The 144,179-nt window shown below is 38.4% G+C and overlaps 1 protein-coding gene and 1 pseudogene across 1 annotated transcript; one reads left to right on the top strand and one right to left on the bottom strand.

Moving 5' to 3' along the window:
* Nucleotides 1–57,977: 57,977 nt before the first annotated feature.
* RAD54B (RAD54 homolog B) lies at nucleotides 57,978–115,696 on the bottom strand. Its single transcript, XM_030304195.1, has 14 exons — nucleotides 115,264–115,696; nucleotides 110,827–111,338; nucleotides 101,125–101,322; nucleotides 96,124–96,405; nucleotides 92,208–92,370; nucleotides 86,848–87,073; nucleotides 85,891–86,098; nucleotides 82,936–83,075; nucleotides 79,667–79,957; nucleotides 75,543–75,718; nucleotides 66,229–66,490; nucleotides 64,416–64,482; nucleotides 64,024–64,224; nucleotides 57,978–58,266 (listed from the first exon to the last, which is right to left on the bottom strand). Exons 1-14 carry the CDS (start codon nucleotides 115,635–115,637, stop codon nucleotides 58,049–58,051), a joined length of 3,318 nt encoding a protein of 1,105 aa, XP_030160055.1. The 5' UTR covers nucleotides 115,638–115,696; the 3' UTR covers nucleotides 57,978–58,048.
* On the top strand, nucleotides 60,018–60,731 carry LOC115506283 (annotated as a pseudogene).
* Nucleotides 115,697–144,179: the final 28,483 nt, after the last annotated feature.

Here is a 144,179-nt window from a genome sequence, read left to right as displayed (position 1 = left end):
TTGCAAGTTGAAAATATTAAGTCAAAAATGCATTTAAAACACTTAATTACTGAACATCAAAGTTTAGCCTACCTTAAACATGCTCAGAACACTTACATTAGCTACAGTTGGGCAAAAATCATCTAGCACAAAGACCTATTTTATAATAAAGTGTTGAATATCTCCTATACTTTATTGAATACTGTACTGAAAGTGAAAAACACAATGGGTTGTCTGGGTCCAGACTGATTGCATATATCGGCGGTTTACCCACTTGATGGCCTGGCTCACTGGGAGCTCTGGTTGCTGCTGCTGCCCAGAATTATGAGAGTATTGTACATCATATCACTAGCCTAGAAAAAATCAAAATTCAAAGTGTGAAGTATGGTTTCTACTGAATGCACATCTCTTTCTCACACCATAAGGTCAAGGTCAAAAAATATAAGTCGAAACATCATAAGCTGGGGACCATCTGTATCTATCTCCTATTGGATCTGTTTCTCTGGAGAACCCTGACTAACATAGTACCCTTCTGAGAATTCAAAGAAGGGATCCCAGGGGCACCTGGGTGACTCAGTCAGTTAAGTGTCCAACTCTTGATTTCAGCTCAGGTCATGACCTCACGGTTTGTGGGATCGAGTCCCGCATCAGGTTCTGCATTGCCAGCATGGAGCCTGCTTAGGATTCTCTCTCTCCCTCTCTCTCTCTGCCCTTCTCCACTTGCACTCTCTCTCTCAAATAAATAAATAAACTTTTGGGACACCTGGGTGGCTCAGTCAGTTAAGCATCTGACTCTTGGTTTCAGCTCAGGTCATGATCGTGCGGTTTGTGAGTTCCAGCCTCGCATCAGGCTCTGCACTGACAGTGTGGAGCTGCTTGGGATTCTCTGTCTCCCTCTCTCTGTCTGTCCCTCTCCTGCTCACTCTCTCTGTCTCCTAAAATAAACAAATAAACTTCAAAAGCAATAAGAAAGAAGAAAGAAAGAAAGAAAGAAAGAAAGAAAGAAAAAAAAGAAGAAGAAGAAGAAGAAGAAAGAGAAAAAAAAGGAGAAGAAGGAGGAGAAGGAGGAGGAGGAGAAGAAAGGGGGAGAGGAGGAGGAGGAGGAGGAGAAGATATATCCCAAAGTTGCTACTTGGCCCCCACTGGGGGGAGGAGAAGGCACCATAGGGCAAACATGACTCGTACAACTATACACAACAGCTGTGCCAAATGCTTCATGCCCAAGTCATTATCAAAGGTCTTTAGTCCTTATTGCTCTTAACACTAGTAACAGCATATAACAACAGATGCATGAACTATAGGCTGCAAAATGTTGTATGTTTTGGTGCTAGCCGTACAGATGATGACTAGCAGTGAACCACAATGGGAATGGACCCAAAACGCCAAATACAAGTATGAGAAACTGGGAGAAATATTTACAAAATACATGACAGATGAAAAGAAAGATCACACATCAGCAAGAAAAAAAAAATAGATAACACAGTGCTTAAGTGGAGAATGGACATGAACAGACAGCTCTGAAAATGAGAAATAAAAGTGATGTTCATGGCACCTGGGTGGCTGAGTCGGTTAAACGGCTGACTCTTGATTTCAGCTCAGGTCGTGATCTCACAGTTCATGAGTTCAAGCCCTGTGTCAGGCTCTGTGCACCACGCCGAGAACATGAAGCCTACTGAGATTCTCTCTCCCTCTCTCTCTCTGCCCCTCCCCTGCTCTCTCACTCTTGCTCTCTCTCAAATAAACATAAAAGAAAGTGATGTTCAACTTCAGCAATAATCAAAGAAATGCAAGTTACAATAATAAAAATAGCACTCCATCAAATAGGCAAATATTGCCCAATGTGTATGGATACCGGGTAACAGGCACTTGGTGGGCTGCATGTGGGAGTATAAGCTGGATGAATGTTTCTGCAGAACCATTCAAAAGTAAGTCTCAAAGGCCTTAAAATGTTTATAACCTCTAGCCCGACGTATACACTTACAGGCATTTATCCCAAGGAATAGAGGTACAAAAAGACTTATCTATGAGTGTTCATTAGAATGTTATTTCTAGGCTATAAAGTTGGAAATAATCTACATGTCCAACCATAAGGAATGATTAGGTTACAGTTCATTAATACAATGAAATAGGATGCAGCCATTTCTTCAAGATATTTTTCGGCCCTATTCTCTTTCCGGGACTCTAATTACACACATATTATAGACCATTTGAGTTATAACATAACTCAATGATACTCAGTTCATTTTTTTTTTCAGACTTTTCTCTCTGTGTTTGTTGAACGAATGCCCTGGCATTTGAAGCCTGCCCAACACACGGGAAAAGTGGGCCTTGGCAGCCAAACCAAGCCCTCAGGTGAAGATGTGCAGTCCTGGCATTGGAAGTAAGATGGGCATAAACAGAAATGGCAAGAGCCAAGGAGATACAGGCATCGCTTCCACACTGCCCTTCCATAGCTCCAGGGCCTCCTGTGGCTCATGAACCAACTTCACAGTCCACGTACATTCTGAGTGCACCTCCACACCCAGGTAAAGAATCAAAGCCCTAGCACGTTCAGGGTCAGGAAGGAATGCATCCACAAACCAGGAAAAAAGAGAAGAGAAGACCATTCCCAGGGGTAAGCTATGCCATGGGGAAGGCTGTACAAACCAACCTAGCTGCCTTCCACTCCTGCTGGAGGCCCACACCTGCTGGGCTTCTTCCTCTTGTCACTGTCCACAGTTGTACTGGTGGTCGCAGTTTGGCAGGTTACACCTCAAACTGGGCAGGCGAGGAGAACAGCTGGGGCCTGACTGGGCCTGTGAACTACGGTTCAGGAAGGCTAAAACAGGAGTCAGGTGGGGAAGGTGGAAGCTGGCTGACAAGGAAAGGGTGCCAGGAAGGCCACCATCCTCAGCCACAGTTCGGGGCAAACCAGCAGTCCAGAAAAGGCAGGGTTTAGAACAGCAGCTCTGCACCGGCTGGAAGCTGAGGCTGCTTCAGTGCTTTTCACTGAAGCTCAGACTGGCCCAGGAACAGAGAAATGGGCCAACAGGAAGTAGGATAATCAGCCACAGCTTGTCCACAAACCTTGAGGCCACTGAGTATGGCTGGACTGGCTGTGGGCTGCTGGTATCCTTGTAGCAAGTGCTCAGACAATGTTTTCAGGGACTAGTGTTGTATGTGGTCAGTGGCTAGTGTTAGGCTACATCAAATTTCATTTCCATGAGATGCTGAAGAACATCCCCAGGCACCAACCATGTTTCTGGCGGGTTTTCCTCCTAATGTTCGTGTTTTCAGTTTGTAGAAAGTTCACCACCTACCTATAATTTATTCCTTCAGCTTATCTCTCCCTTCTCCCTCACACAAACTCCCCATGCCAGGCAAACCCACTATGTACTGATCCTCAATGAAGGCTTCCATTTCCTGCCTCCTTGCAGCTTGATCTACAAAGTTCCACCTCTTGCCCAGTGCCTTCCCTTTTCCTACATGTGAGGCTCCGTGGGAAAGGAACACACACAAACCACTATCAAGAACTATAAAGGTTCTGAGATTTTGCCCCACTTTCAAGCTAACAACGGAGTCAACCACAGTTTTCACAGATGCTGGCAGAAGACAAAAGACTCCTGGGTCAGATACAAAAAAAAAAAAAAACCCTATTACTCACAGTACAGCAATCAGCCTGAGCATCAGCATATTCATGCTGGTTTCCCAAGCTCCAGTTCCCACAGGACACCACAAAGAGGGCCAGTGAAAACCTGCTCACAGAGGAGGTTGCACTACAAGAGAGGAACCCAATGCTTAGAGAACCTGAATCTTTTCTAATGAGCAGTGAGGATGCCTATACCTTGTTCTGAAAGGAAACATCATCGCTATCTTCCAAGACTGTGTACTGTGAAAACATCTTTGGAAAGATAATACCAAAGACGAGCCAATGCCCAATCCCAAGACGTACAGAAACACAGATACACATGGAGAGTTCTCTCCCCACAGCCACCAGAAGATAAAAATAGACTCTGGAGCTAGACTCACTATCATTCAAATCCTAATTCTCCTCTTACTAGCTGTGTGACTTTGGGCATGTTTCTTCATTTCTCTGATAGTTTCCTCATCTGTGCAATAGATATTGTAGTATTCACCATAAAGTTGTTGTAGAGTAAGTTAATAATATCTGTGTAACACTGAGTAGCAGAGTGCTACTAAGAGTTCACTAAGTGGCCACCATCATTACTATACTATTATCCATCTGTCCAATTCCAGAAGTCTTTAAAGCCCAGCAGGGTGGATCCCCTTGTGGATACCTTCCTTCCTTTCTCTATTCCCACTTCTATTTTCCATCAACCACAGGAAGCTCGGCCCCCCTTGTCATGTCACCAGCCTCCTCGGTTTAGTGTGTTACAACTGAAGATGACTCTTGCAGTCATTTCACTGTAGATGGTATATGTCTGGTCTTCCCAGCTCTATTATTCTATTCCAGAGGGCAGGAATTCTGTCTTCTGCTTCTCAGTATTCCCACAACATACAGCTTGTACGTTACAGCTAGTACGCACTCCAGAAAACATTGACGGGAAGATATTCCAGCCCTGAGGAAACTGACAAATAGCACATTCTTGGGCAGTTAGGCCCCTCTCCACTACACAAAAGAGTATATCTGAAAAAAAAAAACAAAAACAAAAAAACAGGACAGAGGCCCTTCTCAGCAGCACAGAAGGTGATACCTGGCCTGTTGCCTGAGAAGTGCAAGCCTGGCTCTCACAGCACACACCCCCTCTGACTCCCAGCCCTGGAGCCAGACCCTCTCTGTGACTCATCTCCAGCACTTACAGGAGAGGCCTGTCGGAAACCCCAGGAGGAGCTGTTCCCTTGGCAAAGGAAAGAAATCCTGGCTACAAGAAAGAATTATCTGAAAAGAACCAGTTGATTCAAAGTCAAAAAATGTTATCCCCTGAAAAGCCAACTTCCAGCCAATCTCTGGAATGCAAACAAACCCCCTCTGATTAAAGGCCATGCCCTGGGGTGGCAATACACACGTACCTCTAACCCAGCTATAAACTGCCAAGCCAAAGACATCTTCTCGGGGTATTTAGTATTTAGTAACCACCGGACAGCTGATTAAATCCAGATGTGCATTGCAGTCTTCCCTGGTCAGCAAGAAACAAACAGGCCTTCCCAGCCATGCCCACCCCCACCAGGCCAGGCCTCAGAGCTGCTGTAGTCAGGCCACAGCAGGATCTGGGGCTTCGTATCACAGGCTCTCATCGGATCCTCTGAAAGCAATTGCCATACCCAGCCAGGGGCACTTCCGAGAAGAGATACCTCACTGCAAAATTCTGACAGATCTTCACCTGTCACCTACCTAGAAAACACCCTTTCTTCTAAAAGTCAAAGTACTGAAAATTAATGGTAATAGATGCTGCAAAACACTTGCTAGGGACATCCCCAGTCTGTGGTCTTGCACAAGTGCTGCAGAGTTGGAGCAATCACCCTCCTCCCTCCTCTCCCTGCATCACTGGTGGTTGCGACAGAGGGAGTGCAGCTGGGTCGGGGGGGGGGGGGGGGCATGACACCTCTCCTTCTGCACCAAAGTGGGAAAGGACTTATATACCAGGCCTCTTTACTCCCTTGTGACACCAGAGTCACTCCATAGGCTGTCCTAGTGTGTTTGTGTGTTTGGGGGGGGGGGGTACACAAGCAAAATACGACCAAATTAGGAGAGACCACATGGTGGCCATTCCAACATGGAGGCCACAGCTCCACTGTGGGCAACTGAGTCCCAACTCAGAGACTATGAGTAGAAGGGCATGGGGCTCACTTCACACAGCTGCTGAAGGCTCCTTATCATGAATCAAAAAGCTCTCGAGTCAGACTTAGGGTCCAGTTCTATCTCTGTCACTTACAAGCTGAGTGACCTGGCTCAGGTTGCTTACCTTGGTTAGCTTCAAATTTCCTCCTGACATGAAATGGGGACGGAATGTTAATATTATCTCACAAGGCTGTTGTGAAGATCAAGTGCATGATGAGTGCTCGGTACAGAGTTTGGGACATGGTAAGGGCTCAATAGAAGAGAGGTGCTTTTTAAATCTCCTTTAAGTCACCTTTAAATGGTGACTCCATTACCAGATGGCTACCAAGTAAGATTCAAGACACAGAGTCTCCTCCTTCCCCAGAGATTATGTGAGAAGAATAGCTCTGTTCATCACCTGGAGCAGAGAGCAGGCACAGGGGATGGTGGTTCACTGGAAATCACATCCCAGTCAAAGACTGGCCATCACTCTCTCCATCCCAATAAGGGATGCCCCTGCCACTATTCCACACCTCCCAACACTACCTCTACCCAAGAAGCTTAGAACCTAGAATCTGGGGGTTCCTAGTTCTCTGTTGGAATCCCTCCATTTTGCAAAAAGTTTTTCAGCGAATGCTGCAAAAATATATTCTCTCTAGATTTCTCAAACTGGGGTCCACATGGACCTACTGTCATGGAAGCTATAGACTATACCAGGTGTCTTCCCAAAGCATCAATTTCACTGGAAGGTATTAATGTAATACATTTTACTCCAAAAAGAAACATGGGCTTGTCATGGAAGAGACATGAGGGATGGGTTGGTATGCTGATATAAGAGAAGTCTCACTAACCCCAATGTTAGTAAGGCGATGGCACAGATGGCCCACAACACAGCCATGCTCCTATTCCAGAGCTACAGCTAAAGTTTCCAGATACCACACAGCCTGCCTTGGAGAGAAAGCCACTGGCCTGTGACCCAATCATGGCCAGGGGTCCCTGACAGGAAAGCTGCTGGGGGGAGCAGGGGTCAAGGGGCTTCAGGGGAGGGTGTTTATACCCCAATTAAAAGAGATCCATGGGAGGAAATCCTTCTTCTTCATGCAGGTGACCCTTTACACCTGATACCTAAGGCGGCAGCAGCCATGTTTCAACCCAAAAGAGACAAGCTCATGAATGAGTCAATAGCCCAGGACCCCTGAGAAGACAGATGGAAGATACCACCATCAAGTTCTCAATTAACCAGCCCTGGAATCACCAAATCCAGACATCTTGTTGTGTAAGATACTAAATGCCCTCATCATGTAAGCAGTTTTTTGTTGGGTCTTTCAATACTTGGAGCTGATAGAGTCAATATGGAGGTGGCAGTTTTGGATTCATTGTCCATGTCTCAAAGTTCAGGAGTCTTCCTGAGTCTAGGAGATACAAAAGCACACACAAGGATTGCTTTAATGTTGATGCTCACTCTTGCCTGAGCTCTTGTATGCTGAGCTCTTACCAGTTGCCAGACCACAGGTTTCATCTTACTTAATTCTCTGAACAACCCCATGAGACCCATCAGTGGTGCCATTACCCTCAATAGTTTACAAAGGGGGGAACTGAAGCACAGAGATGTTAAGTAACTTTCCCAAGATCACTCACCCAGTTTGTGGCACAGGCAGGCTTTGCACCCCCATGGTGTAACACCAGAGCCCATGCTTCCACACCTCCTCTACACTGCTACTCAACTTCTCAGAGAATCCCAAGAGCCCTAGAAGGCAAAGCATCTCCCCAAACACAAAAGTAGTGAGAATTCTATTAAACATTTCCCAGGTGGTTACTTTCTAAAAGTAAGTAAATACTCCTATGCCCTCTCTCTGCTTTAAGGGAGGTATCAGTGTTCCACAAACACAGTGGAATTCACTGGCTTCTACTGCCCTTGTGTCAAGCCACTGTAAATTCACCAGGTGTTGCCAAACACCATGGAAGTCCCCTGAAATTCCATGCAAAACCTTGTGTGGCTTAGGGACATTTTTCTTGGGAGAAAGTCAACAGTTTTCAAAAGGATCTGGTTATCCAAAGAGATTAAGAATCAGCCTCCTCATGCCTGTGTCACTGCAGCATTATTCACAATAGCCAAGGCATAGAAACAACCTAAAAGTCCTTCAGTGGATGAAGAAAGAAAGAAAATGTGATACACACACACACACACACAGAGAGAGAGAGAGAGAGAGAGAGGAGAGAGAGAGAGAGAGAGAGAGGAATATTATTCAGTCATAAAAAAGAAGGAACTCCTGCCATTTCTGCTGTTTGCTGCAACATGGATGAATTGGGCGGGGGGGGGGGCACTATTCTAAGTGAAATAAGCCAGATGGAGAAATAAATCATATATGATATTACTTACGTATGGAATCTTAAACAAATCAACAAACAAACCAATTTCACTCAAACAGAAAATAGAATAGTAGTTGCCAGGGCTGAGGAGAGGGGGAAATGGTGTGAGATAGGTCAAAGGACACAAACTTTCAGTATAAGAAAAGTAAGTTCTGAGGATCTAATAAATGCATGGTGACTATAATTAATAATACAGTATCGTGTAGTTCAAAATTGTTGAGAATAGATCTTAAGCATTCTCACCACAAAAAAAGGGGAGTGATTAACTATGTGAGGTGATTGAGCGTTAGTTAACTTGACCTGGTCATCATTCCACGGTGTGTATGTATATCAAATCATCACATTGCACATTTAAAAAAAATTTTTTTTACATTTTATTTATTTTTGATAGACAGAGAGAGACAGCACAAGTGGGGCAGGGGCAGAGAGAGACGGAGACACAGAATCCGAAGCAGGCTCCAGGCTCTGAGCTGTCAGCACACAGCCCAACGCGGGGCTCGAACTCACAAACCGTGAGATCATGACCTGAGCCGAAGTCAGACGCTTAACCAACTGAGCCACCCAGGCGCCCCACATTGCACATTTTAAATACATACAACTATATTTGTCAGTTACTCCTCAATTAAAAAATTAAATTTTAAGACAATCAGTGTCTTAAAGAAACAACAGATGGAGCCAGTCCTCACCAAATGTTTTAGCATTCAAAGGGACCTTAGATACCATCAAGACCAATGCCCTTATTGTACCGAGAAGGAAAACAAGGTCAAGAAGTAAACTGACTTTCGAAAGTCACTTGACTCATTAGGACCAAGGCTGAGACTGAGACCCAGAGCTCATAGCACCAGCCTCTCCCACAGCAGTCTGTTGCATTGCCTGAGATCCCGCCATCAGAATTTCCCTTCTGAATTAAAAAGCAGAGTCATGCCTGGGAGGCTCAGTTGGTTGAGCGTCCAACTCTTGATTTCAGCTCAGGTTGTGATCTCACGGCTTGTGAGATCAAGCCCCACGTTGGGCTCCACACTGACAGCATGGAGCCTGATTGGAATTCTCCCTCCCTCTCTCTGCCCCTCCCTGACTCATGTTCACCCACTTTCTCGCTCAAAATAAAGAACTAACTTTAAAAATTAAAAAAAAAAAAAAGTTTGAATTAAGAATCCCTGACTCCACCTTTAAGCAACCAGATGTTCCTGCCGTGTGCTCCAAGGCCCACTGTCCTTCCCTTTCACACTGTACTGTTATTGCTTATTTAACTGTCTGTCCTGCCCTGTAAACAGACCCTCTTATGAGCTCCATCAGTGTGAAGAACAGGCAGTATTTGTTTGCCATTGTATCCCGGATGTAGCACATGGTGGGATCTTAATAAATATTCACATACTTGAAAAAAATGAATGCCTCAACGAACCCATGAATGACAACCCCCTCCTTATAGAATGGCCTTTGTAAGGCTACATGAGGCTTGGTATACACAGCTACTTTCTTCCTCAGTGCTAGCCGAGACAAGGCTCGCAGGGGAATGAGGACAGTTGATGGCTTGAGGAGGAGGAGAGAAAGCAAATCCGCAATGGTATTTTGAGGAGGGCAGGTTGAGGCAGGAAGCCCAGTAGATGTAAAAAATCCAAAGGACCCGACTCATATCGAGAGATGCAAGCTGAGTGAAATGGAAGAGTCCCTGAGACCCTCACACAAACTGCTCAGCCCACAATGCCATGTAGGACTCACCAGTTCTGCCAAACCAGGGCCCGGCCTCCTCACGTACCAGCAGGTATTTTCCAGCCAGGAATTTGCAGTCATTGCTTGTGTCCTTCTTCTTCACCAAACACAACTTCAGAGCCATTAATTTTCTTTCAGCGTGCAGGGAGCATGCCAAGAACTTCCTGTAGCTTATGAGTCATGGTCTCCGAGCACAGAACATCTCCCTCGGGAAGCAGGGATGCAGGGCCCCCAAGCCCTAAGGGAAGTTCCGCCCAAGGGTGCCCTGCCCAAAAGCACCCTGGAGAGGCTCTGTGAGAGATGCTGGGATAAATTGTTCAGGGTGCCATGGAAACCTCACTGGGGGGCCAGGGCTGAAAGAACTCAGAGCAGACAGGAGACCAGGCACTGACCTAGGATGGGCAGCCTGATGTTTGTTTTCGGGAGCCCCAGGCTTGACAGGGTTATTAACCAAATGAGGTAACCAAATGAGAAAATGTATGTGATATTGTCCTGCAAGCTTTACACACTGTTACTGCTAGTTGCTATGATGAAACAAAAAATCAGACATCAGACCCACAAGACGTAATGTTCCTGGTCTCTCCTTTATATTCCCTTTGAGTTCCATTCTCCAAGAAATATTAATAAGGAGGGAGCACTCAGGATGTCTTGATTGTGGAATTGAATTCAGCTGGATTTGCTGCAGGTAAAGAGACACAGTCTCTTCACTAATGGGGAGCTTCAAAGACTAGTACAAGGGACAGGAGAAGAAAGGGTGACACTCATGACCACAGCTGGTGCCCACAGAGACCTGCAAACCAAATGCAGAAACCGCAGCCTGTTAATTAAGCACATATTTTGCAAGGTTGCCTTTACGTTGTGGAGCATGCCTGCTTGTTATAAGCCTACTTGAATCAATCAACAGATATTTATTCAGCACCTGCTATGTGCCAGAACTATGTTGGACACATGTTTTCCAGAAGCTCTCTAGAATCTTTTTTTCCCTTAAAACTCTAACACATTCTGCATCTAACACCAGCATTGTGCACTGTTCTCATCACTCCTTTGACCCAGATGGCGAGGGTGACTGAGACAGTTTGGAAATTTACTTCCATCTCAAATGCTATTGTTTTCCCAGTTTCCAATGTATCTTTTTCTGCTCTCTACTTTCTATAGAATCTACTCGCTTCTTCCAAGTAGATCTTCCAAGTAGGCAGATCTTCCATTTTTCAATGAGGAGAAGAAGCTCAAGGCAGGGAGGAGGACCCAGGCCATGGGCAAAGTTGAGTTAAGAGACACTAAAATTGTTGTTACCAAGTTGCTCTGCTCCATGCCTAGCATGTAACAACCTGAATTTCAAGAGACCCTGTGCACAGTTCAGCCATATCCAGAACAAGAGGACAACTATTAGACTGGGGGGAAGGAAGAGCTATTAAGTGATAAAAGGGTCTTTATGTAGCAGTTTTTCATTAGGTCTTTACCAAGAAGGTTGACACTGGCCTGAACTGGGGCTAAGAGCCCTGGGATGGCAGCAGTGCAAGAAGGATGGCTTCTAATCCCTCTTTTGACCAGACATCAGCCAGGCAGCACTGATGCCTGGCCCCTTGGACGCCTCTTCAAAAGACAGAACACAACCCACCTCCAACACTATAGAACAGCACAGAAAATACTCAAAAGTGGTCATAGGCCTGTCCAACCTCACCAGTCCTTAGAGTGCCACTCTGAGAAATGGATAAAGGTACAAACAGAGAAGGGAGAGAATGGCCTTAGAATGACTAAGCTGACTTGCATTAAAGGGCGAGGATGAAGTACCAAAGAAAAAATTCCTTCCTAGAGGAGGAAGCAGAGGAAGACCCAGCCAACACAAAGTAGAGTTAGAGGGGGATGCCCAAGAGAGAGCAAAGACAGAGGGATATCCTAGGAGGGGCCTGTGCAATATGGACATATGACACTCAAAAAGGAGTATCTTGCTATGCATCATCAAGCGTAATGCGTCTCTTCCAGGGGTTTCGATAAAGACTTAAAGACTTTACAAGATTTTCTGGAAGCTGGAATGTTTCTTTGAATGCTCCCCTTTGCGAAGGCTGTTCAAAGGCATCCCTGCTGCATTCTGGTGAGCGAGCTCTGGAGGAACACTTTATGCCTGAGGTGACCTCAGATCTGTTGCTGCTGGGTTCACAGACTGTGCCTCAGGGAAAGACCTTGGGTTTGAAGTTGAAAGATACTGTTTTCAATTACTAATTAACATAAGGAATCGTTTGGTGTCTCTGCTCCTTCATTTTGAAAAAAAAAAAAAGATGATGATTTCTAAACTGATATAGTATATCAGTTTATTTGGTGGTCCTCCACCAGAAAGCCACGGAATCACCCTGAGCTTTTTGCAAGCACTTATGCCCATAAAAAGGAACAAAGTATTGTCACATGCTACAACATGGATGAATCTCAAAAACATTATGCTAAGTGAAAGAAGCCAGACACAAAAGACCACGTATTTTTATATGTTTATATGAAAGGTCAAGAAAAGACAAATCCATAGGGACAGGGGGTAGATTGGTAGTTGCCTAGAACTGGGGGGTGCAAATGGGGAATGATGGAATGGGAATGAGGTTTCTTTGCAGGGTGATGGAAATGATTTAAAATAAGTTTGTGGTGGGGCGCCTGGGTGGCGCAGTCGGTTAAGCGTCCGACTTCAGCCAGGTCACGATCTCGCAGTCCGTGAGTTCGAGCCCCGCGTCAGGCTCTGGGCTGATGGCTCGGAGCCTGGAGCCTGTTTCCGATTCTGTGTCTCCCTCTCTCTGTGGCCCTCCCCCGTTCATGCTCTGTCTCTCTCTGTCCCAAAAATAAATAAACGTTGAAAAAAAAAATTTTTTAAATAAGTTTGTGGTGATGGCTGCACAACTAACACTAATAACCATTGAACCGTATACTTAAAATGGGTGCTTTCTGGCTTGTGGCTTATATCTCAATAATGCTTTTTAAAAATCCACATGCCCCTCATTACATCCACTTTGCTGGCCCTTGTGGGGGAGAAAGGGGAATGTGTATTCTGAAAGAACTTCCTCCAGGTGGTTCTTATATATGCCTTCCCTGCCTCCACACAAGAATCACTGGCAGAAGCCTTTGCTCCTCTGAGAGAGGTCCATGGGGCCAACACCACCAGCCATCCCCTCAGAGCTGGTTGGAAATTCTGAGTCAGAGGCCCCACTGCAGAAGCATGATTGTTGTTTGAAATTGGTGAGCATATGCAAGTTTGAAAAGCAATTCTGTCCCTGCAAACAATGAGAGTCGTGCCCTTGCAAGGTCTTTTCTCTTGTCGTGACTTCTTCCTTTATGAATCCAACATTTGCTAAGAAAGGTCCTTTCTCTGAGAACATTCTTGCCTTTCAGAAACCAGGTAATAGTGGGGGAGGGGTGAGACAAGTATTCTTTTCAAATTAAGGTAATGCATAACTGGTTATCAACGACACGAATCACTGTCGCCTGCCTGCCTGTCTGCCTCAAAACTTTGACCAGATGTTTATGTGACGTTGCAACTGAGGGTGAAACACCAGGCATCTGAGGAATGCGGGTTCTCCTCTCCCTTTCTGGATGGACGTTGGAGAATCCAAATGCCCATTTGCTGTAGCTGAGAGGCCTTCCCACAATCTGTCATCTTGGGAAGCTGCCCCACTGATATTTCTCTCAGTAATCCCACTTAGCACAAATATCAGATGGTTGGCATTGCACACTGGAAAACAACCCAAACATGAGCAACATCTCCATATTTTGATGCCACAAAGTGAATGATACAGCAGGGGCCTGGTTTCTAATTGCTCTGCCTTCGGCCTAGAGGACAAGCCGAAATTGGCTTTTGGAAGCTGCTTTGGGCACAGTTAGTTGCAGATGCTAAAGGCTGCCCCATCCCCCAAAAGATACTGGCAAAGAAGGTTATCAAATGTCTACATAATAGAGACTTTTCCATGCAATTTTTACTTTAAAAGATGAGAGACATTATCTCAGTTATGTTACAGAGTTTGACAATCTCTAAACAACAAAACTGTTTAGAAAGCATTGTGTTCTTTAAGCATCATCCCATCGTGTTAGATGAGGCATTTAGAGAGTCCTCTCCTGCTCTGTTACTCAAGGTGGGGATCCAGCCCAAGTTCCACACCTGCCTTTCTTTGGTCCCACGAGTATCTTCATTTTGATCATTCGTTCTTCTTCCAAAAGAAGAGAAGAAGGAAAGGTTACCAAAGCTGGGTTAGTTAGGTCTCTGTTCTTTTGGAGGTCTGGGGACAATAGTTGACAATATTTCCATTTCCCTGTGATGCTCCTCCTTGAGTCAAAAAGGTCAAAATCACAAGAGAATTCAATATAAGATGACAGAATTTTGAGCCAAACATTTTTTTTAAAAAATCAAACACTTTAGAAACTGATACAAAAGTACATTGACTCACTCTTTCCAATAGTGAGAAGTGTAAAGAATTTTCTAAACCTGCCAAAGTACAGAAAGCTTTTTTAATGTATTGACTTACTTAAGGTTGATGTGGGGGGAGAAAGAAGAATGGATGGCCTTTGGGGATCTCAGGCCATGGATGCAGAGACACAGCTGGAAAGGGGAAGAAAGGGGGCAGACAGTTTGGAGCTGGGACCATCTGTGGACAGAGAATGAGACTGCTCCAAATACATCAGCTAAAGAGCAGCTTGATGATTTAAGGCCCTTGTGGCGTCTTCTGCACACCATGAAAAGGACATGGTGTGCCTCTCATGGCCCCAATTTTACTTCCCAAGATTTGAAGAAATACACACTTGTACTGTGACATTGGATGAATGAGACATCTTGCAGACCAAACTCCCAGCCCTAAGAGCAATTTTTTTTCAGCATTTTTATTATTTTTTATTCCGATGGAGTTAATATACAGTGTTATATTCATTTCAGGTGTACAATACAGTGATTCAACAATTCTATATATTACTCAATGTTTATCATGATAAGTGCACTCTTAATCTCCTTCACCTGTTTCACCCATCACTTACCCTCACCTCCCCTCTGGCAACCACTAGTTTGTTCTCTAAAGAGTCTGTTTTTTGGTTTGTCTCTTTTTTTCTTTGTTTTGTTTCATATTCCACATATGAGTGAAATCATATGATATTTGTTTCTCTCTGACTTATTTTGTTTAGCATTATGCCCTCTAGACCCATCCATGTTGTTGCAAATGGCAAGATTTCATCATTTTTATGGATGAATAATATTCTACATCTGTCTATCTACCTATCTATACCACATTCTTTATACATTCACCTATCAATGGACACTTGGGGTTGTTTCCATAATTTGACTTTTGTAAATAATGTTGCAATAAACATAGGGGTGCATGTATCTTTTCAAATTAGTGTTTTCATATTCTTTGGGTAAAAAAATAATTCCAGTAGTGGAATTGCTGGATCAAATGGTAATTCTATTTTTAATTTTTTTGAGGAAACCTCCACAGTGGCTGCACCAGTTTGCATTCCCACCAACAGTACACGAGTCTTCCTTTTTCTCTACATCCTCACCAACACCTGTTGTTTCTTATATTTTTGATTTTAGCCATTCTGAAGGGATGAGGTGATATCTCATAGTGGTTTTGATTTGCATTTTCCTGACGATTAATGATGATGAGCATCTTTTCATGTGTCTGTTGGCCATCTGGATGTCTTCTCTGGAGAAATATCTGTTCATGTCTTCCGCCCTGTCTTTTTTAATTGGATTATTTGTGGGATTTTTTTGGTGTTGAGTTGTGTAAGCTCTTTATATACTCTGGATACTAACCCTACATTGGATATGTCTCTGCAAACATCCTCTCCCATTCAGTAGGCTGCCTTTTTGTTTTGTTGCTTGTTTCCTTTGCTGTACAGAATCTTTTTATGTTGCGGTGGTCCCAATCATTGATTTTTGCTTTTGTTTCCCTTGACTTAGGAGGTTTATCTACCTAAAGTCATTTCCGGCAGAGTTTGACTCTACCACCACCTACATATCATTATGAGTAACAGTATTGAACCGATTCGAATTGATCCCAGAGATTGCAGCAACTACAAAAATAAAAGAATGACTATATCTAAACCAGGATAGCCTTGGGTGATTAAAATAAAAGGTTTAACCACATAGCACGAAAACCACATACTATCATAAACCAGGTTTAGGCAATAAGTCCACTTTAGATTTATCTTCCTGTAAGAAAGATGGTACATTACAATCTGTACCTATTTCATATTATGTATCTGGCAACTGAAACCCTTAACTCTGAAGCAAGACATCAGCTTGGTAATTTATTTGCACATTGTCATTTCTCCAAGATTAAGTGGGTTTGGTGGCACATAATACAGCCCAAAAGATTGTGCGGAAACATCTGCGGTATTCTCCATGCTGAAGGCAGGGAAAGAGTGCATTGATTAGTGACTACACTGTTTGGATTGGAAGTTGGATCCTTCCAACTTGGCCCAGAAACAGAGTTCAGATTCCAATTGACCAGAATCAGACACACCTGGAACCTGGCTCTAACCAGGCGTAACATAGCTGGGGGCCACACTAGCCCCACTTGGCAACTGCTAGAGCCTTCTGCAGGTCATGAGAGTCTCCTCTGAGAAACCCAGAATAGAAATTAAGTGTTTAACATATTGGAACGTGGGGAGAGATTGTAAGTTAAATGTCGGTATGATGGAGTAAGTAAAGGAACGTTATTGGGGAAGTAGGTGCTGATTATAATTGGAGACCTGGGGAGAAAACAAATTGCGTTTGGTAGCATGAAGAGAAATGACTATATGTGTCAAAGTTACAGAAAAATCTGTTCTGTTTGTGGGGACTTGCACTGAAAGCTGAAGGGGGGCTACTACCTTGGAGAGGAAAGAGAGAAGAACATTATGAACTCAGAGTGGAGACTGAATGTGGTATGTTTGATGCCAGCTCAAGTAGAGAGTTAATGCTAAAAATAATGAAAAAGAAAGTGGCCAAGCAAGGTGGGACCAGACTGAGGAGGTTGGCTTTTTATCTTCTGGTTGTGGTGACATGAAAAATTTTACCTTGCTGGCCAACTTCACCTGATAGGGAGCAGCTGCCTGGAATGCTGTGTCAAGGACTCAAAGGCAGCGTTTGGGCTTTTGAGGGAAGAGCCATGATCGTCTGGCAGCATCTGCCCTGGGAGTCAGATGGGGTGCACGAGCTTCCTGTCTGCTGGCTTAGTGCTGTGAAAAGTTAGAGGTGTGAAAGCAACACTAACTCGATTAAAGAGACAGATAGTGTTGACATCGACATCCCTATTAGAAGAGAAAATTTGCCCCTAAAATCTTTTTTTTTTTATTTTTTTTTTTCAACGATTATTTATTTTTGGGACAGAGAGAGACAGAGCATGAACGGGGGAGGGGCAGAGAGAGAGGGAGACACAGAATCGGAAACAGGCTCCAGGCTCTGAGCCATCAGCCCAGAGCCTGACGCGGGGCTCGAACTCACGGACCGTGAGATCATGACCTGGCTGAAGTCGGACGCTTAACCGACTGCGCCACCCAGGCGCCCCAGCCCCTAAAATCTTAAACTTCAAGCCTGGTGTTGAAAAAAAGGATGCAACATTGATTACATCTTGGCTGGAACTTGTTTTTTGATTCATTCAACAAGTGTCTTTGTGTGCCCACCAGAACTTTGGCACCAGGAATAAGTGATAGGCAAGATGAATGCTTCTGAACTCCAGGAGTTCACAGTCTAGGAAGGGAAAGAGACAAGTAAACTGACCTCCTGAACAAAGTGAGGATACTGCATAAAAGGCTGAAAAATGGCCACCAAAATGTATCCACAATCATGGAGCACCTGGTTGGCTCAGTCGGTTGAGCGTCCGACTTCGGCTCAGGGCATGATCTCGCGGTCTGTGAGTTTGAGCCCTGCGTGGGCTCTGTGCTGACAGCTCAGAGCCTGGAGTCTGTTTCAGATCCTGTGTCTCCCTCTCTCTCTGCCCCCCACCCCGCTCATGCTCTGTCTCTCTCTCTCTCTCTGTCAAAAATAAATAAACATTAAAAAATTTTTTAAATATATATATCTCCACAACCCAATCCCTGGAACCTCCGAATGTTAACTTATATAACAACAACAACAACAAAAAAATGTCTTTGCAGATATAATTAAGGATCTTGAGATGGGGAGTTTATTGTGGATGATGTGTGTGGGTCTTAAATGCATTCACATGGATCCTTATAAAAAGGGAGGCGGAGGGAGATTTAACACACAGAGAAGAGGAGAAGACAATGTGACCAAGAAGCAGAGCCTGGAGTGATGCAGCCACAAGCCATAAGCTGAGGGATGATGGCAGCCATGAGAAACTGGGAGCTGAAGAAAGAGAAGGAAGGGATTCTCCCTTCCTGGAGGCAGCATGGCCCCGCCAACACATTGATTTTGGCCTGGTGATACTGACTTTGGACTTCTGGCCTCTAGAACTGTGGGAGACTAAATGTCTGTTGTTTTAATCTACAAAATTCATAATAATTTGTCAGGAAAGACTTACAAAACTATTAGAGATACCCTGGGAGCTCATGAGAGAGTGGCTCATCCAAGTGTCCCAGGGCAAGCCTGGAAACTACTTCTGGCTGATTTAGGCAAAGAAAAATGCTTGTCTCTGTGTCAATCACAATCCAAGATTCCAGAAAATAGAATCGGATTGGATGAGACTTGGACTGTCAGAGGGTGGGAGAGAAATCTGCCCTCATTCAGCTTCTTCCATGAGAAGAGGAAGGGATCCCACAAATACTACACATAAGGGAACTCTTCCCCACATTCAGTAGAGGTTTTGGATGTTAACAACCAGAAACAACAACAAATATCCATACTGGGAGACACCTAATCCACTCTTGGGAGGGTTTTAGGGAAAAGTGATATTTAAGCCGAAACCTAAAGAGCCAATAGAAGTTAGCCATGGGTTTTGGTAGAGTTAAATTATTTCTCGATACCCACCCCGCCGCCCCACCCCAGCCCGGATACATTGATATTTCAGCTAAAGGACATACTAAGCACTAAACAGCTCATCAGTGCCCTCTCCCATTCTTACACATTCTATTTCACTCCTGATTACATAGGGTGAAACCAATCCAAAGGGATTTGGGAAGGAGAAAGGAGAACATGGGGTTCAAACCAAAAGATACTCACGTCTGAGCCTTCCAGACCTCACTGTACCCGTGTCATCGGGACCTTAGCTTGGAATCCCCCACTTATCACGTCGCTAAGAGCAAATAATTTCACTGCTGCAACTAACGAAGTGTGTATTACATTGCTTAGCAACTCCTCACTGTTTGTGTGACGAACTCCTTGCCTGGACACACATGAATAAAAGTTTCACTCTCTGGAGAATGTAACTGAGTCACAATTCTACTTTTATGAGATCAGGAAAGAATAAAAACACTATTTACCTACGTGGTTCACCACAGCGCCTGAAACGAAGCACAGCTCTAAGATCTTCAGGTAAGATGACTCAGAAGGGCGCGGGAAGGATAATGAGGATGAATGTGGATGGCAAGCTTTAAGAACAGGCTAGAAATAAATGTGATTAACATCAGCCTTCTGAGGAAGCAGAATAAATCCAGTCTGGAGGTCTCTGTCAGCCAGGGCATCAATGATTAGGGCACGAGGGCTGAGACGGTCAGTAGAGTCAGTAAAATTTATGTCAGACGCAATCTCCTGCCATTGTTCTTAAATTGGGCCTTTATACCTAGAAGTGTCTTGGGAAGATGTAATACTCATGACCAATGGGTAAGATTAAACACAGATTTACTGAATATTTAGCTAAAGCACACCCAACCATTTATGTGCATCCTATATTGCTATGGCTACAAATGAGCCTAAAACCAACCAATTCCCATTTAGAGCGCTGGAAGCAGCCCTTCACACCACAGGCTACTCCTTGGCCCCCTGGTCTGTCTCACCCTTGCCCTGACACGTGTTTCATCATTGAGAGAAGAAAATCAGAGAGCCACTTGGTGCTTGTACACCACGAGCAGCTCTCCAAATCCCAGATTCCTTACCTGTAAACTGGGCAAAATGACAGCAGGTCATAGGGTTGTTCTGGTGACCTAATAAGAGAATACAAATGAAGCACTCATCACTGCCCAAAACATTCAATAAATGGTAACTATTTACATCAGGTTGGAATCCTAGCTATATGATTTATTGGCTGTTGACCTTGTACAAACTACTTCATCTATATGAGTTTGCATTTTCTCCTCTGTAAAATAGTGATAGCAATGCCTATCTCACAGAATTCCTGAGAATATCCAATGATGTAACATATATAAAAGAGCCTGGCACAGAATGGATAGTCAACTAATATGCAACAACCTGTGGTAATAACTTTTCTGTTTCTACCCATTGTTCCCTTTCATGTGGATTTAGCTAATGCTTGCATAGGTGTGGTTATCTGGCTCTTTCCTCCAAAAAGATAAATTTCTCTAAGTCTCTAAGGCTTTATAAGCAACTTGAAGAGACCACTTCTTCTATAGCTTGGTGTTCCTGATGCCTGACACAAAGTAGATACACAATAAAATTAAATTTAAATTTGTCCTTTGTTCCTGACTTTCTGCCCTGCACCATCTCCCAACAGAAGGAATCCCTTACTCCACGTCACTGTTTCTTGAGATTATATTTACTGCTTTTATACGATCAAGGGTAGGCTCAGAAAGCACAATACTGATAACAAAGATTAAATTCTGAAAATTATAGATCATTTCTTCTCCCATGATCAGGATTAAAAAAATATTTTTATTAGTGGCGCCTGGGTGGCTCAATCGGTTAAGCATCCAACTTCAGCTCAGGTCACGATCTTGCGGTTCCTGAGTTGGAGCCCTGCATCAGGCTCTGCACTGACAGCTCAGAGCCTAGAGCCTGCTTTGGATTCTGTGTCTCCCTCTCTCTCTCTCTCTGTCCCTCCCCCACTTGTCCTCTCTCTCTCTCTCTCTAAAAAAATAAACATTAAAAGAAATTTTAAAGAAAATATTTTTTTAAAACCTCTTTTTTAAAACTAGTTAACTGTTTCAACTATTATGTGAAGTTGTTGGGATCAGTGGGGGAGGGGATTCGTGTATCCCCAAAATACATAAGTTGAACTATTGAGGTAGTGGGGAAAATATGAGAAGTTTAATTTAATTAGTATAGTAGTAAATGTATACAGTGCATAAATAAATAAACTCCATATATTAGGAGTGCATACTCAAAAGCTGTGATGGAATGGGGCACCTTGGTGGCTCATTCGGATGAGTCTCTGACTTCAGCTCAGGTCATGATCTCTAGGTTCGTGAGTTCAAGCCCCACTTTGGGCTCGCTGCTGTCAGACGAGAGCCTGCTTCAGATCCTCTGTCCTTGCTCTGCGCCCCTCCCCCACATGTGCTCTCTCAAAAATAAATAAATCATTTTTTAAAAATTGGATAGAGTTACAACCTACATAATCAAAAGTGTTTAGAGATCACTGACTTAAATTGTGCATTTAATGTCACAGTTTGCCATTAATCGTATACCCAAAACTTATCATGACATTTTAACTTCATTACTCGGGATGTGTAATTAAAAATACCCACATGAAAGCTACATATATAGCTTTAAAAGTCCAATATCTCTCAGTCAAAAAGAATTAAATCTTGCCATTTGCAACAATGTGGAAGCAACTAGAGTGTATTATGCAAAACAAAATAAGTCAGGGAAAGACAAATATATGATTTCACTCGTGTGGAATTTGAAGAAACACAACAGATGAACATAGGGGAAAGGAAGGAAAAATGAGATAAAAACAGAGAGGGAGGCAAACCATAAGAGACTCTTACATACAGAGAACAAACTGAGGGTTGCTGGAGGGGAGGTAGGGATGGGCTAAATGGGTGATGGGCATTAAAGAGGACACTTGTTGGGATGAGCACTGGGTGTTATACGTAAGTGATGAATCACCGGGTTCTACTCCTGAAATCAACAATACACTGTATGTTAATGAACTTGAATTTAAATTAATTAATTAATAGGTCCAATATCTTTATTACACATATGGTAGGGGGAGAGAAAGGAAGGGAAGGGAAAGCAAGGGAGGAGAGGAGAAGAGACGGGAAGGGAAAGAAAGAAAGGAAAGAGAGGGGAAGGAGAAGAGGAGTGAAGGGGAGGGAAGGGAAGGGACCAGGGGCTTTAAAATTTTTTTATTTCAAGAGAATAACTTAAGTACTTCATGTGTCCTGCTAACATTTCTACAACTAACACCCAAGTGTTAGCCATTGTAGAATAATACACAAACAAAACCTAAGTTTTGTCAACCAAGGTTGAACAACTTACAAACACTTGGTCCACATGGAGTCACCAGAGATGAGATTTCTCCCACAGTAACACAAAGCTCAATGGATCCTGGCCAGATGTCTGATTTGCCACACTCTTTGCCTGCTGGCCTCCCCTGGACTCTAACCTACTCAAGGTCCTTGGCTCTTGGCTCTGAGGTTGTTTGTAATGATCTGCCTTGCTGCCCTCTGCTTGTCCATTCTTTAAAAGGGTGTTAAATCATGGCTGCCCCAAGGTTGCCCCAAGCTTATGTTGGGCAGGAAGCCATTAATTCAAATTGCCTGAACAGAGCAGTTACACAAAACTCTCTTCTTAGAGGAATGTTTTTTGTTCAATATTAAGTATTTTTAAAGCTTCCTCCACTTCATTATTGAAGCTTCTCATTCCTCTGTCTAGCCACACAGGTAAAAATTTCAGTGCAGTATCTACTGTCTACAACTGCTTAGAGTATGGTAGACACCCCCACTCCCGTGGGCAGTTCTTGCCCCAACATTCAGAGCTACCCAAAGCCTATTAAGTTGGTTTCTAGACATACTCATCATCTGGGAAGTATTCCCTGTTAGTTGAATAACGGTTATTAATAAAACAGGCCACTAATGAGTCACCCCAGTCTCAATTGTTTGGGCAAGTCATGACTGACTAAGTCACTTCTCAGACTTGTGACCCAAGGTTTCAGTGCCAACATGGAATAACTGTTTTCTCTATTTTGTCACTTTAAAGTCAAGGGTTTAGCCAGCGGTAATATAAAGTTAACTACTAACAGAGACAAAATTTAAAATCATTTTTCAATTCAAATAAGGTTTTTCATTTAAATGAAATTTCACATTTTGTGTTATTGTTAAAATGCTCTTATGACTCTTTGACACTTCTTTAATGTTCTTCTTAAGGACCTCCAAATTTTCCCCTACCCAACTTGTTGCACTTGGGATTCTCACTCTTCTGGAACATTTCTCCTCTCCTCTGATGCCCTGAATCTTGAGCCATCTAATCCACTTGTCCAAACCAACCCAATCACTGACGTCTAATTCACATCACACATCCTCCTGAAGCTTTCTTTCACTGATGTTTGCAGCCCACACTGTTCTTCATATTTGTAACAGCCTCATGCGCAGCCTGTCATTTATGTCACCCTGGGCTGTTCTCCAATGACACTGGGAAATCTGGGATGAATTGAATAATTATGAGCACGTTTGCTTTCATCACACTATGAAACTCAACATTCAATACCATACTAAGTGTTTATAAAGCTGCATTTAATCATCATATTTAAAACTCTGACCTTGAGGTTGCCTGTTTCTGTGTGAATCAGAGATGTGCTACCATGCAAAGAGCCGTGGTACGAAGACAATGTTCCTAAACACAAAGCATGCCAGATTATTGGGTTATTAACCTAAACCTCCCTATATGTATATTTTAAGTTTTTATTTTAATTCCAGTTAACATAAAGTGTTATATTACTTTCAGGTGTATAATGATTCAGCACTTGCCTCCATCACCCTGTGCTCATCACAACAACTGCAGTCCATAATCACCACCTATTTAACCCAATCCCCCACCCCACCCCTCTCCCCACTAGTAGCCATCAGTTTGTTCTCTATAATTAAGAGTCTCTGAAATTAAGAGTCTCTATAATTAAGTCTCTATAATTCATTGTTTCTTGCTTTGTCCCTCTCTCTCTCTCTCTTTCATCCCTTTGCTTTGTTGTTTGTTTTTAAATTCCACATGTGTGAAATCACATTTGTCTTTCTCTGACTGGCTTATTTCGCTTAGCATTATACTCTCTAGCTCCATCCATGTCATTGAAAATGGCAAGACTTCATTCTTTTTTACGGCTGAGTAATATTCCATTGTATATATACACACCACATCTTCTTTATCCATTCATCAGTTGATGGACACTGGAGCTGCTTCCATATCTTGGCCATTGTAAATAATGCTGTTATATACATAGGGGTTCATGTATCCCCTTGAATTAGTGTACCTGTATTCTTTGGGTAAATACCCAGTAGTGTGATTGCTGGATTATAAGGAAGTTCTATTTTTAAATTTCTGAGGAATCTCCATATTGTTTTCCACAGTGGCTGCACCAGTTTGCATTCCCACCAACAGTACACGAGGGTTCCTTTTTCTCCACATCCTCGCCAACACCTGTTGTTTCTGGTGTTGTGTTTCTAGCCATTCTGACAGGTGTGAGGTGATATCTCATTGTAGTTTTGATTTGCATTTCCCTGATAATAAGTGATGATGAGCATCTTTTCATGTGTCTGTTGGCCATCTGCATATCTTCTTTGGAGAAAAGTCTGTTCATGTCTTCTGCCGATTTTTAAGTTGGATTATTTGTTTTTGGTTGTTGAGTTGTATCAGTTCTTTATATATTTTGGATACTAACCCTTCATTGGATATGTCACTTGCAAATATCTTCTACCATTCCATAGATTGCCTTTTAGTCTTATTGAATGTTTCCTTTGTTGTGCGGAAGCTTTTTATTTTGATGTAGTCTCAATAGTTTATTTTTGCTTTTGTCTCTCTTGCTTCAGGAGACCTATCTAGAAACAAGTTGCTATAGCTGATGTCAAAGAAATTACTGCCTGTGCTCTCTTCTAGGATTTTTATGGTTTCAGGTCTCACATTTAGGTCTTTAACCCATTTTGAATTTATTTTTGTGTATGGCATAATAAAGTGGTCCAGTTTCATTCTTTTGCATGTTGCTCTCCAGTTTTCCCAACACCATTTTTTGAAGAGAGTATCTTTTTCCCATTGGATATTCCTTCCCACTTTGTCAAAGAATAATTGACCTTATAGTTGTGGTTTTATTTCTGGATGTTCTATTCTGTTCCATTGATCTACATGTCTATTTTTGTGCCAGTATCATACTGTTTTGATTATTATAGCTTTGTTATATAACTTGAAGTCCAGAATTGTGATGCCTCTAGCATTGCTTTTCTTTTTCGAAATTGCTTTGGCTATTCATGGTCTTTTGTGATTCCATATAAATTTTAGAACTGTTTGTTCCAGTTCTGTGAAAAATGCTGTTGGTATTTTGATAGAGATTGCATTAAAAGTGTAGATTGTTGGGGCGCCTGGGTGGCTTGGTCGGTTAAGCATCCAACTTCGGCTCAGGTCATGATCTCACGGTCCGTGAGTTCGAGCCCCGCATCGGGCTCTGTGCTGACAGCTCAGAGCCTGGAGCCTGTTTCAGATTCTGTGTCTCCCTCTCTCTCTGCCCCTCCCCTGTTCATGCTCTGTCTCTCTCTGTCTCAAAACTAAATAAATGTTAAAAAAAAATTTTTTTAAAGTGTAGATTGTTTTGGGTAGTATAGATATTTTAACAATATTTGTTCTTCTAATCCATGAGCATGGAATGTCTTTCCATTTCTTTGTGTCATCTTCAATTTCTTTCATCAGTGTTTTATAGTTCTCAGAGCACAGGTCTTTGACCTCTTTGGTTAAGTTTATTCTTAGGTATCTTATTATTTGGGGTACAATTGTAAAAGGGATTGTTTTCTTAATTTCTCCTCCGACTGCTTCATTATTGGTGTATAGAAATGCAACCGATTTCTGTACATTTATTTTGTATCATGCAACTTTACCGAACTCACTAAACCTCCCTACATACTAGTAACTATTGTTTAATCAACTTTTTAATTTTTAAAAAAAGTGTGAAGGGTAATGTTTACTTCAGATTTAGTTTTTAGAGAAACACAATGTTATAGGTGTACTGAAAATTCTTTTTTTCCCAGTCCCATACCTCTCCCTTCCTAGCCATTGGCAACTAGTATCATAAATTCGTGTGTATTCTGACTACAATGTGTAGATTCATTACACACACACACACATACACACACACACTGTGGTGCTCTGTTACATTAGCTGCCTCCAATGAGCCACGCCTCCTGGAATTCACACCATTCAGTAGACCCCCTTCCAAGATCCTGAGCTGGTCTGTGAATGGTAGGAATGATACTGGGCCAATTCCATAACTAGGCTTTAATAATTCTTGGCTTCTTCTGCTTTTGCACTCTTGGGAGCCATGACCCACCATGTAAGAATACAGCCTATGTGAGAGACTATACATAGGGTCCATAGGTAAATGGGACCACACATGATGACTAAATGGGATTACATGGGAATGAGAAGTCCCAAAACTATACGGAGAAAGAGAAAATTTCAGCTGTCCCAGGTGCCACTGACCCCAGCTCCAGATGACCTTCCAGCCACCAAGTGAGTGACTGACTAGTAAAACCAGCAGAACCGCCCAGGTGAGTTGAGCCCAGAATGCAGAATTTTAGGCCAAAAAAAAAAAAAAAAATTGTTGATTTAAGCCATAAGTTTTAGGGTGGTTTATTATGAAGCAATGGATAATCAAATCACATATACTCATAAACAATATATGGTAATATTTTATGTGATTTTTTTTATTTAACATGAGTATTATCAGTATATATACATTCTATAATTTGCTTTTTCTTAGTCAGCATTATGCTTTTAGGTTTACTACTATTAAAACCATAGATCTAGTTCACTCATTTTAATTCCTATATTTTCCATTGTGTGAATAAACAGATTGGATTGTTTCGGGGCACCTGGGTGGCTCAGTCAGTTGAGTGCCTGACTTGGGTTCAGGTCATGATCTCACGGTTTGTGGGTTCAGGCCTCGCGTCGGGCTTTTTGCTGACAGCTCAGAGCCTGGAGCCTGCGTTGGATTCTGTGTCTCCCTCTCTCTTTCTCTGCCCCTCCCCCACACGTGCTCTGTCTCTCTCTCTCTCTCTTGAAAATAAATAAATGTTAAAAAAATTTTTTTTCTTAAAAAATAAAATAAAAATTGAATTGTTTCCAATTTTTCTCCGTTGTACACAAAGAAGCAATGGACATTCTCATGAAGGTCTCCTGTGCTTATGTGAGAGAATTTCTCTAGTTTAAATACCTTGATATTATTAAAGATTTGCCGTGCACTGACAAGATATTGCCCCCATTCTACCAATGAGGAACCTGAGACTCAGAATTTAAGTGACTGCCTTAAGGTCACACAGCAAATAAGTCACAGAACTAGGATTTAAATAGGCTTATCTGACTCCAGAGCCTACATTTTCAACCTCCGTACTGTTCTGTATACAAGTGTCCTATAAAACTATGTCTGCTGATTTTGTTTCTCCACCAGAATTATAAATCCTTTGAGGGTTTATAATTATAACATAATTTATAATAGTAATAGCTTATTATTATAACTTAATAGTTTAATAACCACTTATTATGTAACCACTTACTATGTGTCAGATGCTGTGCATAACATTTAAAATATTATTTAATTTCATTTAATTCTCACACAATCTGATGATCAGGGCACTATTCCCATTTTACAAAAGAGGAAACTAAAGCACAGTGAATTTTAATACCCTACCCAGAGTCACACAAATAGACAATGGCCAAGATAGGAATGAACACAAGTTTTGCAGGGCTTGAGGCTTATCCAAGTTAGATTAGGGAGGCTCTCAAAGAAATAGAATTCAAATATACACATACAAAACTAGGTATGAAAGTGAATATTCAGAATGAAAATAGAAACTACCACTAATTACTTGACTCTTAGATATGCAAGTCCCTTAGAACAAACAATCCTAAAATTTGTATGGAACCACAAAAGACCCCGAATAGCCAAAGTAATATTGAAGAAGAAAACCAAAGCGGAGGCATCACAATCCCAGACTTCAGCCTCTACTGCAAAGCTGTAATCATCAAGACAGCATGGTATTGGCACAAAAACAGACACATAGACCAATGGAATAGAATAGAAACCCCAGAATTGGACCCACAAATGTATGGCCAACTAATCTTTGACAAAGCAGGCAAGAGTACCCAATGGAAAAAAAAGTCTCTTTAACAAATGGTGCTGGGAGAACTGGACAACAAAATGCAGAAGAATGAAACTAGACCATTTTCTTACACCATTCACAAAAATAAACTCAAAATGGATGAAGGACCTGAATGTGAGACAGGAAACCATCAAAACCCTAGAGGAGAAAGCAGGAAAAAACCTCTCTGACCTCAGCCGCAGCAATTTCTTACTTGACACATCTCCAAAGACAAGGGAATTAGAAGCAAAAATGAACTATTGGTACCTCATCAAGATAAAAAGCTTCTGCACTGCAAAGGAAACAATCAACAAAATTAAAAGGCAACCAATGGAATGGGAAAAGATATTTGCAAATGACATATCGGGTAAAGGGCTAGTACCCAAAATCTATAAAGAACTCATCAAACTCCACAGCGAAAAACAAATAATCCAGTGAAGAAATGGGCAGAAGACATAAATAGACACTTTTCTAAAGAAGACATACGGATGGCTAACAGACACATGAAAAGATGCTCAAAGTCACTCCTCATCAGGGAAGTACAAATCAAAACTACAATGAGATACCACCTCACACTGGTCAGAGTGGCTAAAATGAACAAATCAGGAGACTATATAGATGCTGGTGAGGATGTGGAGAAATGGGAACCCTCTTGCACTGTTGGGAATGCAAACTGGTGCAGCCGCTCTGGAAAACAATGTGGAGGTTCCTTAAAAAATTAAAAATAGATCTACCCTATGACTCAGCAATAGCACTGCTAGGAATCTACCCAAGGGATACAGGAGTGCTGATGCATAGGGGCACTTGTACCCCAGTGTTTACAGCAGCACTTTCAACAATAGCCAAATTATGGAAACAGTCTAAATGTCCATCAACTGATGAATGGATAAACAAGATGTGGTTTATATATACGATGGAATACTACTTGGCAATGAGAAAGAATGAAATCTGGCCAATTGCAGCAACATAGATGGAACTGGAGGGTATTATGTTAAGTGAAAAAAGTCGGGCAGAGAAAGACAGATACCATATGTTTTCACTCTTATGTGGATCCTGAGAAACTTAACAGAAGGCCATGGGGGAGGGGAAGGAAAAAAAAATAAGTTAGAGAGGGAGGGAGCCAAAACATAAGAGACTCTTAAAAACTGAGAACAAACTGAGGGTTGATGGGGGTGGGGGAGAGGGGAAAGTGGGTGATGAGCATTGAGGAGGGCACCTGTTGGGATGAGCACTGGGTGTTGTGTGGAAACCAATTTGACAATAAATTACATTTAATATAAAAAAATAAACATTTAAAAAAAAATAAAAAAGAAGATATGCAAGTCCTTTTCTTCTGACATAGATTTAAACAATTCACCTGGAATGCTTCCTGGTTGCTACCTGGCTCTCACCACCTAGAACACTCTGCAACTCCCTTCATTCACAAGGGATATGAAGGGAGGAACTCTGAGGCTGAAGCAATATTAGCTCATGATAAATCTGCTTGCCTCCAGGCAGAGCTATGGATTTAATCCAGGTCTGCTCTTCTCCAAAGCCCGTTGTAGGCGCCATTTTGGATTCACATCCAGAGGGCTCGGCACCGATCCTCAGTATGTATTAGTGAGCCATGCTCTCGCCTGCTGCCCACTTCAGTCATTCTCCCTCATATTACACAGTTAATTTTCTTCACAGTATCTGCTATTACCTCCAATTATCTCAGTTGTGTATGTGTGTGTTCATTGTCTGTTTATTCCACTAGAATAGAACATACAGCCCATGAGATGAGAGACCTTGCCTCTCTTTGTTCCACACTGCATCCTCAACATCTACAACAGTACCTAGGCTTCATTTGTAGTGTCAGTGAACATCTGTTGAATAAAGGAGTAACCAAATGTTAGCTGAGTGAATAAATTAAAATGCTTTTGGATTAAGATAGCTGAACGCTTAGAGAAGTTATACAGAAAAAAAATTATAACAGAGTTTGCAGTATTTGAAACGAGTTCATGTAATCTTCTTGAAAGCAAATTTATATTTTGCACAAATCATGCATTATATTAAGCTCATTTTCTTATGAAAATGTTAAATATTTAAATCCCAGGTGCAATCCACAGTTCTTGAGCAAGAGCTATGCCTCCTCTATAGTAATTATAATAAGGTTGCAATGTAAAATAATAACATTCAAGAATTATCTTTATTAACATGGTAATCAAAAAGTTCACACCACATACACTGGGAATCAAATCTAAAAGAACTAAGAGTAGCAGCTTCTTTTTCCAGTGGGGAAATGCAAATTTTGCCACTTCATGGATGATTTATCTTAACTTGGGAAGGAGAAATGTTTGTTTCTAAACTATGAATCATATAAGAGAATTGTAGCAAGTCTGTGTTTTATACATTTTCACACTGGTCTACTTGAAAGACTATTTCATTTCTTATCCTCATTTCACATCTAACTAACATGATTAAAATTCAAAATAACAACTTTGTTTTCTTAAATTTCATAATTGTTACTGAGGAAAAAGTACAGACTACATAAAGTTATTGTCTGAGATAAATATTTGAGGTTAAAATGTCTTTTGTTGTCTGTTCTTCTGTTAAGTATGGCAAAAAATATCCTCAAAATAACCATAATTAATGTTTCACTTGGGAATTGTTCACTTCCCTGTTGCCTTTCCAAGCATCCCACAAATCTCTGTTTCTGTTTATTTCAATTAACAAGATTTCCAAATCTTCTTCCAGTATTCTGATGCGTTTCCAAAGTACACTTTAAGTATCAATTTATTTACATTACTGCCAAATGTATGGGATTAATAGTGTTGGGACAATTGATTAACCATATGGAGAAAAATAAGTTAAGATACCTCATTCCATACACCAAAAGAAATTCCAGTGGAATCAGAAACTTAAATAGAAAAAGAAAAAAAAAAAAAGAAAACAAGGGGCACCTGGGTAACTCAATTGGTTGAGCGTCCAACTCTTGATTTTAGTTCAGGTCATGATCTCATGGTTCATGATGTCGAGCCCAACATTGGGCTCTGCACTGACAGCGTGGAGCCTGCTTGGGATTCTTTCTCTCCCTCTCTCTCTGTCCCTCCCCTGCTCATGTTCTCTCTCTTTCTCTCTCTCAAAATAAATAAATACATTTTAAAAAAAGAAAAAGAAAACAAAAAATAGAAACCACAAACATACAAGAAAAACATATAGGGAACTTCTACTTCTTATAATAGTAACTTAAGTAATTCAATCGACCATCCTGGCTGAGACAACAAGGTAAAATATTTTTAAACGCACTCATGCCACTGGACCCAACTACCCCATGCCTAGATATTTGTCTGAGAGAAATAAAAGTGTATGTCCACACAAAAGACTTTCAGGTAAATGTTTGTAGCAGTTTTATTTGTAAGAGCCCCAAACTGGAAACAATCCTCCAATGCCTATCAACAGATGAATGTATAAACAAATTGTGGTTACATACACATACCCAGTCTTAAGAAGGAATGAATGATTAGTATATGCAACAACACAGACAAATCTTAATTATGCTGAGTGAAAGAATCCAGACCAAAAAAAAGGTAAATACTTCCATGCTTTCATTAACATGAAGTTCTAGAAAATGCAAACTAGTTTACCATGACAGAAGGTAGATCAGATCAGTGGTTACCTGAAGAGGGGGAGTTGGGATGGGCAGAGGGTAGGGAAGGAAGGATTACCAAGGAACACAAGGAAACTTTTGGGAGGGATAAATATGTTCATTATTTTTATTGTGGTAATGGTTTCATGGTTATACACATATACCAAAACTCACCAGGGGTGGCTGGGTGGCTCAGTCAGCTAAGCGTCTGACTTCAGCTCATGTCACGGTTCGTGGGTTCCAGCCCCGCATTGGGCTCTGTGCTGACAGCTGAGAGCCTTGGAGCTTGCTTCAGATTCTGTATCTCCTTCTCTCTCTGTGCCTCCCCCTCTTGCATTCTCTTTCTTTCTCAAATAAATGAGTAAATATTTAAAAATTACCAAATTGTACATTTTACATATAGACAGTTTACTGTATATAGATTATACCTCAATAATTACCTTAGCGATATTTACAACAATGACTTCAACAATATACCTCAACAAAGTAAGTCTACTTGAACGTACTGGGATCTTAAAGAGGCCGTGAAGAACGACACAGCCAAGATTCAGGAGAAGGAACTCCAGAAGGTAAGCCTGGTATTTGGGGGTCATTTCTTCCTTTGGGAAGCACTATAAATGTTTGCCTTAAAAAGAAGAAATAGGGGGCGCCTGGGTGGCGCAGTCGGTTGAGCGTCCGACTTCAGCCAGGTCACGATCTCGCGGTCCGTGAGTTCGAGCCCCGCGTCAGGCTCTGGGCTGACGGCTCAGAGCCTGGAGCCTGTTTCCGATTCTGTGTCTCCCTCTCTCTCTGCCTCTCCCCCGTTCATGCTCTGTCTCTCTCTGTCCCAAAAATAAATAAACGTTGAAAAAAAATTAAAAAAAAAAAAAGAAGAAATAGTGAAAATGAATGGACAAAATATTTAACTTAAAAGATTAGAAAAAGAACAGCAGAGCAAGTCCAAAGAAACATAAAGAATAAAAAGTAAAATAAGAAGAGAAATTAATGAATCAGAAAACAAGAAGTTAATAGCATAACCAACAAAACCAAATGTTGGGTTTTTTAAAGATTAATAAAATAGACTGTGGCAAGATTTATTAGGAAAAAAGAAAAAAGCAAACATACAAGGAATGAAAAAGGGAGCACAACTACAGAGAAAGTAGATGCTAAAAGCATAAGAAATATTCGACTTTATGCCAATATACTTGAAAATGATTTGTAGAAAAATATTACTTATCAAAACTGACTTAAGGACAGAATTTTTAAACCTAAATAAACCAATAACCATTAAAGAAAATGTTTCAATATTTTAAAAATCTACCCCTCTCCAGGCACCTGAGTGGCTCAGTCACTTAAGTGTCTGACTCTTGATCTCAGCTCAGGTCATGACCTCTCAGTTTGTGAGATCAAGTCCTGCACTGACAGTGCGGAGGCTGCTTGGAATTCTCTCTCTTTTTTTCTCTCTCTCTTTCTCTGCTCTTCCCGTGCTTGTGCTTTCTCTCTCTCTCAAAAAAAAATCTACCCCTCTTGAATACGCGTATACACACACACACACACACACACACACACACACACACACACGTGTGCCATATACATGAAACCTAAAGAGTTTCACAGTTCTAGCAAAAACTCAAAGAATAGGCAATCTCAATCTTATGTTCCAGAGCATAGAAAACTAAGACAAATTCTACAGTTCATTTAATTAAACTAATGTAACCATTATGCCAAAACCAACAGAGACTATGACAGAGGAAAACTATAGGCTAATCTCATTTACGAATATAAATGCAAAAGTGTTAACAAATTTTTCTTAAAATGTGAATACATAAAAAATTTCCTCTAAACTGTGTTTACTCTAGGGATACAACCATGGTATAACATTAGAAAATTTATTAATGTAATTTACCTCATTAACAAAGCAAAGAAAGTTATGTAATTCTTTTAATACTTGCAGAAAATGCATTTGCTATAAATGAAAACACATTCATAGTTTTTTTTAAATCATCTTAATAAGTATATAAAAGAATACCCTTAACCTGAGGGTGGGAATCAACCAAATACCTACAGCAAATATCTTATTCAATGGTAACTGTTAAAGAAGAAGAAGTGGGAATGCAAACTGGTGCAGCCACTCTGAAAAACAGTATGGAGGCTCCTCAAAAACTAAAAATAGAACTACCTCACGACCCAGCCATTGCACTACTAGGCATTTATCCACGGGATACAGGTGTGCTGTTTCGAAGGGACACATGCACCCCCATGTTTATAGCAGCACTATCAACAATAGCCAAGGTATGGAAAGAGCCCCAATGTCCATCGATGGATGAATGGATACAGAAGATGTGGTATACACACACACACACACACACACACACACACACACACACACACATACACACAATGGAGTATTACTCGGCAATCAAAAAGAATGAAATCTTGCCATTTGCAACTATGTGGATGGAACTAGAGGGTATTATGCTAAATGAAATTAGTCAGAGAAAGACAAATATATGACTTCACTCATATGAGGACTTTAAGATACAAAACAGATGAACATAAGGGAAGGGAAGCAAAAATAATATAAAAAGTAGGGAGGGGGACAAAACATAAGAGATTCTTAAATATGGAGAACAAGCAGGGGGTTGCTAGAGGGATTGTGGGAGGGGGGGTGGGCTAAATGGGTAAGGGGCATTAAGGAATCTACTCCTGAAATCATTGTTGCAATATATGCTAACTAACTTGGATGTTAATTAAAAAATTTTTTTAAATAAAATTAAAAAAGAAAGAAAGAAAGAAAAATAAAATAAATAAATAAATAGCACAGAAAAAGTAGGGGCACCTGGGTGGCTCAGTCGATTAAGCATATGACGTTGGCTCAGGTCACAATCTCAGTCAGGGTTAGTGAGTTTGAGCTCCACGTCGGACTCTGCACTGACAGTGTGGATGGAGTCTGGTTGGGATTATCTCCCTCCTTCTCTCTCTCTGCCCCTCCTCTGTTCATGCTTTCTCTCTCAAAAATAAATAAATAAACAGTTTAAAAAAATAATAATTAGCTAAGCAAAAAAAGTAAACGATGCCCGCTATCATTGATTCTATCCAACACTGTACTGGAGGACATTGCTAACATGGTAAAACAAGAAAAAAGTGATATAAGAGTTACAAATGAGGGGTGCCTGGGTGACTCAGTCAGTTAGCATCCAACTTTCGCTCAGGTCATGATCTCACGGTTTGAGGGTTCAAGTCCCACACTGGGCTCTGTGCTGACAGCTCAGATTCTGTGTCTCCCTCTTTCTCTGCCTCTCTCTCTCTCTCTCTCAAAAATAAACATTAAAAAAGAAAAGAGTTAGAAATGAGTAACAAGACTGTCATTTCTCATGGATGTTATGTCAACATAGACAATCCCAGAGAATTATAAACTATTAGAATTCAACAAGTTGGGGCGCCTGGATGGCTCAGTTGGTTGGGCGTCTGACTTCAGCTCAGGTCATGATCTCACAATCCGTGAGTTTGAGCCCCGCGTCAGGCTCTGTGCTGACAGCTCAGAGCCTGGAGCCTGCTTTGAATTCTGTGTCTCCATCTGTCTCTGCCCCTCCCCTGCTCATGCTCTGTCTCTCTCTGTCTCAAAAATAAATAAAAACATTAAAATAAAAAAAGAATTCAACAAGTTATTGGACTACAAGAGCATAGGCACAAACCAATTACTTTTCTGTGCACCAGCATACCACCTGGAACTGAGGACTAAATCTACAATTTATGTGCAACATTTTTGTGGATAAAAAGTCACAAAACATTGTTGAAGGAGTAAATAAATGAAGAAGGAGGTGATGTTCACAGATGGGAAGTCCCAGTATTACCAAGACAGCAAGTCTCCCAAAATGAATCCAGAAAAGTCAGAGAAACGGTAAAATACCAGGAATGTTCTTTGTGCAACTTGACAAGCTAATTCTCAAATTTATATATAAAGGCAAAAGCCAAGAATAGCCAATACATTTTGAAGAAGAACACATTTGTCTATTAAGCTATAGCCTATTAAACAGCATATATATGAAATGATTAAATACTTAAATGAAAAAATACTTAAATGAAAAAGGTAGATTAAATACTTAAATGAAAAAGGAAAACATTAAAGCTTTTAAACTAAAATATAGAAAAATGTATTTATGACTTTAGGGTAGGAAAGGACTTTATTTTTTTAACCAAAATACAAGAAGTAAAACCATAGGGAAAGTTTAAATTTAAAAACCTCTGTACACCAAAAGATACTAATAACAAAGTGAAAATACAAGTCACTTGAAAGAAGATACTTGCCATGACAAAAGATTATTATCCAGAATACACAAAGAATTCAGACCAAAACAAGTTTTAAAAGGAGAAACTTCAATTTAAAGTTTAAGGTTTAAGTGGATTTAAAGTTTAAAGTGAATAATTCTCAGAGGAAGAAGTTCAAATAGTCAATTAAAAAATGATAATATACTCAATTCCACTTGTACTTAAGGGAATGCAAAATTAAATAACAATAAGAACAATTTCACTCCCATCTAATTTGACAAAAACCACTTTGGAGAGTAATTTTCCCATAAGGATGGACATATCTTATGGCTGAGCAATTCCATTAAAAAAATTTTTTTAATGCTTACACCTGTCAGAATGGCTAACATTAACAACTCAGGCAGCAACAGATGTTGGCAAGGATGTGGAGAAAGAGGATCTCTTTTGCGCTGCTGGTGGGAATACAAACTGGTGCAGCCACTCTAGAAAACAGTATGGAAGTTCCTTGAAAAACTAAAAATAGAACTACCCTAGGATCCAGAAATTGCACTACTAGGCATTTATCCATGGGATACAGGTGTGCTGTTTTGAAGGGACACATGCACCCCCATGTTTATAGCAGCACTATCAACAGTAGCCAAGGTATGGAAAGAGCCCAAATGTCCATCGATGGATGAATGGATAAAGAAGATATAGTATATATATACAATGGAGTATTACTTGGCAATCAAAAAGAATGAAATCTTGCCATTTGCAACTACATGGATGGAACTGGAGGGTATTATGCTAAGTGAAATTAGTCAGAGAAAGACAAAAATCATATGACTTCACTCATATGAGGACTTTAAGAGACAAAACAGATGAACATAAGGGAAGGGATTAACAAAAATAATATAAAACAGGGAGGGGGACAAAACAGAAGAGACTCATAAATATGGAGAACAAACTGAGGGTTACTGGAGAGGTTGTGGGAGGGGGAGATGGGCTAAATGGGTAAGGGGAATTAAGGAATCTACTCCTGAAATCATTGTTTCACTATATGCTAACTAATTTGTATGTAAATTTTAAAAAATAAAAATTAAATTAAATTAAAAAAAATTTTAATGTTTATTTTTGAGAGAGAGAGAGCACGAGCTCTTGTGCACAAGTGGGGGAGGGACAGGGAGAGAGGGAGACAGAATCTGAAGGAGGCTCCAAGCTCTGAGCTGTCAGGAAAGAGCTCCATGCCAGGCTCAAACTCATGAACCGCAAGATCATGACCTGAGCCCAAGTCGGAGGCCTAACCGACTGAGCCACCCAGGTGCCCCAGAATGATTCCATTTTGAAAGACAGTCTTGTTAATGAGTCAAAGAGACATGTACAAAAATAAATCTGGGAGCATTGTTTATGACGGCAAATATATATATATATATATATATATATATATGGATACATATATATGGATACAAATACATATATATATATATATATATATACACACACACACACACACACACACATATATATATGGATACAACCTGAATGTTCACCAATAGGAGAAATAATGAATTGTGGTATATTCACATAATTGAATACTACTCAGCAATTAAAATGAAAAACTAATGCTATTTGTGTCCCAATGGATAATTTTTTTATATGTAGAGCATACAGATTAGGTTGACATAAAGTTATACAAAGTTTTCAGCCTGGAAAACAACACTATAAAAACTTTATGAACAAATATATGTATAATCAAAGTATAAAAATATATATGGGAATGGTAAGTACCAAATTCAGGATATTAATTTTTCTGGGGAGAGGAATGAGGTCAAAATATGGTTTACCACATTTGTTGGGTTTTATTTCTTTTTAAAAAAATTATTTATTTATTTATTTATTTATTTATTTATTTATTTATTTTTGAGAGAGAGTGAGCATGAGTGGGGGAGGTACAGAGAGAGACAGAGACAGAGAATCCCAAGCAGGCTCCATGCTGTCAGCACAAAGCCCGATGTGGGGCTCGAACTCACAAACTGTGAGATTATGACCTCAATAGAAGTCAGATGTTCAACAAATGAACATTCAGGCACCCCTACGTTTTATTTCTTAATGAAAAAAGATGTAAGCAAACACAGCAAGATGTTATGACTGTGTAAAGTTGTATGAGATGTACAGAGGTAGCTATTACAAGGTTGTGCTATATACCTTTTTGTACGTTTAAAGTATTTCACAATTTTAAAAAGAAATAGTTGTATACACAGATGCTGAATATTAGTCTCGTGACAGAAACAGTGTTACATTTAAATCCCATTCTTTTGGGGTGTCTGTGTGGCTCAGTCAGTTAAGCATCTGACTTTGGCTGATCATGATCTCATGGTTCGTGAGTTCAAGCCCTGTGTGGGGTTCTGTGCTGACAGCTAAGAGCCTGGAGCCTGCTTCTGATTCTGTGTCTCCCTCTCTCTCTGCCCCTTCCCCACTCACACTCTATCTGTCTCTTTCTCTCTCTCAAAAATAATTAAACGTTAAAAAATTTTTTTTAAATAAAAAATCAATTCCATTGTTTTTATTCATAGGAGAGGTCTCTCCAGTCCTGGAACCATCAAAGGTCTTTACACAGGTATAGTTCATCAGCTTTGCTAGCTTGGAACCCAGATAAAAAGTCTGTTGACCGAGATTTTTGCTCATGGCCATGGGGCATGGCGGTGCTTCTCACAATGGGTTTGATAGCACAGAACTCTGAAATTTCCAACCTGAGTCAGTGGTGAAGAAACACAATGTGGCAATGCCAGGAGAAGAAGAAAATTGGAAACGAAGGAATTTATTCCAAGGGAGTCACTGAAATCCTCTCTGCGAGGGAATGAAACTTAGCCAATCTGATGATCAGAGCACTGAGAGTTCTCAGAGGAGACAAGTGAAGCTGAGTCCCAGCAGAGCACCATCACCCCCCAAATTTGAATTTGGTATTTGTCTAGAAACATCTAGCCACTACTTGTTTATGTATCCAGATTTCCATGGATTTTATCAACATTATAAAGTATACTCCAAACATCAGTTAAAATTGCATTTTGTATTTACTGGAGAAAAAATACTAACACTGACCTGGACAGAAACTCCTGGAACACAAAATGACCCCATCAGCACTTAAAGCAAAGTAGAAGTTTTAAGCTTTTCGGCATTTTATGGGTGTGTCCAGTCAGCAGGCTTACTAACAGCCAAAGAGACAATAGAATTATAGCATCTTAGAGTATGGAGAAACTCACCTTACTTTCCAGAGAAAACAAATGAACATTCATCCTAAATGTTAGGTTTGTCAGAACCACAAACACTGTTTTACTCAAGATTAAAAAAAAAAAAATTTAACGTTTATTCATTTTTGAGAGACCGAGAGAGACAAAGCATGAGTGGGGAAGGGGCAGAGAGAGAGGGAGACACAGAATCTGGAACGGGCTCCAGTCTCTGAGCTGTCAGCACAGAGCTTGACGCAGGGCTTGAACTCATGAACCGTGAGATCATGACCTGAGCCGAAGTCGGACACCCAACCTACTGAGCCACCCAGGAGCCCATTTTACTCAAGATTTAAAAAAGACTTAGGCTAGACAACAACTAGGTGGAAAGATTATGTCATATGTCAGCTCACAGGAATAAAACATCACAACATGATTTCAACTACTAAGATTTGGGGATGAAGATCACTGTGGGCTATTTTGAGAAAATCTGCATTTAAATAGCTCTACACTGGGATTACAATTTATAACTTGTAGTGGGGCTGAGTTGTTAGAAGATGTTCAAAGACTGAAGCAGAAAGAAGAAAAGAAATAGGGTCATGGATGAAAGTGGAGGAAGGGGAGCAGGGAGAAGAGATTGTCCCAGCCAAGAACAGATGACCAGGCTTATCATTAGGGTAAGCATACAAAATAGAATCCAAGAAAATATACAACTGTATAGTGGTTTTCTGGGGTGATAAGATATTCTTTTCAAATTTTTCTTAATACATTTGTATTACTATTAAAATGGACTAAATAGAGAATGAGTAACCAAAGAAAAATGTCAGTACCTCTGTATAGCTTTATAAGCTGAAACAAATTTATGGAAAAGAGCAAAACGTGAAGAACAAGTTAGTACAGATTTTCAGCCTAATAGGTGAGGCTTTCATTTCATATGTCAAGACTTATTACAAACTTATGTTAAGAGAATGGGGTATTTCATCAGGGTTAGGCTAACAAACCAATCTAAAAGAATACAAAACGCAGGGGCGCCTGGGTGGCTCAGTAGGTTCAGCGTCTGACTTTGGCTCAGGTCATGATCTCATGGTTTGTGAGTTCGAGCCCCACATCGGGCTCTGTGCTGACAGCTCAGGGCCTGGACCCTGCTTCGGATTCTCTGTCTCCCTCTTTCTCTGCCCCTCTCCTGCTCATGCTCTCTCTCTCTCTGTCTCAAAAATAAAAATATATTAAAAAAAAAAAAAGAATACAAAATGTAGAACTTAGGCATGCAACTGTGGAAACTTGAACTATGTGTGACATTATATTCCAGTTGGAAGGGACAAATTTGTACACATTTATTGGGGCAATTAATTATGCAAGCAGAAAAAAAACACATATAATTCCCATCTCATAGCACTTGGAAAAATAAATTCCAGATGAATTAAAGACTTAAATACTGAAACTTAAAACTTAACACTTTTAGAAGAAATTATAAAACCTCTTTATGACTGCAGGGCAAGAAAGAATTTCCTCAATAAATGAGCAAATAAGCAAACAAAAACAAAATCACATACTCAAAAAGAAAATATAGATACACTTGGTTACATTAAAATTCAAGAATTCTATATATATAGAAATACACATTGCTGGAAGAAGATACATTTGTAACTCATAAAACTGACAAAGGATTAGTAACCAACTGAAATATTAAATATTATTAAATAAATATTAAATTATTAAATCAACCTAAATATTTAAAGTCTTATATATCAGTAACAGAAAGAAAAACAAGGAAATAGACAACATAAATGAACAGGCAATTCACAGAAGAGGAAATCCAAACATCCTACTTAACACATGAAAATACTTACCCGATTGGTAATCAGGAAAATTAAAAAAAAAAAAAAAAAAAAAAGATTTCAGTTAAAACCATTAAAACGGAAACTTCAGAGTCTATGCTATGAACAGAATGTTTGTATCCCCACAAATTAATATGGTGAAATGCTTTTTAAATTTTTTTTTATGTTTATTCATTTTTGAGAGACAGAGCATGAGCAAGGGAGGGGCAGAGGGAGCGGGAGACACAGAATTCCAAAGCAGGCTCCAGGCTCCCAGCTGTCAGCACAGAGCCCAAAGAGGGGCTGACATTCACGAACTGGAAGATCATGACTTGAGCTGAAGTTGGATACTCAACTGACTGAGGCACCAAGGTGCTCCTCATATACTGAAATCCTAACCCCCATATTAGAAGTAGAGTCTTTGTGAGGTGATTAGGTCATGAGGGTTGAGCCCTCATAAATGGCATTAGCGCCCTTATCAAAGAGACTTCAGAGAGTTCTCTGCTTTCTACCACGTAAGGAGGATACAATGAGAAGTCAGTAGTCCACAACCCCAAGGAGGACCTTCACCAGCAACTGACTGTGCTCGTACCCTGACCTCAGACTTCCAGCCTCCAGAACAGTGAGAAATAAATTTGTTGTTTATAAGCCAACCAGTCTATGGTACCTTGTTATACAGCAGCCTAAACAGACTAAGACAGTCTATCAGCACTAAGTGTTGGCAAGGATGGGGAGTAAGAAAAGCTCTCATATCTTGTTGGGGTACACCTACTCCACAGATCAGTTTGGCAACATGTAATAAAGAGGAAGGGACATAGCCAGTTCACTACCAGTATGTACTAGTATTTTCAGTAATTGCAGAATAATTATTCTAAATGTTCACCAATAGGAGAATAAACAAATTGTGTTTCATTAACCTGGTGTTGAAATGAAAGAACTAGAGATCCATATGTCAGCATGGGTAAGTCCCTAAAACATAATGCTGGGGCGCCTGGGTGGCTCAGTCAGTTGGGCGTCTGACTTCGGCTCAGGTCATGATCTCACAGTTCATGGGTTCAAGCCCCACATCGGGCTCTGTGCTGACAGCTTGGAGCCTGGAGCCTGCTTCAGATTCTGTGTCTCCCTCTCTTTCTCTGCCCCTTCCCCACTCATGCTCTGTCTCTGTCTCTGTCTTTCAAGAATGAATAAATGTTAAAAAAAATTTTTTTAATAAAAATAAAAATAAATAAATAAAACGTAATGCTGACTGAAAAAAAGACAATTAATAAACATATATATGCATACATACTCACACATATATACATTTACTTACATACACATTTTCCATGAAATGAAAAACTAAGAGCAAACACACCTGAAACCAATGTAACATTGTTTCAACTATACGTCAATAAAAAACAATAAAAATAAAAGCAAAGAGTTGTATATAGTGTTTATATTATGTAAATTTGAAGCAAAACCACATGAACATTTATTTTAAAAAACTAAATTGTGGGGGCGCCTGGGTGGCGCAGTCGGTTAAGCGTCCGACCTCAGCCAGGTCACGATCTCGCGGTCCGTGAGTTCGAGCCCCGCGTCGGGCTCTGGGCTGATGGCTCAGAGCCTGGAGCCTGTTTCCGATTCTGTGTCTCCCTCTCTCTCTGCCCCTCCCCCGTTCATGCTCTGTCTCTCTCTGTCCCAAAAATAAATAAACGTTGAAAAAAAAAATTAAAAAAACAAAAAAACAAAAAAACAAAAAACTAAATTGTGACTCAAAGAGAGAAGAGGAAGAATAGGATTGGAGATAAATACAAAGCAGCCTTCAACTAGCCTTTTATTTTTTCAAAAACGAATCTGTAACAAATATGGCAAAATGTTAAGATTTGAAAAGAATGGGTGGTAAGTACAATTTAGCCAACAAATATTCACAGTAGAATGTGTCAGGCACTTTTGGGAGCTGAAGACACAGCAGTGAGTAGGACATCCAATCTCCTCCCACACAAAGCTTACAACCTACCAGGGGAGAAAGACCATATACAACGTAAAACAAATATTTATGTCAGCTAGAGAGTGCTATAAATAAAAATAAAGCAAAATAAAAAGTTATGGGGGTGGGGGCAATGCTACTTAATGGCAAGGTTAGGAAGGCCTAAGGGGGTGAAGACTGAGAAGAGATATGAACTGCTAAGGGAGCCAACAATGTTTTGTGTTTTCTTCCATATAATGAAAACAACACAACATTTCCTAGGAATATAAAAGAAGACACAAATATCTAGAGAGACATCTTACATTCCCAAATGAATACTGTAAACATATCATCTTCCCCCCAAAATCAATTGACAAAATAATTTTAGCCTATCCAGAAAAATAATTGGTATAGAACAACCAATGAAGTATTGAAAAAGAAGAATACTAGGGGCACTTGGATGGCTCAGTCAGTTCAGCATCCGGCTTCGGCTCGGGTCATGATCTTACGGTTTGTGAGTTCGAGCCCCGCGTGAGGCTCTGTGCTGACAGCTCAGAGCCTGCAGCCTGTTTCGGATTCTGTGTCTCCCGCTCTCTCTGCTCCTCCCCTGCTTGTACTCTGTCTCTCTCTCTCTCTCTCTCTCTCAAATATAAATATAACATTTAAAAAGATTAAAAAAAAGAATACTAAAGATAAATTTGGTCTATGAAATACTAATAAATTTTGTAAACACATGTTAATTTAAAAGACATCATAAAAAGTCCAGAAATAAACCTATAGGATATGGGTGACATATCATATCAATGGAGAAAGAACGGATTATTTAAGTCTTGTCATTACAACTGGCCAATTATTTTCTAAAACTTAGATCCCAGACTCATTCCTCACACCAAAATGACATATGATAAAACCTGCAGAAATGAAAATAAGCATCCCTGAATCTAAGTGTTTAACAAAAAACCTAGACTATCACAAGTTTTCAAACAATGTATGGCACATGAATGAATAAGTGAATTAGATATAGAGCACCTTACTGAAGAAATGGAAAAAGTTCTCTTGCATTATATTATTTGCCTTATTCATTCATTTCTTCATTTCATTCACATGCATTGAGCACCTGCCTGGTGCCATCAACATCTCAGGGTGTAGGAATGATTGAAGGCTCTACTCGTCCTTCCAGGTCGAGTTCCTTCCAGGAACATTTTTCCTGTCAAATGGCTCCATCCAGATCCAATTCATGCAGATCCCTTTCACCTACAAGGCACTCACATCTCTAAGCCTCAGTGTGTTTGTTCCTTCCACTAGAGGAGCCCAGATGAGGTCTGCTGCCTCAGAAAAGGTGGCCCTTCCATGTCTTCTTCCTCGGCAGCACTGTAGAATCAGAAACCAGGCTCAGAGGTAGGGAAGCCTCCGGGGCTAAGTCTCACAGAGACCAAGCAACGCCCGGGTCAAAGCATCACTTTCTGACCATGAGAACCTTCCACACTTGGGTGTCTGAGGACACCGAAGAGAGACGGCTCCTGCTGCTGACCTGAGGCTGGCCTTCATCAAAGCTCAGAAGCTGCAAAATTTTCAGTTTCTCTTTAGGAGCACTTCCTCGGGCATAAATAGAAAACCAAAACATTCATTTATCATCTAGTACTTATGGAATAAACATTAATGTTTCCATGTTTTCAAAGCCATCTGAAAGTCAAAGAATTCCTTAATGATGTTTATGGAAGAAAACTGAAAAACCATTACTGGAGATCTCTCAAAACATTCTCAATAAAACAGCAAATCTTTCATCCTGTGCAAAAGTCAGTTTATGAAACCCATCTTCACCTTGCAACAAAATCAGAAGTTAAACTAAGGTGGTGTTACCGATTTCAATGGTCTATTCCATCAGTTTTTTAAAGGCTTGCTCACTTCTCCTTTAATTAATCATTTAATACCCACCCTTTTCGACCCCTTCTATCCACCCCCTTCTAACAACCCATGTGGGGGAAACATGAATCTAAAACTCTGGTAATATAAAATGTTCTGGAAAATAATCCTGTCAGTCATATGGATAGCTAGAATGATTTGCCAATTTTTATAGCTATCATAACAGCAGCCTGTGATTTGAAATCTTATAAAAACAGGAAGCTCTGTGCTTTAAGACGTGCCTGTAATTCCATAATGCAATGAGGGACAAGTGCTGTGAACTGTTGCTGCCACCAGCAGGACATGCTCACAGAATGACATTTTTTCCTTTGTTTTGTTTTCTTTCCAACTCATCTATAGGTATTCCTTGACCACCAAATGCTTTAATAAGGACAAATAATTAGATAAAATAACAAATCTCTTCATGGATATCCTCAGTAACAATTACTTTTCAAAAATCTATGATACACCTTTCTTTTTTTTCTTTTAGAAATAAGCTTGATCTTTTCCCTTGTCTCCAATTCCTACTTGCATTTTTCTTCATGAACTCCCAAATTCTTGCTTTTTGGAGATCATTTTTCTGGCCAATGTATCTTAATCTGAGAATAAGTAATCCTAGTATGAAAGGCACAGGCCCACAGTCCATCACATTTGATGACTACTACAAGATAGTCCTTAAATTTCCATTTAGTTTGCAAGTTTAAGGCTGGTGCATACAAGTGAGTTCTAAAGCCACATGGACCTGGGATTAGATCCAGCTTCTACCACTAACCAGCATTTGCTCTTGGAAAGTATTTAAGTTTTCTAGGCCTATGTCTCTCCCCCCTTGCCATAAAATGGGGATTATATATTCATTTTAGGATTGTCAAGGGGAACAAATGAAGGGGAAATGCATACGAAGCATTTAGTAAAATGTCTGGCACATAGTAAGCAATCAATAAATGATTCATTATTATTATTACCAGAAAGTGCAAAAATTAAGTGACTTCCATACAATTGGAAGCCAAATCGATGGGACCATCTGACTAGAATCTCCAGACTGCTGATTCCCACACCAGAGCTCTGACAGTCACACTGCAATGATGCTGACCTTATATTTGTCCAGTTAATATTCAGACTCTGGTTCCCTCAAGATAGGCACAAACATACTGCAAGAATCATTTTTAAAAGTGAAATCCTTCATAAGCCCAGAATTATACCAGCCATTAGGCCCACTGGACGTCCCTCTAACACCCAACAACAGCTTCCCGATGGATGACAGAAGTGATGTTTCCATGGTGATAGTTCTCATAAGAAGCAACTACATGTGATTTCTCTCTAAGCCTGGAAATTTCCTTCCTTTGTGGAACTTCAGAAAAATAAAACAGCTGTCCACTATTTGTTTCCTTCAGATGACACTATTAAATACATCCTTCATGGAGCGTAACCACGAGGGTCGCTCCCCAGTACAATTAGTGGAAATGGTCTCTAATCTAAGCTAAGGCAATAACCAAAAAAGCCATAGTCTCCCTGCTTCCCACTGACTGGGACTGCCTCCTCGGATGGCTCACTGAGGAGCTTCCATGCAGCACAAGACAGGACAATATGAATTCGCATCTAGACTTGCTGCTAAAGATTGGTGGCTTCAGGAGCCAGAGGAAGACCAGAAATGCAAAAGGTTTACTTGGCTACACAGAGAACGAATGGAGGGGTTTTGTCTCAATAATAGTAAGTCTCATGTAGGTATCTTTAAAACGTTCTCCTATAATCAGATTTCCATCTTTCCCTTTCTATCTGAATGGTAATCATTCTGGATTCGCCGTGTCATCAAATGTTAAATTATTCCTGGGTGCCTGGACTTCCTGGCTCAGTCAGTTAAGCTTCCAACTCTGGCTCAGGTCATGATCTCACGGTTCATGAGTTCAAGCCCTGCATTCGGCTCTGTGCTGACAGCTCAGAGCCTGGAGCTTGCTTCAGATTCTGTGTCTCCCTCTCTCTCTGCCCTTCCCTGGCTCGTGCTCACTCACTCTCTCTCTGCCAAAAATAAATAAACATTAAAAAAAATTTTTTTAATGTTAAATTATTCCTATATCTGCAGGTACATTCTAACCAAGGATCTCCAAAGGCTTTTCCACACTTTGGAGATTAACTTACTTCATGGAAACTAAATACTGGAAGTGAGTGAGTTCTAGAACTAGGGAGGGAATTTACAAGGTTTGCTTCTCAAACTACCTTCATTAGTTATATATGTTACATATATAAAACTAGAGAGTTTTATAAAGCATCATGCATCCTTAGCAAGTGGTAGAAAACTCTGGCTATTGATCAATCCCATCTCAGCATACAGGCAACAGGGCCTTCTTGATTGTTCATTATTTTTTTAAGGCTCTATAGTTAATAGTGGGTCCTAGTGTATGGGGGGAAATGGGCATCAATGTTCTTTGGCATCTCGTCAATGCTCTTTGGCATCTAGTCAACGCTCTGAATCATATAGTTCTTTCTTAATTGCCTTTTAAGAGTACAACCAGGGGCGCCTGGGTGGCTCAGTCGGTTAAGCGTCCGACTTCGGCTCAGGTCATGATCTCATAGTCCATGAGTTCAAGCCCCACGTCAGGCTCTGTGCTGACAGCCCAGAGCCTGGAGCCTGCTTCAGATTCTGTGTCTCCCTCTCTCTCTGACCCTCCCCCATTCATGCTCTGTCTCTCTCTGTCTCAAAAATAAACATTAAAAAAAATTTAAAAAAGAAAAAGAGTACAACCATACCTGTGAATTTTGTCTCCAGTGACAATATGACAATCTGTGTAACTGACCACAAAAGCCATTTTTCCAGTGCCATAAGTACAAAGTAAGTCTTAGAACTCACCAAATGGCTTTTTCCTGTCTCACATTTCCCCTTATTTCCATAGAAAATGTTAGGCACCTTTGGCCACTCCTTCCTTCAATTCAATTTCCCAACTAGTTGCTGAGGATCTATAGGCCAGGTCCCAGGACACCAGGACAGAAGCGTGCCTAGTATTCAAATAACAAGAGGGACAGTGGGAATGAAGTATAGTTGGTGAGGGGGAGATGAGGTCATAAAGATAATGGGGCCAGAATATGTCAGACTATAGGCCATTGTCAGGACTTTGACTTCTATTCTGAGAAGAATGAGGTTTTGAGGGAAAAGGTAGTAATTGTTTTTCCTTTGGTGATAAGAGCTAAATTACCAAATGACTAAAAATGGATGCCCCAGGGCACCTGGGTGGCTCAGTTGAGCTTCCGACTGTTGATTTTGGCTCAGGTCATGATCTCATGGGTTCACGGGTTGGCTGACAGAGCAGAGCCTGCTTGAGATTCTCTCTCTCCTTCTCTCTCTCTGCCCCTTCCCCACTCATGCATGCTGGCCACACAGTCTCTCTCATTCTCACTCTCTCTAAATAAATAAACTTACAATTTTTTTTTCTTAAAAAAAAAAAAAAAAAAAGGATGCCCCAGTATTAACTACCATGTCTCCATCACCTTGGGCATTGCCACAGGGCATTGCACAGATACCCTCTAGCACCACAGGATTGAGTCAGAGGTTCGGAGGGGCCCATAGCTTATTCTTATAAATTAGCCCCTAGACTGGAATCTGAACAGGAGCTTTGGCATACCAATCACCTCCTTCTCGCTTTCTTACACTTGCTTAACTCTTCCCTCTTTCCCTAATCTCATCTCCATGAGCTTCTCATAGACTATGAGAGTGAGCACAATGGGGGCTGCTCTGTGGGATGAGCAAAGTCCTTTAGTCCAGTTGGAATGCCAGAGGCATGGGCCCTTCCTCACGGACTATGGATCCTGGTATCCCTGTGAGCTGTCTTACCTTTGCCTCTGAGTAGAAGGGAGCATAAAGGTCAGGAAGAAGAAAAACATGGTACCCACAGCAACCTCAGTGCTACCTTTTGTTGCTGGCCCATGAATTAGAGAATGATTTCCAAAGCTAATCCTGGGGGGAAACATAGCTACCTCTCCCTCCTGACCATGTTCAATGGGGCCTTACCAAGAAAGCACAGAGCTTCTCCTTAATGGTTTCCTCCTATGGTAGAGGATCTGAAAGAATAAAGGGAGAAAGATGAGAGCAACTGGTTTTGTATAATAAAGCTGGCATTGTCTGCTCTGCCAGTGATTGAATTTTAAAATATGAAGAGGATTCAGAAGATAAAGGTTAATGTGACACCCTATTGCGATGGTTATTGCTAACAGTAGAAAATAGTCATTACTGTGTTAACATTTCCAAGTGCTGACATAAGCCACAGGCTATTAGTATTACTGCTGCACTCATTAGGGCAGATTAAATAGCAATCTTATAAATAATCACACTCTCTCCAAAACTTGAAAATTAATTCAACAATGACTAAAAAAAAAATCTTAGCCTATACGCATATCAGCCCAAAGTCCTTATATAAGTTACTTTTTCAGTTTTTTAGGTACCACATTTCCCACTCTTCTCAGTTATTTAGAGAACATCTACTTCTGTTGATGTTCATTAAGATTGTGCAAACTGCCCATGATTAGGGGGCTGTGCTTCTTCCCAATCACTCCAGTGAATTAATGTAACCTTTGGCCTTCCTTTGAACCTTCAGTCACCAGAGTCATTGGGAGAAGTGACTTATTTGATTGGTACATTTGTCAGGAATAGCTCCACTTTGGCATGTGACTACTTCCAGCCAATTGGACGGAAGTGAGAGTAGGCATGTAATTTCAAGGACCGGTCCTTAAACAAAGGCCTGCCCATCTCCTTCCTGTCTGCTAAAATGCAGAGAGGATTGCTAGAGCAAGTCTGGACTAGAAGGTGGAAGCTGCATAGTAAGAACAGAGAAGCAGCAGAGAAGTTGAAAGCCTGGGTCCCTGACGACTATTATCACACTAGCCTGAACTGCCAACCCAGACTTATACTTAAGAAATAAAGCTATGCCTCATTTTAGCCCCTGTTATTTTGTATTCTCTGACAATCACAGCCACAGAATGGCAACAGAGAGTCTAGGAATGCAGGGGCACGGGGAGCCACAGCCCAGGAAAAGAACACTCTGGACATTTAGGTCCAAATGAAAGAGTAAAGTAATTGAGGGTGAACAGAAAGTAGATAAATAGGAGAGAAACAACCTTACAAGTCATGAACTAATAGTCATACGCTAAGATTTGTATTCATGTACCCATATAATGGATCCTCATTAGTAAGCATAAGCACATTGAGTTAATGTTTATGAAGTACTTAGAAAAGTCCCTGGCACACAGTAAATACTACACAGGTGCTATTAACTAAAAATAAATAAATAAGAATGAATAGTGCGGGGGCGCCTGGGTGGCTCAGTCGGTTGGGCGGCCGACTTCGGCTCAGGTTATGATCTCGCCGTCCGTGAGTTTGAGCGCCACGTCGGGCTCTGTGCTGACAGCTCGGAGCCTGGAGCCTGTTTCGGATTCTGTGTCTCCCTCTCTCTGACCCTCCCCTGTTCATACTCTGTCTCTTCCTGTCTCAAAAATAAATAAAACGTTAAAAAAAAAAAAAAGAATGAATAGTGCAATGGTTAATTTTGTGTCAACTGGCTAGGCTATGGTGCCTAGCTGTTTTAGTAAAACCCTAGTCTAGAAGTTGCTATGAAGGTATTTTTTTAGATATAAATAATATTTATAGTCAGTTGACTTTAAATAAAGGAGATTACCTTCCAGAGTATGGGTGGACTAATGGCCTTAAGAGCAAAAACTGAGGTTCCCTCAAGAAGGAATTCTGCCTAGGGACGCCTGGGTGGCTTAGTTGATTTAGCATCCAATGTTGGCTCAGGTCATGATCTCACAGTTTGTGAGTTTGAGCCCCACATTGGGCTAGATGCTGTCAGAGCGGAGCCTGCTTTGGATCCTCTGTCCCCTTCTCTCTCTGCCCCTCTCCCACTCCAGCTCTCACTCTCTCAAAAAAAAAAATAATTTAAAAAACAAAAAAAAAAAAAGGGGAGCCTCTTTGGGACTCTCTCTCTGCCCCTCTCCTGCCCATGCACACATGTGTGCATGTGCACTCTCTCAAAATAAATAATTTTTTTTAAAAAATGCAACATAGAAATTTGCCTGCTGTCACAGGTTCTTAGCTTACCCTACAGATTTGACACCTGCCAGCCTCCCTCAATCACATGAGTCAATTTCTTAAAATAGAAACAGAGAGAGGGATCGATTTCCTATTGGTTCTGTTTCTCTGGAGAACCCTAATACAAATGGAAAATTAAACCTGCACTAGAAGTTACTAGAATTTCTGTTCATTGACAACTGGGAAGTGGGATGAAGGACCAGAGTAGAAAGCCTTGTTGAGCATACCATCCCTCCCCATTCCTACCCTTCTCTCATCGTCCTGAGGAAGAACCTCTCCAGGACCCCAAATATTCCATCAGCCTCCTTCCCTTGTCACTGATTTGGAACAGAAGATGAAAAGGACCACCATGATGGTAATAGTCCACCCCAGCACTGGGAATAAATGCTTACAGTGACAGGGCTTTTTTTCTGGGGATGGGGGGTGGGGTGGGGTGGTGGTGGTGATGAAAATGTTCTAGAATAAGATAGTGGTGATGGCTAAGCAACATTGTGAATACACTGAATGCCACTGAATTGCTCACTTTAAGATGATTAATTTTATGGGCGCCTGGGTGGCGCAGTCGGTTAAGCGTCCGACTTCAGCCAGGTCACGATCTCGCGGTCCGTGAGTTTGAGCCCCGCGTCGGGCTCTGGGCTGATGGCTCAGAGCCTGGAGCCTGTTTCCGATTCTGTGTCTCCCTCTCTCTCTGCCCCTCCCCCGTTCATGCTCTGTCTCTCTCTGTCCCAAAAATAAATTTAAAAAAAAAAAAAAAGATGATTAATTTTATGTTATGTGAGTTTCACCACCTCAATAAACTGTTTTAATGGTGAATTTTATGTTTTGGAATGTTATGTTATGTAATGGAATTTTGCCTCAATAAAAAAAATGCAAACACACACAAAAAAACAAAATACATCCACCTCCTTCCTTCTGGGAAGGAGCCTCAAGTCTGCTTATAGAAAGCACAAGCTGTGCTCTGTGCCTCCACATCATGAAGCTTATCCAGGGAAAGCACTTCCTCATGGGCTGGACAGAGTTCTGTATTAAGCCCATCTGGGTAATAGACCTCAAGCCGAGTTCATCAACTAAGCTGTTATCAACAAAGCAAGGGATATGTTGGCCTCCATATTTACTCTTTATTTCCCAACCTTAGCGAGGTACAAAGACTAAAGAGCCCCAAAGCTGTTGGCTTCCAGTAACCGAGGTTGTCCACATCCCCTCGATCCTATCTCACAAGACCACAGATTATCCCAGGGGCAGAGTGACTGGGATATGAAAACCTGGCCTAAGTCATGAAACTTCTGCTCTACTTTTGCAATACATGGTTTCTTGGTACCTGTGTTGTGTGCTTCTCCAAAGAGAAATAAATCTAAAAATGGATGCAGCCTGTTGTATCTTATAAATTTGCCTGTCCATCTGAGCAAAATAGGCGATGTAATCAAATCAAAATCAATTCTAAAATATCATTTCTATTGTTCTGTGGCAGTATAAATACCAATGGGTACCAAATATTTCTATCAAGATAAAGATAACAACAAAGATGAGGGATAACACTCCTACCCCCTGCTATTCCCTACCAGTAACATTAAAACGACTCAGGGGGCGCCTGGGTGGCGCAGTCGGTTGAGCGTCCGACTTCAGCCAGGTCACGATCTCGCGGTCCGTGAGTTCGAGCCCCGCGTCGGGCTCTGGGCTGATGGCTCAGAGCCTGGAGCCTGTTTCCGATTCTGTGTCTCCCTCTCTTCTGCCCCTCCCCCGTTCATGCTCTGCCTCTCTCTGTCCTAAAAATAAATAAACGTTGAAAAAAAAAAAAAATTAATAAAAAAAAAAAAAAAAACGACTCAGAAAATGTCTGCAGGATTTTGCTGAGGATTTTATTTCCTCAAAAAATAAAGGTATTATTTGTTTTGGTCTGCTTTGTTGGCTTTTCATTACCCGAGAAGAGACTTAACAGGATTTTTAATGAATCTAAAAAAAATTCATAAAAATTAAATTATATTTAATGTTTCACGTTTTCAAGTAGGTGTAACAAACTCCAACAAACCATTCTGTCTGTGTCAATAAGGATTCTTCTTTCACAATTTTTTTTTTAATCATAACAGCTGTATTCTGAATTGGTACTGATTTTGTGGACAACAAAGGATCTCAGGGATGGAAGTTTGTAATGGCTTAAAGCAACAGGCCAGCTATAGAATGCCACAGGAAACTAGTCTAAATCAAAAAGCCCTGTATTATACAAGGTAAGAAGAAAATAATATCCCTTTGTTGAATCCTTCCTTCAATGACAACAACAGCCAGGTCTACAAACCCCTCTAGAACCCAGTATTAATTTGGGACCAACTCAGAGAAACAGTGCCATCTGCTGATCATACATGCTATTTGCTGCAAATCACAGAATTTCAATTGCCAATATATTATGATACTAAATTGCCCAAGCAATGTGACGTAGGTCAGGACTGCACCAGAGAATGACAGCAGTGTTTTTTGACTTGTTCCTTTATCGTACATCCTGTTAAATGGACAAACAGGCTGTTGGGAAGTTGAATTCTGCTAATCAGAGCTGTTTGCATTTTAATTCATCATTGGTGATTTGGTCTCAATGAGAATGTGATTAATGTATTCATATTATCATTTAGAACTAGAATTCACGTGACCATGTGTCAAAGGTGTATTTGTGTAATTAGAAATGACTTAAATGTGACTCAAATCCTACCCATCATACTGAGAACTTTCGTCAGTTCATGCGGCAGATAGTTAGAAATCGTGAAAGCAAAAACGGAAGTCTATTGCTGCCAGAAGGCAAGAAAAAACTGTTGGCTCTGCGTTCTTCGGGGTCCAGCACAGCTCCATGCTCAGCTTAGTAAATACCTTGAAGCTTAGATCTATGAGCAAGGAACCCAATCATGGTGGTTAAGGAAGAAAAAGAATTGAAGTATCTCATTCATTCAATCATTCATTCATTCATTCATTCATCCAATCCCCTACTTTTAAGTAGCCATTTTGTGCCAGAGACCACACAAGGTAATTCAATCCTAGGATGAGTAAAATAAATTCCTATCTTCAAAGAATTCAGCCTGGTGGAAGAAAGAGCCAGGTAAACAGTTACAGACCATATGTTAAGTGCTATACCACAGACCTAGGGGCAGGGGAGCACAGAGAAGGGGAAAAGAAGGGAATTCTTATAAACTAAGCATCTGCCACAGGAAAGGTGCTTTATATATGCAACCCATAGGTTAACTGGGCGCCCTTCCACATCTAAATTAAATGAGTTTGAACCCCCACAAACTGGCCTGTCAAAGTGCAAAGCCGTCCTCAGTTCCCAAGGGCTTACCATCACCTGTGCTTCTCAGCCTCTGGGCTCCCATGTCACACTTGCCACCTTTGTCCCGTGTCACAGGGTTTCCCTCACAAAACTCAGCCTCTTCCAACATTCCATCAAGATTTCATGGTGGGAAAGAGATAAAGGGAGGGCTACTTCCAGAACTATGCAGCAAACAACTACATGGAAAACAACTGTTATTCAAATATCCTCCAGTTCTGTCACTGGGAATTTTTATCTAACCCAGTCCCAGCCTCCCCTCCATATTCTCATTTTTCTTTCTCTTCACCCTTCCTCAGATTGCCTTTAAAATTCCAAATTTTTCTCCTTCATTACACTTTGACAGCAACCAACACCCAAGGCTTACTCTCTCCCACCCAAGTTTTAATAAGGTGTTTTTCCAAATAAAGACTAAGAGAAATTCTGATGCAAGCAGCCAAGATAATATTTCTCTCACTAACCATACATCATTTCACTTAAGTCTCACGACTACCCTTAGACATGTAATTGAACAGTTTAGAAAACTCAGTTCATCTAAGACAATATTAACCCTATCTCATAGGTTGCAAAGCTCTTAGCATTTAGAACACAGCAATAAGTACTTACTAAGTGCTAGCTATCATTATATTTATCCCTACATGTAGCTGCTTTATCTCTTTTCTACCTACACTTACTACCTAAGTAATGGCATCCAATCTCATGACTTTATTAAATACCATACATATACTGACAAAATCCCAAATTTATCTCTAGCTTTGACTAAGGCTCTGAACTCAATTCATTTATGAATCTTATTGGACATCTTCCCTGGCCTATCAAACTTGACATAATGAAAACTGAACTTCAGATCTCCCACAAACCTCTTTTCTCAGTCTTCCCATCACACTAACTAGCAATACCATTTCTCCTTCGGCTCAGGCCAAAAATCTTGGGAGTCACTCTTGATTTTCCTCTTTTTCAATCCATTCATAAATTTTGTTGGCTCTGCCTTCAAAAATATTAAGAATCCAACTGTTAACACTTCACAGCTACCACCTGGTCTAAATCACCATTATCTCTTAACTAGATTATTGCAATAATCTTGTAACTCATCTTGCTTCCACCCCATGTTCCACCATTCCGTTCCATCACCAGAGCAATTCAGATCATGTCTTTCCTTGGCTCAAATCCTGGTGGTTTTCCATCTCCCTCAAGAGTAAAAGCTAAAGCTCTCAAGACCATCTTCAGTGCCCTCTACCATTTGAATTGCCCCCCACCATCATCTCTTTGACCTCATTTTTTACTACTCTTACTCTCTCCACAATGACCTCTGGCTGTTTCTCAAACACGTCATACACTCCTTCATCTGTCTCAAGGCTTTTGCACGAGGTTCCTTCTGTCTGGGACATTTTTCCAACAAAATGCCATGGTTCTTTCAGGTCTCTGCATAAATTAACCCTATATAAATAGCAATCCACAGCCCCACTTTAATATCTTTCCTTTATTCCACTTATTTTTCTTCATAGCACTTATCATGTGCTGTATTACATATGTGCATTGTTTTCTGTGTGCTAGAATGAAAGTGCCAGGATGGAGACTGCCTGTGGTATTCATTGTTGTACACACAACCCCAAGGACAATGTCCAACATGTGCTAGCTACTCAATATTTGTGGAGGGACACCTGGGTGGTTCAGTCCATTGAGCGTCTGGCTCTTGATTTTGGCTCAGGTCAAGATCTCACGACTTCATGAATTTGAGCCCCAAGTCAGGCTCTGTGTTGACAGTGTGGAGCCTGCTTGGGCTTCTCTCTCTCCCTCCCTCTCTGCCCCTCCCCACTCTCTTTCTCTTTCAGAATAAATAAATAAACTTTAAAATTAGTGGTGCCTGGGTGGCTCAGTTGGTTGGGCATCTTTAGGCTTAGGTCATGGTCTCATGGTCCATGGATTTTGAGACCCACATCGGGCTCTGCATTGATGGAGTGCAGCTGCTTGGGATTCTCTGTCTCCCTCTCTCTGCCCCTCCCCTGCTTGCTCTCTATTTCTCAAAATAAATAAACGTTAAAATTTTTTTTAATTTAAAAACTATTTGTGGAATGACAAATGAATATACTCATTTAATCAAAATTAAGGAAGGCAAGAGTTTCAAGAAGAAAGTGTTCGCCAGTATTTAATGTGAAAAAAAGCTGAGATAAAGACTGAAAAGAGTTCACTGCATTTATCAGTTAGGATGGAGGCCAACAGCTTTGGGTTGACAGTGCCCAGGAAGAAAGAAAGGAAGACATTAAGAACTCTTTTCTGAAAATGGATATTGGTAGTGACTACACAACACTGTGAATATACAAGTGGTCATTCTTTCTGCAGAGTCTAATTTTTCAAATAGTATAAAGCAAAACTTACACTATTTTTTAAACTTTCATATCAGCTCATCCAATTAAATTATTCTGCCTACAAGTATTTACAATTGAATGCCATCAATTATAATTACTAAAATGCTTTTCTTCAGTGATACGTCGTGGATAGTGTGATGGGTCAGCTTCTGCTGAGGCAGATTTGCTTACAGGGAATTTGTTGGGAAGTGCTCTTTGGAACAACATCTGTAAGGGAGTGAGGGAAGCATGACTGAACAGAGAGAGAGGCTGAACTGCACTAAAGCTGCAGTAAAGGCCTCGACTGAGGAGGTCTGGAGCTGGACCGTCCTTTAGACTTGTCCTGAAGAGCTCTGGAGCTGGGCCTTTCCAACCTACATCAACAAATCACTGGATGACAGCTACCCTGCGGAGGGAGCGTAACCTTGGGTGAGGCAGCGCTTTTCAGCTCAGGGCTATACTCAGGCAGGGATTTGGCTAGGAGTGGTGGCAGACACCTAGGGAAACAAACACACTGGCAATCTGGACGGCACGCTCTAGCATCCACTACAGTTTAAGATAGACAATAAAGCTACTAGTCTCTATCGTTGTATTTTTTTAAGGATTTTACACCTGAGAATAACATGATGCAAGACAGATACTGAAAGAAGTTTTATATGGAAAGCCTCATATATGAGGTCTATACATAGGGCCAAGAGACACCATTTTTGATTATTAGTTGACTACTTCCTCACCGACAAATTTGGGCCTATTCATGAATCCTAGATGTACAACTGCCCAGGTATGGCACTAGAAATCTGAAGAACTCAGATTTGCTCATACATAATTATTGAGTCTTTATTCAAGACCTCAAGACAATATTCAGCCTAAAAGAAATTTTCCTAAATGGAAGCAGAAGCTGATTGTAGACGCCCCAGTTGGAGACTGAGAAATTCCTTTCTCCTTGTAGACTTCAGTCTTCTAAAGCTTGCTTTGTACACTAAAATTAAAACTCTCTTTTTGATGTCAAAAATTACTACAGACAACCCTCGACATGAGGGTAGCCGAACCTTTCTTAATTCAGAATACAAACAATGTTTGGTGGACACTGCTTTACAGACTGCTTGCCAGTGCCCCATGTGTCTAAGGTCTCAGATTAGGAGCTGGTGTTCTGAAGTGTCCCATCGTCCTTCATCTCCTGCCCCAACCTACTGACCACGCTCACTCCAACTGCTTTGCAGCAACTATTACATTCAGCATCGTCAGCCTCTGCAGTCCTAGGTGCTGATTCTCTTGCTCCCTAGAGCTATAGTTTAAACTGGTCAAGTTTTTCAATGGTCTCACACATCTGTGTCTAATATTCCTAATCAGATCAGATTTCCCAGAGACTGAGACTAGGTATTTTACCTTTTTATATTCCTTAAAATTCTTTAATGGGTATTTAATAAAAGTGCATTAATTATGAAACATTAATTAATAATCTGATGACAGAAGCAAGTCTTTAATATTTCAACATTGAAGAATACATACAAAAAATTAAGCAACTCAAATTTTGACCATGTATCAAAATTATATTTTGCAACAAAAAATATAACTTAAATAATTCTATTAGTTTTCAAAAATTACATTTAATTATTATGTTAATTTTTTAAAGAGTTGGCAAGAGAATGTCATGAAGTAATCGCTTTTTATATAACAGTACTTTGGTTGGTTATATTCTGAAAAAAGAATGTGACATTTTCTCTTATTCTTTCAAGAAAAGGATCTGTAAGATTTAAATGATCTCCAGAAAAATGTTTCCATTGCTTCAGCTGTGACATGGAGAGAGGTTTCAGAGAGCTAGACTTCTGGTGATGTGGACCAAGCTGACAATTTCTAGAGATAGGGACTTTTTCCAATGAATCACCTGAAATAAGTAAAACAATGAGAAAATCCTTAGGCCAATCAATACCCTACTATAAATAGTACTTTTTTTATTTTATGACACAATGAGCTTATATAATTTATTACATTTTAGTCTCTGACTTCAAGGGCATTGTGGTCTACATTAAACAAATAATCAAAGAGATGTATTACAGGTATATAATCCCTTACCTAAAACCTTTGGGACAGATATGTTTCCAAATTCAGAATATAATTGGAACGATCTGGGACAGCACTCCATCATCAAACACATTAATATTCTGCAGCAAGTCATATGAATAGTCTTATGAAATGGGTTAATGACTACTTTAAGTCACATTGACTTAAAGTTTTTGCCACCCAGTAAGTTTGTTGCAAACTTATAAAGAAAAAAAAACAACTTCTGGTCTTTCAATCTTCCTAGATTTCAAAATCGAAGACAAGGCACTGTGCAGCTGTATTACAAACAGTGGTAAGGGTAAGGAATTAAGATACAAGGGACTCTGAGCACATGTAACAAGAACTGACTTGTTTTATTAAGATCTGAAGGATGAGAAGGCAAGAACCAGATGAGGAAAGGAGGTAAAGCACTCCAGGAGAAGGAACGAAAGTGAAGGGAGTCTGGCACAGTCTGACGAACTCACAGGAGCCCAAGGCAACCAGAGAGCCCAGAAAGCAAAGCCAAAGAAAGATGCAAGAAGTTGAGTAATGCAGGGTAAAGTGCATTCAAGGACCAGATGCAAAACACTGTGATCAAATCCTGAATGGCAGAGGCTAGTAGTTACTCATGAAATCCCTATCTCTTTCCTCCAGGCCACTCAGCCACATTTCTCTAGTCTCCCTTACACTTAGATGCAATCATGGAGTCTGGCCTATGGAAGACAGATAGAAGTGCTCTGGTCACTTCCAGGGCTGGCTTAGAAAAATCCCCCATATCACATGGTTTTCTACCTTTCTTCTTCTCTCACCTGCTGGCTGGCAGATGCAGGGATCCCAGCAGCGAACTCTAAGGCCTAAGAGGATGGTAGAATGAAAAGTGGAAGAAGCCTAGATCACTAAATCACCTCTGAGATTTAGCAGTAGTAAATAGCGAGTAATAGTAACTAGCTGTCCACTAGTTACTATTATGTGCCCTGTGACATGAATGAGAAATACACTTCTATTGTGGTAGGCCACTGTGCTTTCCTGTTACAGCACTACCCTATCCTAACTAACCACTTTAAAGATTTTAGTCTTAAATATATAAACAGGGCATCTGGGTGGCTCAGTCAGTTGAGCATTTGACTCAGGATTTTGGCTCAGGTCACAAGCTCACAGTTTCTGAGATCAAGCCCCGCATCAGCATCTGCGCTGGCTGCATGGAGCCTGCTTGGGATTCTGTGTCTCCCTCTCGCACTGCCCCCCGCCGACTCACTCTTAAGCTCTCTCTCTCAAAAATAAACATTAAACAAGTAATAAAGATTTTTGTCTCAAAAAATCAATTGACTAATTAATTAAAATGAAGGGGTGCCTGAGTGGCTCAGTCAGTTGAGTGTCCAACTTCAGTTCAGGTCATGATCTCACGGTTCATGGGTTTGAGCCCCACATTGGGCTCTGTGCTGACAGATTGGAGCCTGGAGCCTGCTTTGGATTCTGTGTCTCCCCCTCTCTCTGGCCTTTCCCTGCTTGCAATCTCTCTCCCTCTCTCAAACATAAATAAACGTTAAAAAATTAAAAAAAAAAAAAAACAAACTTTAATTATAATGAAGATTTTAGAGGAGGAAGATGGCGGCCACCTTAGAATCTGGTGGAGGAGCGGGGTCTGTCCCAGCCTGGGGTCCCGAGGCTATTGCCCCCAACTGGGAAAGCCAGGAAGTCTCCACAGGGACCACTATCATGGCCATACAATTTGAAGGGGGTGTGGTTCTCGAAGCCGACTCCAGAACTACCACTGGGTCCTACATCGCCAATCGACTGACTGACAAGCTGACCCCTATCCATGACCGTATCTTCTGCTGCCGCTCAGGCTCAGCAGCAGATACCCAGGCAGTAGCTGATGCTGTCATGTATCAGCTTGGTTTCCACAGCATTGAGCTAAATGAGCCTCTGCTGCTGTACACAGCCGCCAGCCTCTTTAAGGAGATGTGTTACCTATACCGGGAAGAATTGATGGCAGGAATCATCACTGCAGACCCCCAAGAAGGAGGCCAGGTGTACTCGGTGCCCCTGGGGGGGTATGATGGTAAGGCAGTCCTTTGCCATTGGGGGCTCTGGGAGCTCCTATATCTAGGACTATGTCGATACCACCTACCGGGAAGGCATGACCAAGGAAGAGTGTCTGCCAATGCCCTCACTTCAGCCATGGAACAGGATGGCTCCAGCAGAGGTGTGATCTGCCTGGCAGCCATCCAGGAGTTAGGGGTGGAGCGGCGGGTACTTTTGGGGGACCAGATTCCCAAATTCACCATTGCCACGTTACTGCCTCCCTGATTCCTACAATTCTAGGATACAGTAAGAGACACCCCATAGCCACATTAAATTCAATAAACACTTTGTCAAAAAGAAAAAAAAAGAAAAAAAATGAAGATTTTATAATCTCTATCTTTAAGAGTAATGGAAGCTACTGAAAGGTTTTTTTTTAAACATTTTATTTATGGGGGCACCTGGATGGCTCAGTTGGTTGAGCATGTGACTTTGGCTCAGGTCATATTCTCATGGTTCTTGAGTCCAAGCCCCACATCAGGCTCACTGCCGTCAGCGTAGAGCCTGTTTTGGATCCTCTGTCCCTTTCTCTCTCTGCCCTCCCCAACCCCCCCCCCCCCCCCCCCGCTCACACTGTCTCAAAACTAAACATTTTTTTTAAAAAAAAGCATTTTATTTACGGGAAATTTCAAATATATATAATAGTTGACAAGATAGGGGCACCTGAGTGGCTCAGTTGGTTAAGCGTCCAACTTCGGCTCAGGTCATGTCTTGCAGTTTATGAGTTCGAGCCCTCCATCGGGCTCTGTGCTGACAGCTTAGAAGCTGGAGCCTGCTTCAGATTCTGTGCCTCACTGTCTCTTTGCCCCTCCCCCCCATTCGCTCGCTTTCTCTCTCTCTCTCTCTCTCTCAAAAATAAATAAACAATAAAAAAGAAAAAGTTGACAAGACAGAAATGAAGAACCTAAAGATTTATTATGCACCCCACCTTCAGTAACCATCAATAGCCAATCCTGTTTTATTTAGGCTTTCTCTACTTCCTTATTATTATGAAATCAATATATAGTACATATCATTTCAACTGTACATATCATTTCAACTGTAAATATTTCACTTCACATTTCTAAAAGATAAAGACTTCTTTTAAAATTTCATCACACTTTTTTTAAAAAAAATTTTTTTTTCAACGTTTATTTATTTTTTGGGGACACAGAGAGACAGAGCATGAACGGGGGAGGGGCAGAGAGAGAGGGAGACACAGAATCGGAAACAGGCTCCAGGCTCTGAGCCATCAGCCCAGAGCCTGACGCGGGGCTCGAACTCACGGACCGCGAGATCGTGACCTGGCTGAAGTCGGACGCCCAACCGACTGCGCCACCCAGGCGCCCCATTAAAATTTCATCACACTTAAAACTGTCTTTCCTTAATATCTAAATCCTGTCAATGTCAAAAATCATTGAGGTCTTAAGAGATGACAACATCAAGAATCTAGAAGACAGCAGGATAATACCTTCAAAGTACTGACAAAATAAAAACAAAAACACCCTACTGACTAGAATTGTACACCTAGCAAAGACAGCATTTGAGAGAGAGAAAAAAAACAAATATACTTTGAAAAATCAAAGATTGAGAGTTAACCACTAGTAGGCCTTTGTTGGAATAAGAAGAACATGAAAAGACAATAGGGCGCCTGGGTGGTTCAGTTGGTTTAGTGTCTAACTTCAGTTTAGGTCATGATCTCACGGTTTGTGAGTTCAAGCCCCATATTAGGATCTCTGCTGTCAGCACAGAGCCTGCTTTGAATCCTCTGTCTCCCTCTTCCTCTGCTCCTCCTCTGCTGCTTGTGTGCTCTCTCAAAAATAATAAACATTAAAAAAATAATAATAAAGCAAAATAAAATAAAATTATAAACGTACATATTTTCTGACCCAACAGCACTGATAATTTACCTTATAGATATACTTGAACATATGGGAAAAGATGTATGAATAAAGATATACACTGAGTGGAAAGAACCTAATTGATATACCTAATTATACCCGTAATTATACCTAATGATACCTGTGGGGGACAAGTAAAATGGAGGATTATATAAGGGAAAAAAAGAATAAGGAAACCTTCTGGAATGATATGGAAAGATTTCAAGATATACTATTAAGTGAAAAAGGTACAGACCTGTATCTATTTACTATGCTACCCTTTATTGGTAGGAAAACTGGACAAGAATATATATTCAGAGTTATTTGCATGAACATAAAAATATATCTAGAAGGACACACAAAAAGCTAATAATGGTTATGGGATAGGGGCTAGAAATTAGGCAGACAAGGGTATCATAGAGTTTTCATATATACATTTTATATATTTAAATACTTGACCATGTAAATATATTAACAATTTATAAGTTAAAATACTTAATTTTTAAATCTGTAAAATAAGATAAAATTGATTTTAACAGAAAATTTGACTAACATGGCACAACTCTAAACTACGTAATTAAGAGAATATACATGGTTTTCATGCACACAAGAAACATTTACAAAGTGACCACATACCCGGCCACACACATCATTATAGTTACCAAAGAATCAATATCTCACAGACCATATATCTATCTGACTACATTGCAGTAGCCGGAACACAATAACAAAAACTAAAATACATTTAAAACATACTTTTATACAACACATGAGTCAAAGCAGAAATCACAGTGGAAAATATGAAACATTTAGAACTGAATAATAAAAAGACTGCATATCAAAATTATGAGATTCAGCCGAGAGGAAAATTTACAGCCTTAAATACCCATTTTAGAAAAGAAGTCTTAAAATCATCAAGCTAAGCACTCCACTTGAAAAATAAGAAAAAAAAAACAGAGTAAATACAAGGAAAAATGAAGAGAAAATAAGCAGAAATTATTAAAATAGAAAAAGCATACAAGAGAGAGAATCAAATGTTGACTTACATAAAATATAATTCTTCCATGTCAGTCTTGTACAGTCTAACTTCTTAAACCTTTTCAACACAATTTACCAAGGGACTTCAAACCACTGGATACTGCTGCTCAAGTCCTACTCCTGATCCAGTTCCTATCTGAACAGTGTCAACTCTGAAGGGCTGACATTCTCAGGCTCACTTAAGCAGCACTGGGAGTCTGTCAAGTACTGAGAAGTACGGTGGCCCCTGCTAACTGCCTCAGAAGGTATGACCACATTATAAATAAGCTCTAAACCAAAAAAAACACAGTAGGATTATTCTGTCAAGTATGTTTTTTAGGAAATAGAAATAAGGATTAAAAACATTTTTTGTAACTCTGAAGTCATTATACCAGGACTTGATTTTCCTAACAAGTTAAACATTTAACAACTAATTCAGAAGACGCTAAATTGAGACAACTAATAAGGTTCTAATTAATATTTTCTCAAATATTCATCTGGCAGGTGCCCTATGACCTGAGAAAAAAAGAAAAGTAATAAACGCAAATGGTAAATATTTCAGTTATTCTGTATTTAAATGTTTTCAACTGCTAAAGAGAGATAAATTAACTTTACCATCATAACAGAATTAAAATACAACTAACCTGTATGATCTTTGTCTCCTGTACATTCACAGTCAAGCAGGTCATGGGTAACACAATGTGAACTTTCATGTAATGTAAACAAATTTTTAAGCTCCTCTACTGAGAACTGGATATGTTCAGAGGTCTTGGTTAGGTCTACAACTGCCCCTGAAAGATCTTGCTTACTGATTTGTCTCTGATAAATCTTTTCTTCTATTGTACCTAAAGAGAAAACATTGATTAGATTTCCTTCAGATCTTTAAGTCTGTTATTTTTGTAGGGTAAAACATGTTTATTAGCATACTGTTTAACAAAATAACAATATTTCTGATATCAAAGTACAGACTGAGCAAAAAAAAATTGTTTTAACTCTTCAAAAGACTACATTTTTTGTCATACTGAAGGGTTATTACCTGTGGTTAGGAGTCTGTAAATATGTACAGGATGTTTCTGACCATCTCTCCATACTCTAGACATTGCCTATAGAAAACAGATGAAAATTCTGAGAGTACAGTGGAAACCAGTAGCCCTGTCCACATAAGCATATTGCTTATGCTAACAAGATAAGCATATGCTTATCTTAACATATGTAAGATTAGGAATTCTAGATTTCAATTATAGCTTCAGAAAACAAAGCCCAGGCATACCCAAGCATTCTCCACTTCATACTCTTTTCCTGGAAAGAAAGGTAGGGATGAACACTCACTATCGTACTAAAAAAGCTGCAGAGTTGTCACACAACAGTGAGGGGATCTATCTGCATCAAAGAACAGGACAGCGAATTTGGACAGCAAGAACTCAAAGAACCAAGTATAGCATGGGCATGGAGGGTTTATTCTCATTCCAAGTAGCTTATGAATCCCTAAGATACCTGCAATCAGTTCAGGCTCTGGGTAGATTCCTGTGGTTTCACAACGTATCAATGATAGTGTAAACAGTTGGTGTTCAAATCCCACACATTCCAAAGAAATGTCTCACTTTCAACCAGCTCCTGGGAGATAAACTCTAAGCCCTTGTCAATTCCTGCCTGATTAGAGCATCTTAGTTTACCTAAGGCCTTGGGCCACAGAAGATAGTTTTTACCAACAATTTGACTCAGGTGTGGGCTATAGACCAGTTTGACCTGTGGTGGGGTTGGAGACTGAGCAACTTAGGCCAGCCACACTGGTACTCCATGCCTACATGACTGACCTCCAACAAAATCTCTGGACACCAAGACTTGAGCGAACTGCTCTGGATGGCAATACTCCAATATGTGTTGTCATTCATCAGTGCTGGGAGAATTAAGTGTTGTACATACAACGTCAGTGGGAGAGGACAACTGGAGGCTTGTGCCTCATCTCTCCTGAACTCCCCATGTGCCTTTTACCTTTACTGATTTTAGTCTGTTTCCTTTCACTGTAATAAGCCGTAACTATGAGTATAGCTCTATGTGTCCTTCTAGTAACTACTGAACCTGAGGGCTGTCTTCGAGTCCCCCAACATAGACACTAAGTGAGTGCAAACTGTAGGTAGAAATCTGAAAATATGTGAAGATAGACTGTATTCCGAAGAAAACAAAAGCTGCTTCTGAAATATTTTCCTAAATCAGTTAACTTAATATCTTTACTACACCCTGCACAAACACTGATCAGAGCATCTATAACACTTTATTTTCTTTCCCTGATGGTCATGAGCATCCTGAAGACCCAACTGTGCAGTAGAGTAGAGAACAGAGAAATACAGGTTTGGGTCTGAATCCTGGCTCTGCCTCTTCTAAGCTATGTGGCCCAGAACAAGCTTCCATATCTTTATCTGTAAAACAGGCTAATAATATCCACATTTGCAGGATTATTGTGAACATTAAACAGATGTAAAGCACCTAGCAGAGTGCCTGATCGAAAGTAAGGGCTCACTATGCAGCAATTATATATCCTCTTCATCTTCATATCCCTGGCAGGCTTTAGATCCCCAGTATGCATTCTATAATGTTTATTTTTTTTAATGTTTATTCATTTGTTTGTTTAGAGAGAAAGAAAGAGTATGTGCATGCACACAAGAGGGGCGGAGAGAGAGAGAATCCCAAGATCCCAAGCAGGCTCCTTGCTGTCAGCGCAGAGCCCAACACGGTGCTGGAACTCACAAACCATGAGATCATGACCTGAGCCAAAATCAAGAGTCAGATGCTTAACCAACTGAGCCACCAAGCCACCCCATAATGTTTATTTAATTCATAAACAGTCATACCTGGATATCAGTGGCTGGATTCCAATCAATATCATACAGAATTAAGTGAGATCCTCCAATAAGGTTAAGTCCCACACCACCAGCTTTTGAACTTAACAAAAAAATAAAATCAGAAGAGTATTTACTATTAAAGCCATCAACAATTTGCTGTCTTTGAGAGACTGGTGTTTGTCCATCAAGTCTTGTAAAAGCATATCCATGACGCCTGCATACTTCTTGTAGAATATTCAAGGTTTGTGTGTAGTTGGACACCAACACCACCCTGCCAATCAAAAAGAAAGAGTCTTTATATATAATTTTAAAGCAGTATTAGGTTTTTTTAATTGAAAGGAAATACTACAGTGATACTATCAGTGATATTTATAGAACATGCAGCAATGACCTTGTACAATTAAATCACAGGTTCTCCTTAAAATTCAATTTTTAGTTTTTTTAATGTTTATTTTTGAGAGAGAGAGAAACAGAGACAGAGACAGAGTGAAAGCAGGGGAGGGGCAGAGAGAAAGGGACACACAGAATCCAAAGCAGGCTCCAGGTTCCAAGCTGTCAGCACAGAGCCCAACACAGGGCTCAAACTCATGAATTGTGAGATCATGACCTGAGCCAAAGTCGGACACTTAACCAACTGAGTCACCCAGGCATCCCTTAAATTCAATTTTTAAATCAATATCTAAGAGATGTCCAGTATTAAGATACTGCTTTATGCTTTCTTCACCTCTCTGAAGCCACCCTAAAAACATCAGAACAAGAAAACAGAAATAACTCTACCTTTGATAAAGCAAAGAGATAGTTATGTGTGAAAACACAGAATAATGGAATGGTGACCTGCTGAGGAGTACAGACACTGTAAAACCTAAGTGCCCAAGGAGGTAGATTCTAATAAGAAACAAGCACAAATTTATTCACATCAGGGAATCTTAACATATCTCAGAAGGAAGGTGTTTAGACTGCAGCTATTATAAGAGCACTGGTAAACAGAATCCAAACTCTATTCCCATGACTATTCTTTCTCAGCTAGAATGTTTATATTTTGGAGAAAGTAATGCAAAGAAAACTGAGACCAAGGGACTCTAGAAGGCAAGGTTATAGTGAGAAATCAAAATGAAAGTCTGTACACTGGATGTACGATCCCAGTTCCCTTTTACTGCCAACTCCCAGAACACCAGTAGCCAGGCCTTCTTCTCACATCCCACCTCAAAAAGATAATATTGGAAGATTCACCTCTGGAATGATTTAAATGACCCTGAAGAAAAGGTCCACAGATAAGGAGGCTCCAAATAAAAAAGCCAGCTCACTGTCTAATTACCCAATAAGGGCCACCAGTCTACCAGCCCTACCCGGGCACATGCAGTGTTCAATTAACGTTTTACTACATCAATCATAAATATGAATGGATCACCAACAATTTGAGGTAAGGTTCCAACATGAAAAATAGACACTAAAATGAATAAACAACAAAAAAAAGAAACCTGTATGAAACAGAGCAATGGAGGAAACAGGAAACAATTTTAAGAACATAATTAATATCCTCAAATAAGAAACATCAGGGGTACCTGGGTGGCTCAGTCAGTTATGACTCCGACTTCAGCTCAGGTCATGATCTCACGGTTTGTGGGTTCAAGCCTCACGTCGGGCTCTGTGCTGACAGCTCAGAGCCTGGAGCCTGCTTCAGATTCTCTGTCTCTGTCTCTCTCTTCCCCTCCCCTGCTCACACTCTGTCTCTCTCAAAATTAATATTTAAAAAGATTTTTAATAATAATAATAATAATAATAATAATATAAATAAATAAATCCAGAGAGAAATTCTGGAGATGAAAATGTGGATATAACAAGATAGCAGTGACAGCACATGATCTGGCAATACACTCGGGGAGCTGGGGATTGCACTGAGAAACAGGATGCAAAGGCAGAGAGGAAATGGGGGCTGTTGCTTTACAATGAGCTTTTTAACACCTTGAAAAATAAAAATTTTTAAACAATAAAATAATATAAAAAGTAAAAACAGTATTTTTTACAATAGCTAAAGCAAAAAATAAAAATAAGGTAAAGAATCTTTCCTATATATTTATATTATTAGCACTGGAAATCTAAAAACAATAAAGCAAATTTTAACAGTTATAATTTTAAATATCTATGCTAAGAAGGGAAAGATAATCCAACAATATATTTGTATTTCTTGTACCAGTTACTTTTTGTTACATAACAAACCATCCCAAAATTCAGTGGCTTAAAACAACAACCATTTATTTTCTACTTAGCTTACAAACTGTAGTATTAAAAAGAAAACCACAGACCCAAAATGGCATCACTTAGGTCAAGACCCCAAGTCAGTAAACAAGACTTGATAACTAACCTAATTGCAATTTCAGTCCCCAAGGAATGTAACCTTTAACCAGTCAACATGGAATTTCCTGATCAATACCAGGAAATTTACTGATAGACCCCTTCAGCTCCCCTTAGGAGGGCAACCCTGCTTAAACAATGCATTCCTTGCTAATAAATTCCTTTCTCCCCACCCCCCAACACTCGGCCTTGAAAACATTTTTGTTAGTTTAGCTCAGGAGAGCTCCTCTGTAGTTACTTGATAGATGGGATGCTGCCTGATTCAGGAATTGTTTAATAAAGCCAATTAGATCTTCAAATTTACTTGGTTGAATTTTGTTTTTTAACAGTAGATTGGCAATTTAGGCTGGGCTCAGCTAGAAGATTCCTCTGCCGGTCGTGGCTGGGCAAACTCAAGCATCTGCAGTCAGCTGCCAGGTCAATTGGGGACTAGCTGACCTACTCATCAGGCTACCCAAGGTTTATTCACACGGTGACAGAAGGGTTCCAGGAACCCAAGGGAGGAAAAGCCCCAATGCACAAGATCTTTGCAAGTCTCTTTTTTGTGCCATATTTGCCAACACTGCATGGTCCAGTGCAAGTCATGTGGCTCAGCTCAGAGTCAGAGTGGGAAATCACTCACAATTACCTAGCAAAGGAACATGGATACATGGAGAAGAACTTAGGCCATTTTTGCAATCTACCATAATCCCTATACTACTATTTCAATCATTTTTCCTTCCTCTTTCTCATCTATTATTGTTAGAGCAGGCAGTTAGTCAGGCTTTAACAGGATGCCTGGAAGCCAGCAAAGGGGGAGTCAAGGCCAGTTACCAGGAAAGTTAGCAACCTGTCCCAGCAGTATTCCACAAACAAAGCCACAAAAAGCCAGATCAAACCAGACAGGCCCAAAACAAAGAAGGTCAGAGACCCTGACCAAGTAAGGGGGAAAAGACGCAAAATCCTCCTCCCAAAGAAATCCTCTCCCCAAACAATAAATAGCCCACCCCTCAGTTAACAACAGTCAATAGAAGAGAAAGACCCAAACTTCTCCCTTGAGTTCACCCGCTCTCCAGAGTGTACTCTCACTTGAGTAAACTCTTCACTAGCACAACTTAACCACTCTGTCTGGTCTGTCCTTGAATTCTTTTCTTGTGACAAGACTGAGAGACTGCAGTGATGTTTTGGGACAGGCTGGATGGAGGGCCTGGAGGTCTCCCCCAGTTCACCTAGCAACCTTATAGAGATGAATAATATTATCTAAACATAGTTTTTTCTGATCTAACTTCACTAGAAGGAAAAAAAACTCTGGCTTAATATTTTCCCCCAACAAATCCTTACAAGGCTAGGTGCAGATTGATGGGATAGGTGACTGTCTTAGGACTCTCAGACAAGCCTCTTTTAGAGGTCTCGAGCAGCTCCTCCCCACCCCCCACACAAGTACATACCACTTGGAAACAGGCTATTATTTTTATGTTCACTAGACTGTCCCCTAAAGCAACTGAAATGTGTAGGCAAGGCATCAGGTCTATATAGTACAATGCAAGCTGTACCCAGCAGGAGAGTCTCCAACAAAGAGAAGCACAGGGGCTGGAATGCAGCATAAAGTCTGCTCACCAAGCCATGAAGCCTGGTGCATGAATGCAACAACCAGGAGGGAAAATAAATGTTTTTAAATTTTGAAGTTTCTTTTTTTTAAATTCCACAAAAGGGTCACCCGGTGGACAAGAGTTCTCAGATATGCCTCCACCCCATTCTAACACATCTTACCTACTCAAAAACACCATATGTGCTAGAAGATGTCTTCCCAGAGACCTAAAATATAACTATCTGGTTCAAGTCAATGGTAACACAGTAGTCACAGTGAAGACAGTAATACTACTCCCGGAACCAAACACTACAACTTTTCAAAGGTTTGTGCATAGGCAGCCCAGCCTTGGAAAGCCTGGCCTCTACACTCAGTTTTTTATTAAAAAAAAAAAAAAGGGGGGGGGGCCATCACTCAACACCTAAAAAACAACCCAATTAGAAAATGGCAAAGGACTTGAATAAACATTTCTCCAGTGAAAACATAGAAACGGCCAGCGAGTATATGAAAAGGTGCCCAACATCACTAATCATTAGGGAAATGCAAATCAAAACCACAATGAGATATCATTACACATCCAATAGCATGGCTATTATCAAAAAACAGAAAATAACACTGTTGGTGAGAATGTTGGAGAAATTAGAAATCTAGGGGCGCCTGGGTGGCTTGGTCGGTTGAGCGTCCGACTTCGGCTCAGGTCATGATCTCGCGGTCCGTGAGTTCGAGCCCCGCGTCGGGCTTTGTGCTGACAGCTCAGAGTCTGGAGGCTGTTTCGGATTCTGTGTCTCCCTGTCTCTGCCCCTCCCCCATTCATGCTCTGTCTCTCTCTGTCTCAAAAATAAATAAATGTTAAAAAAATTTAAAAAAAAAAGAGCCTAAATGTCCATCAAGTGATGAATGGATAAAGAAATTGTGGTTTATATACACAATGGAATACTATGTGGCAATGAGAAAAAATGAAATATGGCCTTTTGTAGCAACGTGGATGGAACTGGAGAGTGTGATGCTAAGTGAAATAAGCCATACAGAGAAAGACAGATACCATATGTGTTCACTCTTATGTGGATCCTGAGAAACTTAACAGAAACCCATGGGGGAGGGGAAGGAAAAAAAAAAAAAGAGGTTAGAGTAGGAGAGAGCCAAAGCATAGGAGACTCTTAAAAACTGAGAACAAACTGAGGGTTGATGGGGGGTGGGAGGGAGGGGAGGGTGGGTGATGGGTATTGAGGAGGGCACCTTTTGGGATGAGCACTGGGTGTTGTATGGAAACCAATTTGACAATAAATTTAATATATTGAAAAAAAAAAAAAAAAAGAAGAAGAAATGTGAGTCTAAGGGCCCTGTTGGTGTTACACCTTAATTATGTGATAAACTAAACATATTGTTTGAAATGTATTATTACACAATCTGTTTAAATATTCAAAAAATTAAAAAAATAGAAAGTGGGTGTAAAAAAAAAATTAAAAAAAAAAAGAAATCTTGTGCACTGTTGGTGGGAATGTAAAATGGTGTAGATGTTATGAAAAGCAGTGTGGGGGCACCTGGGTGGCTCAGTCGGTTAAGCCTCCAACTCTTGATCTCAGCTCAGGTCATGATCTCACAGTTCGTGAATTTGAGCCCCGCACTGGGCTCCATGCTAACAGTGCAGAGCCTGCTTGGGATTCTCTGTCTCCCTCTTTCTCTGCCTCTCCCCTGCTTACACTCTCTCTCTTTCTCTCTCTCTCTCAAAATAAATAAACTTTAAAAAAGAAAAGAAAAACAGTATGGTGATTCCTCAAAAAATTTTTAAAAGAATTCCCAAATGAGCCAACAATTTCACTTCTGGGTATATATCCAAAAGAACTGAAGGCAGGGTATTGAAGGAATATTTGTACACCCATGTTCATAGCAGCATTATTCACAATAGCCAAAAGGTGGAAGCTACCTAAGTGATTGTCAACAGATGAATGGATAAACAAATGTGGAAAATACATACAATGGAGTATTATTCAGCCTTAAAAAGAAATTCTAACACATGCTACAACACGGACGAAGCTTGAGAACATTAAGCTAAGTAAAATAAGCAAGTCACAAAAAGACAATATACTATATGATTTCACTTTTATGAGGTACCTAGAGTAGTCAAATTCACAGAGACAGAAAGTAGAAGGGTAGTTCCCAGGAGCCGAGGGGGAGGCAAGCCTGGGGAGTTGTTATATACTGGGTACAGTCTCAGTTTTGCAAGATGAAAAGAGTTCTGGAGATTGGCTGCACAATAATGTGAATGAACCTACCACTACTGAACAATACACTTAGAAGCAGTTAAGATGAGGGGCGCCTGGGTGGCTCAGTGGGTTAAACATCTGACTCTTGATTTTGGCTCAGGTCATGGGATCAAGCCCCATGTTGGGCTCTGCGCTGACAGCATGGTGCCTGCTCGGGATTCTCTCTCTCTCTCTCTCTCTCTCTTTTATCTCTCTCTGTCCCTCCCCTGCTTGTGCTCTCTCTCTCTCACTCTCAAAACAAATAAACAAACATAAAAAATATTTTAAAAATAGTTAAGATGGCAAATTTATGTTATGTGTATTTTACCACAATTTTTTTATTAAAAAAAATTTTTTTAATGTTTTGAGAGAGAGAGAGAGCATGAGTGGGGAAGGGGCAGAAAGAGAGGGAGACACAGAATCTGAAGCAGGCTCCAGGCTCTGAGCTGTTATGACAGCACAGAGCCCAACGTGGGGCTCAAACTCATGGACCAGAAGATCATGACCTGAGCTGAAGTCAGATACTTAACCGACTAAGCCACCCAGGCGAGCCTTACCACAATTTATTTAAATGTTTATTTATTTATTTCGAGAGTGAGAACATGAGTGTGAGCGGGGGAAGGGCAGAGGAGAGGGAAAGAGAGAATCCCAAGCAGGCTCTCTCAGAAACCATGAGATCATGACCTGAGCTGAGATCAAGAGTAGGACGCTTAACAAACTGAGCCACCCAGGCACCCCTTACCACAATTTTAAAAAGGCCGAGGTAGGGGCTGAGGGGAGTAGAATCTTTTCAGATAATGGAAAGCAACAGAACACCCAGCCTCTGCCACTGGCAGAAGTGCTGCTGCTTCTCTCAGAGAATAGGTAGGGTATAGTTTTCTTGGAGACCCTCAGGCAGTCAAAATGACCCTATCCCAACTCTACCTCCAACTCTACCTTCCTCATCGTTCCTTTCTTCCCACCACAAGACGTACAAAATCCCCTACAGCATTTCAAGGATAAATTTCCATACATATGTTTCTATCTTTTCTCATTTCCTCTAAAACTATTCATTCACTATTCCTTGTCCAATAACAACTACCAATCCTTTCCTCCTCAGAGAAGAGAAAAAAAATGGATCCAGTAACACAACAAAAAAAGCAAATAGTTAAGTCTGAGTTAAAGTTTATACTCATAAGATTAAACCAGATCACAATCTGCACATCTATATTATACATGTTCTTTTGTACATATGAAATATTATAAAACATTTTAATCAAACTGTATTAAATACTTTATAGAAAGTTTCCTTATTTTAATTCCTTCATTGTTATGAAAAATAAACCTAAAAATATGCACAAGTCAAATGATATTATAAATGCTCCAAAGAGGTTATGCCAGATCCCTTGACAATTAAAAGTAATTACTATTTTGCAATCTTTTCTATGTATTTTTGCCTTAATTCACAAACACAGTTTGATACAAAGATAATTAAGACACAGTCCCTGTATTACAAATACTGATATATAAGAGAACTAAAATGAGAACTAATACGATGTGAGAAGAGCTCCAGGAGAGGTAGGTACAGGACACAAAGGGAGTACAGAAGAGGGACATCTAACTCAATCTGAGGCTGGGGGCTTCCAAGAGGAAAAAGCAATGGAGCTGAGTCTTAATGAAGAGAAAAAGCTGGTCAGATGAATGAGAAGTGAAGGCAGCAGAGGCATGAGAGCTTGTAACATGTAAAAGCAGAGGGTGAGAAGCAGAGCAAATGGCAGGTCTGGTAGATGTTTGGTATGACTGAACCACATGTTAAGTGTGAAGAAGTGGTGGCAAATGAGGCTGGAAAAGGAGGCATTAGCCAGTCATGAAGAGCCTTGCCCAATGTGCTACATAGAGTTTAGAAATTCCTGGAAGACAATTAGGAGTCTTTGAAGGACTTTTACGGAAGACAGTGATATGTTTGCATTTGTAGTTTAGAAATATAATTTAGGGCAATGCTGATATGTGATGAGGTTGAAAGAGGGAAGTAGTTTATAAGAGACCATCATAGGGGCGCCTGGGTGGCTCAGTCGGTTAGGCGGCTGACTTCGGCTCAGGTCATGATCTTGCGGTCCGTGAGTTCTAGCCCTGCGTCGGGCTCTGTGCTGACAGCTCAGAGCCTGGAGCCTGCTTCATATTCTGTATCTCCCTCTCTCTGACCCTCCCCTGTTCATGCTCTGTCTCTCCCTGTCTCAAAAATAAATAAATGTTAAAAAAAAAAATTAAAAAAAAAAGAGAGAGACCATCATAACCCAAATCATTAATTACAAGAGTCAAAACAAAAATCTTGGTACCAGAAAGGAGGTATATTCCAAGATTAAGAGATAACAATCTAGAATTTAGTTACTGACAATGTTGGGTGAGTGAAGAAAAGTGAGTCTAGAATGACTAGATTTTCTGCATGAATCATGGTCCCATTCATCAAGCCAAGGAATGATGAAAAAGGATCAGGTTAAAGGATAAAGCTGTTGGGGATATCTGTACCTTAAAGTCTTACATGACATCAAGAGAGATTTAGATGCCCATTAAACAGTAAGAAATAAGAATGTGGGAATGAGAAGGCAGAGTTGGACCAGAGATAGAAACTTGGAATCAAGACTGTATGAGTGAGAATTGCAACAATGGAGAGTAGAGGAAACCAAGGAAGGCTGTTTAGAGTAAGAAGAAGTCTATGTCAAGAAGTATTGACATTTGGGGTGTCTGAGTGGCTCAGTTGGTTGTGTGTCCAACTCGTGATTTTAGCTCAGGTCATTGTCTCAATTTTGTGATTTTGAGCCGCACAAGGGCTCTGAGCTGACAGGGCGGAGCTTGCTTGAGATTCTCCCTCTTTCTCTGCCTCTCCCCCACTCGTACTCCCTCTGTCTCTATCAAAATAAATAAATAAACTTAAAAATTAAAGTATCAACATTTGAGTGACAGAGAAGAAAGGATTCTGAAAGAGATAGAGGAATAAATTAGTAGGTGTTAGATATCAAAGATGTCTCCAGGTTTTTGTAAACATATGTATCTACCTTTAGATACAGTTTTTCTTAAATAAAGACCATGATCCCAAAGAAGGAGGGAGAAGAGGAAGTAAGGCTATAGCCTAAACCAAAATTCCACGAGCACTTACAAGCAAGTTTATTAAACTGATCTCTTACTTTTCAGTGGGACGAAGTTCACGGATAACGGCTAAGAGCTTCAACAGCACTTGGAGTTTTCCTGACTCTTCCTCGGTAAACATGAGAGGGTTGTAATCAGCAGGGAACACATTTACCAAGCCTTCATATAGACTCCTTTCTTCATTTTCATCCCACGTTGAGCTACATTCTTTTCCCTATTCAAAAGGATGATTGTTAACTGGCTCATGTTTATTTTGTTAACTGGGAGGGAAAGAAATGCTAAAATTATGGGGGGGAAAGTGAAGATTAATAGCCATCTGAAAAGACCAAGTTAACTATTACGTAAATCTTCATAGGTTACGATGTGATCATTTTTGAAAAAGGTAACATGCATCCTACTGAGTTCATTACAGAGCCATTTGATGCATCTCCTAGTGCAAGCGATCTTCACCCTACAAGGGCAGCATCACTGCCCACATGTTCCTTGGGAAGGGGAGGAGGGACAGCAGAGAAATAAGAGAGGAAACTACAGTACAGTGATACAACTGTTCTCTCCAAAACCCTAAGATCTCTCATTCTTCTCTTCTTTCCTTCCCTCTGCTATTACTTCTCTTTCCTGATTTGTGGGCTTGACACAGCACCTCCCAGGTTATACTCAGAATCAAGCATAAGAGTTTACTCACTCTTATGAGCAATTTCTCGTAGCTATTTCTTCCACAAGAAGGAATAATTCTGCCATAAGTTAACAGAAATTTATTCTTACTTATATTTTGTTTACATTACCAATGGTTTTTAGAATACTTTTATTCCAAAGTGATTATCAGCACCTTTGAAATTCTTTTTCCAAAAGTGCCTAGATGACATGTGAATACTTAACTAAAAATATACTTATTAATAACTACAGCACTTTTTAGGTTAAATTTCTGAGACTGGCTGGTCTCCTCACTTTGTTCCACATTTACCAGATTTATCACTGTTTTTAAAACTTTGTTCAGTCTACTCCACCTGCCTGGAATGCTTCCTCATTTTTCTGTCCAATTATCCCAATCCTATAGATACTTAAGGACCCAATGTAAATTCCATTTGATTATTTATAGCTCTTTTTTGGGTGGCAAAGGGGGCACTGAGTCTTAACCTTTATGGTTACAAAATACAGTTCAGCTTTGACCTTAGTTAATTGAGAAGTTAACTATATACTTTATTATACTTCCCTATGTTTTCGTGGGTGTTGTGTTCCCTCTTTAATAATTCCAGAAACACTTAAAGGCAGTGAATCCTGTAGTGTAAGATGCTAGGCACAAAGTACATTTGGCTTATTTCCAAAATATAATAATAGTTGGGTAAAGTTGCTTGATTAAAAGTACCTGGAAACCTAAGATACTAATATCACTGGAATATACAAGGGGAAAGAGATGGTTGCTGGGTGCTTCAGCTTAGGTCTGCTAAGATGCCTATACCTTGGAGAGGTCATCAGAAGACCACAGACCCAGGATCTAGTCCACAGCTTTTCACGTTCAGAAACTGAGTAAGTTTAAGCTCTAGGCAAATGAGCCATACTAATCAAATTAAGAAACAAAGTCAGAATATAAATTTATTGACCTTCAAAGGAGACTTGCCTATTTAAACCAAGTGGCCTATACATTCTGTCACATGAAACCACAAGGGAAGCCAAATCATTAGCGTAAAGTTGTCTGGTGAATATTAAATAAAAATACAAGGGAAATGGTGATCTTATGGCACAAGTTCTTAGCCAGGAACATGTAATCAGAATCACTTGGGGAGTCGCTTTTTCCAAATCCTCATACTTGGGTTCTACTCTCAGAGTTTCTGAATCAGTCCATAGGTGTTGAGGTCTGGACAAATGGAGTTTTAAAAGTTTTCCAGATTATAATGCATAATACCCCTAATTAAGAATCAACTAATAGATAATATCTTCATTCTGTGACAGCCTGATAAATCACCTCCATCACAGGGGAGTTTACCAGTTAGACTTCTCATATCAGCCAATCATGGCATTCACTCTTCTGACTCTCTGTAGCCTTTGGTTATCAGTTACACTTCTTTTGGTTATATTCCATTCACATTTCCTGAGAAGAGACCCATCACCTTGACTGAACTTGGGAAAAAATCCTAGTTTCAACAGGAATACCTTTATAAAAAAAACTCTGCTTCAAGGTTGTTTATACATGTGGAAGGCTCATTTCAGCCACTTTCTATTGATCCTCATTTGCTATGATGTTAGAGGAAAGGCTTTACCAAACAAGACTCAGATTGTAAGTTATGCACCCTCTTTGAAGCTTGTGGTATCCTGTGCCTATTACTAGTTAACTGGTGCATTCTGGGCTATGATAAAGTCTACCTTTTAAGGAAGAATGTTTGGCTTCTATTTTTGCTGGGCATCATGCCCAAAGGGTTTAATTTTTATCACTGTATATAAAATCTGTTTCTTAAAAAGTGGATTAATAAATTGTTATAATCCTGCTTACTGCAGAGTTACAGAAAGCTGACTTCTCCTATGATAAACTATGTAAATATAACTCATTGAAGGATAAACTTGAAGAATTCTGGTAGAACACTCCATTTTCCAACTATATAACTAATGACGTCAAGCGTGATGCAGCATCCATGGGTTTTCTTTTGTTTTGTTTGTAAATTATGATTTTACTGTTTAAAGAAAAAAATAAAAGAATAAAAACTGTTCTAAAACAGTGTTAAGAATGAGCTGGGGATAATAGAGTTTTCATAGTTATTGTGTAATTTCTATGGTCAGGCATTCTGCTAGGTTGTTTCCATGCTATTTCATCAAGTTGCCACAGGAACTTGATGAAATAGTATGTTCATAGGAAGTTATTATTGTCTCTTCTTTGAAAATAAGAAAAATAAAGGCCCGCAGATGGAACTTGACCATGGTTAAATTTGCCCTTAAAGGGGCACCTGGGTGGCTCAGTCAGTTAAGCATCTGACTTCGGCTCAGGTCATGATCTCACAGTTCATGGCTTCAAGGCCCACATCCAGCTTTGCGCTGACAGCACAAAGCCTGCTTCAGATTCTCTGTCTCCCTCTCTTCCCCTCCCCAGCTCATGAAAAATAAAAAAATTTTTTTTAAATTTTTAATAAAAATTTGTCCTTAAAGAACTGGTAAGCGGTAGAATAGGAACTGATACCCAGTTCTAACTCCAAAACAGAAAACTCTCACTATACTCTAAACTGCCTTATGTTTCTTAAATATCCAAATGGTTAGTTCAACTATATAATCATTAAAAATCATACTTGGAGAAGGTATCTAATTGGGAAAATGCTCTCAATTTATTTAGTGGAAAAAAAGTAGATTTTAAAATAATAAGCATAACATCATTAAAATTAAGTTTCTCTAGAACTAGATTATATATGCGTATCTTTGAGTCCCTGTTTCCTCACAAAAAAAAAAAAAAAGTAGGGACGGTAATAACAATACTTATTCCACAATTTTGTAAAGAATAAACAAAATAATGCTAGAAAAACATTTAGTGTTGGGTACATTTATATGCTTAATAAGTTTTGGCTAAGATCATTAATATCGAAATATGGGTTTTTTTTCTGGCTAGAGAGCTTTATTTCTTTATAATAAATTCCTAAAAGTATTGCTAGGCCACAAAATACATACAGTTTTAAAGCTTTGGTACACATTGCCAACTATCTTTCAGTTACACCAATTCACAGTCTAATCATATGACTTTAATTTTCTTCTGGTTTTCTGAGTTTTATAAATTTCATACAATATGTATCATACATTACTTTTATAATGGGAAAAAATTAAATTATTTTCAACGATAAATTTTCTATTTGTTTGCACCAAACAAAACTGATTGGCTACATATATATAAAATAGGAAGGAGGACCACAGCAAAGTATTAGTTAGACAAGATACCAAAGGGCATGGGGCAAACTCTAGAAGGCAGTGCCTCACATCCATTTCACCCCTTGTTCAGTCCTATTATGTATGGACATGTTCTGAACAAATAGAAGCTAGATAAGCTGTACAGATGAAACATATAGGAGAGGCTGGAGAGCTTCTCAAAAACCCACAAATGCAACCCCTGGGGTTGGCCCAATTTGCCCTCTTAGACTCACATGACACAGAACCCTTAGCTCACATCTCTGACACAGTCTCAGATACTACTTACCTTTATAGAGTTGAACAAAAGGCAGGGGTGATTGCACAGCTTTTTAAGAGCTCCTATACATATTAGATGAGGACTATTTCCTAACAACCCTTGAAGGCAGAATCTGACAGCCTGAGAATTCAACAGCTTTCGATAAAGCTCAATCTGTAGTGCTCCTGGTCGGCAAAAGACTACATTCTCTATTTTAGGTGGAAGATACTTATTTATGACTTCTTGGGTTCTTCTAAGGATAAAGAGTCCAGTGAGGCAAGTAAGTTCAGCTGCTCTTTTCTCTCCTAACTCCTTTTCTTCCTATGGAAAAATCGCAGACTTAAAAGTATTATAAACAAAGAATTATTGCAATTAAAAGGAACATTAAACATTTTATATCAATAAACCATTTACTAATTACATCCCTTCAGATTTTTTTTTTTAACAGAATAAATTCAGTTTGAGTTTGGGATAGAAAAACCAATCATATTCTCTTTGTTCATTTTTTTTTAAATTTTAAATGTTTATTTATTTTTGAAAGAGAGAGACAGAGCACAAGCAGGGGAGGGGCAGAGAGAGAGAGAGGGAGACACGGAATGGGAAGCAGACTCCAGGCTCTGAGCTGTCAGCACAGAGCCCAATGCAGGGCTTGAACCCAAAAAGATCATGACCTGAGCCCAAGTCAGGCTTAACCAACTGAGCCACCCAGCTGACCCATCATCTCTTTAAATGTTCAGCATAACCATTTAACTAAATTAAGCCAGTCTCCTAATCTTTGTTTGGCTATTAGCACTGTTGAGAGCCATCAGCAATCAATAATCTACAAATTAAATTATTCTAAAAGTAACCTTTTATGTGAAGACTGTCATGGTACATAGTCTTAAAATCATCAACAAAGAACTAACTCAGCAAATTCTTAGAAGCAAATATTTTGACAAGTTATTGACCCTAAAATTAAACCTACAAGAAATTACTGGCACAAAGCACAGCTAATTCTTTCAAAATCATTACAACATTGTTCATTAGAAATGTTTGCTTCCAATTTGTTTGCTTCTTTTTGTTTGTGTCAAAGTTTTTACCACCGTACTTTTTTAAGTCAAATCACAGTATGATTGAAATATAAGCTTAAATTCTTTTTTGAGCATACATAACTTCACAGTGAAGCTTAAAATAATATCCCATATGTATATATTCATTTCTATATAAATCATAAAAAATTCCCCTCACATTTTAAAACTATTTTCAGTTTTTATTACAAAAGAAATAGGTTCCCTGAAGAAAAGTCAGAAAATACAGTTATGCAAAACTAAAACTGAAACCAAGTTTAATCAATCAGAAACAACCACTACTGCCAACACTTTTATGTATTATCTTCCAAGTCTTTTTCCTTTATATTAACATATAAATGTATTTAACATTTTACTTTTATTTGTAACAAAAACAGGATCTTTATAGTTGAAGCTTCATGGGAACAAGCCGCCATTCAGTTTGGCTTTTCACTGTATTCCCTAGTATTTAACACTTTACATTTGGCCCACTTTAGATGTTTAACATGTAGGTGTTGGGTAAATAAATGAATGTGATTTTATTTTTAAATAATATATGATTAACATTTTCCATGCTAATAAATATATTCATAAGCTATTATTGTGTATCATTCCTGGTTCATGGGAAATATTCAATAAATATTTACTAATTATCATTTTATTAATTCTGAGACGTATTTTTTTATACTTTAACTTCTCTCATATAGGATGCTTTTTTAAATTTGTTTTTAATGCTTCTTTTGAGAGAAAGGAAGAGAGAGAGTGGGGAAGGGGCAGAGAGAAATGGAGACAGAGGATCCTAAGTGGGCTCTGTGCTGACAGCAGAGAGCCCGATGCAGGGCTCAAACTGTGAGATCATGACCTGAGACAAAATCGGAACTTAACCAACTGAGCCACCATCAATGACTTCTTAAACTATATTTATTAGCATGTTTTCCTTAGTGGTTCATAAAATAACGATGCACCTTAAATTGGTATTATTTTAGATTCAATGAAATACATTGTGTAAACAACATGCAGACTCTGCTTTAACCATTTTCCTACCTTTAGAAATGTCTGTTTCCAATTAGTTTGTTTCCTTTAGTTTCAGAATTTTCTACCCTTACAGCTAAATCTTTAAGCACATGTATGATTATTTCTTTATAATAAATTCCTAAAAGTAGTATTGCCGCACCACAAAATATGCACAATTTTAAAGCTTTTGATACATAATACTAAACTATTCTCCAATTATATGCCAATTTACATTCCAACCAATAGACAACAGTACTCTCATCTATACTTGCTATTACTATGTAAATCAAACCAACTAAAACACCAATAGAAGAGTGAGGCACCTGGGCGGCTCAGTCAGTTGAGCATCCAACTTCGGCTCAGGTCATGATCTCATGAGTTCGTGAGTTCAAGCCTCACATTGGGCTCACTGCTGTTGGCGCAAAGCCTGCTTCGGATCCCTCTCTCTGCCCTCCCCCCACTTTTGCACTCTCAAAAATAAATAAAACATCCTGGGGCGCCTGGGTAGTTCAGTCAATTAAGTGTATGACTTTTGGCTCAGGTCATGATCTGAGTTGGATCAGAGTTGAAGCCCCACATCAGGCTCTCTGCTGTCAGCATGGAATCTGCTTCAGATCCCCCAACCCCACCTCTATTTGCCCCTCCCCCACTTGTGTGTGCATGTGCACTCTCTCTCTCAAAAATAAACATTTAAAAGATAAGTAAATAAAACATTTAAAAAAAATTTTTTAATGTTTTCTTTATTTTTGAGACTGAGAGACAGAGCATGAGTGGGAGAGGAGCAGAGGGTGAGGGAAGCACAGAATCCAAAGCAGGTTCCAGGCTCTGAGCTGTTGGCACAGAGCCCAAGGTGGGGCACAAATCCACAAACTGACAGATCACGACCTGAGCCAAAGTTGGTCACTTAACCAACTGAGCCACCCAGGCACCTCCATAAATAAAACTTTTTTTTTTGAAGTTATTTTATGGTTACTTTAGTTTACTTTCATCAATATCAGTAAAAATGAATATTTTTATATGTTTACTGTCAATTACAATTCTTTGTGAAGTGCCTATTTATGATTTTTTTAATGTGATATTATTCTCTAAAATAAAGAATGCAGGAAGAGTTGAAGGATCATGGAAAAATAAAGAATTCACTAATTTAATTTTTCCTGAATTAAAATATTGCCCAAGTTGTGGATGACTTTCCTGAACATAGTCTTTTTTTTTAAAACTATTTATTAACATAAATTATACCTCAGAAGCAGAAGGTTGTCTCGATAAAATGATGGGTTCTTCATATATTTTTCTATAAGATGACAAAGAGCCTAATATTCCTGGATTTACAAAATCAATTAATGCAAAAAATTCTTGAAGATCATTCTGAACTGGAGTACCTAAGAGAAACAAAAGTGATGAAAGGTCAAGTTTGTGTTTTACAGTCACAGGTTGTTTGTAGAAATTTGTACTCTCTTCCCTAACAAACCTAAACTAAAGGCTTTAGAGATGAGAAAGAGCAGCCAACTCCAAGTGAACAAAAAATATTAAGAACCATATAAATTTTTAACTCTGGTTTTAACTTCAGCATAGTGGCTGTGTCCAGGCTCTGCAGCCTGACTCGCCTGGGATCAAATCCCACCTGCATCATTTACTCTCTGAGTGACCCTAAGCAAGTTACATACCTCAGTTTACTTCTAGAAAATGGGGATAATTATAGCAGCTCCTAGGATTGTCAGGATCAAATTAGTTAATCCATATACTAAGAACAGTGCCTAAAGCACAATAAATGTTCCATAACTGTTAGTGATTCTTAATATTATAACAGTGTGACTCTGGACAAGATTCTTGAGCTCTTTAAGTTAAATTCAGCATTCTTTCACTTATAAAACTGGGAAGTTAACAATTTCCCAGTGGTATTACAACAATAAGTAGAGACACTGTATGCACGTTGTAGCACAGTGCCTGACATTTAGTAAATACTCAGTGAATGACACCTATAATTATTACCTTTCAAAGTTTTCAGATCAAATTGAGATCTTCACTAATCTTAAAGGTTAACACAAATATACCCTGAATAAATTACATACTCAAAAACTTCTGGCTAATTTTCAAAGAAACATTAGCATGTTTCAATAATTATATCAAAAAAACATGTAGGGGTGCCTGGGTGTAGCTCAGTCGGTTAGGCATCCGACTTCAGCTCAGATCATGATCTCATGGTTTATGAGTTCGAGACTCGCATCGGGCTCTGCGCTGACAGCTCAGAGGCTGGAGATTGCTTTCAGATTGTGTCTCCCTCTCTCGGCCCCTTTCCCACCCATGCTCGTGTGCGCGATCTCTCTCTCACTCTCTCTCTCAAAAAACAAACAAAAAAAAACCCCATGTAAATCAGCAAAGTCCTACAGTATAATTTCAGATGACATTCAAATAACAAGACTAGAAAAGGTTGTCCAAAAATATATGTAAGAGGCATATAAAAATGCACTTATTGGGGCGCCTGGGTGGCGCAGTCGGTTAAGCGTCCGACTTCAGCCAGGTCACGACCTCGCGGTCCGGGAGTTCGAGCCCCGCGTCAGGCTCTGGGCTGATGGCTCAGAGCCTGGAGCCTGTTTCCGATTCTGTGTCTCCTTCTCTCTCTCTGCCCCTCCCCCGTTCATGCTCTGTCTCTCTCTGTCCCAAAAATAAATAAAAAAAAAAAAAAAGTTGAAAAAAAAATTTTAAAAATGCACTTATTCATTAACATAGATAACATGAATTTTACAATGCCAGGGAATTTAATGATCATACCCCTCAAAATTAAATGGGTCAACCCGAAGGATCAATGCTTATTAATTATATAACACATCTAGCTAGTTCTAAATTTTGAGATACATAATAGAATATGATATTTATGTTGGTACGCATTTTGTTAAGCCTTTAAATAAATATCCATGACAATGACTAAAAAAGGCAGAATCAAGGGCACCTGGCTGGCTCAGTCGGTAGAGCATTTAACTCTTGATCTCGGGGTCATGAGTTTGAGCCCCATGTTGGGGGCAGAGCTTACTTAATCAAAAACAATTTTTTTTAAGATAGGCAGAATGAGAAAAGCAAGCAAGTAAGAAGGGAAACAAAGGTATAAGGATCCTTGTGGTTGACTTCCAGACATCCAACCCTGGCTAACTAATCCAAGCCATTCATGATAGTCGGATCCCATTTGCCAATGATAGCTGCAGGAAAGGATTTATGTCTTTTGACTGGGTTCTCCAGGAGCAGAGCCCAAGACAGGGATTTGGCTGTACAACATGTATGGAGGGAGTGCTCTGAGGAGAAAGAGAATAATAGAATCAGAGAATAGGAGGGGAAGAAACTAAGCAAGGATGGCCTCCTTGCTTGAGATAAATTATAGCAATCCTTAGAGCATAAATTGTGCTATAAAGCCGGTCCTGAAATTACCCTAAGGCAAGGGCTCTGGCATTTTTCACTTACCTCTATGAGTCAATCATTGACCAAGATGCAGAGGAGAATGGAGGCTCTCATTCAAACAAGGATAATTCTCCAGAAATTGGAAGGGCCACACAAGGCCAAAGTAAGGTGTGGGAGGAAAGCTACATTGAGCTATTCAGGCCTGATTCTAGTCTAGGCTAAAAAGGAATGAGTAGAAAAAGATTCCTGTATTTACATATGGGCCACCCCCCTTTCCAGACAGTCTGGGCCAGCAAGTTTGGCCAGCAATAAATTATGCATGCAGCATATACATATATAAACAATGGATACTTAGGCATTAGGCATTTACCATGTGTCAGGTAGTCTTTAAATAACTTTACATGAATTAACTCCTTTGACCTTTACAATAACTCTACAAAGTAGATGGTATTATTATTCCTTATTTCACAGATAAGGAAACTGAGGCACAGAGAAGTTAAATAACTTGACCAAAGTTGCACAGCTATAAATAGCAGACTTAGGAACCATGAAGAGACAATGCAGACCTATCTCCTACATTCTTTATCATGATAGCATTGTTTATTCTTCAAAAACTCCAAAATCTAAGTGGCGGAAAATTACATAGGGATTTGAAAATTCAGAATCCTACCAAGACTTAATTACCATAGGTTTATTAGTATGAATTCCATCCAGCACCACCAATTCTTTGGATGCCAAGCATATTACAAATCCTTTATGATAAGTAGGCAAAAATCCCATCAAGTCTTCCCCAAAGTAAATACTGACCAGTTAGAATTATTCTTTTCTCACAAGAAAGGCTAATGAGGGCTGTAGTTGTCTTAATGGCACTATTCTTCAAACGATGCCCTTCATCACAGATTAGAAGATCAAACTTAACATTCTTAATTTGATCCAAGGAACGAAGTAACATTTCATAACTGATGATAAGAACAGAATAAAATGGAGATTTGATGAATTCTTCTACTTTGTGGTCCTAAAAAAAAAAAAAAAAAAAAAAAAGACAGTATTTAACAAATCATGGGCTAAAACTGTAAAATCAAATTCAAGCAGCATATTCCTGACAGACATTAATTAGAATATGTGCACTCAAAACCAAATTGTAAGCCAAGATTCCATTTTTCTGCAAAGGAGTTGCAGAGTTACAATACACTTGAAAAACTACCATATAGACAGTGAAAACTTCAGTGCTGATTTGAAAAGCACAGAGATATAATGGAGCACCTGGGTGGCTCAGCTGGTTAAGCGTCCGACTTAAGCTCAGGTCATGATCTCACAGTTAGTGGGTTCAAGCCCCAGGTTAGGATCTGTGCTGACAGCTCAGAGACTAGAGCCTGCTTCAGATTCTGTGTTCCCTCTTTGTGCCCCTCACCAGCTCACATTGTCTCTTTCTCCCAAAGGTAAATAAACATTAAAAAAAAAAAAATTAAGGGGGTGCCTGGGTGGCTCAGTGAGTTAAGCGTCCAACTTTGGCTCAGGTCATAATCTCATGGTCTGTGAGTTTGAGCCCTGCATCAGGCTCTGTGCTGACAGCTCAGAGCCTGGAGCCTGCTTCAGATTCTGTGTCTCCCTCTCTCTCTGCCCCTCGCCCACTCACACTGTCTCTCTCTCTCTCTTTCTCTCAAAAATAAATAAATATTTTAAAAAATTTTTTAAACAAAAGAAAAAAAAAAGCACAGAGATTTAGAAAATGACCAAGGCTAAACTGTGTTGAAAATCTCTTACCTGATCAACAGGAAATATCTTGATCCTTTCACTTCCTAGCCATTTTTGAAATTCTTTCCTCCAATTATTCACCAAGCTCCCAGGTGTGACAATAAGTGTCTTCTTTATTACTGGCTTGCCTCCATAGGGTCCCTGACACTGTAGAGTCCAGATGAGTGAAATACATTGCAATGTTTTCCCTAAACCCATTTCATCAGCAAGAATAGCTCCACATCTGCCATTCACTCTGTTAGAAATAATTATACTTCTTTTAGTCACAATAGTTAAATATTTTATGCCCCTAATACTGTCACTTATTAGTCAAAAAATCAGAAACTGATAGTTTTGTAATTAGGACAAACTCTACCCCCTTCTAAATCCTTTTTCTAGGATTTCATGCATCTGATTTACAACATATCTTTTGCATCTTTGATAATTTGTAATTTTTTTCATGACATATTTACTATCAACTAAATTACTAAAACAAATCTGAAATTCGACAATTGAATCTATATCATGTGATATTATCATACATATATATTTAGAGAAACTAGAAATGAATCCCAATTTTATATATACATTTGAATAACTATAACTGTGCTTCTTATCACTAACAGTTGAGCAATTTTTATCAGTTTCAGCATCAGTTATCAAAACAATTTAAAATATATTATAATCTTAACCAGAAAGATCAATTGAGCTGTATTTATGATTTTCAAGCAGTAAATGAACTCCTCAATCATATAGCTCCCTGCACTATAAGAAAAAACACTAAATATTGATCTAATACATGTAACTTAGTAATAGACTTATCCTACAGACCTACTCAGTTAATACAAATTAAAATTAAATATAATAAAGAATATTAAGTGGCATGTTTATATCACTTCATAGCTTTTAAAGCTCTTCATATATATACATATATATACATATACATATATACATATATATGTATATACATGTTATAAAATCAAAAGAATTAAGGATATTACCAAAATAAGTATGGTTTTGTCTCTGACTTATTTCACTTAGCATAACACTCTAGTTCCAACCATGTCATTGCAAATGGCAAGATTTCATTTTTTTTTTTTTAATTTTTTTTTTTTTTAATGTTTATTTATTTTTGAGACAGAGAGAGACAGAGCATGAACGGGGGAGGGTCAGAGAGAGAGGGAGACACAGAATCGGAAACAGGCTCCAGGCTCTGAGCAGGCAGCACAGAGCCCGACGCGGGGCTCGAACTCACAGACCGCGAGATCGTGACCTGGCTGAAGTCGGACGCTTAACCGACTGCGCCACCCAGGCGCCCCAAGATTTCATTTTTTTTATGGCTAATATTCCATTGTATGTGTGTGTGTATATATATATATATATATATATATATATACACACACACATACATCTTCTTTATCCATTCACAGTCAATGGACTCCTTCCATAATTTGGCTATTGTAGATAATGCTGCTATAAGCATTGGGGTGCATATATCCCTTTGAATTAGTATTTTTGTATTCTTTGGGTAAATAGCTAGTAATGCAATTGCTAGATCATAGGGTAGATCGATTTTTAGCTTTTTGAGGCATCTCCATACTGTTTGCCAGAGTGCCTGCACCAGTTTACATTCCCACCAACAGTGTAAGAGGGTTCTCCTTTCTGGGGTGCCTGGGTGGCTCAGTTGGTTAAACATCTGACTTCAGCTCAGGTCATGATCTCATGCTTTGTGGGTTCGAGCCTAACAACAGGCTCTGTGCTGACAGCTTGGAGCCTGAAGCCTACTTTAGATTCTGTGTCTCCCTCTCTCTGCCTCTTCCCCTTTCACACTGTTTCTCTCTCTCTCTCTCTCTCAAAAATAAACATTAAAAAAAATTTTAGAAAAAGAGGGTTCTCCTTCCTCTGTATCCTCACTGACATCTATTTTGTGTTGTTGATTTTAGCCATTCTGACATGTATGAGGTAATATCTCATTGTAGTTTTGATTTGTATTTCCCTGATGATGAGTGATACTGATTTAACTCATATGTGGAATTTAAGAAACAAAACAAACGAGAAGAGGGGAAAAAAGAGAGAGGGGGACAAACCAAGAAACAGATTTAACTCCAGAGAATAAACTGATGGTCAACAGAGGGAAGGAAGGTGGGGGATGGGTGAAATAGGTGATGGGGATTAAAGAGTATACTTGTGATGAGCAATGAGTGTTGTAATTATTGAATCACTAAATTGTACACCTGAAACTAATATTACACTGTATGCTAACTGGAATTTAAAATTTTTAAAAAGTGGAGTTTTATTATAGTTTAAATTGTTTTATTTATTTTGAGAGAGGGAAAGAGTGTGTAGACGCACATGCACGTGAACAGGGAAGGAGCAGAGAGAGAGGGAGAGAGTGCTCAATCTCACAAACCATGAGATCATGACCTGAGCCAAAATCAAGAGTCAGATATTAACCAACTGGGCCACCCAGAGGCCCCCAGTTTGATTATAGTTTAATTCATTCTATTTCTTATTAGTAAAAATAATAACCAAAATTTAACTATATGTTTTCCATTTCAAAGTACAGAAAAAAGTCACAAACATGAATTACAGTCATTATCATTTTATTTTTTTAAGATTTGTTTTGGGGGTGCCTGGGTGGCTAGGTCAGTTAAGCGTCCGACTTCGGCTCAGATCATGATCTCACGGTTCGAGGGTTCGAGTCCCATGTCGGGCTCTGTGCTGGCAGCTCAGAGCCTGGAGCCTGCTTTCCATTCTGTGTCTCCCTCTCTCTCTGCCCTCTCCCGCACTCACACTCTGTCTCTGTCTCAAAAATAAATAAACATTTTTTTAAATTAAAGATTTTTAAACATTTTAATTTTAATTAAAAATCTTTATTTTTTAAAAAATAATCTCTACACCCAATATGGAGCTCAAACTCACAACCCCGACATCAAGTTGCATGCTTTACCGACTGAGCCAGACAGCCAGGCACTCCCATTATTACCATTTTAGATCAACAACTTGCCAATGCAAAACCAAATGCCAGCTGAGATATAGAGTGGCAGAGATAAAATAGTGATCCATCCTTCCACAGTGGAGGGAAGAGAACAGGAAGGCTTCACTGGGAAGATGGACCTTGTCAAACAAAGGTAAATAAGATTTCACTATATGAATCAAGTAGTTCAACACAGTGGGAGCTTGAACTGAATTCCAAACAAGGAAATACAAAGGCTACGAACCTGGCAAGATAGCCAGAGACTAAAGATGAGCATACGTATCCTTGAAAACTCAGACTTATCTTGCAAGTCAATGTCTCCCAACCATCAGTCTTTCGTGACTACCATCACAATTTTTGCCATATATGTGATACTATATGTTATTATTTATTTTTCCTTAAGTCAACTCCCTTTTGTACTTAGATTTATTTGAAAAGTCCAGGCATGATTAACGAAATCAAAAATTTTAAACGCTGTTTTTTCTAATAATTCATTAACTAAATATACTACTATCAGAATTAAAAAACAAGGCTTGTCTGTGTCCACCTAAAATAATCCCACAAATCATGAGCAGAGTGCATGTTACAGATCAGGTAACACTCCTGTAAGTTCTGAGAGTCTGAAGCATGTTAAGCAAGGGAATGCCATTTTCAGAACTGTTTTTCAGAAAAATCAAGCTGGTGGCAATAAGAGTGAATTTGAGGAGCATCAGAAACAGCTACACAGCTAGATGCCACTGCAAAAATCCAAACAAAACATAATCGTATAATGTCAGTTACTAGCACTGCTGCAGTGTGGTGCCAGAAAAGATTTGGAATCAAAGGATATTTAGGAGTTCAAAATTAAAATTTGAGGTTTGATTAGATTGAGAAAGTGAGAGAGATGAAATTAAATTTGCTTTCCAGGCCAAATGAGATACGGTCTCCAAAGAAAAGAGCAGATTTGAGAAAGAACAGGAGTCTAGAAAGTTTCTCGGATATAGCATTTCCTTAAGCTGTCATCATGCAAAGGGTTCTTAAGAGTGTGAGGGAATTGGGGCACCTGGGTGGCTCAGTCAGTTGAGTGTCCGACTTCAGCTCAGGTCATGACCTCACAGTTTGTGAGTTCGAGCCTCCCATCAGGCCCCATGCTGACAGCTCAGAGCCTGGAGCCTGCTTCCGATTCTGTGTCCACCTCTCCTCTGCTCATGCTCTGTCTCTCTCTCTCAAAAATAAATAAACATTAAAAAAAATTTTTTTTAATAAAAATTTAAAAACTTAAAAAAAAAGAGTGTGAGGGAATTTACATTCCCAACTCCCTATTAAATGATCAATTTAAAAATCAAGGGCCTATGCATTAAAAGCAAAACAAAAAGGAAATATATATAGAAAGAAATATAACAAGATGTTAGCAGGTTCCTTTGATTCTTTTTTACTTCCTTTATCAAGCTTTTGTGTGCGTGTGTCCTCTAAAATATCTTTAAGAAAGGATGCTACAGGGGTGCCTGGGTGGCTCAGTCGGTTAAGTGTCCGACTTCAGCTCAGGTCACGATCTCGCGGTCCGCGAGTTCGAGCCCCGCGTTGGGCTCTGGGCTGATGGCTCGGAGCCTGGAGCCTGCTTCCGATTCTGTGCCTCCCTCTCTCTCTGCCCCTCCCCCGTTCATGCTCTGTCTCTGTCTCAAAAATAAATAAGCGTTAAAAAAAAAAAGAAAGAAAGAAAGGATGCTACAGTTCTTTACCAGAAAACTCCATTTAAAAGGGAATGAGGGAGATTCCTTTTTTGGGGATGGTACCTGGGTGACTCAGATGACTAAAAATCCAGTTCTTCTTTTTTTTTTTTTCAGAATACAATCTTTGATGTCTGCTCAGGTCATGATCTTACAGTTCATGAAATCAAGCCCTGAATCTGCATAGGGCTGTGCACTGACAGCACCGAGCCTGCTTGGGATTTTCTCTCTCCCTCTCTCTCTGCCCCTTCCCTGCTTACACTCTCTCTCTCAAAATAAATAAATAAATAAATATTTAAAAGGGAGTGGGGAAGACTCTTTTTTTTTTAAGTAGAAGTGAGATAAGAAGAAAATCTTTTTTCAAAAGTCTCATAAGCAGAATTAACAGCTACTTCAATTTTGCCCTCATAAGCCTTTCTCATACTAGTGAGCTCTTATTGTACCACATTAAGGTTGACTACATTTACCTATTTCTTCAAATACCTTAAAAACTACTTAAGGATAGGACCCATGGTCCTGACTCCTGTATGCCCAGCTCCTAGCAAGATATCTGGCACATGGGATTCCATCAAGAACCACTTTTGGAATAAATGCACACATTAAGCATAATTCATGATATACTGAGACTCTTTTTATCAGACTTTTTCTAGAAAACCATTATGTTACAGGTTAAATCAAAAGTCAGAATAAACAAATTATTTTCCTACCTCATTCCCATTACACATTCATATAGGAATAGGATCCCTTCTTTTTGATGTGGTCGAAGATGATATACAAGGTAAGGATCTATCACTACATCCACAATAGGAGAACAGTTCTTATTGAACATCCACTGGTGATTATTGTCTGGTCGTGACATTACAAGAGAATCTTAAGAAAAAGATGATAGTTTACCTATTAATGTATGGCAATTTCACTTTGTCAGCAACTACATTATCTTGCTTTAATTACTCATAACTTAGAACTGTTTGCCATCCTTTGTGGCAAAAAAGTTGAAGTTTAGTAACAGTGATACTAAGCAAAAGTGGAAAATTAAAAAATAAAACCTCATGCCTTATCAATGTAAGATTTCAGGCAGAGAATTCCAAAGGGCTTTCCAAACTTCATATGCCCCAAAGTACTTCAAAACCACTGAAATTGGGGCACCTGGGTGGCTCAGCAGGTTATGTGCCTCTTTTTTTTTTTTTTTTTTTACTTTTTTTTCAACGTTTTTTATTTATTTTTGGGACAGAGAGAGACAGAGCATGAACGGGGGAGGGGCAGAGAGAGAGGGAGACACAGAATCGGAAACAGGCTCCAGGCTCCGAGCCATCAGCCCAGAGCCCGACGCAGGGCTCGAACTCACGGACCGCGAGATCGTGACCTGGCTGAAGTCGGACGCTTAACCGACTGCGCCACCCAGGCGCCCCTATGTGCCTAACTCTTAATCTCAGCTCAGGTCATGATCTCATGGTTTATGAACTCCAGCCTGGCCATTGGGCTCTATGCTAACAGTTCAGAGCATACTTGGGATTCTTGCTCTCTCTTTCTCTGCCTCTCCCCTGCTTGCACTCATTCATATATACTCTCTCTCTCTCTCTCTCTCTCTTTCTCACTCTCTCAAAGAGAGACAGAGAGCAGAGCATGAGCATGGAAGGGGCAGAGACAGGGGGAGACACAAAATCCAAAGCAGGATCCAGGTTCCAAGCTGTCAGAACAGAGCCCGGCGCGGGGCTCGAACCCACAAACCATGAGATCAGGACTTGAGCCAAAGTCAGATGTCTAACCAACTTAGCCACCCAGGGACCCCACAAAGTAAATAAACTTAAAAAAAAAAAACACTAAAATTCACTACTGTTTAACAGAGTATTCAGTAAGCCACACATTTAATAGCTCAGTATTCAGAGCAAAGAGAACGATTTCCAACTAAAAGCACAGGTTGGAATTTTGCCAAGTTGCACTTGCGAATGATCACAGCTTCTTATTTTGGAAAGGCACCCCAAATTTAACATAAAGGCTCCCATTATTTTCACTTCTGTACACACTAACAATGACTATTACTTCTTCTATTAACCAGAAGAACTGAGAAAGGATGACAAATTTTCCATTGACTTCACCATCATTATTTGCTTCAAGTTAATTACTACGTTCATTAATGTCAAATTCATTTATCTTTGCAAAGCAGCAAATAAAAGCAACCAATGAATAATAATGTAATTCTTTAGATATATGCTAATACAGTTCAAGATTTATTAAAATATCACCAAAAAATACAAACTCAAATATAACTAGAAAGCAGGTCTCAATTAATCTAGTCAGGTAATAAATTCATCAAAATTATTTTTGGGATATATTTATATGTCTACATCATGGTTAAAAAATGAAATAGATTTTGGGGCGCCTGGGTGGCTCAGTCGGTTGGGCGTCCAGCTTCGGCTCAGGTCATGATCTCACCATCCGTGAGTTCAAGCCCCGCATCAGGCTCTGTGCTGACAGCTCAGAGCTTGGAGCCTGCCTCGGGTTCTGTGTCTCCCTCTCTCTCTGGCCCTCCCCTGTTCATGCTCCAACTCTCTCTGTCTCAAAAATAAATAAACATTAAAAAAAAATGAAATAGATTTTTTAAATAAACAAAAAGAAAAAAGAGAACAGAAAGAAGGGGAGATAAAGAAAATAGGTTCTAGTAGATTAAAACAATATCCAGCAATGCAGAAATATGCAGTCACAGGAATGAGAGTCTGGTCATGTCTACCATTAGTGATTACCCAGAGGAAAGTTTTCTGTGGATCTTCCTAGATTTCTGAGCAACTAAAAGGAACTCCCATTTCTGAGGTCAATTCCTGGCAGGCAGAGGATTAGGATGTGAAAATGGAAAACTTAGCTCTTGGCTTTCCTCTATATTCCAGTAGCAGAGCAAGAGTATATTCCTTGTGGATTTCTAACCAAGAAATGGCCCCATTTTTTCTCTTGTGAAAAGCACAAAGGGGAAAAAAGAGAAGAGGTGAGGATAATACAAAGGGGAAAAAAGAAAAGATAAGAGGGGAGGATAATACACTGAAGCAAGAAGGACCATAGGATCTAAGTCAACTAACAAAGCATCCATCTTCAGGAAAGAAAAAACCTAAACCACCACAATAACAGGACACCAGTTCAAATTTTAAGATGCCTCTCTCTACCTTCACAATAATGAGGCACCACTTAACGCTAACAAAATCTTTCATGCTTTCATTTTAAGTCTACAACCTAGTTCTACCCTTGGCAAGATAAATAAATGAGAATCATTAACACAAAGGGCTTTTATTATATTATACACACACACACATACATACATACATGTACACACATATATATATGTTATCACAATAAAATTTTTCAGTCAACAAATATTTATTGTACATGGTATATAGCAGACACTCTACGTCTTTATGGTAGTAATTAGAACCCACAATGTAGACTTGAGGAGACACAGCCATTTGTGAGACAAGTGACTGCCCCAAGAGGACAAAGAACCAGTTAGTTTAGTGGGAAAATGGACTCTAACTCAGATCTTTAAATAAGCACATTATTCTTTTTGGTTCCCCACATCCCTCTATTATGTAATAGGAAGGCAGAGAGAAAGAATAAAAGAGAAGGAAGCCTATTGAAAGAGCTGGTGGGACAGATAAAATATTTGGATAAAAGAAAAAACAGAAGCAGAAGCTTCCACTTTCTTTCAATTAAGTCTCAGGTAAGCTCATATAGAGCTAGGAATTTTTAATTTGGGGTTTTATCCCAAATATGTCAATAGTTCTTTGAATTTAGGCAAGTCGGTTCATCTTTCTGGGCCTTACTTTCTTCAAATGCAAAGGGAAGAGACTGATCTCAACAGTCCCTTTATTTCAAAAATTCTATCTCTATAATACTTGCAAAAAATACTTAATTATGTTGCTTTATGTACTTTTCATTTTACCACTACTATAAAAGCAACCTACTTGATACCCCAAATTTGACATCTACTATTGCTTTACAATCCAAATTTATTTGTCTGTCTTCTCAACAAATGAGAAGATCTCTGATGACAGTTTACACTGCAAAAAAAGGCACTGAAGAAATCCCTGTTAAGTAAACAATCAAAAAACAGGTGAGGTTTTATTTTTAATATTATTTTTAAATTAGACTCATTAATATTAAAATTAAATCATTAAATTTAATGATTATAAGTAAAATTTAAGTTATTTACATGACATCTCATCATTCAATATTTTAATACATTAATGGATGTGATCAAAACATACAGTTGTCAAAAGAGAAGTATAAACATAATCCTGACTCATGAATTGACTAATATTTCTTCTTGCTGAAATATCAGATATTATTCAAAATCATATACATGTATGATGTGTGTATACATCTCCAATTTGTATATTTTTCCTTCAACACAAGTATTCTTCACTACTGTATTCTTAGAATTAGGCATTTATTTATAAAATGATTCCCAAACTATATTGTTATATAGCTTCAACATTATTCCTTATGGCAGTTGTACACCTGAAGAATAATATATACTTTCACCTGAAAACTTTAAACAAAACTTAAACTTTAAATTCACATGCCAATATCTTTTGACAGTTTTAAAACAGAATATTCAAATTATTTTTTACATCTTACTTTGTGCATGTGGGTCATGACGTGGTTTACAATCTTGGAAACCGTTTGGTCTATTTTCCTTTGAACTTGGTTTACAAACACTTTTGAAGGGGTTAGAGAAACACTTCTTGGCAGCCTGAGAAGAACTTGAGATAGCAAGGCTTCCTCCTCCAAGTTGAAAACATCTGCCACTGTTGAAATCATCTGGTGAGATTATGCCCATGACTTCTACTTCTTTTCCACCAATCATCACTCTGTGGCCCTCTTCAATCTTTTCAAGCTCTTTGAATTTATATGCAAGGCCTTTAAATTGAGAAGGGAGTGTGTGAATTTAATTTACTGACCCTCTAAGATGACATAATTAGTGATACCATAGTCACCTTCCCATAACTGTACAGAATGAAAACTGTACTTTGAATGCAAACAGCCTTGTATAACCAAGGAGCAGAATGAAAACATACTGTATCATTTTGGTTAAAAAAAACACAAAACACTAAAAAAATCAGAAGGAATAAATAATAAAGCTATAAAAATTAGCCAAGCTTTAGAGAAAGCAAGGCCTTTTTTAATTATTGAAAATACGGCTGGGGTACCTGGGTGACTCCGTTGGTTAAGTGTCCGACTTCGGCTCAGGTCATGATCTCACAGTTAGCGAGTTTGAGCCTCGCATCAGGCTCTGTGCTGACAGCTCAGAGCCTGGAGCCTACTTTGGATTCTCTGTCTCCATTTCTCTCTGTCCCTTCCCCGCCCACACTCTGTATTTCTGTCTCTCTCTCTCAAAAATAAAAAAAAACGTTAAAAAAAAAAAATCTAAAGAAAATATAGCCAAGGGTGCCCTAGCTAGCTCAGCCAGTAGAGCATGAGACTCTTGATCTCAGGGTTGTAAGCTTGAGCCCCTCGATGAGTGTAGAGATTACTTAAAAAAATAAAATCTTAGGGGCACCTGTGTGGCTCAGTCGGTTAAGCTTCTGTCTTCGGCTCAGGTCATGATCTCACAGTTCGTGAGTTCAAGCCCAGCACTGGGCTCACTGCTGTCAGTGCAGTACCTGCTTTGGATCCTCTGTCCCCCTGTCTCTCTGCCCCTCCCCCACTCCTGCTCTCTCAAAAATAAACATTCTTAAAAAATAAAATAAAATCTTAAAAAAAAAAGAAAACATAACTTACTGTACTCACAGTTTTGCCATCTGTTGTCTGTTGAAAATCAAGCCAAGAAGAGTTTTGTAGGCTATATGGGACCTTCCCTGCTTGTGAATAAACTAGAGAAATACCACGGCATCTCTATTTCCACTTAGAAACAAGTGGAAATGTGGAAAACTAGCACTAAAAGCAACTGCTGCCACAATCAGTACTTTACTGTTCCACATGAGATAGCAAAGTAAAAATGCATTTGTGGCAAAAGGTCATTGATAGTCTAAGTTCTAGCTCTTGAATTAAAAAGTGGGGTATTTTATAATATCAAGCTTCTCTGAAGTATTAATTCAACATTTATTAAGTGTTGCCATATACAAGGTGCTAATGAAATATAAATATGAGTAAGTCAGTCACAGTCTACTCAAAATGAGCTCATTAACCAGATACATAGAGTGGTGGAATCTTAGATTCCTGTGCTTGCCTACATTAAATGTATAGTTACTGGGCCATTAAAAGAGGCAAGAACTGCATACCATAAATGTTTTTAAGTCTCTAAAAATGAAATAAAAGATTGTCACATTTTAGAAAACATGATAGGACCCTTTTAAATTCACTATAAAGTGCTACAATTCACCCTATTAAAACCGGGCTAAACCTTACAGTCTGGGCCAAACAGTAGCCAATATATCTTCTTAAATTATTTATGATAGAACAATTTTTAATTTTAATGCTCTGATATAGGAAGAAATTACTTAGCTGGTGTTCCTAAATGCAAAAGACCCATCCCTCCATTCCCCAAACTATCTCAATTCAACTGCAGTATTGACCACTCCACATCAATAAAGATTTTCATCTTCATATAGAATCCAATTACTATTCATCTGAGTTACATGTAAATGGGAGACGAGAATAAACTTAATTTTGAGGCATCTTTAGAAGTCTAACTCCAGAATCTCTCCTTTCACTTTGATCCACAGAGATGACTCTCTCAAACATCTCTGAATCTCCAGAAGACTTTCTTAAAAGTCTTGAGCTTTGTTTCCCACAACTCTTTTTTTTTCTGGGTATCACGTAATGATGGTCTGATGAACTTAACCAAATTACCATGAGCTATTAGCAACTGCAGCACTCCAGTCTTTGGTTTTTTTTCTTGAGGCTCTATCCCTACATTAACTATATATATATATATTTTTTTTTTAATGTTTATTTATTTTTGAGAGAGAGAGAGAGACAGAGTATGAGCAGGGGAAGGGCAGAGAGAGAGGGAGAGACAGAATCTAAAACAGGCTCCAGGCTCCGAGCTGTCAGCACAGAGCCCAACGCGAGGCTCAAACTCACAAACTGAGATCATGACCTGAGCTGACGTTGGACACCTAACCGACTAAGCCAGCCAGGCACCCCCCTACATTAACAATATTTAAATGTTGTACATTCAGTTCATTTAAAAGAAAAACTGCTTCCATTAGAGCCAATAACTTACAAAATTAACTCCAAGTTGATACACTTATTGTTATAATTAAGCAATAAAGTCTTATGTTTGGATGTTTTCATTTGGAAAGCCAATAAAATCCTCTTTATTGCTTAAAGCAGTGGTTAGATATTAGATATCACCTGGAAACCAGAGTGCCTAGGTGGCTCAGTCCGTTAAGCATCCAACTTCGGCTCAGGTCATGATCTCACGGTTCATGAGTTCGAGCCCCGGTCGAACCTAGAAACCTAAAATATATTTATGCCAGTGCCTCTCTCCACCATCCAGGCCAAATAAATCACCATCCAGGCCAAATAAATCCTGCCAGGTCAGGACCTGGCACTGGTATTTTTAAAAAACACCTTAGGTGGGGTACCTGGGTGGTTCAGTTGGCTGAGCATCCAACTTCTGGTCAGGTCATGATCTCAGGAGTTCCTGAGTTCCAGCCCCACATCAGGCTTGCTGCTATCAGCACGAAGCCTGCTTCAGATCCTCTGTCTCCTTCTCTCTCTGCCCCTCCTTCACTCGCACTCTCTCTCAAAAATAAACAAACATTTAAAAAATAAATAAATTGGGGGACCTGGGTGGCTCAGTCAGTTAAGCATCCGACTTTGGCTCAGGTCATGATCTCGCAGTTTGTGAGCTTGATCCCCGCGTCAGGCTCTGTGCTGACACCTCAGAGCCTGGAGCCTGCTCCAGATTCTGTGTCTCCTTCTCTCTCTGCCCCTCCCCCACTTGTGCTCTATCTCTCTCTATCAAAAATAAATAAGTGTATAAAAAAATTAAAATAAAAAATAAATAAAACAGTAGCAGAGACACAGAAATTGGCATTTCCTATGAGCATTATCATTAATAATAATAAATAAAAACACCTTAGGTGATTCTACTTGTGCAGAGTAAAAACCCACTATTTGAAACCTGATTTGCATTTTTTGCTACATGCAACTGAAACACCATTTTATTATAAACTACACATACACAAAACCATGTATACTATGCCTTATGGGTAAGGAATATTCCAGGGTAATTTTGATAATTTTACCTCTCTAGCTGGCTTTAGAATGTAATTTCACCATATAGGTATAAACAAGTTCTCCTAAAATCTAGCCCCAATCTACCTTAACCAACAACATGGAATATGAACTGTAATTTTCTTTTCAATTCCTCTAAAAACTGAGAATAACATATATATAATATTTGTTCAATATTTTTATAATACGAAAGTTCTGTTGCAGATAATTCAGCTTAGCCTCCACTCATCACTCTGTCCCTGACCTTCACAGACTACATTCCTGAAACACTGAATTAGTTTTACTTCTCTGCTTTCATACCTTTGCATATACTACTCCCTCTTCTGTATGCCCCTTTCTCATACCCTACAAAACTATCCTTCAAATACTACCTTAAGCAATTACTCTTATGAAGCTTTCCCCCAGCCTCTTGGGCAGATCTAAATGGCCTATTTCCTATTGCACTGAGTACAAATTCTCAATGAAACAATTCTATTATTGTCTCCTAATTATCAATTATATTGCCTTGTCCCCACTAAACTATAAATCATATCCATTTTTGAATGTTTACTCCTAGCATAGTGCTTGGCACAAAACGGTTACTGAAAACTATTAACTATGATATTATTGAATGAATGAATGAATGAATGATTGAAGACAATGCCAAAAAGCATGGTTGGTGTTAAGCATTCTGAATTTGTAAGCTAACCTGTATTAGTACAAATCATGCTGGCAACATTTATATCATAACAGAAATGATAACCTCCAATTTATATGTATTAATCTAGGTCATTCCTAGCCATTACCTTTTTTTTTTTTTCAAAATTTTATTGGATATCATTGAAATTAGACAATATTCCACTCCTGACATCAACATCTTTCTAATTTTAATCATTTAGCATTCTGGGGAGAAAAGTACACTAAGACAAACTGCTTAATCTCAGAAAAATACCAGAATAACTGTATATACCCTGACTAGCCATTTCATTTTAGAGAAAATGCATCCATGGAATGGGATTTGCTTCAGTGAGTTAGTATACATAAGACTGTCAGACTGATGAGGCACCTGAGTGGCTCAGTCGGTTGAGCGTATGACTTTGACTCAGGTCATGATCTCACGGTTTGTGGGTTCAAGCCCTGTGTCAGGCTCTGTGCTGACAGCTCCGAGCCTGGAGCCTGTTTCTGAATCTGTGTCTCCCTCTCTCTCTGCACCTGCCCTGCTCATGCCCTGTCTCTCTCTCTCTCTCAAAAATAAACACTAAAAAAATAAAAAGACTGTCAGACTGACTACTATAATTTAGTTAAAGAGCATCTTAAACTAACACTTTATAAAACCCAATCATTTTAATTATGTAACCTCAGATATATACTAATTTTAGGCCAAATCATAAGCATTATGTAATATCACAATACCTCTTCCAATGTCTTTGCCTTCCAAATCCTTTAATGTAAATGACTTTCCTTTTACAATGAGAACAGCATCACCTTCCCACTTTTTGTGTTTTTTCTTTGAAGCCTTACACCAAACAACACTGAAATATTTAACTAGGCTATCAGGTTCTTCCTCTTCTTGTCTCTTAGGCACTGTAATTTCTTTTGGGGCTGAGTGAACTAGAACAAAAAAATAAAATAAAATAAAACCACATTATTAGAGATGACTTTAAGCAGAAAGATCATTTCAACAAAAATAAGAACATAAGAAAATTAGATGTTACTAAAAAGTATGAAAAAATATTTGGTCATACTCCTGTATTTTATAAGTTGAGTAATTCAAACATCAGATGCTAGCATTAGCATGAGTACAATGAATACAAATTCTTATCATCTCAAAGTCATACAAACTCAGTTTAAATAGAACAACATGATAATTACCACATTTTATTTTACCGCTAACATTTTAAAGCTCTGGGAACTAAAGATAAATTTTCAACATCCATGGGAAAATATCAACTTCAAATTTTGAATTTTGGTCTTTTCCTGGGCTAGCAATATGTAGTCTAATCCTCTCGTGAAACTGGACAGCGACAGAGAACCACAGCTCCCTGTCTGCCACCAAATCATGAGTGTAAACAACCAATACACTCAAAACCATTGTTTTTCACTCTCACTATTCAATAAATTACAGGAGATAGTCAACACTTTATTACAAAACAGCTTGTGTTACATGATTTTGCCCAGGGCGCCTGGATGGCTCGGTCTTCTAAGCATCTGACTCCTGATTCCGGCTCAGGTCATGATTTTGTGAGTTGAAGCCCCATGTCAGGCTCTGTGATGACAGTGCAGAATCTGCTTGGGATTCTCACTCTCTCCCATTCTCCCTCTCAAAATGAATAAATACAACTTTTTTAAAAAATGATTTTGCCCAACTATAGGCTACTGTAAATGTTCTGAGCATGGTGAAGGTCAGCTGGGCTAAGCTATGATGACTGGTAGGTTAGTTAGGTGTATAAATGCATTTTCAACTTGCAGTATTTTCAACTTATGATGGGTTTATCAGGACATAACCCCATCATAAGTCAAGGAAGATCTGTACTCCAATCCGGCTTCCAGTCCAGTCCTCCACCAAAACTATCCTGTTAAAGGCTACTGACAAACTCCTTGCCAATAAATCCACAAGATATATTTTTAGTCCTCATCAGAGTTCTCAAAAGCATTTGACAATGTTGACTACTTCCTCCTTGAGATACTAAACCCTATTTTTACTTAGGTTAGCTTCTCTAACACATTTCAATTTTTCCTTACTTCTCTGGTTGCTTCTTCTTGAACATCTTTGCCAGTTCATCAGACTGGAGTTCTACGTCCTCTCAATGTGCCTTTCTCCTTAAATTGATACTACTACTGCATAAACCTGTATTTTTTTTCTCTAGCCCAGATCATGATTGTAGTTCTGTGTATCTGTACATAACTGCCCCTCAGACCAATCTACATGAACATCGCATCAGGCCCACTTGTCTTCTCTCCAAAAATTGCTTCTCCTGCAGTTTTCTCATTTCTCAGTAAGAGTACCACCACCCTGATTCATGCCAAAAAGTTGGAAATCATCCTTGATATCCTTTACTCTCAGTTCCATAGCCAATCAACCACAAATCCAGGTGATTCTAGATCCCACATGGCTCTCAAAGCTGTGTACTGTTTGCTTTCTCCATAACCTCTACTCTTCAAAGCACCATCTCTGATCTGGACTATTGTAGGATCTTCCCAACAGGCCTCCTGAGATGTCTTGCCACCTCTACTCCCTAAAGCCATTTTCTGTATTTACTATATTTATCTATTTTTAAATGTAGATCTCATTAATTATCCTTCTTGCTTAAAATCCATTAGTCTTAATGGTCTCTAAGAAAACATGTTACTTCTAACCTTCTACCTCTTCCTCCAACATGCTATTCCAAATTAACTTCTATTCACCCAGTCATAGACTTTAAATTTCCTGACCACCAAGCTAGATAGATCTTGCTTTATTATTTCAACATTATCTCAGCAATTAATTATGTGACAGATTACTTCCCCACTAAACTATGGAGTCCTGAGAGGAAGGGTCTATTTTGATCTTGCTCATCACCATATGCCCAGAATAATAGGTACTTTTGAAAACTGCCATTTTGAGTCAAAGTGCATTTGACTTCATACTTATAAAAATATTAAGATAGCATTATCTTAAAATTAATTTTCATGTGAAAGTAGCTTTAGGAATTAACTTTGAACTCATCTCCATTATTGACCATTTTAATTTTCATTTTTATAAGTTGTTACCTTCAGGATTATTTTCCAAGTAAACTTTATAACAAACATTTGATTCCTTGGTCACTTTTTTATGAATCATATTTTACAGATTACAGCTTTTGCAAACATTAGTTTTTATAACCATAATTTCTACCAAATGCAGTTTTGCTAAGTCGGATTTTGATTATCTAAATATTACTAAAACTGTATTACTCCATCAATTTTTTAGTCAAGAAAATTTAGCAGGTTTTAGATAACTAGTAGTTGTCATTTATTGATTTTTTTTTTTTTTTTTTTTTTTTTTTTTTTTTTTTTTTACCAACCTTGATTTTCCCCAGATAAAGTTTGGAGGTTTTTAGGATTAAGAAAAAAGACAGGATACTTGATCAGTTTTTGAACTCCAAAAAATTTTGTGGTGTGCAATTTTAGTTTTGTTTTTGTATTATTTCTACCAGTAGTAGTCAATGTACATTGAATGAAAGACTAATAATACCATTCTGCATTTTTTAAACTTGCTCTTATCTTTTATTACATTATCCAAGAAAATGTGATTCCACAGGATTGCAGTAAAACAAAGGTGAAAAGTATGTCTTCATCCAAATCAAATACCCTGTTGTATTCCCAGAGCCTAAAGAGTTGACTTGTGTCCAAGACCCTTACTGCACCAAGAAAAAAATGAATAGATAATAAACTGAGAATTCAGAAATTACTTATAATTAACTTCGAAATATCAGAAGATTCTCAGATATACCCTTTCTTTTGCAGAACAGTAGAAGGAAGACAAGAGTATGAACCAATCTGATGGGGTCTGAATTTTGAGACCCTGGACAAGCTATTTCCCATTCTATGCCAGTTCATGAATCTGTAAATGAATGTAATACTAGTACCTACCTCACAGATTTTTTTGTGGGCATTAGATTAGCTAACATATGTAAAACACTTAGAACAGTACTTGACATGTAATACATACTACCTATTAACTACCATCATCATCATCTTGTCTTTGTCCCTTTCCCATTTAGTCCCATTTTAAATACAGGTCATTAAGGCAGGAAAGAGAGAAATTCCAAAAAGAAGAATAAAGATATTGGGAATTAAACACATAAGGAACATAACCTCCTACATCTAGACTATTTGTAATACATAAAATATTAATTTGCTATGTTCCAGACTAATCACCCCCAACAATTCCACTCTAACTATAATTTTTATTTCTAAACTTGATCTGATCTATTTCCCCCTTGACCCAGTAATGTACTTTACAAATCAAGACCAAAAACAGTTGCATAAACAAAAGACTTGAATGCCTATAAGCCAGATTCACAAGGTAAGCATGATGCTTAAAACCATGCTTTGAGGGGCGCCTGGGTGGCTCAGTCGGTTAAGCGTCTGACTTTGGCTCAGGTCACGATCTCGCGGTCCGTGAGTTCGAGCCCCGCATCGGGCTCTGTGCTGACTGCTCAGAGCCTGGAGCCTGTTTCAGATTCTGTGTCTCCCTCTCTCTCTGACCCTCCCTCGTTCATGCTCTGTCTCTCTCTGTCTCAAAAATAAATAAACGTTAAAAAAAAAAAAATTTTTTTTTAAAAATAAAAATAAAAAAAAAAAAACAAAACAAAAAAAACCATGCTTTGATAAAAGAGGAAGAGGGAGATATTGTCATTTTAATATTGATAGTGAACATTATCATCTAAATGATTCCTAAGCACAGTTACTCTATAGTTGGATGGCTTAGTTATACATTTCATATACCCAAGTCTCTAATATTCTTCCTTTTCTTTCAAAAATTCCAAATACAGTTTCAATAGAGCAAATGAAATTTAAAATGTCTCATACAATCAAATTCAACAAAGAATATAAATACTCTCCCAGATTATATTTTTTGAGTTTTAAAATTACCAAAACCTACCAGAATTTTTAATATAATTAACATAGAACTGCAATATAAATTTAAGGTTTGAAACAGTTTTATTACACTAAAAAATTTACAATCATTAATATACAAGTTCCTCCGAACCAGTAATCATCCAGTTTTCTTTAATAAGAGAGATTTAATATCATCTAAATATCATTATGTATAAAATAAACCCAGAAGATATTTCTTTGCATTAAATATCATTTTCAGAATACTTTATGAGCATGACAGGGACTATACATTTCATCACATTTCTCAATACTCTTATCAAAGCATATATGCAGTAGAGGCTAAAATAGAAAAAAAAAAACTTAAATAAAACTACAATATTCCCAGATATCAAAACTACATGCTCAGCATTTTTCTGCTCAGCATTTTAAATTCATCTAAATATAAGAAAAGTTACGAATTTCAACTCTGACATTCCAATCATTGAGCATGCAAAAAAATTAAAAAAAAAAAAAAAGAAACCCATACACTATTGATGAAAGTGTAAGATGATACAATCACTTTGGGAAAAGGTCTGGCAGTTTCTTAAAAATTTAAACATATAGGTCTTCCCTAATCCAGCATCATGTCTACTAGAAATTTATACAATACTCAGAATCTTTATACATAATAGCCAAAATCTGGAAATAGGCCAAAAGTCCATCAAAAAATAATGGATACACAAACTGACATATACTTCTACAATGGAATACTACTCAACAACAAAAAGTAATGAGCTACTGATAAGAGGATGAATGAACACGAATATTAAAAACATTAAGATAGGTGCAAGAAACAAAGGGAACATAGTATATGAGTCCAATTATATAAAGTTCTAGAACAAGCAAAACTTATCTATGATTTTTGAAAAATTAGAACAATTGCCTGATGTGCCAAGGGACTGATCAGGAAAGGGGAGGAGAGAACTTTCTGGGGTGAGAATAATGTTCTAAATCTTGATAGGGATATAAGCTACACAGGTGGAGTCACCTGTCAAAACTCATCATTTAAAACTTGTATATTTCACTGTTTGCAAATCTTACTCAAAACACACACACACACACACACACACACACACACACGCGCGCACACACAAATATTGAATTCCATTTCACAATACTTACATGCTTAATTGTTTAATGGGAAAGTATTCTAAATAATTCTCCAACGTTTTAAATAGCTGTTTTATTTTATAATTTTTTAACATCTTTTTTTAAGGTTATTTATTTTGAGACAGAGAGGGAGGGAGCGCAAGTATGAGCCAGTGGGAGAGGGGCAGGAAGAGAGGGAGAGAATCCCAAGTAGGTTCAGCGCTATCAGCACAGAGTCGACACAGGGCTCAATCTCATGAACTGTGAGATCATGACCTGAGCTGAAAAGAGTTGGACGCTTAAACAACTGAGCCACCCAGGCACCCCATCGTTTTATTTTTAAAAATGAACTGATGGATGGATACACGATAAAGCAAATACGGCAAAACAATAATCGCAGAATTTAGGTGGCAGGCATATGAAGGTTTACTGCAAAATGCTTTTAACTTTTCCTATTTGAAGAGTTTCTTAATCTTTTTAAGGAGGTGAATTCACACATAATTTTAAGACATTAAAGATCTACTAACAAAGTGTAAATCTAATGATATATCTCTTTTAATTTAAATTTTGGGGCTAACTTTGGGTGGTAATTTTATTTTAATTTATATGGCTTTCCACTACTTACGAAGCAACTGAACACTAAAAATGATATAAATTCAAATTATACCTACTAGTTTTAATCAATTTAAAAAATACATAAAAATATACTGAGTCAATTTCTCAAAATCATATGCAAACATTTAATATGTCTGTTAACATTTAATTAGATTGTATGTCTTAAGAACTCACTTTTTTGTATTTAAGTATTACAACCATATTTCATCTAATTATTTTTACATATTTACCATCAAATTCACCATCAAATACTTAACTGATTTTGAGAATTTGTGGATCTTAACATCTAAAAAAAATATATTATGACATTTAGACATGGTACATTTAGTATCCACTATAAACACAATTATTTAAATAAATGTATTTCAATTGCGCCCCATCCAAAAAATTTTATCTCAGTAGTACTGAATTCTTTGTCTTATGACACATAAAGAGTACACAAATCAGTACAATGTATCACCCTGTATTTAAAAGATATGTATTAACAAAGCATTTAACTACCATCATCTACAGTATATATTAAATACAATATGTCACATTCTAAATTATTTACATGTCTATTTAAAATTTGACATTACTCTAAAAGAAGGCACATGGAAATAATTCATAGTCTAAACATTTTCACATAAATAAAGATGCAACAGGGTAGAATGAAATCTTTCAAAAATGAAATAACACTCAATGTCTCATACAAAAAAAGCCAAGTACTTAATTTGAAATTTTTAAGAAATCTAATGGTATTTTTAGAAATGAAAAGAGCTTTGTTAAGTTTTTCAGGATGCCATTATAAATCATACCTAGTTTAGAAAAATCAAGTTATAAAAGTAACAATGTATCGTTTAAGTTCATGTGGATAAGATACAAAGGTGGCTAAAATAACCTGTTATCCAAATTACTAATATACTCAATGAAAGGATATTTTGACTTAGCTTATTTTTCAAATTTAATATGCTTTTACAGAATCAAGTCTACATTTTAAAAATAAAATCACTCTTACCTATGTTTTTCAGCATTACATTTCGTAGGTAAAGTTCATGGCATTTAAGTTTTTGCAAATTACAATTAAACAAGATTGACTCAGAAAAATGCTGCAGTCAACTCACTGCAATGAATACAATTCTGGTGTTTAAATGTATATAAAAATAAAGTTTTTTCTTCTACGCAGTCCCTAAATTCTAAGGAGTCTGTCACCTGACAGAACCAAAGAAACAACAATCTTGAACAATGCTGAAGGAAAATATGACTGTAGAAGACTATTACAGGCAGCAAAAAAACTTTCAAGGGCAATTTTGTATATTAATTTGTTACCTACCACAGTGATTTTAGAACCTAACCACACACAAAACTCTCCTAGAAAACATCTCACAAATTTAATGTTGCACAGAGCAGAGTCTGGAAAACTGATCTGGCTGCACAAAGTCAACATTCAAATTGAACATTAACATCAATTCTGAGTAGCAGCATGCTAAGATTATAATATGAATTACATTACATATGGTAATATGCTTCCAATAATTTCAAAAAGTTAAAACTACTTCAAGGATGTATTTATTAAAATTATATTGTAAAAACATTAAATTAGAATTGTAAGATTCTAATCTCTTGAGTCCAGTTTAGACTTAAAGAAAAATCACAGCATAAAGATGGAAGTACTGAAAAGAGGTATCATATTATACATGCAAGGCATTTTCATAATAAAATATTTAACTCTAATAGCAGACATAAAATGCTGATGAAATTAAGCAATCTACAAACTAAAATAGTACCAGGAGAGGTTTTTTTTAATTCTATTTCAATAGCCATAACCTAAATTCTGGATTTAATTTCCTCTCACTAAATGCCCAACCCACAAATGCTATTATAATGCTAACTCAGATATCTAATTTATATCCCTCTAATTAAAAGCGTTCAATGACTACTTATTATTGTACATTCAACTGTGATTATTTAAAAACAGCATTCAGTGTCATCCATAATCTGGCACCAATCAACTTCCAAACTAATGTCCCTCAATTCACCTTCACCCACCTCCTCTTTTCAGCAAAATTTTTTTGAGAATCTAGTATGATTTAGGCATCAAGCTACATTCCAAATACTCTGTTCTAGTGGTTCTCAAACTTTAGCTTCCACCAGAATCTCTAGAGGGTTTATTATAACAGATTTCTGGATTCACCTCCAGAGTTTCTGATTCAAAAGGAAATGGATTTACATTTCTAACAAAGTTCTCTAACAAAGTGGTGGCGATGTTGCTGGTCAACGCTACTCTTGGTGAACCATTACTCTACTCCAAAGGCAACAAACTGGAAGCCAAGTGGCCGAATGAGGCCCACTCACATGTTTTGTCTATGTAGTTTTTAAAACATTTTGAATTATTTGCAAACATTTTTAAGTTGAAAATCTTCACACAAAAATGCAGATTTCTGGAGTACTGCATGTAAAAATTTTGCTGGAGCTAATAGTAGCTATTCATTTAATCCTAGTCTAGGTAACTAAGTCCTAATTGGCCCTCTCTGTATCCACTTAAAATCACCTGGCCTACCACTGTGCTTGTATTCCCTGATTCACTTCTCCCCATTCTCTAAACCTTTTCCCATGTTGTTCATTCTGACTTAAACATCCTTTTTCCGCTGTAATGAAATACTGAAATTCCACCTACCCATTTCTAAAGATTGGCTTAAAAATCCTTCCTCAACAAAGCACCAGCAAAAATATACATATTAAAAATTTCACTTAAATTTAAAATGTGCTTTCAGAATTGGGATTTTATTTCTGTAAATTCCAAAAAAGCAGTATTTACAATAATATATATTAATTCATAACTATTTTTTGCTATTTCTATGTAAAATTTTAATTTTGTTCATTAACTTTTTTACTGTGAAATAAATCTTTTTCAGAATAAGATATGAAAAATGATTACGACATTAAATCTTATAGCCAAAATATATAATAAGTCCAGACAGAGAACAATCTTATTTTGCTGGACAAAAAAGGGAAGAAGGCTAGGGGTAACTGATAGAAGTCCCCTGATTTCATAACCTATGAATCTTTAAAAGCAATTTTAATGAAATAAATACTTCTATAATTTTTTCATATGGAATATATTTTAGTGGATTTTTACTTCTATGGAGTAGCAGGGGAGAAACCTACAGAGAAATGAAAACTGAATGCTGGTCCTTGCTCTGCCATAAACAGCTCTGTTACATCAAGTCACTGAGTTCTCCAATGGACCTCAGTTTCATATCTCTAAACTGAAGAGGTGGAAAAAAGTGATTTCCAAATACCTTCCCTCTCTAAAATTCTATCACTTCTTCAAAACACAGGAAAGCATAAAAATCAATGTCATACAGACAAGCTTCTCTTATCAGGCCTGTACTGTTTCTAAATTAGACGGACTTAAAAACCTTGAACTACAGCTTTCAAAGCTCTAATTTAAAATGCTGAAGACTCAGAACTTTGAAAGAATACGTTTGTATATCTTTTTCATGTATGTTCTATTTTAATGATCAAAATAAGACATCTTTTGTAAGGCCATCAATTAAACTTCTTAGAAAAAAAATTGAAGACAAAAAAATATGTAACCATGCCAACCAATGCATACGTTTTAATATATCTCAAAAGAAAATTAAATAATTGGATAATGTCAAAAAAAAGGCCTTTTCACAATTGAGACTAACAACACTTTTTAAGAGTATATGTATCCTGCTTAGGATATTACCAAATGAAAGTAATTTGGCCAAAATTAAAATTATCAAATTGCAAGATTAAAAAAAAAATATTAGAGACTATTACATTCAGGCAGATCATGCCGTAAGCGAACTGCTTTCAACTTCTCCACTTCAATTTTTGCTCTTAGCAGCTCTTCCTCTAGCTGCTGCCTTCTTTTCAATCCATCCCTCTTCTCCTGAACGTACAATCCAAAATTTTTTTGATTTTCTAAAATTATCTGATGCTCTTCTTTCAGCATTTGCAGAATCTGAGGGTCATACCCTAACTGTGACCTAAAGTGTTCTCCACGCTCATGCCGAAAAAAATCATCTCTCCTTGGGATAGAAGATGGAGACGAGGTCATTCTCATGTCAACAGAGGAAAGTGACGGCGACAAAGATCTTTCCATAACATGTACTAATTCATGGTCTTCTCTTTGCTCTAAAATATCACTCTGTTGAGAATTTAAAACCAGTGGAGGAGGGGGCTTAATGTCTTCTTCTTGCTTCACCTCCACTGTAATAGCAACTGGATGGTGATCCAACATTACCTGTAGTGAACTCGTACCAGCCTGTGCTTCCTCATCCAAGTTTGCACTACAGCACACAAAAAAGCATTAAATGTAAATCAAATGAAGACAAGAGCATATTTATAGCATCATTTCATAATTAGTATACATCAAATTGTCAAGCTTTAGAGCTATAAAGAAAATTGTGAAACAAAAAAATTTAATCCTTGAAATTTAAAATGACTAAATTTAAAATTTCAATAATATATACATACAGCTCTCACTGCATCCTTAACTTTAAAATCAAGCTCTTAAAAGGACAAAAAATTGCAAATACTACCTAAGGCCAATGAGGTAAATAAAAAAGAAAGGCCTTTCTTAATGCTCTCAAAGAGATACCACATGTTCCCACAAGCCCGACGTTCTTAAATGGTATAAAGGGACATTTACCGCACTTTGGGCCTTGCTATTCCCACACCTTAGCCCTAGATCCCCTGCTCCTGCTCTCCTGGGCTGATCTAAAAATCACCAAGGTCCATGATTTCTAGGATAGAAGACCATACATAGATAGGAGGTACTGTCCTCCTATAGGATTTCTATATCTGTCCAAAAAAAACAAAAAAACAAAATCAAGTTTTTGTATGGCTTTGGGTATGCCCAACTATCAGAATGTTATCTATACAATTTTAGATACCATGGTGTTTATTCTTTACAGATCCTAAACCACATGACTCCGTTGGCCTTTCAGTCTTTCAACCATTGGTCAGATAAAGTTCACAGGGAAAGGTTTCATATCCACTACTGTATCCCCAGCAGAGCATAATACTGTACTTGGAACCTAGCAGGTATTTATCACATGTTGAATGATTAAACAAAAGGCATTTTTAATGAAGTATTTTTAAATGGCTTATATACTATATACTGAAAGTCTGTTAAATTTACATGTAACTTTCATAAAATACACACTTCTATCAGAGAAAACTAGTTTTAGCATAATTTAAACTGTGACATAACAATATTTGTTATGACATAAAACACAATGTATCTAAAAATTCTACTTTTTCAACAAACAAATTTCATGAGTAACATGAAGCTACTGATTAAGAATATGTAATTTTTTTCTTGGGTTTTTTTTTAATTTATGCTTCTGCCTAACTTAAAAATAAGTTATAGAGGGGAAAGGGAGTATTGGACCATTAATGAAAAAAACACTACATTCAACATGATTTAGAGAACACTTTCCAAATGATAAATAAGTAACATAGTTAAGAATGCACTCTACATGGATGATTAAAATGCTGGAATAAGTTCAAGTAGAACATGAGGAACAAAATTAAAACTCTCCATATGTCACTTACTAATGAAATTAAATTGCCAGAAATTATCAGATATTTAAGAGATACAAATGAAATAATAAAATATATAGTATGTTATGAAAAATTTGTAGATTATATAAATTCCTTACTTTTCATTCTTTTTGTCATCTTACGATTTTCAAAAGTAAAACAATACAATATCAATGTAATTCAAAGTAGTAAGTCTTCCCTTTATTAACTCTAAAACCTAGCAAGGAGGAAGGTTAAAACTACAGACAAAAATGAAACTTTTAAAAACCCACATTTAAAAACTGAGAACAAACTGAGGGTTGATGGGGGGTGGGAGGGAGGGGAGGGTGGGTGATGGGTATTGAGGAGGGCACCTTTTGGGATGAGCACTGGGTGTTGTATGGAAACTAATTTGTCAATAAATTTCATATATATAAAAATAAAAAATAAAAAAATAAAAATAAAAATAAAAACCCACATAATTGCTATTCCAAATTAGTATGTATAAAGGAGTATAAGAACCACTATTATATACAGACATTACACTCCCATGAAAATTTTAAAATGCTTTTATCAGAAATATTCATTTTCATTGAAATATTACAAGTAAGCATAACGAAGTAAAAAATAAAAAATGTTTTAGAGAAGGTCACAAATATTATAAGCAGAAGGACTTCTAAAATTTATGAATTTTGAAGGTCAAATAGACTGCAAAAACACAAACTATAATCTGATATTAGAGAAAAGTAAAAATAAAGACATATATCAATGTGTTACAGAGGTAGCCTTACAAAACGGGTATATATCTTTAAATATGTTAAATATAAGCAGTAATATTTACCTTATTAAGAATGGGAGAGTTTGGTGAGACTAACAGGCATATTTTATACTGAAGCATATATAGATTATAAACTTCTGAGAATTATGAAGATTCAAGATGATGTCAAATCAAGTAAAAGCACATTAAATATACAAATATGTTAAATAAAAATGCGAATACAGAGAAAATGGCAATGTGCACACTGACACAAGCACTTACAAGGCTTATTTCTAATAATAAATTCTTCCCTTTAAAATATGAAAAGTTGTTCTTGTTTAAATAGTGGGTTTTGTAATGTATAAATTAACAAATTCATTTATCAGAGCAATGTTGTTATCCCAAAAGATTGACTGTATGTTCACAAATAGTCATAATGTAAACAGATACTTGTATATTACTTCTCTTCTATACTCACTGTATTTTTAAAATACACCACTAATTAAAACTACAGTTTATATATGTAGTTTTCAAATTACAAAAGCCTATACTTAATACCCAAAAGGTAGTTTTATACCTGTAACACAAAAGCCACTTTGCGGGGGCAGGGGGGTGGTTAATAAGCAGTACAGTATAAAAGTCTTACTGTGGAGTTTTTTGGACACCCAGCAAATTAGGATTTAATCATTTCTCTTCACAGAGAACATTTTAAGCACTGATGAATTAATACACTGTGTATCCAAGTTCCAGATTCCCCCTGATTTTTTTTTTTTACTATGTTATCTACCAGAAATAAGCAGTGTATGATAAGAAGCTGGTCTCAAAAAAACTACCCTAATAAATTATAAAAATAACAAGTTTGGTTAAAAAGTTTTTCTCCCCTGTTTCTCTCCTAACTTCAAAAGGATTTCACAGGTAATCAATAATTTAGCTTATATAATGACTCTTCCACCAAGAAGAAAGCACTGTAAATCTTTGTTTGAAATGTCCCTCAACTCACAAGTTTACAATTTGTTTAAATAACCCTAAATGGTTCAGAAGAATGCAGCTGCCATTTTTATCTTTTGTCAGGGGTTAAAATTTGAATTAGTAATAAGATAACAGTTTTGAAGATTCCCAGTTATTCCCAGACCATAAATTTAACCAAACAACTGTTTCTAACCCTGTAAGAACTTAGTTGCTTACTCATATATTAAAATTCATAGTTTACATCTTTGCAAAATAGGAGTGCTTACCCTTCTTCCCTATATGATTCAAGATCAAAGTGAAACTACACCATTAATGAACAAAAACAACAAAAACTTTTAATTTTATTAAGTAATCTGAATCCCTAATTAGGCATTAACTCCTTGTATTTATCTTTCTTACTTTGAATATGTTGGAAAATAATTTAAACTGTCTTAGTATATACAATCATGCCATTAATAAATTTACTTAATTTTTTATTTTAGGCTTTTAGCTCAATTAATATTCACTAAGTGTAGACAGTAATAATTCATTAAAAAACAAGGGTTCTTCCATTTCTCCTGAAACTGCTAACTTTACATAAAATTGAAAATTCCAATGAAATATAATCTTAAATAAGAAAAAGATATCTCTCAGAAACTAATTAGCAATTTAAATTTTAAGCTTAAAAAGTTTATGAGGTTATGTTACAAATTTCATCCCATTTATTACTCCCTAACCTTTACTTTTAGAAACTATAGAGAGAAGGAAGGGGGAGGGGAAGACAATAAAAAGTGGCTTAAATCAAATGCAGCAGAAAAATTCCTTATAGCCTCACTTTTCTTTTTTAAGAAAGCAAAACAAAGACACTATTCATTGCTCCCGTAGTGGGGATGCTTACTATGCATATCTCTATCACAACTAAGCCAGAGCCCAATAGATAGGAGGCGCCATAATTTTCCACAAGAAAATAAAATAAAGCTTACCTTTGAATGTGGTTCCTGTCTCTTACCAGGCAAAAACTGGAAATCTGGGGAATCATCTCCATAACTTTCTTGGTTGGCTCAGAAATATTGCTTTTAAAATCTGATTGGGTCTCTTTTTGCTGCAATAGCTCCTGTTTGGCATATTCTTTGAGCCTTTTGTAAAGGGTGCGTAGGCCCTGGGCTGTTCGAGGAGGGCGATCTACTCCAACTGCATTATAGTTTACTGCTATGATATCCCAACATCTATTCTTTTCCACTATTACTGAATGTTTATTAGTGTGTTCTTCGAGAATTTTAACATATGGCTTCACAAGCTTTAGCAAATCAAGCTTTTCAGATAAGGTAAAATTGGAAGATCTAGCCTTTCCTACCATTGTTCTTTTCAAATTAAGTAGGCAGTTTCTGAAACCACCATGCAGCCTTCAGCTCTGCTCAGCTCTTTTCACAAACAGAAAAAGATCAGGCTTAACTAGGCTAGCCTCATTTAGGCCCACGCCTACAGGGGAGGGTTTATTAAAATTCCTCCAGCTTAAGCTGACGCAGGTTCAGGAAATCTGCTTAAGCCAAGCCTGACCTACATAAAGCTTCTCACTGAAGAAGACAGGAAGGCACAAGCAAAACACACTTGTGTATAAAGAGAACAGCTCGAGATAGGATTTAATACACAAAGGTCTAGAGATAAACAGGGAACACAGCTAAAAATTAGCTAATTTAGTGAGAATATCGTATTTCCACACATGTATGCCTAGCTGATAGACTGAAACTGCATTGCAGTACCACTTTAATAAAAACAAAAGAGGAACTGTTTTGTGCTATTTGTTTACAAATCCAGTAGACAGGGAAATGAAAAACTAAAGATGAGTGATGAATGTAGTGATTCCTAACAGAGCCCCTAATCACTGTTTTCTGAGCTGCTGTTCTCTTACAAAATCTGCATAATGCTGGTCCTGCTGTCAATCAGGAATTGCATATCCTCTAGCTAGTTAGGTTACACCCAGACTCAGACTTCACAGTAAAGCTAAGCTTCTCCTTCATTTACAGTCTACAGTAGCCACTACATTTTTTTCAGTTACTTATGAAAAAATTTTTGTTGAACATTAAATCTAAAAAACACTTAAAAATTATATGTTTAAAGCAATGGATTATTCTAGCTGTAACGTATGTGAATATGCTAGCCTGCTTTATCATGTGTAAAAAACACCATTCACAGTGAGAACATAATAATCATGCCTGAAGACTACACACAACAAAATGGCATTTGCTATTATTACAGAGTAGGATTTTTATTTAGCTATATTCATATAATTTGGACTATTTAAAAACGAGACACCAGGAGGCGCTTTGGGTGGCTCAGACAGTTAAATATCTCACTCGATTTAATTTCAGTTCAGGTCATGATCCCACGGTTCATGGGATCAAGCCCTGAGTCTGACTCTGCACTGGAAGTTCAGAGCCTGCTTGGGATTCTCTCTCTCTGCCCCTCCCCCACCTGCAGTATCTCTCTCTGGCTCTCAAATAAACATTAAAAAAGAGAGAAAGAGAGAGAGACTTCAGGCTCAAAATAGAGTCACTTATGTTATGTCCCATGTCACCTAATTGCAACTTAATTACAGTTTTGGCTCTTCTAAAAACGGGATTTTAAACCAATCAAGAACTATGTGATCAGCACTAGTGAGGCAATCTGCCTGACAGACCCCTGCCAGACCCTTAAGGAAAATGAACACAACCAATCCACTTTTTCCTAGGATAATTTCCTTGTTCGCACTCACTTCTGCCTATGAAAGTCATTCATTTTGTATAGTTCCTCAGAGTTCTCTTCTGTCTGTTAAATGGGATGCTAATTCATAAATCATTGAATAAAATCAATAAGACCTTCAAAACTTATTCAACTGAATGTTGTTTTTTAACAAATGTGAACAGCTAGTCTAGCCATTTGCAAGGCCACCAGGTGGAGTTTAGAATGTACTTTCTAATCCCTGTCAGAAAACATAATAAATGTATGCATAACAATTTTAACAATGTAACATAAACAAGGTAAAAAAAAAAAAAAAAAAAGCCTAGTTTCCCTTCATATTCAAGTATAGGGGCTAAGGGCAAGCTGCTCCAAAAATGGGCCACTTTGGATGAAGACTGTTTTGACTTAAAAGCAATCAAAACTCAGCAGATTCAGGAAAAGCTCTTAACCTCCCCCTCAACTGCCTAAATTTACATTGAAAAGGAGAACCTGTACCAAGAAGAAAAGCTACTAACAGATTGTTCCTTACTTAAGAAAGGTTATCTACAGTAACAGGGCAACCTTTGTTTTCCATACATATACTCTTACCTTCCTGCTAAAGGTCTTCCTCCTCTTTGTTTCCCCAGACCACTAAACCCCCTCCTTAGCTCAGGATGTTATATAAGTCTCAAATTCCCTGTCTTTGAAATCTCATGTCTGTGTGGATTCCCCGTATGCATAAAACTAAATTTGATTTTCTCCTGCTAATCTATCTCCTGTCAATTTAATTCTTAGTCCAGTGAAAAAGACCTAAAGGGCAGAAGATATTTATTCCTCCCTAACATAGCCATTAGGCAGTTTTATTGCTCAGTAAATTGCAGAAAATAGAAATGCAAATGATATTTGTCCACAGAGATGCAAACTAAAAACTGACCCACCTAACAACCTGATCAAAGGAACTCAAAGGAAACCCAAGAATACAGGATATATGCCGTCTTTAGATAATAAACTTAGTTAATTTCAGAAGAAATAACTGGCGATGTATTAAAAAATGAAATGCTGGGGCACCCGGGTGGCTCAGTCGGTTACAGTGTCCGACTTCAGCTCAGGTCATAATCTCACGGTTCGGTTCTTGAGTTCAAGCCCTACATTGGGCTCCCTGCTGTCAGCACAGAGCCCTCTTCAGATCCTCTGTTACCCCTCTCTCTAACCATTCCACGCTCATACTCTCTCAAAAATAAACAAACATTAAAAATTTTTAATAAAAAATGAAATACTAATAAAAATATGAAAAATCAATAAATCTCATAAAATTATTTCAAAAAATGTATACTAAAAATAATTTTCATCCACAAGACTGGCAAAATTCTTAAAGACTGAAAATGTCAAATAGACGATGGTGCAGGGCAAAGGGTTCTCTTTGGTACTATCATGGGAGTGTAAAACAGCATTCTGGATGGCGGTGTGAGAGTATTAATATTTCACATGTGTAAAACCTTCTAAAATTGCAGTAATCTTACTTCTCAGAATCTAACTTAGAAAAAATATTCAAATACAGGGAAGAATAAACCATTCCCTGTAATAGTATACTGTTGGAAGCAATCTAAGGGCATTTCAGGTGGGGACAATTAAAATCACTAGAATAGGGGTGCCTGGTGGCATAGTTGGGAAAGCATCCAACTCTTGATTTAGGCTCAGGTCATGATCTTGCAGTTCGTGCGTTTAGACCCCACATTAGGGTCTGTGCCTGACAGTATGGAGCCTACCTGGAATTCTCTCTCTGCTCCTCCCCACCCACCTTTCTCTCAAAATAAATAAAATTAAAAAAAAATTTTTTTTTAATCACTAGAATACATCCATAACTCTAGGCAGCACTAAAATAAAAGAGGCAGATTTTTATGTATTGACACAGAATAAGCTCCAAAATATATGGTAGGTGAAATGAGCAAGTAAAAGAAAAATACATACTATATAATCCCATTATGTTTACCAAAAACAACCAAAGCTAAATAACTGTAGATACAGAAAAAATACACACAGGAACAAAATATGTAGGCAGGCATAAACACATGTATGAAAACGTACTCCCAAAAGGTCTAGAACTCCACTGTCCAATACAGTAATGTTAAGAAAAGAAAACCACAGGCCCTAATGGTATCACTTTGACTGAGTTCCCAAACTGGGGCTTAATACCCAAACTTAACTGCAGTTTCAACCTCCCCCCAGAAATGTAGCCTTAACCAGTCAGTCAGGAAATTTTTCTTTCCACCAGTGCCAATGACTCTGTCATCTGGGTCCTCTCTCCCTCAAAGAAAGATGAGGTACTCTGCATGGTAAGACCCCTCCCCTAGAAAACAACCTTGTCAATCCTTTTCTTTTGCTAATAACTTTCTTAACCCTCCTTCCTTCCTTCTATAAAAACCTTTCATTTTATACAACTCTTTGGAGTGCCTCTCTACTAGCTAGAGGAGGTGGGGCCCAATGCATGAATTCTTTAATAAAACCAATTAGATCTTCAAACTTACTTGGCCTGATTATTTAGCAGTAGCCATGAATCATGTGTGGCTACTGAGCATTTTAAATGTTGTTAATGGAACCGAGAAAGTGAATTTTAAATTTTATTGAATTTTAATTTAAAGTTAAAAAATTTAAATTGAAGAAACATATTTTTTCCATGAAATACAACTTTACTGTTTTGGTAGGATTACATTTTACATAACCTTTTGATCCCATATACTACTATTTCTAACATTACTGACAAGAACAACCCCCTTGACCAAACTTTAGTCAGGCTCCTCTGAGCCCTCTTCTCAACTACGCTTTGGCCTTGGCAGCCTGCCAGGCCCAGATTTGGCAAGAATCTCTCCACTCTTGATACCTAACCAAATTCTTCATACCTTCACCCCGATCCTAACCAAGTTCCTCTCAGTAATTTTTCATTCACTCACTTCTATATCCTGCCCCTTGGCTATAAATCCCTGTTGTGTTGGGAATTCAATTCAATCTCTACCCTCTACTGCAATAGTTTTGAGTAAAGTCTTCTTGCTTATTTTAGTTTTCCAATACAATTTTTCTTTGACATTACACATAATCACATCACCAGTGTAGACAATGTTTCTTTCTTTCTTTTTTTTTAAAGTAATCTCTACACCTAATAAAGGGCTTAAACTCACAAACCTGAGGGTCAAGAGTCGCGTGCTCTATCAACTCAGCCACCCAGGGCCCTTCCACCAGTGTATTCAATCTTAACAAATTGATTACGTTTGAATGATTTTTTTCTATGCACTGATGTAACATTTAATGGACTTGTTTGAATATTTTATGCAGACAGTACAAATTACAGTGATATCCTGTGTAACTGTAATTGATTACTGTTCTGAAATATTTATTACAGTTTTAATTGCATTATAATTAAACTCTTTTTCTAGCCAAAAACATTTAAGAATGGACAAAATTTTTTTTTTTTTAATGTTTGTTTATTTTTGAGAGACAGAAACAGACAGAGCACAAGCAGGGGAGGAGCAGAGAGAGAGGGAGACACAGAATCCAAAACAGGCTCCAGGCTCTGAGCTGTCAGCACAGAGCCCAGTGCGGGGCTCGAACCCACAAACCGTGAGATCATGACCTGAGTTGAAGCCAGATGCTCAACCAACTGAGCCACCCAGGCACCCCAAGAATGGATAAATTTTTTAATATAAAAAGAAAATACACTACTGATGCAGAATCAAGTGGACATGCAGAAGCTAGTACTCTCACTGGAACAATAAAGAATAAAGACTGGACTAAGGCACATCACAAATTTCACAATAAACACTAAATACAATTTGATACAAGAGAACAGAAATAAGCTGTTCATTGTGTAAAAAAATTTTAGATTACAAACCAGACAATACTATGTGACACTGTCAACAAATACATAGTAAATCTAACAAGAAATTTCCTCTCAACAAACAAAAATGAAGTTTAATCATCTAAAAAAAGAATTAAATATCCAGAAACATTTTTAAATAACATATAACAAGGTGTGAGCTTGTCACTTTGGCCAGCCATAAAATGGCTTGGTTTCTTGCACAAAAAAGGAAAACCATTTCTAGATGAAGAGCTGGTGAAAAAAAACTTTATTTCAGGTATGGAAATTTTGTTTAGAACATTACGGGAAAATTTTTTTAAAGATATTTTTAGGGGTGTCTGACTGCCTCAGTCAGAAGAGCATTCAACTTTTGATCTTGGGGTCATGAGCTCAAGCCCCATGTTGAGTGCAGAGATTACCAAAAAAAACAAAAAACAATATATATTTTTAAAAGGATTAATTAAGGAAACAACAATTGTCTACAGAATACAAGACCTAACACACTGATTCAATGATTCAGTATTTTTAAAATACAAATACTTTTCTTTAGATTTAAATGAGTTGTACAATTAAAAGATAAACTTTACTATGAATATTTGGGTCACATCTTATCTCAAAGGACTTCCAAACTGATAAGAAATGCTATCAATTCATGACCAAATATTCATGGCATAGATATTTGTGTATCTTCTATATCTGTAAAAAGAAGAATTTCAGTGAGAAATGGAAAAAAAAAGTTCCACCACAACCGATCATTGCTCTCTTAGGTTAGGTTAAAACTGATTTATTGAAATTTTAAAACAAAAAACTAATGTTTTGGGGTGTCTGGCTGGCTTAGTCAATAGAGCATGCAACTCTTGATCCTGGGGTCATAAGTTCAAGCCCCGTGTTGGGTGTACAGTTTACTTTAAAAGATAATTAATTAATGACAGATAAATAAACTAATGAATGTTTTACTTATTACTTTGTTCCAGATATACTATAAAAATTTTGTACTTGATTTTCATAAGCAGACTCTAAGGAAACTATCTTGAATATAGTTGTTAAAATCATTTGGAATATGTATGCAACTGCTATGACCACTGCCAGTTTATAGAAAAAGAAACAGAACACATTTCATTTAATGATGTTTTTTTGTTCTTCACCAGTGCTCACTGGTTGAGTCACAAAGTTTTGTAAAGAATTATAGTACTGTGAACTCCAATTCAACATTTGTTTGAAACAAAAGGAATGCTTGCCAAACATTCAATAATCAAAAACGAAAAAATGATACTTTACATTTTCTTACCAATATCACAGTTATATATGAATGAGCTAAATTTGAAGCTCTGACAAAAAAGTATCTGTGACCTGGTTAGATAGGTAAGAGAATTATGTTTAAAGTGAAAATTTTCGGGGCGCCTGGATGGCTCAGTCGGTTGGGCAGCCAACTTCGGCTCAGGTCATGATCTCGCAGTCCGTGAGTTCAAGCCCAGCGTCGGGCTCTGTGCTGACAGCTCAGAGCCTGGAGCCTGTTTCGGATTCTGTGTCTCCCTCTCTCTCTCTGACCCTCCCCCATTCATGCTCTGTCTCTCTCTGTCTCAAAAATAAATAAACGTTAAAAAAAATTTTTTTTAAGTGAAAATTTTCATAATGATACAAATCAGTAAGTGACATACACATTTTTCCAACATAAATCAATGGAAAACTTTAATTGCAATTCAGAGTGATATGCAAATTGCATGCAAAAGCTATAAAATTTTTGAAAAATACTTTGTTGGGTGCCAGGGTAGCTCAGTCAGTTAAGCATCCAACTGGATCTCAGTTTAGGTCTTAATCTCACAATCATGAGTTCAAGCCCTGTGTTGGGCTCTGCACTGAGCCTGGAGCCTGCTTAAGATTCTCTCTCTCTCTCTCTCTCTCTCTCTCTCTCTCTCTCTCTCTCTCTCTCTCTCTCTCTCTCTCTCTCCCCCTCTGCTCCTCTCCCCCGCTCAGGCTCTCTCTCCAAAAATAAAAAATATTTTGTTGATATTCATAAATTTAGAGCTGCCTTTTAATTTACACAATGACCGTGTGAAATCAATGTTAATAATATTAACATTGAAAATGTGACATAGTAAATTTACTTAACTTTGACATACTTTTGGAACTGATGTGGTTTTTTTTTTTAATGTTTATTTATTTTTGAAGGAGAGAGACACAGAACATGAGCAGGGGAGGGGCAGAGAGAGAGAGAGAGAGAGAGAGAGAGAGAGAGACATAGAATCCCTAACAGGCTCCAGGCTCTGAGCTGTCAGCACAGAGTCCAACGTGGGGCTCAAATTCACGAGCTGTGAGATCATGACCTGAGCTGAAGTCAGACGCTCAACTGACTGAGCCACCCAGGTGCCCTGAAACTGATACTTTTAATTCCCAGTCAAATCAATTCTTCTAAAACAGACGGAATTAGTTTTGCAGATCTAGATATGAATATAAACAAAATTTTTAAAAACTCTATTCAAATAGTAAACAACTTTTAACTATGTTTAGAACTTGAGTATACAAATCTGTTTTTTCAATTGTACTATGCAATCTAAATAATGATCAAGAATTCACAATAAAAATTCAGCATCCAAACTGAGATGTAAATGTAAAATATATACCAACTTTTTAAGACTTAGTACAAATAATAACATATTAATTACATGTTGAGATGATATAAATTTTGGGTTAAATAAAATGCATCATAAATATTAATTTCATCTGCTTTTTACTTTTTCTTAATGTGGCTACTAGAAAATTTTATAATCTATGTACATGATTTGTATTATATTTCTATTGACACAATGGTCTAGAAGGATACCCATCAAATTATTGACAGTAACTATTACTGGAAGGAGGCTGAAATGGAGAATAGTAAAGAACTATTAATTTAACTGTATTATTAGAATGTGTATAAAAATATGTTCATATATCACTTATATAACCACAATCAAATTGTAAGTAACTCTTACAAACTAAGAAAAACAATGCTATAGAATACTGGATGTAGAATAGAAAAAAAATTTAAAGAATAAAAGAACATCCAACATATAGAACTTGACCTCACAAGTAATTAGGGAGATAGAAATGAAAAGATCACAGATTTTACCAATTCAACTGGCAAAAGTTAAAAAAAGTTAGGGGCGCCCGGGTGGCTCAGTCGATTGAGCGTCCGACTTTGGCTCAGGTCATGATCTCACGGTTTGTGAGTTTGAGCCCCACGTCAGGCTCTGTGCTGACAGCTCAGAGCTGGGAGCCTGCTTTGGATTCTGTCCCCTTCTCTCTCTGCCCTTCCCCACTGGTGCTCTGTCTCTCAAAAATAAATGTAAAAAAAAAAAAAAAATTTTTTTTTAAAGTTAAAAAGGTTTAATTTAGCAGGATGTGTTAAAAAAGATGGGGAGGGGGCGCCTGGGTGTCTCAGTCGGTTAAGCATCAGACTTCAGCTCAGGTCATGATCTCACGGTCCGTGAGTTCAAGCCCCGTGTCGGGCTCTGTGCTGTCAGTTGAGTCTGGAGCCTGCTTCGGATTCTGTCTCCCTCTCTCTCTGCCCCTCCCCCACTCACTCTCTGTCTCTATCAAAAAATGAATAAATGTTAAAAAAAAAAACTTTTAAAAAAAAAGATGGGGAAATAAATTCTTTCATATGCTAATGATGGCAGAGTCATTTTGGAAGGCAGTTTGGCAGACCATATTAAAATGTAATGCATGGGGCGCCTGGGTGGCCCAGTCGGTTAAGCGGCCGACTTCGGCTCAGGTCATGATCTCACGGTCCGTGAGTTCAAGCCCCGCGTGGGGCTCTGTGCTGACAGCTCAGAGCCCGGAGCCTGTTTCAGATTCTGTGTCTCCCTCTCTCTCTGACCCTCCCCCGTTCATGCTCTGTCTTTCCCTGTCTCAAAAATAAATAAACGTTAAAAAAAAAAAAAAATTAAAAAAAAAATGTAATGCAAAAATAATAATTAAAAAAAGTAATGCAAACACATTATGATCTACTATTTGCATAAGTTCGTAAGACCACATGAACAATGATATACCTGCAGGATTGTTTTTAACAAAAATCCTAAATAAACTATGATATAATCATACCATTGTTACTCTGCAGCAATTAAAAGAATGAGGTACCTCTATATGTTCTAAAATTAAAACAAGTATCTCCAAAGCATACTAGTGAAAACTGCAGGGGCACCTGGGTGGCTCAGTCAGCTAAGCGTCCGACTTCAGCTCAGATCATGATCTCGCAGTTTGTGAGTTTGAGCTGTGTGCTGGGCTCTGTGCTGACAGCTCGGAGCCTGGAACCTGCTTCAGATTCTGTGTCTGCCTCTGCCTCTCTCTCTCTCTCAAAAATAAAAAAAATTAAAAAATTAAAAATTAAAAAAAAAACTGCAAAGAATCCTCAACACAGAACAAAACAAAAAGCAACCTTTTCATTTTGGGAGTAGATATTTGCAAATGATACATCTGATAATGGGTTAAAATCCAAAACATATAAAGAATTTATATAACTTAACACCAAAAAAGAAACCCCACAAATAACCCAATTTAAAGTGGGCAGAGGACCTGAATAGACATTTCTCCAAAGAAGACATCCAGATGACCAATAGACACATGAAAAGATGCTCAGTATCACTAATCATTAGGGAAATGCAAATCGCCTCACACCACTCAGAATGGTTGGTATCAAAAAGACAGACATAACAAGTGTTGGCAAGAATGTAAAGAAAAAAACCTTCATGCACTGTTGTGGGAATGTAAATTGGTGCAACCAATGTGGAATACAGTATGGAGGTTCCTCAAAAAATTAAAAATAGAATTACCATATGATACAGTAATTCCACTACAAGAAATTTACCCTAACAAAAACATTAATTCAACAAGACATATGCACCATGTTTATTGCAGCATTATTTACAACAGCCAAGATACAGAAGCAACCTAAGTGCCCACTGATAGATGTATGAATACAGAATATGTGGTACACACACACACACACACACACACACACACACACACTCTAGAATATTAGCCATAAAAAAAAAAAGAATGAGATCTTGCCATTTGTAACAACATAGATGGTCACAAAGGGTATCATCTTAAGTAATATAAGTCAGACAAAAACAAAAACCATGATTTCACTTCCATGTGCATCTAAAAAACAAATGAACAAACAAAAGAAAACAGAAACAGACTCATGAAAACTGAGAATAAACTAGTAGTTGCCAGAGGGGAGGGGAGTAGGGGAATGGGCAAAATAGGTGAAGGGGATTAAGAGGTATAAACTTTAAGTTATAAAATAGGTCATGGAAATAAAAATATATAGCATTGGGAATATAGTGAATAATATTGTAATAATGTTGTATGGTGACAGATGGTGACTACATTTTATCATGGTGAGCACTGAATAATGTACAGCTTGTCAAATCACTATGCTGTACACCTGAAACTAATATAACTAATGAAATCAACTATACTCCCAACAATAAAAGTTTTTTTATATCAATTTTTTAAAGTAAGCTAGACTGGGCTGCCTGGGTGGCTCAGTCGGTTGAGTGTCCAACTTTGGCTCAGGTCATGATCTCATGGTTTGTGGGTTTGAGTCCCATGTCCGGCTCTATGCTGACAGCTCAGAGCCTGGGGTTCTTAGGTATTCTGTGTCTTCCTCTCTCTCTGCCCCTCCCCTGCTCACGTTCTGTCTCTGTCTCTCACTCAAAAATAAATATTTAAAAATAATAATAATAAAGTAAATAAATAAAAGTAAGAAAGACTGGGGTACCTGGCTGGCTCAGTCAACAGAGTATGTGACCCTTGATTTGGGGCTGTGAGTTCAAGCCCCATGTTGGGCATAAGCTTCCTAAAAAAAATTTTTTTTAAACAAGACCAATGAATAGATGGGTATGTAATAAAGCAAATATAGTAAAACTTTAATTGTAGAATCAGGTAATGGGTATAAGGGTGCTCAGTACATGGGTACAATTCTTTCAACTTTTCTTTATGTTTAATAATTACCAAAATTATCGTTAAGAATAAAAATGAGTTAATATATTTTAACTCTTTAGTCATTAAAAATAGAATGTAGATAATTATAGCTATTAAATTTAACAATAAGAAATAACTGTGGAGTAGGGGTGATTTTTTTTTCCATGAACTTTAAGCAAAAAAAGCACTGTGACTACTGAAATTATTTCTACATCTTAGGATAGTCAAAAAAAAAAAAAAAGGTGAGAAATTATACCTTATTAATCTGTCTTAGCCCAAATTCTCTGGCAACCAGAGCCTAAAGCAATGATTAGAGTGCTGGTGGCTTTATTTGAGAGTTTCTTACCCAGGACACCAAAGGTTAATAAAAAAAAAAGGAGGTGGGAGCTGAGGCAAGAACTGTGTAAAGCAAAGTCAGTGACTAGCACTTTACAACAAGCTATGAAAAGGTACAGTAGGTCACTTGGCAAATGCATTTACTTGGTACCCTCCTTGGAACATTTACTGATAATAGTCTACAAAAAAGAACATACCTCAGAGTGGTCCACAGAGGAAAAAGAGGAATATATCTGGAAGGTTCTTTCCTGTCTCCTATTTCCCATTAGTCAAAGTCGATCCCACACACAGTAAACTTCACTCTACTTCCAGATTGTGTCATCCAGCCTCCACAAATGTGCAGGGTACTAAGCCCTGTGCTATGGTATTTCATCCAAGATTGGAAATGGCAGGAGGAACAGACACTCCCAAAATGTCAGTCTGGTTGGAAGGTAGCCACTAAGGAATAGGGCCCTGCTGCCCAGGTTATGCAACAGATCAGCCTATAGAGACAGAAGAGCAGTCTAGGAGCCAGGTGGTATTGAGAGAATCTGAGGAGGCACATAAAATTATATTCAATATTTTATAAGAACATAATATAACATGTAAGGAAGACGAAACCAAAAAAAAAAAAAAAAAACACAAAATCTGCCACAAAAATAGGGTAAAAATGAGGGTGAATGCAAACCCTTAGAGTCATTCTGCTATAGCATTTATATCTCATACTTCATCGCTGTGCTTTGGTGATGACATTCTGTGATATTAAGCACCTGAGACAATCAAAAATTAGATTTCAGGGATCTTAGCAAACCTTACAGAACTGAAGGAGTCTGAGGAAGAAAAACTCCTCAGTCCTCTTCCTGTGTTACACCCTTCTCTCAGACAACCACCACACTCACACTTCTGATGTAAGATGTGAGGTTCTCCCCACCAAGTGATTCTGTGACACCACCTGGGTGTCCTGCAATTTAACTCAATTTTAACACTATCTACCTGCAGATAGCATCAGATCCCATAGGTTAAGGAATCAGTCCCACAAACCTACCGCCTCCCTTCAGACGCAAATCACATCTGTGCTTCTGACCAACAGGCTATAAATGTGAGGTTCCCATAATCCCAGGGATTCAAGTAATTTGCTAGAGCAGCTCACAGAACCCAAGACAACAGTTTACTTACTATTTACCAACTTATCATAAAAAGATATGGCAAAGGATACAGATGAACATCCAGATGGAAGAAATGCATGGAGCAAGTTACGTGGGAAAGGACACAGAGCTTCCATGCCCTATCCAGGCAGCCAGTCTCCTCCCAGCATCTCCACATGTTCACCAACCTAGAAGCTCTCCAAACCTCATACTATTTATAGAGACTTCCTCATGTTAGGCATGATGTATTATTTAACTCCATTTCTAACTCTCTTCCCATGTGTGAAGAATGGAAGTGGAGCTGAAAATTCCCAGCCTGTAATCATGGACTGGTCTTCCTGAAAACCAGCCCCCATTTTGGAGCCCACCAAGAATCACCTCATTAGAATAAAAGACACTACTATCACCCAGGAAATTCCAAAGGATTTAGGAACTCTATGTCAGGAACCAGGGTCAAAGACCAAATACTAGAATGAGAAAATGTTCTTAGTATTGTCATTAATGAGGAAATTAGAAGAGTTTTAGGAGCTCTATGCCAGCAACCAGGGTCAGAGGCCAATAAATATATTTTATATTATCTCACAGAGTCAAATTATAGATTTTACCACAACCATGCTACATGAATCACAGACCTACTCTATATAATCTAGATTTACATTCATCTTCACAGAATACCTCCCTGTCTGGCCACATCTTATTCTTGGGATAAAAAATATTTTGAACTAGGGACACATGGCTCAGTTGGTAGAGCATGTGATTCTTAAAATCGGAGTTGTGAGTTCGAACCCCACACTGGGTGTGGAGACTTCTTAAAAATAAAATCTTTAGGGGCGCTTGGGTTACTCAGTCAGTTAAGCATCCCACTCTTGATTTCAGTTCAGCTCATGATGTCACGATTCAAGGGATCGAGCCCTGCATCAGGCTCTGCACTGACAGCATGGAGCCTGCTTGGGATTTTCTCTCTCTCTCTCTCTCTCTCTCTCTGCCCCTCTCCCACTCATTCTCTCTCACTCAAAACAAATAACCTTAAAAAATTTTTAGTAAAATCTTTAAAAAATGTATTTTTTGAACTAAAGGAGCCTCTGTCCCAGAAGCTGGTTGGCAGAAACTTAGCCTTCAGTTAAACTTTATATACTAAAAATGTTGCTAAACTACTCATATTTACTTTAGCCATTTTTTCAACTAATCACTTATCAGTACAGTTAACATTATGGATATTGGAGGTATCTAACATCCATTCCATTCCTCCTCCATTGTGCAGCAGCCAGGAAATTAGGATGAGATAGTTCTCACTCCCAAGGACAGAAATGAAGAATGTGTATCTGACTGGTACATTGATGATTCTCAGAAACCAGTAAATCTTCCTTACAGTGGTAATATAGGTCTAAAGTTAGGAATCCCTCTGGTCACAATAAAGTGGCACAATATCAGCATGAAGTTAAGAAAGTTATTTAATGATTATGAGTAGGGCACATCTGCCTGCCAACAGATAGATGAGAAAAAAAGAAGTATATGGCCCCAATGATTGCTGAAATCTATTACTTAACATGAGGGGAACCAGTTTAACAATGAAGCCAATCCTGTGGATGACAGATGAGAAAAAGAGAAAGAACTGGGCTCATGATGACATCCTTTAAACTGCTAGACCAGTCAACCCTGAAGCCTAGAATTTCTAGCTACACATGCCAATAAAATTCAATTATATAAGCCAGTATTTTTATTAATACATAAACTTAAAAGCGTATCAACTGGTATCTAAAGAACTGTGTTATCTTTCTTTCCATTGTGCTTATCCCATTTGCCTATTTTATCTTGCTTAAATCACCACTTCACATTTTGTTTTTAAATGAGCCTTCAAAGAGCCAACATATGAACACACACAATTCATTCCCCCAACACTAGACACTGAACACCATTATTTCAATTATTCTACATCAGTCCTCCAAAAGCATAAAGCAAATTCCCAGTTTAAAGCTCTGTTCAAACAGGAATACTTCCATTTTGCACCCAATCCAAGTAACTGAGGAAATTCAGACCAAACTTAACATGCTTAATATGCTAGACAATGAAGAAACTTTCCAAAAGAGCTTAGTAAATACATCCTACAAAGTTTATACACCAGTAATTTTTAGCCCTGGGAGGAGGGATGGCAAGAGTTGTAAGACTCTCAGAGAAACTGAGTAAAGCTCCTTAGAAAAACACGTCTCCTTGTTTTAACTGCCTCTATTTATCTAGTTGGTGAGGAAAGGATTTCTGTTCTAGGGTTATAGGGATGGCCAAACACATAACACCTGACACTGAACAGGTACAAAAAACAGTAGTCACATATACTCACAGTGTCGGGGAGGAAGACGGCCATATTCATGTAGGGTCACACAGGGGTTGCCCTCCAGAACACAGTGAACTACTAGGGGTGTGGGAGGCAGGCTTTGCAGTACCAAGAGGGTGAGGTGTCCCCCAGCTCCTACAGGCTTATTTAAATAATTCTGCAGCCAGGAGGGAAATGAAAGCTGCTATTCACAGATAAGCAGAAACTGTACCTGATCTATCTAATAAGGAGGGTTGTTTAGCAAGGGGATCTTATCCTCAGGAGCAAAGTAGGGAACATTCTCAAGATATAACATTAAAAAGTTTAACTTAAAAGGCACAACAAAATAATATTTTTTAACAATTAGATTATAAAATATGAAAAAGTTTAAGTATATACTCATATACAGATTAAGCATCACAATAAATGATACATGCATTGCTCATTGCTGGTAGAAGGATAAACTTCTAACCTCTGCAGAGGGTAACTGACTATTATCCATCAAAATGTTAATGCACATACCTTGAAACCAGCACCCTACTCCAAGGTATTTATCCTATGGATAAATGGATATTTATGGACATATCCTCACATATGTATGTAATATACAGACATTAGTTGTAGCTTTGCTTGTAACAACAAAAGACCTCAAATAACATAAATATCCTTTAATAAAGCACTAGTTAAGTATATTTGGCATACCCATACAATGAAATATTGGTAATTTTTAGGGGCGCCTGGGTGGCTCAGGTCATGATCTCATGTTTGTGGGGTTCAGGCCCGACATCAGGCTCTGTGCTGACAGCTCAGAGCCTGGAGCTTGCTTTGGATTCTGCATCTCCCTCTCTCTGCCCCTCTCCCACTGGCTCTCTCTCTCTGCCCCTCTCCCACTGGCTCTCTCTCTCTCTCTCAAAAATAAATAAACATTAAAAAAAAATTTTTTTAAAGCATAAGGTAGAGGAATTGTAGGAGAGGGGAAAATGGGTGGTGGGCATTAAGGAGGACACTTGTTGGGATGAGCACTGGTTGTTGTATGTAAGCAATGAATCAAGGGAATCTGCCCCCAAAACCAAGAGCACACTATACACAGTATGTTAACCAACTTGACAATAAATTATATTTGAAAAATAAAAATAAATAAAAAATAAAATAAACAGCATAAGGTAGTTCTAAATGTACTGACAAAAAGATTTCTAAGATATACTGTTACAGTAAAAATGCAATGTATAGAACATTGCAGCAGGTGAACAATCATTTGTATGGGGAGAATATATACACACAAATATGATTCAAAATGTATAGAATATCTCCAAAAAGACACCCTAAAATTGAAAACTAGTTTGCCTCTAGAGAACTAGATGGCTACGGATCAGGGAAGGGAGTTTTTTTTATTATATTCTTCACGCCTTCTAAATTCCTTACCATGTGATGCATTACTTGTTGTTTTAAGTCATGAAGAACTACATTTTATAATTCTATTCATATGAAATATCCAAAACAGGCAAATCCATAGAGACAGGAAGCAGACTGGTGGTTGCCAGGGACTATGTAGAAGTGGGGAGTGGAGAACTGATTGCTTAATTGGTCTGGGTTTTCTTTTAGCATCATGAAACTGGAATTAGATAGTGGTGACTGTTGCAAAACATTGTAAATATGCTAAATGCCACTCAGTTGTACACTTTAAATAGTTAAAATGGTGAATTCTATGTTATGCATATTTTATTACAATAAAAAATTAAACATTTATAAATATAAAACCAATAAAATTAAAAATCACATTAATTTAATATGATAGTGATACCTTACTGAAATTAAACCGTTATTCATGACATAAATATAATACCAACAGATTTGGCACAGGTTATTTTCAACAAGTTTTCTTTTCAACAAGATATACAATGGGTTAGACCCATTGTTAGACCATCTTAAGTGAATATATAAAAACTGCATTTGGTAGGAGTAGACCACTAACACATTCTGTTCAGCCCTCTTCTCATTTGAAGACATGAAAACTTATAATAATTATATAAGGTGGCCATCTAAAAGATCCAGCATATGCTTACATGCATTTATTCATATCAGTTAAAAGAAAATACAAAATTCTAAGCTTCTCTAAGAATTTATAAACACCTGAGAATACACCCAACCATCTCCAGGGACTTCAAACCCAACTGAAAAATACTTATCTAATATCTACACCAGAGAAAGATTTTATCACTCCCTTTTTATATCCTTAATCTTCCCCTCTTCACTACCTCATTCCTGACAGCCTATACCATACTACTTTTAAACAAGATTGGCTCAGTCAGTAGAGAGTGCAACTTTTTTTTTTTTTTAAGTTTATTTATTCTGAGAGAGACAGAGACAGCGTGAGCAGGGGAGGGTCAGAGAGAGAGGGAGAGAGAGGGAGAGAGAGGGAGAGAGAGGGAGAGAGACAAGCCCAAGCAGGCTCCACACTGTCAGTGCAGAGCCCAACACGGGGTTGGAACTAAAAAAAAAACATGAGATCATGAACTGAGCCAAAACCGAGAGTCGGACACTTAACCAACTGAGCCAGGGGACCCAAGTGTGCAACTTTGGATCTCGGGGTTGTGGATTCAAGCCCCATGTTGGATGTAGAGATTACTTAAAACATAAAATCTCAAAAACAACCACAACAAAAAACAACAACTACCACCTCCTGGTACCCTGCTTTCTCTCAGGATACTATTCCTTCCCTTCACAACCAAATTTATTTTTACATACTTCATTTACTTATATTAACTTCATTTGCCTGTTTCCACTCATTAGTTACCTACTACAATATGACTTTTGTTCCACTTTTTGGAACTGTTCTCTCAAATATCACCAAACCCTGAAAACTATAATGTTCCAGTAGCCTCTTCTTGACTACTGGACTTCTCTGAAGCATTTCAAAGCCAAAAGACTTACCCAAAGGACTTAACTACAAGTTTTCTAAGATCCTTTCATTCAGTCATAAATTGTTTTTGAATTCATACTATTTGATTTAAAACCTGAACAACAGGGGTGCAACAGGGGTGCCTGGGTAACAGAGTCAGTTGGGCATCCGACTCTTGATCTCGGCTTAGGTCATGATCTCACGGGTTTGTGAATTCAAGCCCCACATCAAGTTGTGCACTGATGGCGTGGAGGCTGCTTGGGATTCTCTCTCTCCCCTCTGCTCCTCCCCCACTTGTGCTCATTCTCTCTCAAATAAATAAACTTAAAAATTTTTGTTTTAAAACCTGAAGAGAAAGTTCTTGCCTTAGGTGAAACAGGGTCAGGTAAATACATACAACACAAGATAGTGTGGTTGAACAGTTTGAGGGAGAACTAAGTCTCACCTTATAGTTCATCAGAATGAGAAGGAATCAGAAAGAATGAAACAATTTCTCTGTTTCTGAAGAAAGTAAATACAGTTCTGAATATCAGGAGGTCTAGAACTTCCTATATTAATTTTTGAAGACTGCCATAACAAAGTACCAAAAACTAGGTGGCTTAAACAACAGAATTTATTCTCTCAAAATCTGGAGACCAGATGTTCAAAATTAAGGTGTCAGCAAAGCCTTTTGCTCTCTGAAGATTTTAGGGGAGAATCCTTTCTTGCACTTTCTAGAAAGCTTCTGGTAGTTGCCAACAATCCTTGGTGCTCCTTGGCTTGCAGCTACTCCGATCTCCGCCTTCGTCATCATGTGGTCTTTCCCTCTATGTTTCTGTGTCTCTCTCCCCTCACAAGGACACCAGCTTTGTGATTTAGGGCCTAACACAGTATGACCTCATCTTAAGTTGATTACAACTGCAAAGACCCTATTTCCAAATAAGGTCACATTCGCAGGTACCATAGGTTACGACTTAAAGACATCTTTTTAGGGGACACAATTCAACCCATTATATATTTCCCCTCTTCCAGGCTTTAATTTTCTCAAGACTAGGCAAACAGCAGAGGCTGTAGACAAAAATAATAAATGAATGAATGAATGAATGAATGAATGAATGAATGAAATAATTTTTTTAAGACAGAGTGGGCGCTTCTAGCACATCTCCAAATAAGGCACATACCCTGAGCCATAGGTGAAGTCATTAGTGGTAGATCTACATCTTCTTTCTCACATAGGGACTATTATCTGCAAAGGAACAGGGTTTATAAAGAGACCTGAAGCGCTCAGTGAAGTTCAATGGAGTGAAAATATACTCATCAGGGAACTTTCAGTTGAGAAAGAAACCAAACTTAAATCAGCTTATGCAAAAATGATATTAATGATGAAGTATATATTAAATATTATGAATTACTACTAAGAAATTTTAAGAAATATAAGCTGAAGTACTTAGAGATGATGTGGCATGACATCTGCAACTTATTTTCAAATGATCCAGAAAAAAAAGGGACACATAAGGGAGGGAGAAACAAAAGATTAACAAATGCAGAATTATTCTTTCAACTTCTCTACATATAGGAAATTTTTCAAAATAAAAAGTGATAGGGGAAAATGACGACATATTTTAACTGGGACAAACAGATTTGGACCGTACTTCAAGGTGGATTACGTGTAGGATTAAAAAGATGTGAAAAGGTGAATGTATACTACATGGATCTCTCATCTCCATACTTCTCCTCACACAACATCCTTCTCTAGTAATTCACCACAGAAAGCAAGATGTTTCTCACAATGCTCTTTTCCCCAATTAACCTCTCTCTGAATGAGAGGCAGGAGGGTGTCAGGAGGTTGGCAAAGGTTCCCCAGTCCAGTGAATGTACCAAATCAGAGAAGGGATTAAGGGATTAAGGGTTGAGTAAATTAACTCCCTCTTCAATTTATCTTAACTCTTAACTCCCTCCTAATATTTAGCAGGTTAGAGAGTGAGAAACTACGAACAAAAATAAAACAGCAAATCAGTAACACAGAATGTATTACAGAGTCTAAATATCACTCTCTGGTGAAGATTAGCTACCATAATAGAAAAGAAAGAGGCATACATGGATCGTTATCTGCCACCAGCTTGACAGTAGAGAAGAAAACCTGGGAAAACAGGATATCCACTTAACAAAGATGGAAGGAAAATAAGAGGAAGGGAGAAAAGGAAAAAAGAAGGAGAGACTAAATCAGTGAGACAGCACAGCAGCTAAAGTGCCATAGCCAGAGCCGTCTCTAGGGATTTCAGATCCCTAGATCCAGCTCCAAAAGCCCTTTTCAACTTTGTCTTGACTCCAGTAACAGCTTTGGAAAAGTTACAAGGAGCACATAAATGAAACTGAAGATCCTAGCCAGTTAGGAAAACACAGGATTCCTTTCTCCCACAAGAAGAAACTAACCCATTCAGAGGTAAATGTACTAATCATCACAAAGCTCAAGAAGTTCCTTCAAAAAGGGTTAAGTGCTTAAGGAATCTTATTGATTAGCACTGGTATCTTGAGAATGACAATTACTCTCCTATAGACCAGCAGATGGGGCTCTCTCCCTGAATCTGTTTATTCAAGCAAAAAATGAATAAAATGTCATCTGGAAAAATGTAGTCTTAATGTTGTCTTTCACAAGGTCAAATAAACACTAGTATACAACTCTATTCTTTTAATTACTTGTAGAATATTAATCTCTGACAGGTACAAAAAGAAACATAATCATTATTTTAACCCAATTCAACAATGCAGGGAGGGAGCATCTGTTAAATCCTTGGTTCTCCTTCAATTACATACCCTCATAATACAAATCTGATTTGGAGGTACTCTATGGACTATTATGAATTAACAATTTTATTCATTTCAAGTTCACCTCTCCAACTTAGCACTGTTAACATGGTTTTAAACTTTTTTTTAATTTTTTTTTAAAGTAGGCTCCATGCTCAACATGGGGCTTGAACTCATGACCCTGAGATAAAGAGTTGTATACTATACCTACTGAGCTAGCCACGTGCCCCAACATGGTTTTTAAAAAAAAAAATTTAATCAAACCTTTAAACAGAATTTATTGGGGCGCCTGGTGGCTCAGTCGGTTAGGCGGCCAACTTCGGCTCAGGTCATGATCTTGTGGTCCATGAGTTCTAGCCTCGCGTCGGGCTCTGTGCTGACAGCTCAGAGCCTGAAGCCTGCTTCATATTCTGTGTCTCCCTCTCTCTGACCCTCCCCTGTTCATGCTCTGTCTCTCCCTGTCTCAAAAATACATAAACGTTAAAAAAAAAAAAATTTTTTTTTAAATAAACAGAATTTATTTTGGTACTTGAGGAAAAGACCATGTTTGACCAACAAGTTTACAATTAACAGTCTTAGATACCTACTATAAAGTACAAGATTTGAATTACATGGTTGTCAATCCAATAATTAAAGAAATTATGACAACACAGGGTGCCTGGGTAGCTCAGTTGGTTAAGCATCTGACTCTTGGATTTGGCTTAGGTTGTGATCTCATGGTTCATGGGTTCAAGCCCCACATCGGGCTCTTCACTGACAGTGTGGAGCCTGCTTAGGATTCTCACTCTCCCTCTCTCTCTCTGCCCTTCTCCTGCACATGCTCTCTCTCAAAATAAAAAAAAAAAAAAAGACTGAAAAAAGAAATTGTGGCAACAAAAAAACAAATTGCCAAGAACCTAGGGGTATTTCAACACTTTTCAAATAGAACATTCAATTTTGAAAATAGTCAACTTAAATAATACTATACTACAACTGGTCAAGTGTAAACCTAATCAATAAAAAGCAGTCTTACCTGTATGAGGTGGATCTAATGTTGCCATTACAGATGCTTCAAGACAGTGTTTTCCATTGTAATTATGCCCATGATTAATTTCTCTAGCACTTCCGTCAGTAGGCAGATTTAAACTGCATTATTTGGGTATTATTTTGTAACTGGAGAAAGGTATTCTTATTTGCAGCAACCTAAAAGAAGGAAATATGTATTTTATGCAGAAATTAAATCTAATTTTCCATATTTTTATATAATAAATTCCTAATTTAAAATATGAACTACCAACTTCTCTATATCTTAAAAGGAAACAGGCATTTTAAAATAAATTAAAAATCCAATTTTACTGTCTACTAAACTATTAAACTTTTAATTATGTTATAAAAGCTATAGACATAATAAAATGAAAATTATGCTTATAATTATAGTGTAAACAATGTATCAGAAGAGTTTTTAAACATGTCATAACAAGCCATTCTCAGAATCAACTGTGTTTTTTTCTTGCCAAATTTCTCAATATTAAAATCAATACTTAAATATTCTCCATTTTTATGTGGGATAATGGTACTGTCACTGTGTTGGTTACAGAGACAAATACTGAACTGTTTACAAATGAAAAGATATTCCTGGGATTTGCATCAAAATAATGAGTAGATTGCACCGAAAATAATAAGATACCTAGGAATAAACCTAACCAAAGGTAAAAGGTAAGAGGTAAAAGACCTATACTCTGAAAATTATGAACACTGATGAAAGAAACTGAAGATAACACAAAGAAATGGAAAGACATTCCATGCTCATGGATTAGAAGAACAAATATTGTTCAAATGTCTATACTACCCAAAGCAATCCACACATTTAAGGCAATCTCAATCAAAATACCACCAGAGGAGCCTGGATGGCTCAGTAAGTTAAGTGGCCGATTCTTGATTTCCACTTAGGTCATGATCTCACAGTTCATGAATTCAAGCCCCACATGGGGCTCTGTGCTGACAGTGTGGGGCCTACTTAGGACTGTCTCTCTCTCCCTCTCTCTCTGCCCCTCTCACACACAAACATGCCTCTCTCTCTCTCTCAAAATTTTTGTTTTAAAAAAACAAAATTACCACCAGCATTTTTCACATTACTAGAACAAACAATCCTAAAATTTATATGGACTCCAAATACACAAAGCAACCCTGAAAAATCAGAGCTGGAGGGATCACAATTCCAGACCTCAAGTTATATTACAAAACTGTAGTAATGAAAAGAATATAGTACTGCCACAAAAATAGACACATAGTTCATAGAACAGAATACAAAACCCAGAAACAAACTCACAATTATATGGTCAATTAATCTTCGACAAAGCAGGAAAGAATATCCAATGGAAAAAAGGCAGTCTCTTCAGCAAATGGTGCTAGGAAAACTGGACAGCTCCATGCAAAACAATGAAACTGGACCATCTTCTTACACCATACACAAAAATAAATTCAAAATGGATTAAAGACCTAAATGTGAGACCTAAAACCATAAAAATGCTAGAAGAGAGAGCACAGATGGTAATTTCTCTGACACTGGCTGTAGCAACTTTTTTCTAGATAGGTCCCCTGAGGCAAGGGAGACAAAAAGCAAAAATAAACTACTGGGACTACATCAAAGTAAAAAGCTTCTTACACAGCAAAGGAAACAATCAACAAAACTAAAGGGTAACCTACAGAATACGAGAAGATATTTGCAAATGCTATATCAAATAAAGGGTTAGTATCTAAAATATATTTAAAAAAAACTTACACAATACACCCAAAACAAATAATCCAATCAAAAATGGACAGAAGACATGAATAAAAACTTCTGCAAAGACATACAAATAGCCAACATACACATGAAAAGATGCTCAACATCACTCATCATCAGGGAAATGCAAATCAAAACTACAATAAGGCATCACCTCACACCTGTCACAATGGCTACACAATCAACAACACAGGAAACAAGAGATGCTGGTGAGGATATAGAGAAACAGGAACCCTCATGTATTATTGGTGGAATGCAAACTGCTGCAGCAACTGTGGAAAACAGTATGGAAGTTCCTCAGAAAGTTAAAAATAGAACTATCCTATGATCCAGTAATTACACTACTAGGTATTTACCCAAAGAATACAAAAACACTAATTCAGCCAGGTGTGGTGGCATGCACCTGTAGTCTCAGCTACTCAGGCTGAAGCAGGATTGCTTGAGCCCAGGAATTCTGGGCTGTGGCACGCTATTCCAATTGGGTGTCTGCACTAAGTTTGGCATCAATATGGTGACCTCCTGGGAGCGGGGGACCACTAGGTTGCCTAAGGAGGGGGTGAACCAGCCCAGGATGCAAAAACACTAATTCAAAGTATTATGCATCCCTACGTTTATAGCAGCATTATTTACAATGGCCAAGATATGGAAGCATCCCAAGTGTCCATCAAATGATGAATGGATAAAGAAAATGTGGTGGTACACGCACATACACACACACAGACACACACAGACACACACACACACACACACACACACACACACAGAGAGGAATATTATTCAGCCTTAAAAAAAAGAATGAAATCTTGCCATTTGCAACAACATGGATGGAGATAAAGAATATAATGCTAAGTGAAATAAGTCAGAGAAAGACAAATACCACATGATTTCACTCATATGTGGAACTTAAGAAACAAAACAAATGATGCACCAAAAACCATAAAATACCTAGGAATAACCCCAAACAAAGAGGTAAAAAATCTAAAGTTTATGAAAAAAATTGAAGATGACACAAAAAAATGGAAAAACATTCCATGCTCATGTACTGAAGAACAAATATTGTTAAAATGTCAACACTACCCAAAGCAATCTACATAGTCAATGCAATCCCTATCAAAAATAACATCAGCATTCTTCACAGAGCTAGAATAAACAATCTTAAAATTCATATGGAACCCGAAAAGACATGAAGAGCCAAAGCGATCCTGAAAAAGGAAACCACAGCTGAAGGCATCACAATCCCAGACTTCAAGCTGTATTACAAAGCTGTAATCATCAAGACGGTATGGTACTAACACACAAACAGACACAAAAATCAATGGAGAACCCAAAATAGAGAACCCAGAAATGGACCCACAAACATATGGCCAACTAATCTTTGACAAAGCAGGAAAGAATATCCAATGGAATAAAGACCGTTTCTTCAGCAACTGGTGCTGGGAAAATGGGCAGTGACATGCAGAAAAATGAAGCTGGATCATTTTCCTACACCATGCACAAAAATAATCTCGAAACGGATGAAAGACTTAAATGTAAGACAGGAAGCCATCAAAATCCTAGAGGAGAAAACAGGCAAAAACCTCTTTGACCTTGACAGCAGCAACATCTTATTTGACATGCCTCCAGAGGCAAGGGAAACCAAAGCAAAAATGAACTACTGGGACCACATCAAGATAAAAAAGCTTCAGGGCACCTGGCTAGCTCAGTTGGATAAGCGTCTGACTTTGGCTCAGGTCATGATCTCACGGTTTGTGAGTTCAAGCCCATGTCAGGCTCTGTGGTGACAGCTGAGAGGCTGGAGCCTGCTTCCGATTCTGTGTCTCCTTCTCTCTCTGTTCCTCCCCTGCTTGCACTCTGTCTCTCTCTCTCTCTCTCTTAAAAGTAAAAAATAAAGATTAAAAAAAAAAAAAGATAAAAAGCTTCTGCACAGTGAAGGAAATAATCAGCAAAACTAAAAGGTAACCAATGGAATGGGAGAAGATATCTGTAAATGAAGTATCAGATAAAGGATTAGTATCCAAAATCTATAAAGAACGTATGAAACTCAACACCCAAAACAGAAATAATCCCGTGAAGAAATGGGCAAAAACAGGTCTTCTCCAAAGAAGACATCCAAATGACTAACAGACACATGAAAAACTGCTCAACATCACTCATCATCAGGGAAATACAAATCAAAGCCACAATGAGATATCACCTCACACCTGTCAGAATGGCTAACATTAACAACTCAAGCAACAACAGATGTTGGCGAGGATGCAGAGAAAGAGGAACCCTTTTGCACTGCTGGTGGGAATGCAAACTGGTGCAGCCACTCTGGAAAACAGTATGGAGGTTCCTCAAAAAATTAAAAATAGAACTACCCTATGACCCAGCAACGGCACTACTAGGTATTTATCCAAGGGATACAGGTATGCTGTTTCAAAGGGACACATGCACCCCAATGTTTATAGCAGCACTACCTACGATAGCCAAAGTATAGAAAGAGCCCAAATATCCATTGACTGATGAATGGTTAAAGATGTGGTACATATATGCAACGGAATATTACTCAGCGATCAAAAAGAATGAAATCCTGCCATTTGCAACATGGATGAAACTAGAGTGTATTATGCTAAGCGAAACAAGTCAGTCACAGAAAGATAAGTATCATATGACTTCACTCATGTGTGAAATTTAAGATACAAAACAGATTAACATAAAGGAAGGGAAACAAAAATAATACAAAAACAGGGAGGGAGACAAACCATGAGAACAAACTGAGGGTTGTTGGAGGGGTTTGGGTGGTGGGATGGGCTAAATGGGCAAGGGGCATTAAGGAGGGCACTTGTTGGGATGAGCACTGGGCGTTATACGTTAAGCGATGAATCACTAAATTCTATTCCTGAAACCATTATTACACTATATGTTAACTAACTTGGATGTAAATTAAGAATGCTAATGATGATAATAGTAATAAGAAACGAACAAAGGGGAATTAAAAAAGAACAAGAGACAAACCAAGAAACAGACTCTTAACTATAGAGAACAAACTTATGGTTATCAGAGCAGAGGTGGGGGTGGTGAGGATGGGTGAAATAGGTAATAGGGATTAAGGGGTGCACGTGTCATGACAAGCATTGGGTGATTAAAATAAAAACTTAAGGGGCACCTGGCAGGCAACTCTTAATCTCAGGGTTGTAAATTCAAGCAGCATATTGAGTGTAGAGATTACTTAAAAATAAAATATTTAAAAATAAAAACTTTACAAAATTAATGAGTAAAGAGGAACTAGGGAGGGAACTGAAGAGGTAAAAATGAAACAAGACTGGCCATGAACTGATGATCATTGAAGCTAAATAATGGGTGCATAAAGGTTATATATATTTTTTTCTCTATTTCTGTACATGTATTAGTTTTCTATTGCTGCTATAACAAATTAACACAAATTTAGTGGCTTAAAAACAATGCAAATCTATCATTTTGCAATTCTGTATGTTAGAACTCTGACTTGAATCTCACCAGGCTAACATCAAGGTGATCAGCGGGGATGCACCCCTTTCTTGAAGTTCTAGAATACATTTCCTTGTCTTTGCAAACTTTTTTTTAATTTATTTTTTAATTTACATCCAAGTTAGTTTGCATATAGTGCCAACAATGATTTCAGGAGAAGATTACTTAATGTCCCTTATCCATTTAGCCCATCCCCCCTCCCACAACCCCCTCTAGCAATCCTCTGATTGTTCTCCATATTTAAGAGTCTCTTATGTTTTGTCCCCCTCTCTCTGGTTATATATTACTTTTGCTTCCCTTCCCTTATGTTCATCTGTTTTGTATCTTAAAGTCCTCATATGAGTGAAGTCATATGATATTTGTCTTTCTCCAACTAATTTCACTTAGCATAATAGCCACTAGTTCCATCCACATAGTTGCAAATGGCAAGATTTCATTTTTGATTGACTAGTAACACTCCATTGTATATATATACCACATCTTTTTATCCATTCATCCATCATTGGGCATTTGGGCTCTTTCCATACTTTGGATGTCGTTGATAGTGCTGCTATAAACATTGGGGTGCATGTGTCCCTTCGAAACAGCATACCTGTATCCCTTGGATAAATACCTAGTAGTGCAGTTGCTAGGTCGTAGGGTAATTCTATTTTTAATTTTTTGAGGAACCTCCGTACTGTTTTCCAGAGTGGCTGCACCAGTTTGCATTCCCACAGCAGTGCAAAAGGGTTCCTCTTCTCTGCATCCTCGCCAACATCTGTTGTTGCCTGAGTTGTTAATGTTAGCCATTCTGACAGGTGTGAGGTGATATCTCATTGTGGTTTTGATTTGTATTTATTTCCCTGATGATGAGTGATGTTGAGCAGTTTTTCATGTGTCAGTTGGCCATCTGAATGCCTTCTTTGGAGAAGTGTCTACTCATGTCTTTTGCCCGTTTCTTCACTAGATTATTTGTTTTTTGGGTGTTGAGTTTCGTAAGTTCTTTATAGATTTTGGATACTAACCCTTTATCTGATCTTTATGATACTTCATTTGCAGATATCTTCTCCCATTCCGTTGGTTGCCTTTTAGTTTTGGTGATTACTTCCTTCATTGTGCAGAAGCTTTTATCTGATGAGGTCCCAATAGTTCATTTTTTGCTTTGGTTTCCCTTGCCTCTGGAGGCATGTCAAGTAAGAAGTTGCTGCTGCTGAGGTCAAAGAGGTTTTTGCCTGTTTTCTCCTCTAGGATTTTGATGGCTTCCTATCTTACATTTAGGTCTTTCATCCATTTTGAGTTTATCTTTGTGAATGGTGTAAGAAAGCGGTCCAGGTTCATTTTTCTGCATGTTGCTGTCCAGTTTTCCCAGTACCATTTGCTGAAGAGACGGTCTTTATTCCATTGGATATTCTTTCCTGCTTTGTCAAAAATTAGTTGGCCATACGTTTGTGGGTCCATTTCTGGGTTCTCTATTCTGTTCCACTGATCTGAGTGTCTGTTTTCATGCCACGTCTTTGTGAACTTCTAAGTCATCCACATTCCCTGGATTGTGGTCCCCTTCCTCCTTCAAAGCCAGATACTCTGTATCTCTCTGACCCTGCTTACATAACCACATTTCTTTAACACTCTCTCTGTCTCCCTCTTCTACTTTAAGAAGCTTTGTCATTAAACTGAGCGGACCCAGATAATCCAGGATAAC

Source organism: Lynx canadensis, chromosome F2 (genome assembly GCF_007474595.2).
Source record: "Lynx canadensis isolate LIC74 chromosome F2, mLynCan4.pri.v2, whole genome shotgun sequence".
Taxonomy (NCBI): domain Eukaryota; kingdom Metazoa; phylum Chordata; class Mammalia; order Carnivora; family Felidae; genus Lynx; species Lynx canadensis.
This window is presented reverse-complemented; position numbering and strand designations above follow the sequence as displayed.

Coding starts and splice junctions, on each gene's coding strand:
- RAD54B (XM_030304195.1), bottom strand. CDS start 115,637: ATGGTAGGAAAGGCTAGATCTTCCAATTTTACCTTATCTGAAAAGCTT. Junction 101,323..110,826: donor ACGGCATGATCTGCCTGAAT/GTAATAGTCTCT, acceptor TTTTTGTTCTAG/TTCACTCAGCCCCAAAAGAA. Junction 64,483..66,228: donor ATCCAGCCACTGATATCCAG/GTATGACTGTTT, acceptor TGTTTTCTATAG/GCAATGTCTAGAGTATGGAG.